The sequence below is a fragment of the Microplitis mediator genome, chromosome 6 (assembly GCF_029852145.1).
Source record: "Microplitis mediator isolate UGA2020A chromosome 6, iyMicMedi2.1, whole genome shotgun sequence".
In the NCBI taxonomy this organism is placed as follows: domain Eukaryota; kingdom Metazoa; phylum Arthropoda; class Insecta; order Hymenoptera; family Braconidae; genus Microplitis; species Microplitis mediator.
The window spans coordinates 11,425,831-11,539,973 of record NC_079974.1 but is presented as its reverse complement, the minus strand read 5'-3'; the positions used below and the strand labels follow the sequence as shown (position 1 = coordinate 11,539,973).

Genomic DNA, 114,143 nt, shown 5'->3' with positions numbered 1-114,143 from the left:
CCGAAGCGTTCCCACAGAATTTACAGAAAAACGAAAACCTGGACGACCACCTAAGGCCCAATCATCAACGCAAATTCCATCAAAGGCACCACCAGTGGCCCATGGAAGAAATAGTGCTTTTCCAAGTCTCATTAATAAACGCACTTCACCTAGAAATAAAGATCCAGATCCGCCTGATAAAACACCTAAAAACCGCACAAACGCACTCCAATTTGCATTCGATACAGGCACTGAAGATGACTCACCTCAACCGGCTACTTTATCCGTAAAACCTAGAACCAACATTGTCGAGATATCCGCAGGTCCATCATCTGACACAAATCAATATTATTGGGATCAACGTGCAGAAAATCCAGAATACGAATCACCTCGGATAAGTGAATCCGAAGGGCAAAAAACAAGGAAATCATCAGCTATCACTTTTCAACATCCCAATGGGAGATCAACTCCTTACACTGCGTCAGAAGACTCAGAAACTAGCAATGACGAAGTCAGAATAAGACAATCCATCAGGCGACACATTAATTCCCCAGATGTAATCCAAAAAAGACGATGAAGACACAGAAGATGAGATAGCTCTAGTGGAAGAAGCACCAAGACAGCCTACACTCCGACCACTCTCTTCTACGATACCATGTGATCTATATTACCCAGGCATTGAAAACACTAAAAATAAGGTAACCCTACATACAACAAATGAAAATCTGACTTATTTTAGAGACAACTATCTACATTTCATTTCTGCTGATTGCGAGTTTACTACCATGAATTCACGATTATTGATTGATACGGATAAAATAGATTCACAAGATTTAAAACTAAAGAATCCGAAATTCAAGCAAGTCCTCGTCACTCAAAAGGGTAAGCACCGAGTACTTAGTGCAGTATTAAAAAACAGTCATTATGACACATTCTCAATACAAGATCTTAAGGATGTTTTGACTACAGTTAAAAATACAATCAAGCAATACAACATAAAAACTTTGAGAATTTCAAAACCTGGAGATTTGCTGGAAACTTTAAATCAGTCACTTATAACCATTATTCTTAAAGAAAGTTTGAGCGAATTTGATTGTTCACTGACTATTTGTCATGGCAACGTAACAATACCAGAAGAACAAATAAGAAACGACATAATCGCCGAATATCACGAAAGCTCGACCGGCGGACACAAGGGCAAAACAAAAACATACCGACGTATCCGAGAACGCTTTTATTGGCCTAATATGAGAGACGAAATAATAGAATTCATCAAAACGTGTAAATGTTGTCAAGAACAAAAATTAGTAAGAATAAAAACCCGAGAACCAATGATAATTACCGACACACCTACAGAACTTTTCGATAAAATTTCTATCGATACGGTAGGTCTACTACCACTAACCCCTTCCGGGAATTTACACATTCTGACCGTGCAAGACAATCTAACTAAATACTGTATAGCAGTACCAATCCCCAACATTAAGGCAGAAAAAATTGCAGCTGCCTTGGCTCGCAACGTAATAATTTAATTCGGAACACCGCGAATAATTCTGAGTGATCAGGGACGATCTTTTGTTGGTAAGATATTCCATTATCTCGCGAAAATATTTAAAATAAAACAAGTCACAACCTCGGATTACTATCCGAAAACTAACGGTTTCCTTAAACGTAGTCATATCGTTCTCACTGAATTTATTAAGCACTACGTAGAAAAATATGAAGACTGGGACAAGCTCGTCCCTTTCGCTATGTTTTCGGACAACACTTCCATTCACGAGTCTACTAATTTTACACCCTTCGAGCTCATCTACGGAAAGAGAGCTCGAATACCAAGTTCTTTCCCTCCTCCCGAGAAAACCGAAACATACGGAACGTATTTACGAGATTTAGTCAGCCGTATGGACGACATAAAGGCCGTATGGAGGACTTAAAGTTGGTAATCAGTTCTATGTTATCAAATAACATAGAAAAGGTAAATTTGACTCACAATACAAAGGTCCTTACATAATAACTGAACTATTAGACAATAACATCACCGTAATCGAAGATGCGAACGGTAAACGCTCACTAATACACGTTGACAAACTAAAAATTTGTAGAACGCGAACCCTAGAGACCGATTCCAACTCAGACTAGTTTTACTATAGCAATTATTATTGTTTTGTACAGCGATTAGTTTACCGCAGTAATTTGAAATAATTAAATAATGAACTTGCAATGAGCAATATTTAAAATAAAATAATGTGCGTTGATTCTTGAAATGAGAAGTGCAAGATAAAATAATCTTATGATGCTTTATTTATCTGAGCTTGCTGCTCGTTACAAGTCTGGTGAGTTACTGATTACAAAAAGTATGCTTAAAAATAATTGAAGTTTTTCGGAGGCGGAGTTATTTTAGTGACGGAAAAGGACCAAGGAAAAATGCGAGGAAATTATTGGGCAGTTGCGGGCAAAAATGTGGAAAGAGGGATAATGGGTCTTGCTATTGGTAATTAGTTAGGTTTGTAGGTGGACACTCTGGGACCGACGGAGTTTGGGTAGGGAGGTCAGAGGTGAGCAATGCGGACATTTAAGGAAACGGGACTTATGATTTATGAGGGGCTTAAGGGATTAGAGCCATAATATTTTGACTATAAGGAGAACCTTTTTTTTGGAAAGGAAGAGGATTGCAACATCACAAAGATTTAACATGCACAACAGCTATTTTTATGAAGCAGATATTTAAACAATACCTTGAAAATTGTAATGTCGGGATATTAAGGTCTGGGAACAAGACTAAGTGCCGGGAAATTCCCAAGCGTCCCTAGTAATATAAAAAATCGGCTTAAAATATATTTACAATCAGTTTCTTAAAATAGGACAATTTAGAACTTGACAAAAAATGGAAACGTTGTAAAATATAACTTAAGAGGATTAAAAAATATTTCCCGGAGCAGTAAAATATAATTTTTGTTAGGCTAATAAATTTTGGTTTGTAAGAATAAAAATAAAAATATGTAATGAATTAATATACAAATAATGTTTATAATATAAAGTATATGAATGAAGAGTGCGACGAAACAATTATGTTTCAGTTTTTGCATGAATTTTGATATAATAGGTCGCCACCAAGGATAAGAAACCATGGAACAACTACTCACAATCAATACTGCATGCCTAACCATCTCGCCCACACTCGGATTTATAGCATACGATTGTAGCACACCCTCTATTAACATGACATCTTTATCCTTACTAGATATTAGCTAGATTGTAACCTACCGATAGCTGCACCGCAAATTGAAGAAACATCTATTCAATTGCTGCAAACGGTAAAATATTCTTCTATTCAGGTAATACAGTGTAAAATTCTAATACATAGAAAAATCTATCGCTGCGGAATATTTGATCATTACTTTGGTACAACCAATAGTGACATAGTATACGTGCAGGAAATTACTCATAATCGATGCAAGGATATCCACGAGAAAGGATCATACGAATTCTATGGAACTCATTCTGGAATCAAGCAAAATTCAACAGTTACACGACCAGTAGCAATAGTCGGAATAGTATCTTTAGACAGATATTGCAAAGGTGGGTCGTACAGTGACGCTACGGTAATTGGGAAAAAGTTGTTGTTTCAGGCTATATTAGTATCACCATCCAAGATTACTACGCCTCCGCCAACATTGATCAAAACAGTATCATCCTAAGATCAGGAATACGCTGTGATTATCAAGCTGGGAAATGTATGACGTTGACGGTGGACATACCTTTTGGGACATATTACCACAAGATAATTGTCATTCCCATGGGTTTTTCCTACTGTATGAAGGCATAGCCCGAGAAATGACAGATAGCACAAACGAGACACTCGGTGAGAAAGTATACACCGTAACAACAGAAGGTTTTACCTTTGCATTCACAACCAAGGGTAGCATGATCAATTGTGGCTCGGAATTAATCAAAACTGAAAATCCACGTCTTTATATACTCGAATCCCAGAACGATAGATATCTTCCAACGAAAAATATAATCAGCACAAAACAAATGGATCTTTTCGCGTTTGTCAATTCAAAATTTATCTACCTCGAACGGCACGTACAGAGACAACTGACAATACTTTATCAAGATATTATCAGACAGGAATGCGAAATAGAAAGAAAAGTTTTACAACGCGCACTCATTTTAGCAACCCTAGCACCAGATGAATTTGCGTACCAGTTTATGAAGAAACCGGGTTTCATGGCACACGTTTCAGGAGAAGTAATTAGATTCGGAAGATGTATTGCAGTTGATGTAAAGTGGCGAGAAACTGAAGAATGCTACCAAGAACTTTCAGTTCACCGGGGAAACGACTCCTACTTTATGCTTCCACGAACACATATCCTAGTAAGGACGGGTACTCAAGTCAATTGTAACCCATTGCTAGCCCCAATGTATAGATTAGCGGATTAATGGTATGAATTGAACTCCAGCCTATCAGTAGTGCCTCAGCCTGAACAACTTTCTGCACAAACCAACTATTCCTGGAAGTACGTACGAGCACGAGGACTAGCAACAGGAGGAAATTATTCCAACAGCGATATAGAGCGACTTCAAAATTATATGATGTTCCCTATAGAAAGAGCTGCCATACTCAACACCATTGCCCGCGGAGCAACTGGACAACACATAGCTGATAGTAAAATAAACATCAATCAACTTCTAGACGTAGACGCTATCAGACAATCACTTGCCAAAGCTTGTGGAAAAGTTTACAACTTTTTCAACACAATAGTAACATTCAGCGTCACTCTCTTTAGCGCATATCTCACATTTCGAGCAATAAAATTCGTCATCGATACCATGATTCACGGTTACGCTCTCCATTCAATTTATGGTTGTAGTATATGGATACTAGGAGCACTATGGGGAATACTTACGAACCTTCTGCTACACTTGCATCTAAAAAAAGATAACTCAGACACTGAAGCTGAAATGGAAACCCTTGCAGGAGAAAGGCAACGTGAAAGTAACCCATAATCAACTCAACAAACAGTGTCTAAAAATAAACAACTAACAATCGATATAGCTTACCGGAAAATTTAGAATCTCGCGCCTACTGACATTCATTACTAACCTAGGAACAGTCAGGAACTAAAGTTTGACGAAATTTTTGTAGAAGTACACCTCAGCATGGCGGGAACAACTTGGATGATTGATCTCTTTATCAGCTATTTCATCTACGACACCACATCAAGCGCAGTGAGAGTCAACCAATTTAACTCAACAGCCGGACTTTACTATGAACCTTTAAGGAAGGTCAGATTTTCGCCAAGCGAATGGAAATTGGTAACCAATATCGATGTTAAAACCATTGAATTTGACGACCATCTATACGTTCATTGAAAATCGAGGAATTCAACAAGATTTGCCATATAGTATTGAATGAAGCCGACTGTCAACTCTACATAAGATTAGACGATTATCGTCGGATGGATCAAGAAATCGATAAGCAACTTCAACTAATCCACCAGCTATTAGAACCAGTATCAGCACCCATCGATCAATTTATACCATTTTCTTCCAATAATGAAAGCTCTTTCAAAACCTACCAGCAGGAGTTTCAAGAAATGAAAGATAAGCTTTGGATAAATACACTCGATCTGGACAATCACACCGTAATAGTCAACTCAGATTTACATACAATACAAAAACAACTAAATCAACAGATAAGCTCTCAGTTTAGATATCGAGATCCCATAAGAGATATCACTGTTCCCATATTACAAAGCAACATGACGTATGAAAAATATCTTAAACACTTAAATATCTGGAGCAACGCAACCCAAACCAGCTTCGAAAACTATCTATCTTATCTACGGAATACAACAAAAGCAATAACTTCTGCATTACTTGGACAGCTATCACCTCAATTACTTGGAACTAAGACATTAAAGACTGCAGTCATGACCTACACCACCCTGACGGTTTTGAATCACCCTGGAAACACCCTGGAATCACGGTGGATCCACGGTGGTTGCACGGTGGGTTTTTTTTCATTTTATCACTGTGATTCCACGGTGGTTACACGGTGTACCCACCCTGATTCCACGGAGGTTACACGGTGTACCCACCGTAATTCCACGTACACCGCGTAATCACCGTGGATACACCGTGGAATCTCGGTGAATACACCGTGGAATCATGGTGGGTATACCGTGTAACCATCGTGGATACACCGTATAACCACCGTGGAATCAGGGTGATAAAATGGCACAAACCCACCGTGTAACCACCCTGGGTCCACCGTGATTCCACCATGTTTCCACTCTCAGGGTGTTTCCAGGGTGATTCAAAACCGCCAGGGCATCAATAATAAGCAATATTTAATCCCTATACCAACCAAGGAAATATATTCAGGAGAAATGTATAAAAGCTCAAAACTCACGCATGAGTTTTATCAAAATCAACTCTTTATTATATTGCACATACCCCTCGTCCAACGTCAAGCGTATCACTTCTATAAAATGAACCCTTATCCAGTTAGCCAAACCTCTAAAGGATCTACGTGCGTTCAACCTAGAGTCGACTATTTACTAATTTCTCAGGATCAACAACTGTATTCTTTATTAAACAAGGAAGAACTACAACAGTGCAGACAAGTAAAAACCTTGTACATTTGTAAACCCAACTCTGTAATCTATGACACAACACGGCAATCTCCCTGTGAAACAGATTTATTAAAATTACAATTTCGGAAGGACCCGAGTCCTTCCGAAATTGTGACATCAGAATAAATAAGGACCATATAGATTACTGAAAACCACTGGAAAATGAAAATGGATGGTTGTATTCAGTGTCAAACACTAAGTTATTACAGGTTATGTGGAGAGGGAACTCAACAGAATATGTAAAAATCTCTGGTGCTGGAGTACTCAACATCAACCCTGGATACACAGTAAAGGTCGACGACCTCAATCTTATCGGTTATAACAACCTGGAATAACCTTACATGTTTTAACGAATACCAAATATACCTCTTAACATAACACAACTATTACCTGAAATAATTAAATACGAACCTCTATATATTTAAAATAACTCTTTCCAGCAAACACTGCCACCTAATACCTACGGACATTTAAGTTCTGATTCAACTCTAGCATTAATCGAGCAGAAGCTCCACGAAATAAAAACCCCGAGATATCAGAACGATGAACAACCTAATTATATTCTTTATGGAATACTATTAACAGTTATAATTATCTTGAGTTATCTAGTTTTCTTAACAAGGTCTCAAACTTGCAGACTATTTTGCTGCTGCAACAACAAGAGTGTACCATCGACTGACTCCAAAATAACCTACAAAAAGTGTATAATTGAAGAAGGAATAGACAATCAAGCTGAGCTAGTGGATGATATGTAAATTGAATTCTAAATAAACTCTAATTTAACTAAATAAAAGTTACCTCGCGATTAAGGTTATGGACATAGTGATAGATTAACAAGAATTTCGGGATAACAGAGAAAAATTTACGCCAAAAGAAATCGCATTAGTAACGGTCAACGACAAAATAATAGGACATTGGATCGTAAAACAGCCATTTCCTCAAAATCAATCAACTCCAAATATTCGTAAGAGAAACAATTAGGTAACGGCTAATCATCACGGCATTCATTGGACCGACGAATATACCGCACTACCAAGTACTAGAAACAATAAGGAAATACTCAGCCACCACCCGTACAATTTACACCAAGGGGAGTATCAAAGCTACCTACTTACGAGAAATATTGAATTGAGAAATAATAAATTTAGAGGAAGAAGAAGAGTGTCCAAAATTTAGCGTCTCCAAACCGTTAGTAAAGTGCCATACTCACGGACTTTTAAATAACAAGCTCCGCTGTTCACTAACCAACGCTATTCTCCTACGTTGTTGGATTATCAGTCAACGACAAACACCGTTTCCATTCTGGATAGAAACACTATGGCAGAAGGTCTCAACTTAAATAACGTGTGACGAGGCGATATCGGAGCCTCGGTCTTTTAAGAAATCCGGTAACGAAAGTTGTTAACTAACCGACGTCGCAACAACCAAGAGGCATCAACGTGCGTACGACTCCTGGTCGTACGAGCTCTCTGCGCAGTTCCCTATCACCAGGTGGTGGGCGAAACCTGCTGTAATTCCCTGGAGGCGCAATGCTCCACCTCAGAAGATCTTAAGTCGACCCACTGAAACAGGCTTTGGTCCAGTGCCCTGCAGTCCACCTTGCAGAGACATACGCGGCTGGCTCGTTATTCAAACGAGGCCAGTTTAGCTTATGTGGCGTCATCTCTGAGGGGGAAGACTTAATACTTGATATTCTATCTTTACTCGAGCGACTGAGTGTGGTTTCGCTCCACTGTTACAGCCACTAAAGTGCGGATAGGCCCTAGCAATTCCCTAGGCAACTTGAGGTTGGTCAACCACGAAATAAAAAAACTAGAGGACCTTTTTGGAGGGAAGTCACTCTTGGTTGACACGCCACGCCGTACAGTCGCGTTTTTCTTTATTGTATAATTATTGCCTACTTATCTATATTAGTGCAATAACATATTAGTTATAAGTGCAACGTTGCGGTTCCCGTAAGACGACGCCGACGAGTTGCAGAACGGACTCATCCCAGTTCTCAACACCAAGTAAGTCAATCTTCATTTTACTGCTCAATAAATAGTACCCTCTATGTCCTGGGTAAGCCAATTCGTCAGCCCAGAGTGAATTACTATTGAGAGCGTCAGCGATCCGACACGATAGAAGACGCTACGTAGAAAATAGCGCGTGTCGCGATTGGTAATAATTAGACGGGTACCTGTTCTCGTGATCTTCCACCTCGAGGAGGAGGTACACCGTTTTAAACGCTATGATAAAAATGAAAATAGGTTTAGATATAAAATTTGCATACATAGTATGACTCATCATAATTAACGATTACTGGAACATCGCAAAAGCCAAACGTTCACTGCGAAAGTTCAGAAGGAGTCAACAATATAAAGACCACTTAAATTCTGTCAAACTCGAACATGACCGACACTGCTTCCTACCAGAAATGCCATTTAAACCGCCAAAAGAAATCAACGGTACCTCACTGGAACTCCATGCAGCTTGGCGAGGAACGAAGGCGTGCTGAACTGCGCTTGAACGATCATGGGCTAAATATAAGAACTTTAGCAGAATGCAAAGCCCGCTTTGCGAGACTATTGCATGAATCCAACGATGGGAATCCTCTATCAAAATCGCGCGGGGTGCTGCAACAACACCGCTGGATCACGGATGGTAATCTTGTGGTTTCCGGCAAGGACTTTATCCATATGAATAACCTTCAGATTAATGCCATCTCCCTTAGAGTGAGAACTTTTAGGGGCAGGGTTCGTGACCGTCATTGCAGGGGTGGTTGTAATGATACAGAGACTCTGCATCATGTTTTACAATTATGCCATAGAAAACAAGATGAGTGGATTAAACGTCACAATGCGTGCTTAGACTATCTGCTCCGCCAGCTACCTGATGGAACTACTATTGAAAAGGAAATGCAGCAATACCTTGACAAAGTGTATCAGGACAAGATCGATTATTATAAACACCTTGCTGGCCTAATTAGAAGAAGAAACTCTGTGAACGAGGTGGTTTTTACTGCCCTAACATTATCTTCACGGGGTGTTCTGGAGCAAGAAGTCATTTGAGCATCTATATCAACTCATCATCATCAAGAAATCAGACACGAAGATCATGTCTATCAGAGTGTTAATTGGAAGACTCAGCTGAATAAGAACATTCAACCGAAGAACATATGTCCGGCGTCAATGAGGACTAGGGCCTTCTCATTGGTCTCTTACAACGTGTGCTACCTGCACTTCTCAGGTACAAGATGATCCAAGGATCATCGCTCAAGACAATAAATTGCGGAAACAAGTGATGAAAATTACTGGAAAGATAAACAACATCTTCGTAAACAACGCGAGGTCCATAAATATAATGGAATCATTCCTCGACTGTTAATACCACGAGTATTTGAAGAAATTCCATGGGGTCACTATCCTATTCCGTTTGATATAGAAGACTGGACACCTTACAATCAAATTCTTCGACCAATTCGATTTCCGTTTGCTTCATCCAATTGGTTACGCGCTCCATCAGCAAACCGATATTAACCTTATTTACTTCCAAGATTTGCTGTATTCGAAGTAGAGTTTTCACCCAACTTAGATGACATCATTCTTCATGAAATCCCGATCATGGATCAAGAACTCCCAAGACATCACCAAGTAGCAAAGAAACATAAAAAGCGACAGAAGGACAAAAATCGACGAAAACGCAAAAATCACCATCGAGGATGTTCAAAAAGAAGAAGATTAACTAACAAAAGAAAACCTCACTAATGTAGTAAATATTACTAACAAGGTATGAGGGTAGGTTGAGAAATATTTTTATCAACCAATAATATTATACATGAATTATAAAAACAAAATCTGTAAAAAAAAGAGAGAGAAAAATAATATTAATAAAATATATTAATAATAATAAAATATATCTATATAATGTAAAAAAATATCAAAAGTATTCGATAGGGCCACTTGAGTCAAGCGTGCTTGCTCTACGTCCTTTCTTTAACAAAACCAATACACACTAACAATATCAGTAATGTTACATCTTTACAATTAGTGTTAAATGGCAGATAGTTCTTAATAAAATTTTAATACTCTTAATTACCTCGTGTTATCATTTTTTTTAAAAGAAAGCAATGAAACTATTTTATTTCAAAACAACGCATGCGTTATAAATCTATGGGACCACATAAACGACCATACTTGCTCTAGGCCCCGCCTCTTTTATAAACCAACTCTCCTGAGGTGAAAACTTTTTTGCTCTCATGAGCAAAAAAAAAATGACAGATAATTTATGAAACTATTTTATTTATTTTAAAGAAATTTATAAATATTTCTATATAATTATTAATTAATTACTTAAAAATTAAAATAAAATCACTAACTCTAGAATAAATAGGTAAAAAAAAAGGTACAAAAGAGTCTACAAATTTATGTACTTTTATTAAACATTATACAATAAGCATTACATTAAACTATTATATTTGATAATATTTTGTTGTTGTGAGAGTCTGGAGCAGATTACCCGGCAGCGGCGCTTCATTTTTTATACAGCATGGGCATTTCGCAGACCTGGCGAAGGACTCCGCTTCACGAAGCTCTAAGCGTATGGACTGTACCCTGGTCGAGGCACCGGTCAGGACAATATTAAAATCCTTTTCGCAGAGTCCCAGCATGAACTGAAAAAGGGAAAGAAAGATGATAATTATTTAATACAATAAACAAAAGATGGCCAATTTAAAATAAACCACTTACCGACAAAATACTTGGACATTGGCGACCATCTCAGGAACCGACCACAGGACCTGCTGATTGATATCTTAGGTGACCGTTGAGACGGACCCCCAACAGGAGCAGCCATTGGAAGATCTCGGTTATTACCAAGAAGAAACGACGATCCAAACGAAGGTAGTTGAGTATACTCAACTTCTGCAATTTGTTCACCAACCTCTGATGAAATGAACTGGACGGCGGTCTGTACTTCTACAGCTGGGGGTGGCCTCCAGTTCCCCGTACACAACGGGCAATCACAGACGACTTGAGGTGCTAATGGGACGGAAAGCGGATCACCACCTTCCTCACCCACAACCGGATCCAAATTCGCTTGGGTCTCTAGCGGAGCAAGGTCCTCGAAAATCCCGAGCTGGCCATCCTCATTAGATGACGAGCCGTACTCCCAATCCTGATCCAGTTCTACCTTGAGATACACTGAGGACGTTGAAACTTCTTCTTCACGCTCAACCTAAAGATAGTCCTCCGGGATGTCAACCTCTTCTACTGGAACTGGTTCTACTTTTATGGCGTGAGACACCTTCTTGATAAAAGGAAACTTCTTGAGAGACAGATAGTTCAAGAAAAACTGATGCTCAACACTCGAAAACTCAAATTTTTATATTAAACAAAAACTAAAAGTGGGAAAATTTTATGGCCAAAACACCAACCAAAATTCAAAATCGAAATATTTTCATCATCAAGAGAAAGCAATTAGAAAATTTGAGTAAAATTAAACGAAACAAACAGAAACCTTTCACCTACGCATCTATAATCAAAACTGTTGATTTCCCTGAATAATTGAGTACAAAAATTAATCTAATATTTTCTTCTTATTTTAGTAAATGTTTTATTCTCTTTTAAAATAATATTGGGTGTAAGTTAGGAATGTGTATTTTCTCTTGGAGGAGAAGTAGACCAGTTTGAACTGGATTTTTATGACCTTAGGTACTTGGGTCGGTCAAAGGACATCTTTGACGACATGAGGCCCAAGTGCTGTATAATTGTAAGGCAATGTGTTTTTCTTCAAGATGAAATAATATATATTTTTTATTTACTTTTAAGAAAAAGGAGAGGTTGTTAGGCCTCACTGTGGAATAGTTTTAGAAAATAAGTTAGTCTAAAAGATATTACTCTCGAGTAAAGACACTTCTCGAAACGCAAACTTTTAATAAAGAAAATTAGATTTATAAAATATATTTTATTTTAAATAAATTTCCATAGCCTATCCCAACAGGTTATGGGCCCAGGTTACGTGAAACTATTGCGCGTATTGAATAATTAATTTTTATATACAATAGTATTTTTAATAACGTAGTTTTGAAATATATTTTAAGTTTAAATTTATAAAAACAATGGATAGCTATAAGAATAAAAGAAACATTAAAGCCTTCGATGGTGAAAAATACAGTGTGTGGAAATTCAGAGTGCGTGCTTTATTAAGTGAACTTGATCTTATTAATGTGATTGATGATCTGGTTCCGAAGGAACCTGATAATAAGTGGAAACAGGCGGAGAGAAATGCGAAGAGCATTATAATTGAATATTTATCTGACTCGTTTCTTGGTTTCGCAAAAGCAGACAAAAGTGCAAGAGATATTTTGAAAGAATTAGATTCAATTTATGAACGTAAAAGTGTAGCAACACAATTAGCTCTCCGGAAGAGATTATTAAGTTTAAAATTAAGTAGTGACACACCTTTAGTTAAACATTTTTCAATTTTTGAAGACCTAATTACTGAGTTATCAGCAGCAGGCGCGGAACTAAATGAAACCGATAAAGTATCACATCTATTACTAACTTTACCTCCCTCTTATGATGGTGTAATAACAGCAATTGAAACCTTAACGGACGACACTTTAACTGTAGCGTTTGTTAAAACTAGACTACTAGATCATGAGGTGAAATTGAGAAGTGAAAGTGGTGATACAAGTTCAAAAGTTTTACATGTGGAAAATCACAAGTGGATCTCCAATAGGAATAATTTTGAGGATTTCAAATCATCAAAGTTTCATCGTCAGAAGAATAAATCACATTCCTCAAAATTTCATAAAAACTCTTTTAACCTAAAATGCAATTACTGTGAAAAAAAGGGTCATTTAAAGAAATATTGTTTCCTTTTCAAGAAAAGCCTCAAACAGCAGGGCGCTGAAAGAAATAGAACGATTCAAACTGTTCAAACAATTGAACCGTCTAATCAAAACTATTCTGGTTTTGCTTTTATGGCTGGAAATACTAAAAATGAAAACAAGGACAAAAATAAAATTAATTTCATTTTATATTCAGGTGCTTCTGATCACCTTATCAACAGAAGTGATCTTATAAGCCATTTTCGAAATCTAGAAACACCATTAAAAATTTCAGTTGCCAAGCATGGGGCCTACATCACTGCGACGAAGAAAGGTTCATTGAACGTGACCAGCAATGAGGGTATTCAAGGGGTATTAGAAGATGTATTGTATTCTCCTGAACTGCCGTACAACTTACTTTCTGTAAAAAGAATGCAGCAAGCTGGTATGAAAATTACATTTGATGAAAAAGGTGTAGTAATAACCAAAAGTGGTAAGACCATTATGAAAGGTAAGCCATTAAATAATTTAATTGGTATTGAATTTATAGTTGATATTAAAATGGTAAACTCTACTACACAGATAGAAAACGTAATAAATAAATATGAATTATGGCATCAACGGTTAGGTCATATGGGTAAATTTAAATTCTTAGAATTGAAAAACAAACAAATGGTAAATGATTTAGAACAAATAGATCAGGTTGTACCAAACGATAATTTGTGTGAAGCTTGTATAAATGGAAAGCAAGCGCGATTACCTTTTTCTAAAGCTAAAAATAAAAATCATATAAAGAGACCATTGTTTATTATACATTCGGATGTTTGTGGTCCGATCACTCCTTCTACAATAGATAATAAAAATTATTATGTACTTTTCATTGATCAGTTTACTCATTACTGTTCAGTTTACTTAATCACTTATAAGTCAGATGTATTTTCTTCATTTCAAGATTTTGTAGCTAAAAGTGAGGCTCATTTTAATTTATCAGTTACAAATTTATACATAGATAATGGTAGAGAATATCTATCAAATGAGATGAAAGACTACTGTGTGACAAAAGGTATTAGCTATCATTTGACAGTACCACATACCCCACAATTAAATGGTGTAGCTGAGCGAATGGTTAGAACAATAACTGAACGAGCTAGGGCAATGGTATCAGGTGCTTGTTTGGAAAAGAGCTTTTGGGGTGAAGCAGTTCTTACTGCTACATATCTTATCAATTTAACTCCGACAAGAGCTCTTAGCCAAGACAAAACACCATACGAAATGTGGCATAATAAAAAGCCTCAATTAAAGTATTTAAAAGTATTTGGTTCTACTGTATACATTCACAATAAAACTACTAAAACAAAATTTGAAGAAAAATCCTTTAAAGGGATACTAGTAGGCTATGCACCAAATGGGTATAAAGTTTGGAACGTGAGTACTGAAAGGTTCATCGTTGTTAGAGATGTCATTGTGGACGAAGTAAATTTCTTAAAGTCCAGGCCTGAAATGAGGTCTGAAAGAGTTAATAATGAAAACTCTAAAACTGGTGCATCTGACACTGTGTCAAAACCAGTAGCTAACAACGATAAATCTGATAATGGTAAATCAGATATATTAGAACCTAGTCAAAAAGAAAATGAAGCAGTAGACCGAGAGTCTAATAAATCTGTAATTGAAACAGATGGTCACACAAATTCTTCAGAGTCTTTCACTCAAGAAAACCGTAGTGATAAACAAGTTTTGTTAGAGCCTAGGAGGAGTGATAGGATTAGAGGGCATCCGAAGGTTTCGTATAATGAGGATAGTATACCTGATGACTATATAATGGCCGCTCAAACAATTACCGGCAAAGTACCTAGTTCATATCATGAGATTAAAAATAGGGATGATAGAGTCGAGTGGGAGCGTGCTATTAAAAATGAACTCGATTCACTTTTAATTAATAATACTTGGACGTTAATATCTAAACCTAAAGATAAGAATATTGTAGATTGTAAGTGGATATTCACCATTAAAAATGATGAATTTGGAAATCCGCAAAGGTATAAAGCTCGTTTAGTCGCAAGGGGTTTCAGCCAGGAATACATGGTAGATTATGACGAAACCTTTGCGCCGGTAGCTAGGATTTCTAGTTTTAGATTTATTATTGCATTTGCTAATCAAAACAATTTGTTACTCCATCATATGGATGTCAAAACAGCATTTTTGAATGGCAAATTAAAGGAAGAAATATATATGAAAGTACCTGAAGGAATTAAATGCGGTAGGAATCAGGTTTGTAAATTGAATAAAGCTTTGTACGGATTAAAACAGGCTGCACGGTGTTGGTTTGAAGAATTTGAATCAACTCTGAAAGCACTTAAATTTCAAAATTCTCCAGTAGATAGATGTATTTATATTTTAGACTTAGAAGATGTTTCCAAGAGCATTTATGTAGTGTTATATGTTGATGATCTTGTTATTGCGACTGCAGATGTCAATACCATGAATAGATTTAAAGAATATTTAATGAATAAATTTAAAATGGTAGATTTAAAAGAGATAAAATTATTTTTGGGCATCAGAGTAATCAGAAAAGACAATATTATAACACTAGATCAAAATTCATACATTAATTCGGTCTTACATAAATTTAATATGTATGATTGCAAACCTGTAACTACTCCTCTAGAAACTAAAATTGATTACGAAGCTTTAAATTCAGATGAAAGTCACGATGTACCATGTAGAAGTGTCATAGGTTGTTTAATGTATTTGATGGTCTGTACAAGACCAGACTTAAGTATATCTGTTAATATAGTAAGCAGATTTATGAATAAAAAAAATAAAACATTGTGGCAATATCTTAAAAGAATATTAAGGTATTTAAAAGGTACTAGCAATATTAAATTAACATATATTCGTAATGATTATGTAAATATAATTAGTGGCTATGTTGACTCGGATTGGGCAGATGATAAGAATGATAGGAAAAGTACAACGGGTTACTTATTCAAATTATTTGATCACTGTACCATATGCTGGGCAACAAAACGGCAAGCATCCGTTGCAGGTTCGACATCAGAAGCCGAATATATGGCTCTATACGAGGCTGCACGAGAAGCATTATGGCTACGCTCATTAGCTGATAGTTTAAAATTAATTATATCAGGTCCAATAATAATTTACGAAGACAATAATGGTTGTATAAGTATTGCTAGTAATCCTTCAAGTCACAAAAGATCAAGGAATATTGATATAAAATATCATTTCTCACGTGATAAGATTGAACAAGGTTTAATAAAATTAATTTATATGCCAACAGATCGACAGATAGCTGATGTACTGACAAAGTCATTACCTGGAGCAAAATTTGTGGAGTTCCGAACACAAATGGGTTTAAATTAATTTTAAGAAAATATATTGTAACTGTAATCAATATTTAAGGTAAATGGTCGGATTAGGTTTTTCTGGGTTTTCCTAATCCCTTTGCAAATTAGTTGGGCCATATTGTTCGCACCCCCAGACTGCGTAGAAAGATGTGTCTTTACTAATTTATTTTATTACAAATAAATTGTATGTTTAATGTTACTATTATATTTAAAGATTAATTATGTTCAAATTTAAGTTAGAGATTAATTTTTGAGGGGGCGTGTTGATTTCCCTGAATAATTGAGTACAAAAATTAATCTAATATTTTCTTCTTATTTTAGTAAATGTTTTATTCTCTTTTAAAATAATATTGGGTGTAAGTTAGGAATGTGTATTTTCTCTTGGAGGAGAAGTAGACCAGTTTGAACTGGATTTTTATGACCTTAGGTACTTGGGTCGGTCAAAGGACATCTTTGACGACATGAGGCCCAAGTGCTGTATAATTGTAAGGCAATGTGTTTTTCTTCAAGATGAAATAATATATATTTTTTATTTACTTTTAAGAAAAAGGAGAGGTTGTTAGGCCTCACTGTGGAATAGTTTTAGAAAATAAGTTAGTCTAAAAGATATTACTCTCGAGTAAAGACACTTCTCGAAACGCAAACTTTTAATAAAGAAAATTAGATTTATAAAATATATTTTATTTTAAATAAATTTCCATAGCCTATCCCAACAAAAACATTATACAACAACTTCCGCTTTGGATAAAACTCAATACAAGATACATCAAGATGACCCAAAACCAGCCTGACTTAAACGAACTTTACGGGAGCCGTTTAGAAAACATATAACCAGAGCTTCAAAGGACAGCATAACTTTTCGTAACAACTTATCACACTTTAAATATTATAAACGCACCCATAATACCGACATAAGAATTGTAAACTTAATGCAGAAGTTGCACTTCCCGCAACCAAAGCAATAAGTCTTAGCATTGTTTCACAATTTCACTGACTCTAAATCTACCTCATATTTACGCAATTCTGCTAAAATCAAAGTCATCGAGGACGATGACAACTCTAAATGGGGAGGTGTCACATGCGAATATGTGGAAACGCGGAAACAATGCGCCAGTAACATGATTATTCAATAATGTTTATAAAAATAGAAAATAAGAGTCAAAGAAGAGCAGGAGAGACAGATATATCTAAACCAGGGCCAACCTTTCACTTTCTAATTCATTAATTATTCCCAAAATTTTATAGCTTTTTTATTGCTTTAGCCTTGGTACATCTCTAAGATTAAAGGCTTAAGCTCGCGTGCCGCCTAGAAAAGTGAAAGGGCCTTCCATTAGACAAGTAGCATTGGCTGATGAGACCCACCTTTCACTTTTAATCCAATTTTCCCGAAACTCGAACTTGTAAACAAACCTTGAAAGAGACATTTATTGCCCGTAAATTAACTCCCTCTAATTGGGCTAATTATATAATTCCCTTCACTATTTGTTTAAACAATTACCCTACCTAGACCAAATTCGGAAAAGACCTCGAATTACAACAAATAAGGCTTGGTCAAACCCTACTATTCTTAATTATTTTGTTTACACAGTACCCCCTCTGGCTCAAATTTTGAATATATAAACCCTCTGGTTCAGATCATCCTCAGTCTAGTTCAAAGTCTAAGCTCGCGTGCTTACTCCGGCTCAAGCCGTAAAACAGAACCTCGAATCTCTACAAACAATCGATAGGAACTCGTATCCGCTTGGCGACTCTATTAGCTTTGTTTTTAGAAATCGAGGCCCAAATAAAATTCGCAATACCTCAAATAATAGATAGAAGCTCGTATCCGCTTGGCGACTCTATTAGCTTTGTTTTAGGAATTGCAAAGTAAAGTAAGGTTATTATTAAATATCTAAGTTATAAAGACTATGTAAAGTTGTGCATCTTCGGCTGACACTCTTCTACCGAAGATTAGGGGTAAGAAATATTCAGAATTGTTCTAACAATACCTGTAAGAATCTTTGTATTATTTATATCAAATACATCTATAATTTCGTAACTTCCTTTTTATTTATTTCGAGCCCTCATTACCAACTTAGAAAATATTAACCTAGGTCGTAAGAACACGTTTCTTTCGAGAAGCGTTCACCTCCCCACTGTTTTCTTTCAACTCTTAAATCCCGGACCAACTTGCCACGCCTCCGGTCCTATCGGGAATCGTCTACTCAGGTACAACCGCTCGGTACTAGAATAGTAAACTTACGCGATAGGTAAGAATAACTACCTGGGCGTGTTTTCCAAAGCAACAAACGCATTCGATCATGTGAGTGTATGGGATCTCAAAACATCCGAATTCCTTGATCGTCGTAAGCCTAGATACTCTGGAAACCCATGGAAATAGTACATAAGGTTGAACCGAGAATTCCTCCTTGTGGCGTATCCCTAGGACGAAATAAGGTCAACCCTCTGGTACTTATATAATACCCCGTGGGCATACAACCCTTTTGGTTTCCTCCTCTATTATCGCCATAAGACCTCACATATATACAAACCACCTCTTTTAACTGTCACCTTCTCTCTTCGATCGTGACATCCGTATAAACACCTTATTGAATCAGTAATATTGTTATGTGAACTCGGTAGAAATGCCGCATAAATTTAGTAGAAATTCCCTATAATTACAGCACAAATGCCGTATTATTGCGGTAGAAATTCCGTATTAATATTATAGAAATGCCGTATTAATACAGTATAGAAGTACCGTATTATTACGGTAGAAAGAATGTATCAATACGGTAGAAAGAACGTATAAACTCTGTAGGAATACCGTAATTAAATTTCACAAATATACCGTATAAATACGGTAAAACTACTTGTTATTGACTACGTTTATGCTCTTTTAATACAGTGTTCAGATCGTATCATGAAAACCGCGAGGGTTAGCTAAGCAAGGTAATGATGGAACTGGAGTTTTTTTTGTCAGTCGGATGCAGGGAGCATTTATGCAACTTGAAGAACCGTTACCGCAGACCAAACAGATTTGTATTATACTTACTCGATTGAATCCTTATTTTTTACAAAAATTCTCCGATAAAATTTTTTTAACTTATTCGGGATTATTTACTCGCATAAGTGCATGGCAGTCAACGGCGGATGCTCTTAAATCTAATTATAATAGTAATTCAGATAAACAAAAAGCACGCTTTAAAGTTCAAACATACAGTTCCGTAAATCCTTTAATGCAAGAATCTCTGGAACCCGATTCTATCAACGTCATAATTGCTGATCATAGCCAAAATAGCATTCAATCACCAAAGAAAAATCAGTCTGACACTCAAAGAAACGCGTCAAGTCCAGAGTCTTTCGCCTTACTACAAAATTTTGAATCAGTAATGAATTCGTTCCTAGTGAAGTTAGAACGAATATTAATAAATAATTAATCGGGAAAATCAGTTCCAGTGCAACAAACCACTGTAAAGAATACACCTGTTTGCAGTCGTTGTGGCCACGTTTCTGATCTATGCTGCGCACCTACAACTGACCAATTACGAATTCAAGCCGGATTAAAAGTTCGACAAAAGTCTACGAAAAATTTTTACAATCAGGCTAATATAAAATACATGGACAATACCAACAGTGATGTTCAAAATACTCGAACCGAAGATTTAATTAAACTTGCGTTTCCGATAAATAAAATTCAAAGTTATTCAGAAATATTAGATCCTTGTCAAGTCACAAAGATAAACAAATCAAATAATATTAAAACACCTAAAGTAAAAACGAAACATAAAAAAGCGCATTCTACTAAAGTTAAAATCAAAACTAGTCAAAGCGTAGCTTCAAAACTTTACAGTCAGTCACCAACTCATTCAGCAGAATTTTGTGACGACACAGTTAAACCTAGTGGTAAGTCTTCTTCAGCGAATCTTAAAGCTCCGTCAAGAGTCAGTCAGATGGTCACCAACATATTTATTGGTCAACATAGGATTGACGCATTACTGGACAGTGGAAGTGGACGCAGCTACATCTCTGAAGCCGCATACGAACGCATTAAAGAAAACCAACTGCACGAACTCATATCAGGCCCCATGGATACTCGTGAGGTTATTATGGCTAATTCTAAACCAACACAAACACGAGGTGGTGCGCCTTTCTGGATAAACTTAGACGGCCACGATATTATCACTTGGTTGACCGTTGTACCAGGATTGTCTACTCCCGTCATCCTTGGATTAGATTTTTGGCAGCTAGCTAACATTCAGGTGAACTCGAAAGAAAACACTTGGAAAATGAATTCAAGTGAAAGAACTCACACATTCTCCTCAAGGACACTTCAATTTAATTCAGCATCGTTAAAATCACTATCGTTAATTGAAGAGGCTAATGATAATCGAAATCTCTTACTCATACAATAATAAAATATTACTTATAATATAATAACCTAAGTAAACTAATATATTAAATAGTTAATAAGAAAATCTTTACGTTACCGATTCGGAGCTACAGTTAAAATAAACTAATCTACTCACACACATTCATCTCATTATTTCATTTCATTTATTATTGCCAATTGTAATAATTTATAATTACAGCGTCGAGTCTGAGGCAGTTGGCAGACTAAATAATCGAAATCTTTAAATAGTGTTATTTCTTTACAATCCATAGACTTTAAAAAAAAAATGGTTTTGTTTTTAATTATTAACTGTAAAAATTTCGAAATTCTTTTTACAGTATCTTGTACTATTAGTTCCTAAGCTGTAAACATACACTTCTAGGCTGATCCAGATCGTAGTCCCAGGATAGAAGTGGACCTGAAAAGAGTGACTGAACTCCATATATTTTTCAATATCCCGTACGGCTTGCAATTAATTACTGGCAATATACTTGTATATCGGGCGATACACTCGCAATTGAAAAAATTAAATATCGGGCGATGCACTCGCAATTGAAAAATTAATTACTGGCAATCTACTTGCATATCTGGCGATCTACTCGCAATACTTGTAAAAATTTTTATCAAATTAATTTTTTTCTAATTACGACAGTTTACTTGTATAACTGGCGATCAACTCGCAATTAAAAATTTTTTTTACTGGCAATATACTTGCATATCTGGCGATCTACTCGCAATACTTGTAAATATTTGTGTCAAATTAATTTTTTTTATACTACGGCAATCTACTTGCCACAAGTACGGCGATTTACTTGCCAAGCAGTTACGGCGATGTACTTGCCATTCTTATAGCGATTTACTCGCATTGTAAATATTGTAAATAAACTAAATCATTCTTCTCAGTCGGACAACCTAGACGAGAGGTCAAAAGGGTAACCTTGGCTTGGTGGGGGGGGGGGGGATACAGACAATATGAATTGTTATCTTCGTCCTCAGCTTTACGGTTTCCATTTTTCCCCGTCTCGTTGCCGTCTGAAACTACACAAGTCATAGTGCCGTGGTCACATGACTAATTATCATATCGACGCATGTCCGTAAGGGTGAAGTGGGGACAGTCCCGAGGCTAGTCCTACGCCCTGAACTATCGGTCAATCACTTCGATCCTGGATCACATAGTAATAAGACGCGTAGCTTATTCACTAATGTAATATACTAGCAATTTACTTGCGATTCTGTTAATAAGGGCAATCTACTTGCATTCTTTGTAAATCGGGAAATTAACTTGCGTTATAGTTTGTATTACTAGCAATTCTCTTGCGATCATATTTCACTGTTCTACTTTATTAATTATTATAAATAAAGTTAATCTAATTAAATATTACGTACGTTACCGGCGAATAACTCGCAATATAAAACTATACTGTGCCATCTACATTATATCCAGCGCTTGCATCGTCTTGTAAGTAATTTTTATTATTATAATTGGCAATAAACAATCGCTGCAATAGTTAATCATTCACTTTATCTTTTGTCTGTTCATCTTATCCATATCCTATTTTACTGGTAAGATTCTTGAATAGTTTACAAAAGTATTATTAATTAAGTTATAAATATTAATTTGACCATCAAAAAGAACAATCTATAATTTTATAAGCCGTGAGGTAAGTTGATAAGTTTTCACATACGTTGCCGTGTTTGAATAAGTGCGGGTCTTTGCTTTGCAAGAACCCCAGCCCACTGCTCTGTCCAAGTAAAATAAAATTTGTAAGAGGCCGGCCTAAGCCAGGGTTCAACCCGCGAATTCCGGTGGCTGCTGGTTAAAATCGCAAAGACAAAAAGCGATTGGTCTCAATATCAAACTTCAATTCAGACATTTACATATTGAGCTACACAGAGTAGATTACGCTAGTGTCAGCTCAGAGGTTAAGCGCAAACACAAAGCCAAAACCTGTAACCTGGTAGGCAAGCCGAGAACCCAATTCAGTCATTAATAAAAACGTACATATTTTTAACTTCCCGCTAAAAAAATTAAAAATTATCTAAAATTCGGGAAATTATTGGTTTGGGTCCAATTTTCGAAAACCGAGTTTTTATCAGATGTCGACGTTTTTAGGTCTTAAGAAACTACTCTGAGCATTTTCAGAATGATATCTGAGTGTCATGTGTGTGTGTGTGTGTGTGTGTGTTTAAGGTTGCTATAACTTGTTAACTAATTGACTGATCGGAATGGTTCTTACGTCAATCGAAAGAGCTTGTTGGCTGTCAACTTTCCTAGCAATTTGAGATCGATCGATCAATTAGACTCTAAGATATAGAAGAAATACAAAAAAAATTGTTTTTTTTTTTGTTTTTTTTAGAAACTTCTCAGAAATGACTCGATCGATTGACTTAATAATCTAATCAGCTCTAGAACTTAATAAAACGCGTCGATTGTCACATTGAACGTCAAAACCGGTTGACTAGTCAATATATATGCGTCGAAGAGTTTAAAAAATAACATCTTATATTATTTTTCCCGGATAAATCATAAAGTAACGTACTAAAATGTGTTCAAAATCATGCCAACTCTTGGTTTTTGTAATGTCTCTCGTTATCCGCATGACGCAATGCAACTCGTTCTTTAGTTTGAATAATATTATGAACGAATTATTGAAAAAACACCGGTTCTAACAATTTACTCGGATATTTTATATATTAACGCTCTCATCTAAGTCAAAACTCATTAAATCCTTCTTTCAATCACCTACATTGATTTCTGCCTGAATGCATACATTTTATTGAACACAATCATGAATAAAAATTAGCCTAAAGAGCTCGAAAACGGATTCACACTTATGTTTTCGAACTCCTGATAACATGAGCTCAAAATGGCTGACATGAGCTTAAAATGAGCACAAAATGTCGGACACAAGCTCTAAATGACGGATGAGAGCTCAAAAGTGCCCCCAATAAACGTCAAAAATAAGCTCAGTAGATAAAACGGATCATATCAACTGCCAATAACCCTGGAGACGGCCAATGTTCTCCATATCAACAGCCAGCATCTTACCGTCCGTCGGTTCAAGAGGACATGTCCATTTTACCCTTGCACCAGTAACGAGATCCAGAACTCTTCTTGTCTCTCTACTCCAGCACGAAAGGTTTTATCCCTTCAGAACTTAGCAGTTCACTAGTCTTATTTTCTCATGGAGTTATTGAAAAGGATGTGAGTGAGATTGTATCATAGAATCTAATGAGCTAATTTCGAATGAGAATTGCAGAATTTTGAACATATTTTTTTGTCTGTTTTTCTTATTTTTTAAGTACATTATTTTTCACTGAACTTTTAGTTATCTACTAGAGCGATTTGCAATTCATGAACTCTGTAGAATAATTTTTAAAATATAGTTTTATTATAATGCGTCTACCTAAAGCGGGAAAGCTTTTATGTGCAAAACTGAATCGTCTAGTGATTATATTACAAATGATATTTTACGATTTGAACCACTAACCAATTGAACGAAACAAATTCAAATAATTTTTAGAACTTGATTGACTCGAGATACTTTTATCGAATTTCACCGAACTTTTAGATTTTTAATTGATATTTCGATCAAGTATTTTTGTTAATTATAAGTGAACAATTAGGTATCATATAACGTTTGTTAACTACAAGTCAATAAAAAGACAACGACTTTTTTTTGTAATGCTTAGAAACCTGTATTTCAGCAAAAAGAAATTGAATTATAAAACAAAATAAATTAAGTCGACAGCAAAGTCACGTTCCAAAAACCCTCTGACGTCGAGAAAAATTAAGTCGTACGATACAGGAAATTTAAGCAAATGACAGCTGGAACTTCAGCTTTTCTACTGAAGAAACGCGGTATACCGACAGCGAGAAAATCATCAACCAGCGTATGACAATGCTTCATTCTTATGGTAAAGCTATAATTGAACCAATGAGTTTTTATTAATTGTTTTCGATATTTTTTACAAAGGAGCACACTAATTCACTGTTAAACAACCAATTTATGAGATTGAATAGAGTATTGTATATCGTTAATACAAAGTCGTCTGAACTGTATAATTTACTATTGCATACATTTTTACAGTGTTAAATCACTTTAGCACATGACTTAATGGTAAATTTGATAAATTTCAATCGCATGTAATTTAAAACTATGTCAACAAACTACAACAGGGAATTAGATTAAATACTAATAAATTCCAATCTTATTAGTCAAACATATCAAATGGAAATGATCTATGTACGAATCCAAATCCGTTAAAAGCAACCATTAAGCGTGGTAGGGGATAAGTTCCTGGAAAAATTCGAAATTGAGACTCCTTATCCATTTTAAATCTCATCCATATAACAATCTTGTTCACAGTAGTAAGTGGCACGTAGCCAAATAGGGACGATAGCCAATAAGGATAAAAAAAAAATTTTAATTTTCTTAGCGGGAAGTTAAAAAAAACAATTTTGTTCAAGGCTTGAGCAAGCCTGGTCTCATGTTCGATAGACATTAGTTTCTTGTCCTACCTGTGTGTTTTGCTGCAGATATTTGTGGCTAAATAATGCAAGTCTAGTACAAGCCTTACACAAGAAATTCGTGCCAGATCATAACTCAATTCTGAAGGAAGACTAAAGTTAAAAATGATTGCGCTTGGCTTGCTCAAAATTCGCTCAAGACTCAAAATTGACCTTGAGCCTTGAGCAGATCTTGAGTAAGCTATGCGTCAATATCTGCCGTAAGTTAATGGTGCAAAAAATGCGCCAGAAACTTTCCAACTGCACCGTATCTAAGGTACTTAATATTCTTGTGTACAATGCCTTGAGCAAGTCATGCACAAGTCTTGATGACGATTTCTTGCTACATGATCTAGCACAAGACCCATACGTAGAAAAAGACACTAGTGACTAGGGGTTTTGCTCAAGGTACTGACACCAGAATCTTGCTCACCCATGTGTTACTTGGGCAAAGCTCATTTTACATATGTGCGTTACGCATCAATTGTTACTAAACACTCACTAGAAGCAACGATTGATATTGTATTAGAAAGACAAATTGTCAATGATATTTCTGTACATATCAAAATTAATAACGTAAAAATTTTTTTCAATTAAAGTACCATACATTTGCAAGAATATATTATTCGAAAAAATCTGTTCAGCAAAAAAGTAAGTGATGCTTATAATAAGAATCAAGATATAAGATTTGAGTGTCCGAAAGAGTGGGGAAAGTTCAAAGTCGTTGTCAATAGAACGATAATGAAAATTTACTTATAAAGGAATGGCTTATAACGAGCGTATACTGCATTTTTTTTTCTTTAAGAAATTAAATTTCTCTCACATTGGACATCAGACGCTGTTGTTAAAAAAAATATTGTTCAATGCATGTTTTTTAAAACAGGTTGAACGCGTCATGACTTTAGACTTATTTTGTCAATTCTAGCCCACAACGAATGTTCGCTTTTAACTTATGAATCAAAATATATGTGTTTTTTCCTTCAGCTCTAAGAAAGTCTATCTATTTGGGTATATTTACATAGATTAACTGTAATTAGATCTAATTCAACCAGTTGAGATTTAAATTGTCTTTTCTTAGAATCATGTAACATTAAATTTAAACGTTCTTCGATTTAAGAATTGACAAGACTAACTTTACGTAATTGTATAGTTATTTTTACTATAGGATTCAATATAATTGAGCATCATCAAATCTTTTGTTTTTCCTGTGATGAAATATGAACAAATCGGTTGTAAATTTTGATTTATAAAGTTTATTAAAGAATCATTCGTTAACTTTCAATGTCAAATTTGGTGAGATAGTCAGAATTTTTGAAGTAATTTCATTAATATTTCCACCTAATAAATTATCACGAATATCTAATTCAGTGAGTTTGTGTTGTTTAAGTAGGTTCAAAATGTCTTCGATATTTGTCAATTTGTTTTTTCGTAAAGAAAGATATTTGAGACTCGATAAATATGGAAAATTCTTCAGATTAGCTAGATTATTGTTACATAAAGCTAATTTTCTGCAATTTTGTAAAACAGCCAATCGGTGCAATGAATGATTCAATTGATTTCCAGATATGTTTAATTGTTCAACGAAACTCAAACCATGTTCATTATACAAAATTGTCAGTTGAAGATTCGATAAATCTGTGATGGACCATGTGTCAAAGTCTTCTTCATTTTCCCCAAACGTATGCAGTTTGTAATCCAGCAAATATTTGCTACCTAGAAAAAAAATAAACCATTTAAGTTCACTCATTAATACTCTACAATAAATCAACAAATTGAGTAAAAAATCTGTCTATCGGTTGACCCTGCGGGCCAGCCCCAAAACTTCCCGCTGTTTTCGAGCTCCTTGAGCTCAAGAAGCTCGAAAACATTGTCGCGAATACACTTTCGAGCTCGAAAATACTTTTGTGTGCCATTGTTTTCGAAAAAAAACGTTTTTTACTATTTATTTCTTTAACAATATCTCTCGAATGAATTAACCTATTGAGATCGTTGAGGTCGCATTCAACGCGGTTTATAAAGTTCTAGAGCTGATTAGATTTTGGAGTCGATCATTCAACTCGTTTCTGAGAAATCAATAAAAAACTAAAAAAAAAAAATTTTTTTTTTCATAATTCACAAATATTTTCGAGTGTACTTGATCAAATGATCTGAAATTTTCAGAAAAGTTGAAGGCCAACAAGCTCTTGCGATTGCCGCCTAAACCATCCAAATAGATTCATTAGTTATAGACCGTCCACACACATACATACATGCAGACACTCGGATATTATTCTGAAAATAGTCAGAATACCTTCCTAGGACCTCAAAACGTCGACATCTGACGAAAATTCAATTCTCGAAAATCGGGGCGAAAACAATAACTTCCTGAATTTTTTGAAAATCATCGATTTTCTTAGCGAGAAGTTAAAAAATTATTCATGTAACAGCCTGTGTTTAATACAATTAATTAAAAAACAAATGTGAGATAATAATTTTCAAAATATATGTAGTATTTTTATTATTATCTTTAAAAATTTCTCACTCATACATATTAGGTAACGCAAAATATATTATAATATATTACGTAATATTAATTAAAAATTTATAAATTATCAATTATTTGACTCACATTTTGTTTATATTAAAAAAATAATAAACAAATAAAAATGAGTTTATGTCAACAAACAATTTCATTTAAATGTTATGAAAAAAAAAAAATCAAAAATTTACCCGAAAATCCAATGTCCATCTATTGAGTTAAGGTTAGAAATTTATCTCCAATAGATGGACGACAAATCATATTAAATTTTTTCGCTTTTGTTAGTTAATTATTAAATTAATACAATTGTTAATGAACTACGAACATAATCATTTGATACATATCTTATCTTTTTATTTATTTATATTAATTATAACAAATATATTTTACCAGTTGTCTGTCACATGCTTAGTAGTGGTGGCGCTTTTGAAGCAAAACGTCGTGACGTCAAATGAAAATAATTTTTTTTATAATTATAACATATATTAAATTGAAAAAAAATTATTTTCTAACATAAAAACAATATATATATACAGGGTGATCCAGAATTACTTTCACAGCAAAAAAATTTAGATAGAGGAGGTGATTCTAAGCATGAAGTTCCTTTGCCACTTTTGAAAATTTTGAGTAGTTTTTGAGTTATGCAACATTTTAATTGATCAATCATATGTGAGAACTGGAATTTAAAAAAAATATTAAGTTTGGCAACGACGCAATTATTAACCAAGTCATACATAAATTTTTTATTTCAAAAAGTTCGAATTCTGCAAAAGTTGGAAGAACGAAAACAAAACACGCAATCGCAACCTCAAATATACTCTTATCATACATTTTTTAAATTTACTTACTGAGAATTGTAAATAATAATCATGCTTTCATCATTAGAGTCAGGACCACGAATAATTGAAGCACAATTATGTTTTTGCAGCATTCCATGCTAAATCGATCACTTTTGAAACAAACCCTTTCTGATTTCACAGATAATTTTTTGTTATTTTCTATCTCACTAAAGGCGTTTCTCATAATTAAATAAAATTATCTTACCCAATCAAAAAAAAAAAGTTACGAATTTTTGAAAAAAATTTTTCTTTTATTTTCAAAATTCCATTACTTTGGCAAAAATAGACGTATCGGGACGTTTTTTTTTTACATTTTGTCTCAAATATTGTCATATTTTCAGTCTTGGAAATTAAATTACTGTCAGTCTTGAATTTCGTGTCATTTGCAGTGGTAATTTTTTTTTACTTTATATCTTGAATTTTGTAATACTTTTTGTCTCGAATTTCAGTATTGAATTTTCTTCACTTTCTTGTCTTGAATATTGTCTTACTTTTTGTCTTGAATATTGTTTTACTATTTTTCTTAAATGTTGACTTACGGTTTGTCTGAAGTATCGTCTTAAATTGTATCTTAACATTTGTCTTGAATTTTGTCTTACTTCTTGTATTGAATGTTGTCTCACTTTTTGTCTTGAATTCCGACTTACTTTTAGTCTTGAATCTTGTCTTACTTTTTGTCTTGAATTCCGTCTTACTTTTTGTCTTGAATTTTTGTCTTACTTTTTGTCTTGAATGTTGTCTTACTTGTTGTCTTGAATTCCGTCTTACTTTTAGTCTTGAATCTCGTCTTACTTTTTGTCGAATTTCGTCTTACTTTTTGTCTTGAATGTTGTCTTACTTTTTGTCTTGAATTTCGTCTTACTTTTTGTCTTACTTTTTGTCTTGAATGTTGTCTTACTTTTTGTCTTGAATTCCGTCTTACTTTAGTCTTGAATCTTGTCTTACTTTTTGTCTCAAATTTCGTCTTACTTTTAAGTTCTGATTTTTATCTTACTTCTGGTCTTGAAATTTGATCTTATTCTCAACCTCGAATTTTGTCTTTGATTTTGACTTCTTGTAAGGCTTTAATTTTGAAAATAAAAGAAAAATTTTTTTCAAAAATTCGTAACTTTTTTTTTTTTTGATTGGGTAAGATAATTTTAATTAATTATGAGACATGCCTTTAGTGAGATAGAAAATAAAAACGAATTATCTGTGAAATCAGAGAGGGTTTGACCTAAAACCGATCGATTGAGCGTGGAATGCCTCAAAAACATAATTGTGCTTTAATTGTCCGTGGTCCTGACTCTAATGATAAAAACATAATTATTATTTACTATTCTCAGTAAGTAAATTTAAAAAATACACTTATCCAAAAAATTAAAGGAACAAGAAAATTTTATAAATTTTTTAGTGATTTTTGGAAGGCTGTATTTTCGTGAAAAATGATCGTATCGAAAAAATAAAAAAAGCAAATTGAAGCTTGAAATCTCTAGTTTGAAGATCTTTCAGCAAAATATTTTTTTGAGCCACGGTTTTTGCGGAATCAGAAGAAAAAGGTCGAGACAAAATTTTTCTAAATTTTTTGGTTTCGTTTTTTAGGTCTACGGGGCCGGGAAAAATTTAAAAAAAAAAACGAATTCATGGCTTGTTTGGGAAATTTATTCAGCTACAATTTGCTTTTTTTTGTTTCTCTGTACGACAATTTGCTGCTGAGATATCAGCCTTCAAATGAAAAAGGATCCTTTTGTCTTTGATTATTGATATCTCAGCAAGAAATGGTCACACAGTAATTCAAAGGGCAGTTTAATAAACTTGAATAAATCCCCTACAAGCTCCATTTTTGATTTTTTCAAAAAAAAATTTTTTTTCATCCTTGATATCCATTTGAAAAACCCACAAAAAATGGCCATTTTCTGGTTTTTTAGTCGACTCATCGCTACTCTGCAAATATTGATAAAAAAAATAATGTTGCCAGGTAATTTTACAGCTTAATGTACTCCCAAAAACCCTGGAAACTTTCAGATTGATCCATTGAACCGTTTGTCCGGTCCGATTGCTCAAAGTTTTACAAAACAATTAAAGGAACAAGTTTTGTTCCTTAATTTGTGTAATCATTACCAAAATGAAAAAATTAATTTTTTTCGGATTTTCTTTAATTTTTGTGTTAGTTATTCAGTAAATGTAAGGTAAAGAGAAAAAAAAAAAAATTTTCCAAAAAACGAGACCAAACAAGAATTTTTTCCAATTTTTTTTTTTTTATGTTTTATTCGGGGGGTTATTTTTTTTTTCGTTTTTCGGAAAAAAATTTTTTTTTTTGCTTTACCTTACATTTACTGAATAACTAACACAAAAATGAAAGAAAATCCGAAAAAAATTAATTTTTTCATTTTGGTAATGATTACACAAATTAAGGAACAAAACTTGTTCCTTTAATTGTTTTGTAAAACTTTGAGCAATCGGACCGGACAAACGGTTCAATGGATCAATCTGAAAGTTTCCAGGGTTTTTGGGAGTACATTAAGCTGTAAAATTACCTGGCAACATTATTTTTTTTTATCAATATTTGCAGAGTAGCGATGAGTCGACTAAAAAACCAGAAAATGGCCATTTTTTAAAGGTTTTTCAAATGGATATCAAGGATGAAAAAAAATTTTTTTTTGAAAAAATCAAAAATGGAGCTTGTAGGGGATTTATTCAAGTTTATTAAACTGTCCTTTAAATTACTGTGTGACCATTTCTTGCTGAGATATCAATAATCAAAGACAAAAGGATCCTTTTTCATTTGAACGCTGATATCTCAGCAGCAAATTGTCGTACAGAGAAACAAAAAAAAGCAAATTGTAGCTGAATAAATTTCCCAAACAAGCCATGAATTCGTTTTTTTTTTTAAATTTTTCCCGGCCCCGTAGACCTAAAAAACGAAACCAAAAAATTTAGAAAAATTTTGTCTCGACCTTTTTCTTCTGATTCCGCAAAAACCGTGGCTCAAAAAAATATTTTGCTGAAAGATCTTCAAACTAGAGATTTCAAGCTTCAATTTGCTTTTTTTATTTTTTCGATACGATCATTTTTCACGAAAATACAGCCTTCCAAAAATCACTAAAAAATTTATAAAATTTTCTTGTTCCTTTAATTTTTTGGATAAGTGTATATGATAAGAGTATATTTGAGGTTGCGATTGCGTGTTTTGTTTTCGTTCTTCAAACTTTTGCAGAATTCGAACTTTTTGAAATAAAAAATTTATGTATGACTTGAAGTTAATAATTGCGTCGTTGCCAAACTTCATATTTATTCTTTTTTATTTTTTTTTAAATTCCAGTTCTCACATATGATTGGTCAATTAAAATGTTGCATAACTCAAAAACTACTCAAAATTTTCAAAAGTGCCAAAGGAACTTCATGCTTAGAATCACCTCCTCTATCTAAATTTTCTCGCTGTGAAAGTAATTCTGGATCACCCTGTATATCACGGAAAAAAATAAATAGAACTGACTACCATGACAGATATTAGTCAGTGCCATCTGTAGAAAAAAAAAATTGAAATAGCAGTGGGTCCTATCTACGTAGTACTGGCTACTCTCTACATTGTTCTCAGCGCCATGTCGGATGCTGCTCACTACTATCCTACATATTACACTCTTACATGTTGCCCAGTTCTATGTACATAGCAGCCAGTCGTATGTCAGATAGCAAAGGTTACTTTTCAAACTTATTACCCACTGCTATCTGCAGCTAGCGCCTGCGTCTATTTTTAGATATTGCTGGTTACTGTGTATCATAGTAGAGACTTCTATATAAGATAGCAATGAGTACTATCCGAGATATTTTTTTCCGTAACGACTTGAATAATTTCTTTAGGGATGTCGTTAGTATTTATTATTGGCAACGAACAAATAAAATTATTATCATAACTAAATTAGTTATGAATTATTCAACTACTCTTACTTATTTAAATATATAACTATATATATTTCATATATATATTTTATATATAACTATATAACTATATCATATAAGTTAGTTAATTAATGAACACTTAAATTTTTAATTTTATTTTATAAAATAAGTTTTTTTCATTTACGGTAATAAATTGATAATAATAATAATATTTTAATATCATTAATAAGGGGGGCACCATGGTCGCATCATGCTGATAACACGTACATAAATAACGCTCTGTCATTTTATAGAATAAAACAAAATTTATCAAGTGCTTAAATAATTTAAATATACTGATTGCAAAAGTGAATACCCTGGAAATTTTAGTGATATAATAAAGTGCTGTGGACCAGAAAATAAGTGCCTCAAGATTAGATGAAGTTAGCGTCAGGAAATTAAAGGTTAAAACGATGAATAGTGATAAGACACTCTCTAATGACATCTCTAGCCAGCCAGTAAAACTCACTAAAAGCTCGGCCGATAGTGAAGAGTGCGATAAACAAAAACAAAAACTTGGTCGACCACTCAAAGCTTTAACCTTTACTAGAGAAAGAGCAGGATCAGTCTGCACCATCCCAGAACTGCTAAAACTGAAACGTAAACGTGAAGAAACGCAAAACCTTGAAGACTCGCTAACAGAAATAGATCTCAATTATCAAGCCTCTAAGAAATTCAGTACGATAGAACGATCCCTGTTAGCAGATACGGCACAAATTAACAATCTTCACCCAAAAACCTCTTCCCCAACTAACTCTAATTCTGTTACAGATATGTCCAGTAACCTAGCTGATATGAATTCTGAAACGACAACTATGCTAGCTAAACTCTCCGAGCAACTGGAGAACTTGAGAAGTGAAGCAACTGACAACCGAAAAAAAAATAGAGAATCAAATCAAAGAAAGTAATAAAGACAACTCAGAAGCAATTGAAAATTTGAGAACCGATATCAACAATTTAGAAAAGTCTTGGGTGTCACGTTGGGAAAAAAATGAGAGCAAACAATCAGAATTAGATGAGGAGATAAAAACAGTTGTAACGATCGTTACAAATGGATCGCGATTTTACCGTATTTTAATTTATCAATTCTTCTAATTTTTTTTATTTTTATTAAAATAAGAATTTAACTGCGTAGTTCAAAGCACACCCAATAATATGTATAAAAATGCGTGTACGTATATGTGAGGGTATATTCATATGTATATTCTTTCACACCTATATATTCATCTAGCTCTTTTTGGGTTTGTTCTGAATTCTCACCGAAAGAGTGTGTGAATACGACTGGTCAAGTCAGAAGAGTGAGAGAAAAAGGAAAATAAGAGTAACCAAGTAAGAAAACTCTGTATATCTCTCTTCCGCTATGCACAGCTGCACCGCTACGGCTGGTCCCTTACGAAGAGCTCACTGTCTCAATGTTTTTCACATGTCCAACGCGAGTCCCTTAAGTCATCATAAATGTCACATAAATTCATTAAGATATTTCCGTGATCTAGTTTGAATTAAATTTTTACATCTGTCACCAATAGGTCCCGCTGTTCAGCGGATCCTTACTATTTCTTTTCTAACGTACAAATCTCTCTCGAATTTTATTTTTACTTTTAATTTTTAATTACATTTCTCAGAACCGTCTAAAATATTAGTAGCAAGTGTCGTCATAAATTCGTCAGAGAGACGTTGTCTTTAAAAATTACACGGTCCCCCGCAGAACCTCTCTGTTCCCTTTTTCTATCACCCAAATTTTTCCTCTCGATTTTATTTTTCTTAATTATATTTTTCTAGAGTACAAAAATATGTTGACCATAAAAGTCATCATATATTTGTCAAAAAGACGTCATTTTTAAAATCCCACAATTCCCCGCGGATCCTCACTTCCCCCTTTTACCACCATAGAAAAACTTTTCTCTCAAATTTTTAATTATATTTCTCAGCAAATGTCATCATATATTTTATAAAAGTTATTTTCGAGCAGCCTACCGCGGACTTATTTTCCTATTTCACATCCTGTTTACTACAAAATACCAAGAACTCCCGCAATAAATATGTCATTCTCAGCTGCTCAAAAATCAAACCCTTATATATAATTTTTCCTCTTTCTTTAACCCATTTTTATTTCATCTTCGGTCCCACTTTTCTTTCAAACCTTTTCACATATAAACTCCGGAAAAATACTCAAATTCAGTCATTACCGCCGCATCTAAAACCCTTGTCGGATCTATCCGCGAGTAAGATTCCAACGTTCGCTCTCGTGACGCTCTACGCCCAGGCAATCAGAGGTCCTAGACCGATAATCGGAATTAAAATTTAAAATCAAAAGTCGTTGCTTCTACATCTAAATCCGCGAGTAAGACTCACTGAGTCGATTTCAAAATTCGCTCTCGTGACCCTCTACCCCTAGGCAATCAGAGGTCCTAGACCGATAACCGAGTTTCGATTCTTTTATTTTAAATTATAATTTCGCGACTTAAAATTTTATTTTTAAAACCTTTCCTCGTGAGGTCCTTCGCCTAGGCATCTGGACTCCTAGGTTGGATACCTAAGATAAAATCTTTTGAGTTCGCATTGGAATTAACTAAACTCCTTCACGTGACGTCCACCGCCTAGGCAATCGGAGTCCTTGTTCGGGAATAGTTAATCCTCTTAATAAAACCCTTAAAAGTAAATATATATATTTATATATATCATCATAAATTCACTCGATAGCAAAGCCGGCCCTTCGGTTCAGCGCGCAGTGCGTTCGTGTGAATAGATTCAACCTGTGAATCTCAATTAAAAACTGTCATAAAATATTGTAAACTCCTGTGTACACAAATTCAAAATGGTGAATTTGGACTGAGTGTGTGTGCAGGTATATCAACCCTTCTGGGTAAGTCTCAAATTATAATATTTACATGTAAGATTTAACCTGTTAATATATTACACATGTTTTTCTTTTTATACATTCGTCTTTCCATTTACTGTCCTTTTTCTCCAGCATTCAAGTGCTAGTAAATTAAGTCATAGTAAACTCTAAGTAAGACGGAGAAAGAACACGGTCTTCTCGAGGGCCCATATTCACCGACCCAATATCCCTCTCGCTCAAAAATCCCGGACCTACCCTAACGCCACGCAGGTCATTGAACGGGGCGGTCTATAGTACATCCGCTCGGTACGAATAGACGAATAAGTTATAAAACGATAAGAAATTAAAACATTCTTATATCAGCCACGTGACGCCAATTCCTTGGTTGGATGACAGAATAAAATAATTTCATATTATAACTTATAATTTAATGATCGGTACCCAATCACTCATAAGTTCTCACACTAACCACGTGACGGTTCAATCGAACTCCTTGGCTGAGTTATAGAACAAGATAATTCGGTACTCCGATATTAAATAATAAATAAAATAATCCTTTCGCCCGTCGCCTTCACTCACTCCGATCGTGACACAGTCAAAAATCAACTGAAAACAAAGAATTCTGGCAACAACACATGCACCGACGATACCAGCAACAGACTCAATAAAATTGAAGACTTCATCCAGAAACAGGAAAAAGCTGCTAAGCGTCAAAACATAAATATAAAAAATTATAAGTGGAATAACGATAACCTACTGGATCAAGTGCAAGAATTTTTCAAACAATACTTTGGATTAACTAACAGAATAATACACGCCTATGCCATTGATAAAGAACACAAAATAATATTAGCTAAAATTATTGATTATAACACAAAAAATTCCATTATGGCCTCTAAAGCCTCTGTGCTGAAGGACACTAAAATCTCCCTTCAAAATGACCTCACTAAACATGAACTTCATATCCGCAAAAAAATTAAGGAAGCAGCTGAAACGCCGAAAACCCAGGGTAAGAAACCTATTCTAAAAGAAGATAAATTAATAGTAGACAGAGAGTGGTACATCTGAGACTACCAACTTAACCAGATAAAGAAATCTTTGAACCATCGGTCCGAGATAGTCAACAAAGTTACTCGACCGTCGGAAAACTAATAAACATCTTGACATGGAATGTACGGGGACTGCAAAATTTTCACAATAACGATCTCAATATAAACAGCGACATCATTTGCCTATGTGAAACCTGGATAACTAAACCTACCAAGCTGTCTTCAATCTGGAACAACTACCATGTAGAGTGGGTGCTGGCAAACAAAGAAAAAAGCACTGGCCATGCCAGCGGTGGTTTAGCTATTTTAGTTAAAAAACCATATAAAATCCGAGTAGTTAACACCTCCAGCAGTTGGCTCATAGCTCATATAACCAACAAAACCTTTGAAATTATATTAGCCTGCATTTATTTTCGCCCACAACTCGATACGGATGTCCTACTAGACTCCCTTCAAGAAGCCATAGATAAGGTAAACCAACTTCATAGCTCTCTCCCTCTATTTCTCACAAGTGACTTTAACGCTAGGTCTGGAGATCTAGCACCGGTACACGAAGAAATCACTGAAAATACAATGTTACACTCCTCAAGAATCATGAAAGACCAAGTATCAAATAAAAGAGGTCGTAAACTGCTAAAATTCATGACAGAAAACTCAATCATACTCATTAATAGCAGGACAACTGGTGACCGACCTGGAAAAATAACCTGCATCCACATTAACAAAAGCACTGGTGATTACGCCTGGGCAAGAACTGACAGCCTAAACCTTATCTATGACTTTAAAGTCGTCCAACAAGAAAACTCATCCGACCACTTTCCTATTTTACTTCAGCTATACAATAGTCAACAAGAAGCATCCCAAACAAACTCCAGCCCATATAACAACACAACCATGAAAATGCTAACTTGGAGCACTGAAAAAGAAGATCACTATAAGGCCTATTTACAAGAATCTAACCATTTATATATAAGAATGCACGAATGGTCACTAGACGACTTAAATAGTAATCTCATTACAGCAATAAAAGAATCTGCAGAAAAAGCCGACTTGTGTAAAGTAGTCAGATATCCTCCTAAAAGAAAGACAAACAAGCCGTGGTTCAACGATGCATTTAGAATAGCAAAACAAGAATTATCTAACGCCTTCAAAATATTCAAAGGCTCAAATGTCAACGAATCGGAGCATAAGCGATATACAGAAGCCAAAAACAAATATAAAGCCTTAACAGCCAGTATAAAACGCCAACATAAAGCAAAATCACTTGATAAACTAACAAACACAAAAACTTCGTCTGAATTCAGGGCTGAATCCAACAAAATGCGCTATAATCATGTTCTGCGAACGAGCTCCATCACTATTCAAGATTGGGAAGCCTTTTACGAAGAAGCAACACCACCTAAGGAGATTGACGATACAGATTACTATGGTGTCTTAGACCCAAGCTTAGACCGTGAAATCACGCTATATGAACTTAATCAAGCAATTAAAACTAGCAAAACGAACAAAACTCCAGGCCCGGATGGTGTAAAAAATGAGTTTTTTAAGGCTCTTACACCAGATTGGAAGCAATATCTTTTGTGGATATTTAATAGAATTCTGCAGACCGAAATCGTACCAAAGGATTGGTTTACCGCTACGATCTCTCACATCTACAAAAAAGGGGACAGCTCAAACCCCCTAAACTATAGACCCATCGCCTTAATAAATCATATAGCTAAACTATTCACTAATATCTTAGCAAAACGTCTCGGAAACTGGGCCGAAGCTGCTAACATTCTTCCCGAATCTCAAGCAGGCTTTAGGCCTAAGAGAGGCACATTGGACAATCTTTTTACTCTACAATCAACCATCCAATTCCGGCTACGACAAAAAAGGCACCAGCCTTCCTATTATTTGTCGATTTTCGCAGAGCCTTTGATTCTCTGAACCACCGCCTCCTGTGGAGCAAACTTAACAAAGTGGGCATAAGCGCTAAGATAATTAGACTATTGAGAAACATCTATGATTCTGCTTCCTTCAAATTCAAAATCGATGGAACATGGTCCAAAATCTTTAACACCTCAGAAGGAGTCCTGCAAGGAGAAATACTCAGCCCTCTCCTATTTCTGATATTCCTAGCTGACTTAGAAGACTACCTTCGTGAGAACGGATGCACTGGTATAAATGTAGACGGCCTAACAGACGTACTCATCCTTTTATACGCAGATGATTTGGTAGCATGTGCTAACTCAGCCACAGAACTGCAAAAAACCCTAGATATTCTCCATAAGTACTGCGTGCTGAACAAATTAACAGTTAACACTGACAAGACTAAAATTCTTATTTGCAGAAAAGCTGGAAAACCAAAACAGTACCAGTTCAGATACGGTCAGCAGAAGGTAGAAATCGTGAAGGAATATATTTACCTAGGCGTTACTTTTTCGACCCAAGGGGCTGGTCGTGCATCAACAACCGCAGCTATGCAAAAAGCGCAAATTTCATCAGGCATTACACATGCTATTTTGGCTAAATCTAAAACAGACTCCATGGAAACTGTATCAAAACTATTCAATGCCATGTCAGCAGCCACTCTGATGTACGCAGCGCCTATCTGGGCTATCCGCTATAGTGATCTAATCGAAAAAACCCAGACCGACTTTTATAAAAGAATATTTGAGCTCAGTCGCACAGCAGCGGGAAGTCTAATCAGACTTGAGCTAGGAAAATCACCACTGGCCTTAGAAGTCATTAAAATTACTTGGCAATGGATAATCAAAATTCTGACCATGGAAGACCAAAGACTACGTAAAATATGCTTAAAAAGACTACTAATTCTACATAGATCCCAACAACAAAAAGAAAAACCTGTAAAATTTAACTGGTTTACCAGTTTTTTAGAAATAATTAAGCAAGTTGATCCAGGCATTGCTTCTAATCTTGAGCTTCTTGTTATCGAATATTGGAAGGCAAAGCAACCAGACTTTTTAAACAAGTACAAACATTTTCTGCTACAGCAAGACTTAAATTTAACTCGTAATACACCATACCTCCAATCGACCTTATCCAGACCATCTAACATTATCTAGAACCACATTTCAGACAACCACTATCAGTGCAAGAAATACTTAACTTTGAAAATATTAAACAAATCAAAACAATTTTCTATTTTATTGTAAATTATTGCCGTTTAAGAGCCTTCTGCTTGTTTGAATAATTTATTTATAAACCAGATTAATTTATTGTTATACTATATGATTTCAGACAATTAATGTTATCGTTATTATTATTATCAATTTAACGCATTGTAAAACACGCATGCCTCCTTGCTATTGGGTTTGTACATTCCCTAAAAAGCAATAAAATTTACTTACTTACTAATATCATTAATAATTATTTAAAAATGATATTATTATTATAATAAATTATTGAATTTAATAAATTAATACATTTTTTTCATTTTTTTATTATTAAATTTATAATAATTATTATTATTATTATTATTATAATTAATTTATTATCATAAATGAAAAAAACTTATTATAAAAAATAAAATTCAAAATTCAAGTGTTTATGAATTATAATAAATAATTGTAATTGAATAATAATAATTGTTATAATAATAAATTTATTATCATAAATAAAAAAAAACTTATTTTATAAAATAAAATTAAAAATTTAAGTGTTCATTAATTAACTAACTTATATGATATAGTTATATATTTAAATAAGTAAGAGTAGTTGAATAATTCATAACTAATTTAGTTATGATTATAATTTTATTTGTTCGTTGCCAATAATAAATACTAACGACATCCCTAAAGAAATTATTCAAGTCGTTACGGAAAAAAATATCTCAGATAGTACTCATTGCTATCTTACATAGAAGTCTCTACTATGATACACAGTAACCAGCAATATCTAAAAATAGACGCAGGCGCTAGCTGCAGATAGCAGTGGGTAATATGTTTGAAAAGTAACCTTTGCTATCTGACATACGACTGGCTGCTATGTACATAGAACTGGGCAACATGTAAGAGTGTAATATGTAGGATAGTAGTGAGCAGCATCCGACATGGCGCTGAGAACAATGTAGAGAGCAGCCAGTACTACGTAGATAGAACCCACTGCTATTTCAATTTTTTTTTTCTACAGATGACACTGACTACTATCTGACATTGTAGCCAGTTCTATTTATTTTTTTCCGTGTAGTTAAAAAAAATAATTTTTATGTTACATTTTCATTCAAAAATTTTATTTAATCGGTTATTAATATAATATTTATCTATCTACTGGTGGGTGTCCATCTATTGGTGTATTGAACTTATCACAAAAAAAATTCCGAGAACCGTCATTATTCAATGATATATATCCCAGCAATCGGAATCGCATTGGCTTCCAATGCGATTCAATGTAATTCAACGCGATTCAATACTATTTTTGAAACCCATTGTATCGCGTTGGAAAGTATTGAATCGTATAGTATTTTCAAGACCCCGTAGATCATGCAGTTTAGAGGTTGAACTGAATATTAAACTGAATAACCAACTAAGATTTCTGTGTACCATAAACCGTTCAAGTAGTAATAATTGAAATGAAATATCGAATTACTAGTTAATTATCGCGGTCATTTATTCAAAGGAAAATATTCTCATAAAATGGAAAATAATAACTGTCATCATTTATATGTTATAATAAAATGAAATTATATCGTCAATCTAAAGAGGTTATTTTGTGGTCAATTTTAAAAAAAATATTAGATTACAAGTAAAAAATAAATTTTTTACAATAATTTTATTTAAAATAAATTTTTATTTATCGCATAGTAATTTTTTAATTAAACTTAACCGCGTAAATTTTAGAGAAGACAATTTTGAAAATGTTAAAATTTGTTGACAGTCGAACGTCAAAGTAAAACCTTGACAATTTTTCTGGACCGGTAATCTAGTGTAGTCGAGAAGTAAGTTTTTTGTGAAAAATTGTAAATACACTCTGAAAAATATGGCGATTGGTGCATTGGATTCAGAATTTAATTCTGAGAAATGGGTATTTTTTAATTTATCCGCCATTAAAAATTTAATTTGTTATAAACAAAAAACGAAGAGACAAAAAGGGAGTCTTCGTTTCGTAGCTATGACTTAAAAAATATTAAAGATATCTGAAATTTAAAAAAAGATTCTAAAAGAGGAGAAAATATCAGTTAAATAAGTCTCGACTCCCCGAGTTGTAGCTCCATTATTTATAATTTTAATTTAACGTTGAAAGTTGGGCTCCACGCGGCTGTTTCGGTGCCTAAGTGTCGCCGCAAAGCAAAGTATGCAACACAAAACTCAAGTCTTCGAAAAATTTGTTAATTAACAATTAAATAACTTAAACAAAAATCTAGCTAAAAATTTTTTTTTTTGCGGGGCTATATTCCTTCAAGTGTCTAGATGACACTATAATTTATTCAGATTTTTAAATTTATATCGAATGTTATAAAAAAATTATTTTGTGTTGCATACTTTGCTTTGCAGCTATTTTTGTAGAGCATTTAATTCTGAGAAAATCCCGGCTTTGGGCGAGATGATATCATGAAATGCCGTGGAGTTATAGAAGTTTAAAAAATAAAAACCCAAGTTAACGTGTATTTTAAATGGGAAATCTTTACACGCTGTGGTCGAGTACTTAATATTATGCAATTAACAATTTTATAGGAAATTTAATTTCCTACAAAGAAGGTCCTTAGCACCGAATCACTCAGATTGATATTTTTTGAGATATTAATTATTGAAGTTTACGTAGCATTGAATTCCCACAAAATATCGAACCAAATCTTAGAAAATATTGATTTTTTATTTGACTAATATCTCAGAAAATATCAATCCGAGTGATTCGGTGCTAAGGACCTTTTTTGTAGAGAATTGAATTTCCTATAAAATTATTATTCACATTTTTTTCTGTGCAAAAATCCCTTCCTTTCTCCTTTAATGCAAATTGTGCTATTACTAAAACTATATATATGTATTCTTCTTTCTCTTATTCAGTTCGCTTCTTATTAATAAAGTGATTGGACGATCACATATTTAGTTAATTATTTAATGCCTTACCCAACAAAGGTTATGGGCCCAGGTTATTAACATACAGCTAAAGTTTAAGTTACAGTAAAGTTCAGTTTAAAATAAAGTTTCAGTTAAAGTGGTTAAGATGACGGACAGCAATTCAACGGCATTTGGTATTGTAAAACTTAATAACAACAATTATCAGACACGGAAGTTTAAGGTAGAAAAATTGCTGAAGAGAGAAGGTATTTGGAAAGCGGTCACATCGAATAGGCCTACTACAGAAGATGCAGCGGTTGAGGCATGGGAAATTCGGGATGACAAAGCGTTAGGAACAATTTCTCTCCTAGTAGAAGATTCGCAAATCAGTCATATCAGGGATACAAGTACAGCTAAAGAAGCATGGGACGCTTTGAAAAGCTATCACGAAAAAGCTAGTGGTATAAATAAGTTTACTTTAATTGTTGAACTCCTAAAATTAAAATTTTCGGAAAACGAGGATATGGAAAAACATATAGCACGCATACAGGAGCTTATAGATCCACTATATTTAAATGGTGTATTACCGTACGATGGACGGTGTGGCTCAATAAGTTATAGATCAAATTGAACGGAATATAGTATAGTGCCGGATAGCTCAACTGGTAGAGCACTCGGCGCGATACCGAATTGGTCTGGGTTCGATTCCCAGTTCGGGCTATCTATATTTTTCTCAATTTATCTATAAATTGTCTTATTGAGAGGTTTGCATGTTTAGGTTTCCACTATATTTAAATGGTACAGGATCTCACGGCTCTTGGAAACAGAAGTGCAGTTGAGTTTGAGCCGTGGATAATCCTACGAAGTATGCCGGCCTCGTATCATACCCTTATATCTGTATTAGAATCAAGGCTAGAAGAAGAATTATCTATCGATGTAGTTAAAGCAACCCTGCTAAGTGAATACAAGAGACGTAAAAGGTTGAGTGTAAGTGAAGAATGTGAGACAGCAATGAGGATTAGTACCGATAAACCCCTAAATCATATTGAGTGCTTCTTTTGTCACAAGCTTGGACATTATAAATCAGAATGTCGGGAATACATTGAATGGAATAAACGTAGAAATTTGAGGAAAAATAAACCGAAAGCCAGGTTAGTATTAGAAAATGACGAATCAAGTGATTATGATAGTGGTGAAGAACCGATAATGCACCATGCATACGTAGTAACAAAGAAGGGTTCAGAGTTAAATTGGTTTTTGGACTCCGCAGCTAGTAGCCATATGAGTAATAATATTAACTTCTTTGCAAAATTGGATACATCTTATAAGTCTTCAGTAAAGATAGCTAATGGGCAGACTTGCCAAATTCTGGGAATAGGGGAAGGAAAAGTTGAATGTTTAACAGAAAAAGGAGAAATACATTCGTTAGGTTTAAAACGTGTATTTTACGTCCCAGATTTCGACTGTAACCTGATATCTGTTGGATCGTTAGACAAGCTTGGTTATCAATTGAGAGTTAAAGATAACAAAATGACAATTTTCAACAACACTGGTAATGAAGTCGCTGTCGGAGATGAATCAGGACACGTTTATCAATTACGAGTCCCTGAATGTGCGTTTGCTGTTTCAATAGAACATCCAGAGAATTGTATACACAAATGGCACAATAGATTTGGGCATCGTGATCCTAAGATGATTTGGAAATTATTAAATAACGATTTAGTTCAAGACATGAAAATTGATAAGTGTTCTGTGAAACAGATCTGCGAGAGCTGCATTAAGGGCAAGATGTCGAGGTCACCATTTTCAAAGAGATCTAAAATCTGTACTAGCGAAGCCATGGATTTAATTCATACTGATTTATGTGGGCCGATGCCTGTGGAAACGCCGGGAAAACGCAGGTACATAATGACCCTCATAGACGATTTTAGCCGATACACATACATATTTTTGTTACGTAACAAATCAGAAGTAAAAGATGTCATGAAAGATGTTATTGAATTTTGTCATACACAATTTGGATGAAACCCTAAGGCTTTTCGATCTGACCTTGGAACAGAATACGTAATCCATGAGTTAACTGAGCATTTACAAAATCAAGGAATTAAATTCCAACATACAACAGCATACACACCGGAACAAAATGGCGTAGTAGAGAGAAGGAACAGATATTTAGTTGAAGCCATTCGGACGATGTTAATTGATGCGAAATTACCGGATAAATATTGGGGAGAAGCTGCGGTAACTGCGGTTTACTTGCAAAATAGACTCCCGACTCGTGGGAGAGAAACAACACCCTTCGAGATATTACTGAAGAAAAAGCCGAATGTGAAACATTTGAAGGAATTCGGATGTAAAGCGTTTCCGCATATACAGAAACAGAAAAGAACGAAACTAGATGACAAGACTACGGAATGTGTTTTCATTGGTTACTCTACTGACTCAAAAGGCTATAGACTTTTGGGAAGGTCCTCAGGACAGGTCATCACGAGCAGGGATGTAAGGTTCATTGAAGGAGCTCGTGATGAAGGGGAAGGTATTGAGGGTACGCCATTAAAATCCACAACTATAAAACATAACACACGGATTTCTGAGAACACTGGAGAGATAGTATATATACATTCAGATATCTCAATAAATTCAATACCGAACAAAGAATCAGAGGAAAGAACACCTGCACTGCTCCAACCACCCGTCATTGATATCACGTTTGAGGACCAAGATGATGATCAAGCTGATAATAACAATAATGATGATGACGATGATAGTAACAATGATGATGAACCAAAGACAGTTGAGCAGGCCTTAAAAGGATCCAACTCAGAGCATTAGAAAAGGGACATGTCTGAGGAAATCAACGCACTGCATGAAAACAACACATGGGACCTTGAACCCATTCCGCGGAATAAAAAACCCATAGGGTGCAAATGGGTGTTCAAAGTCAAGACTACCTCCAATGACTCAACCAAAAGATTTAAAGCTAGACTAGTAGCTCAGGGTTTTTCCCAAAAATACGGGGCAGACTACCAAGAAGTGTTTGCTCCGGTAGTCAAAGGATCCACAGTGCGCTGTATGCTATCAACTTCTGGAAAAAGGGGCTACTACGTAAGACACTGGAATGTAAAAACTGCCTTCCTCAACGGAGACCTGAAGGAAGTCATCTGCATGACCCAACCCCCCGAATATGAAAACAAAGATCATGAAGACTGGGGATGCAGGCTGAATAAAAGTCTCTACGGACTAAAGCAAGCCGCCAATGTTTGGAACGAAAAACTTCACCAAGTACTAACGAATTTCCACTTTACGCGGTCTGATGCTGATCCATGTTTATATAAACACGGAGTCAATACTATCACATATCTTCTGGTACACGTGGATGATATATTGGTAGCGTGTAAATCTTCTACAAGATTAAATCAAATTTTAAGCGCAATGAGGCAGAAGTTCAGCATCACAGACTTAGGTGAAGTTAGCTGCTACTTAGGAGTTGAGATTGTAAGAAACGAAGCTGGCGAGTTTCTCATCCATCAGCAGAATTATATTGAAAGAATTCTCTCGCAATCGAGACTCCAAGAAGCAAAGCCATCAAGCTATCCCATAGATGCAAATCATGAAAAGGTCCGTCTTGAATCACCTGAAATCGTTAAAGAATTTTATAGTAAACTGATAGGGAAATTGTTATATGTTGCTGTGAATTCCCGACCAGATATCGCAGCACCTGTGGCAATACTGGCACAACATATCAAGAGAACTCGTCAAACAGATTGGAACGAGCTACAACGCGTCTGCAAATACCTCAAAGGCACTAAACATTATATGCTAAAACTGAATCATAATGCACTCGAAGACCAGCCACTCATCGGGTTTGCGGACGCTAACTGGGCCGAAGACAGAACCTCTCGGAAATCTAACACCGGTTTTCTGTTTAAACTATTTGGAGGTGTTGTCTCCTGGATAAGCAAAAAGCAAACATGCGTATCCATCTCTTCAACCGAAGCGGAGATAGTAGCCCTGTCTGAGGCCGCCAGAGAGTGTACCTGGTTACGGAAACGTCTCAATTTCCTAGACGAAGTACAAGACCAACTTACAGTATTATACGAAGATAATCAACCATGTATCACTAGTATTCAGGCAGCCAGCCCAACCAATAGAAGCAAACACATAGATACTCGATTCTTCAACACTCGAGATTTGGTAACGAAAAACATCGTCAAAATTATTTATTGTGCATCTGAATCCAATGAGGCGGATATCCTGACCAAGGCATTGCGGGCGCAGAAAACTTTGACCATGGTTAAAATGATTGGCTTTGTAACTGAATAAAAATTAAAAATTAAACAAATTATTTAGCATGCTACCGTTGAGGGGAAGTGTTGGAATGACAACGGCGCATGCGCATCATCCCTTCCTTTCTCCTTAAATGCAAATTGCAAATTGATTTTTTATTTGACTAATATCTCAGAAAATATCAATCCGAGTGATTCGGTGCTAAGGACCTTTTTTGTAGAGAATTGAATTTCCTATAAAATTGTTATTCACATTTTTTCTGTGCAAAAATCCCTTCCTTTCTCCTTTAATGCAAATTGTGCTATTACTAAAACTATATATATGTATTCTTCTTTCTCTTATTCAGTTCGCTTCTAATTAATAAAGTGATTGGACGATCACATATTTAGTTAATTATTTAATGCCTTACCCAACAGTAGGTCTTGTTGTTGAGAGAAAAAACAAGATTCCTCTAAAAAAAATTCAGTTTAGCGGTCCGTACTACCCCACCTATATGAGTTACGACTTCGCGACAATAGGCACTTTTGTAGAGCATTTAATTTAGAGAAAATCGCGATTTTGGGCGAGATGATATCATAAAATGCCGCGGAGTTATAAAAAATAAAAACCCAAGTTAACGTGTATTTTAAATGGGAAATCTTCACACGCTGTAATCGAGTATTTAATATTAATATTAAGGGCTCAAACTCTCAGGGAATTTTGTTGGGGGCATTTCCAACAAAATTTCGAGATAGGAGCGAAAAAAAAAATAGTCGCAAAAAAAAGCACCCTAATTTATATCGAATATTTATTTCATTAGAGTGTAACACCTAATAATTCGAGATACGTCATTTCCTCCCAGATAAAAATTTATGAGCTGATTTTTAGTAATCTGCTGTAATTAATAAAAAAAAATCAGCTGGCGGTAAGTCGAGGGAAACCTCGTCAGCTGATGTATTTAATTAGGCGTTAGATGCTCCCACCTAACGCTTGCGTTATAACTTTCAAAGTATCAGCTGACGGTTTTTCCATTGGGATACAGCCAGCTGACATATATATTTATTCATAGTTGTGTATGAGCTACCATCAGGTAAATTTTTAGTTGAGAGGAAATGAGTGAAAGTAAAAATTTTTTTTTTCGCGTTCGAGCGATCAGCTGACGTATAATCCACCGTGCTATAGTCAGCTGATTGTTATCTTTCTTCAAGATGTTGGATTAGCGACAATTTAACGTGTTTTCAGGTAGGAGGAAATGACTGAATATATTTTCTTTTTTTCGTGCGTGGGAGTTGTTTTGCAAGATATTTTGGTGTTAGGAAATAATTAGCATAAGCTAGGAAATTTGGAATGTCCAAAACATTGCTGTTATGTAGTAGCCGAGGAAGAAATTTTTGAAATAGGAGGTAAATATTCAATAAATAGTCAATAAATATTATGTCGTTAATAACATTAATAAAACGATATAATTTTTAATTAAAAATATTAAGAATGCCAATTAAAATTTTACATGCTGTTGCAAGTATCATTCTTCGACTAATGGAGGAATATTAAAGGATGGAAGTCTTCCAAGAATTACACATAATTATTGAAAATGAGTAAATAATACTTTCAATTTTTAGAACAATGTATTAAAAAATAAATCAATTATTTTCCTTTAGAAAGATAAAAAAATAAAAATTGTTTTCAAGTTTTTCACCCTAAATTATTACAGTAATAAATTTAAAAATTTTTATTCGGATCGCGTTATGGGTTGAATTCTTTTTTTTTTGTTTGCATTTTTACTATCACATTATTTAGTTTTTAGGTTTAGTCTAATTTTTCATAATAATTTCTACGGTCAATAATCTTGAACTTCGAAAAAATTAGTATTTAGAATTGATTAATTAATATTAAATGTAATTTTTTTAACTTTAAGCCTTATCAATAAAAATGCAATAAAATTCAAATATTTAAAAAATTAAATCACCATCATTTGAATTATAAATAAATTTATAAATTTTTAATTTAAACTGTTACGTTTTGAATAATTCCCAATATTAATTTTTAATTATTTAATAATTATTTGTATCGTCTATAAACAATGGTCACTGATCCTAGTCACAGCACCACTGTTACGTTTTGAGAATTACCCAAAACTAATTAAAAATAAAAATAATTTTTAATTATTAAATTTAATTCAGGTTTGGCCTCATTGGAGTATCGACAGACCCCCGGTGGGCCTTGGTCGTCGATTATTTTATTGTAGTTATTTATTTTAGATAGTGAATGGATAGGTCATAGTGTAGGTGAAAATATTGGGGTGCCAATTGGCACCTCAAAATAAGGTTGAATTAATTTCGAATTAATTACGTTTATTAACTATATAGAGAGCAGAGGATCGAGCTCTATGAGCTCTCTCGAAGGACTGATTATTTAGTCACTATAAAAATATAATAAAGTCAACAGAGTTGACAAAATGTTGACGCTGCATCTCAGGTTTTCTGTGAGAGAATCGTCGTAGCCCAGGTCTCATGCATCGTCATCTGTTTTGACTGCCCGCGAGCCACGGCGACTCTCTTATCGTAACCGATTTCCGTTACATTGCAAAAAATTAATTTATTAAAAATAATTAATTTAATTTAATCAATAAAATATTACGGGAACGTAACACAAACCAATAAATAATACATGTCCTTATTATGATTGGTTAGATTTTTAAAATCTTTAAGAACCAGTTCCATAATTTTTTATTATCATGGGAATCTACTACATCAACTGAATTCAGTCAATTTAACGGTCGGTATTGTGAAATAATTTTTTAAACACACGTCACTTTTAACAAACCTCACATTATTCGTTCCTTCGTTTATACTAACCTATCGTTATCCGTTACCCGCGTTTATTCAAACGGCTCATTATCCGTTACCCGCATTTATTTTAACGGCCCATTATCCGTTCCTACGTTTATACAAATGTTTCGTTTTCCGTTCCGACGTTTTTACAAATCTCACTTTAACTAAACCTTCGGTTTATTGAAGGGATTTTTATTCAGCGATTACGTTAATCACAACAGACATTATACATCCATCGCGTTATTCATTCTTACGTTTATTCGAACGTAACTTTTATCTGTCGTTCGTTTATTCATACGTGTCGCTACACACTATTACTTTTGATGCAAGTGTGCGTTTTGTGTAATCTCCGTTAGGCACAAGTTGTGGCACCCCGGATTGACAAGACAGCCATTACAAAAACAGGATTGTATCGGATAGAGAACTGAATGCGATTCAATGCGATCCCGTTTGCTGGGCGAGCTAACACACACACACTTTTTTTGTTTCCATTTTTTCAAAATTTCGTTCATATATTGTGATTGATTATTGAATTAATTACTATAATTTGTAAATTATTAACTAATAATCAACTTACGGATGTCAGCATAATACTCTGTATGCAGATTATCTATTTTCATAAGAGTGCTTAAGTTTTTCAAAATTTCATTATAATACTTAATCAAATCCAAATTTTTCATAAGAAGTATCATAGTAAGTAACGCCCACTTATTATTTGGTTCCATTTCTAACAATTTTTCAATATTGATAAACTGTTCAATCAACTGAGTGCGATGAGTATTAGTACGTTTTATGGATGATTTGTAATACCATACATTACAGTTTTTAGATTTGTGGAGATCATAAGATTTATTGTTATGCTTAACAGATATCGATAAAAATTGTCTGTCTACTCCATTTGCAATGACAGGCAAATTGGAATGCCATTGTTTTGAACGTACTTTATTATTGTAAGAATGCCAGGTAGATGTGTGATCTATGTGAGAATCTAATCGACTATATTTTCGAGTTAATATAAGTTCGTCGGGTTTTATTTCAGTGTTACCATGAAATATTATTGTAGCGCTGTTCTCTGTGACTTTTATTTGCCAAATGTCATTAGCCTTAAACATATTATATTCCAAAAGCCAACGTTGATAAAGCCATGCACTTGAGTCATTAGGATCCGTGAATATAGCATTTATAACAAGATCCAATTCTGAAACCATATGTAAAATATTAACTTAAAAACTACATTAAATATTTATTTGCTGGATCGGGATGGTGAAAGAAATAATAATTCACTAATTTGGTGTATTGTCCATATTTAATAAAAATAAATCACAGATAATAGCGAAGAGTACATAAGTCGATCACGAGTTTTATTAGAGCACTTATTAAACATTATTCAATTGCATTTGAGTTTAATTGAGTTTTATATAAATTGCATGGCACCGTACACATGAAATATTATATACATTATATATCGAGCGCAGTTGAATTGAAGATCGAGTTTTTCGAGTTTAGTAGAATATGAGTTTTTATAATTTTACACGGCACCATACACGTGAATTAATAAATTACATAGAGCGCGGTAATGAATAAATTATTGACAATTAATAATTTACAAATATCACAATATTTCGAATATAAATTCAAGTCACAATTAATTTTAATACGCGACATAGAGTACGAGTAAGAGCCGAGTAAAAAGAGAGATGCGTAGCGAGCCGAGTCTGAACGTATAATAATTACTTTGCCGTCACAAATAAAATTTGATATTGATTTTTGAGATTAAAGATTACTGGATGAATGAATGATGACATCAGTCACACCAGTTGACATCAAGTACGAGTAAATATTAAGCGATGAGTAATGAAAGTAATTGTAAATTGAAATAAATTATTTGTGGCTGCAAAGTCACGTGATGGCGAGTATGTGAATAGATATAGCCCGCACGTTAGTTTAACACGCGGTCACCACAGCAATGAGCACAGAGTTTATATATGAAAAAACAAATATAATTGAAGAATATAGATGATAACAAATACATGGTGAATCAGCGAGTTACAATTAGAATGATGTACTTGATAATGTAGAGTAATTAACACGATGAAATTGAATTACAATAAAAACTGGTAGCACGTGGTGTTCTATCACAAGTGTTGTAGAATAATTCCAGTTGCCGCGTAGCTGGCTATCGAGTTGAAATTCCGAGTATCAGAGGGCGCGTCGATAGCAGCACCTCTGGTATAGTAGAGCGTCAAATTATCAAGTGTTCTGGCGCAAACATTTGAAATTTACGCAACACCATACAAAAATTGACAAATTTAAAAAAAAAGTTACCAGCAAATAATACAAAAACCGAAAACAAGTACGTACATTCTATCAATAAAGTTATAATTATAATGATAAGAATGCTGAGAAATCCGAACATGCTCACAACTATCACTCATGTTATAATAAAAACAAGAAAAAAATTTGTAAATCGGTTAACCCTGCGGGCCAGCCCCAAAACTTCCTGCTGTTTTCCAGCTCAAAGAGCACGAAACCGTACTTTCCAATATTTTGAACTTGATAATACGTTTGATTACAGAAGTATTTTTAAATTTGAAAAATTCAAGACTTCGAAAATACTTCGTAACTAACCCTGTTTAGAAAATCTCATAGAATCCAATAGAATTTCATAAATTCCCATAGAGATTTTATAAGAATGAATGAGTTCTATGAGAAGTCAAAGTGAAAAATCGATTCGACAAGATAGGTATCAATCGATTCCAAATTTTATGAATCGCCCAGAAAACCTATCGACAAAAAATCGATTTTTAAAATGTTAACTAATTATTTGTTATAAACAAATAAGTTAATTACATTTTGAAAAATTGATTCGATAAGATAAGTATCAATCGATTCCAAATTTTATGAATCGTCCAGAAAACCTAACAATAAAAGATCTATTTTTAAACTGTTAACTAATTATTTGTTATAAACAAATAAGTTAATTACTTATTTTTTTATAGAAAAAAAATTGTTACTACAACTACACATAAATGTTGATGTACGAGTAACGACAACACAAGTATATGCCCATTCAGTTTATTGGCACATGTGCGGTTAATACGCTGCTCGGTAGTAAAAGCAAAGTCGCCGCCACAAAAAAATTGACACCAGGTAAATAAATTCATACCTGCTCGGAAAAAATAGGTGAAAAAAAAATATTTCCAACGCCAAAATTTTTTTTTTAATATATTAAATCAAATAATGAGACAAAAAAATTATTTTCATCGATTAGAGTGGTTGAAAATAAAAATTTAAAATTTCGAATTTTTATAACTTTTTTATAAAAAATTTAAAAAAAGAATTATCTCTGAGATTAAAGTTTATAATTTTATAAATAAAACAAAAAAATTTTTTTTAATTATCTTCACTTTTCAGCGAGTTATTATTTTTTAAAGCTGTAACGATCATCCCCTAGCTTCCAGCCAAAGGACCATTTTTATATAAAATTTAATGTTCTACAACTTTGATTCAGAACTTTTTTCTCTAGCTCTTACACAGAAAAAAAAAATCTTGACTCAAGAAAATTTTTTTTCAACCGAGAAATGTTTCAGCGAGTGGAATGAAAGCCGGAAATTTCTTGAACGAAGTGAAATAATATCTTGAATTTTAAATCTTCAATTAAGAAAAAAAATTCTTAAGCCAATACATACACTGTAAAAAATTCGCGAAGTAAATGCGGATTAAATCCGGAGTGAATGCGGAGTGAATAAATTTTTAATTATTCACTCCCCTCGGAGTGAAATTCACGCCGCAGGGGAGTTTTCGCGGAGTAGATAATTTTTTATTAATTTAATCCCTCCGGAGTGAAATTCACTCCGGAGCGGAGTTTTGAAAATATTATTAATAAAATATAACTCCACATAATAAAATCGAAGTAAAAATTCGCGTATTACATTATTGATCAGCTGATATGCACACTAGACTGATTCAAAAAAATCGACTAATTTTTTTTTCTTCATTATATCGAAAATATTGTTGGAAATGACAAAAAAAAAATACTGTTAAAGTTTGAGCTCTTAATATTAATATTAACAGCTGCCGCATCGCAATTTTCTATTTCCCGTTTAAATAACATGGGAAAATTTATTTTTTAAGCTTTGGAATTTTGTAGCTCTCGGTGGGACCAATACTTTTGAATGTTCAAGACATATTTTGATGGGAAATTTGATGCTCTACAAAAAAGGTCTCTTGTAATTTTTCGATATTTTTATATCTTCAAAAGTAATTCGAAGTTAAAATTAGATTGACGATAAATTTTTACATTTTTTAAATTTTTTGACGCAACTATCAACTTTATCTGAAAAATTTAGACGACATATTTTGTAGAGCATTTTATTTCCTACAACTTATCTCAGAGAAAATTTTCGATATTTCTCATAAGTCGCAAGTTATGCGCAATTAGCTGAAAATTTAATATAATTAATTTTAAGCAACAAAATTTAGATTATTTAAAAAAATTTTCATTTAATTGCAAATAACATACGACTTAACTGAAATATCAAAATTTTCTCTGAGATAAGTTGTAGGAAATTAAATGCTCTACAAAATATGTCTTCTAAATTTTTCGGATAAAGTTGATAGTTGCGTCAAAAAATTTAAAAAATGTAAAAATTTATCGTCAATCTAATTTTAACTTCGAATTACTTTTGAAGATATAAAAATATCGAAAAATTACAAGAGACCTTTTTTGTAGAGCATCAAATTTCCCATCAGAATATGTCTTGAACATTCAAAAGTATTGGTCCCACCGAGAGCTACAAAATTCCAAAGCTTAAAAAATAAATTTTCCCATGTTATTTAAACGGGAAATAGAAAATTGCGATGCGGCAGCTGTTAATATTAATATTAAGAGCTCAAATTTTCGGTATCAGGCGTTTTGAGCACCTGACAAAATATCCCCGACAAAATATCTCCGGACAAAATATTCCCATGAAAAGAAAGCAAAAATAGTGAAAAAAGCCAAAAAAACTGACACAAAACTGGGGATATTTTGTCCAGAGATATTTTGTCGGGGATATTTTGTCGGAGATATTTTGTCAGGTGCTCAAAACGCATGGAACCCAAATTTTCACAGTATTTTTTATTTGTCATTTCCAACAATATTTTCGATTTAATAAAGAAAAAAAAAAATTAGTCGATTTTTTTGAATCAGTCTAATGCACACACATACACACTAGGGTGGGCCGAAAATCCGCTTTTTTTTAATTTTCATTATTAATACCAAAAATATTTTTCCTCGTACAAAAAAATAATTTTTCGGAAATCAAAAAAAATTTTAGGTCGATATCTTAGGCTCGCCAAATCCCGCTAAAGTTAGAAGTTGTTTAAAATTTTTTTTCCAACACATTTTGATCGGAAATTTAATTCTCCACAAAAAAGGACCAATAATAAAATTACGTAAAGTTGATAGTTACTGAGATAATTGCAATTTTGCTCTAAAAAATTAAAATTAAAATTTTTCAAGACATTATTACTTTTTCAGGGTAAAAAATAAATTTTATCATAAAAATTTCGTAGGAAATTCGATTTTCTACAAAACAGACCTAATAAAAATTTATTCAAAGTTGATAGTTACAAAGATAATAGCAATTTATGGTGAAAACCACCAAATAACGAGAAATGTGACTATCTAAACATAAAACTGCCAGTTTCTGAATAACTATAAATTTCAAGTTTTTACCAGAAGACCAATTTTGTGAGAAATTTACATGATAAAATTCATTTTACCCTGAAAAAGTGATAATATCTTGAAAAATTATATTTTTTAGAACAAAATTGCAATTATCTCAGTAACTATCAACTTTACGTAATTTTATTATAGCACCTATTATGTAGAGAATTAAATTTCCGACCAAAATAAGTTGGAAAAAAATTTTTAAACAACTTCTAACTTTAACGGGATTTGGCGAGCCTAAGATATCGACCTGAAATTTTTTTTGTTTTCCGAAAAATTTTTTTTTTGTACAAAGAAAAATATTTTTGGAATTTATAATGAAAATTCAAAAAAAGTGTATTTTCGGCCGACCCTAATACACACCTACATATTTAGGCACACACGCGCACTCGCACACACACGCACGCACACATTCGAGCACACGTACACATTTGTACACACGCACACATTTGCACACACGCACAAATTTGCACACACGCCCACATTTGTACACACGCACACATTTGCACACACGCCCACATTTGTACACACGCACACATTTGCACACACGCACGAATTTGCACACACGCACACATTTGCAGACACGCACACATTTTCACACACGCACACATTTTTACACACGCACACATTTGCACACACGCACAAATTTACACACACGCACAAATTTTCACACATGCACACATTTGCACACACGCACACAGACACCTGCACACACACATGCACGCAAACACACTCGCGCACACACACACACATATTGTTTAGCAGTTTCATATAAATTAATATAAATTTATTTACGTATTAAAACTCCGGACAGGAGTGAATTGAGAGTGAAATAAAATCCGCGTCACTCCGAGATCACTCCGCTAAAAAAAAAACTCCCAATTCACTCCGCATGCGGAGTGATTTTTTTTTAAACTCCGGAACTCCGAGTGGCGGAGTGAATCCGGAGTGAATTCGGATTTTATTTCACTCCGGATTCACTCCGGATTTTTTACAGTGTATTTCATACTTGATCCAATAATAGAATTACTTGTTTTAAAAACTTGCAGTTTTTAGTTTAATAATAATTTTTCTTAACCTGAGTATGTTACTTACTTAAACCAAGAAATAAAAATATTTAGTTCGAGAAATTTATATACTTAATTAAAGAACTATGATGTTTTGAAACAATAAACGGTAAAAACTCGAACTAAAAATAAAGGGAGTTGATTCAAGAAATTTAAACTCTTGGTTTGAGTATAGTGTACTTTCTCTGACCAATCACACGAAAAATCTCAAACCAAGATTACTAGAGTCTCAAGCCAAGAAAGTTTTCTCTTGGATTCTCACTCATAGGTGCTCCCTCCTTCGCACCCGAAGGAATGAATACTCCCCACTCTCTCTCTTTCTCACACTAGCGCAGCAAATGGATTTTGAGTCCACCTTTTTATTTTAAATAAATTAAAAATTAAACAACCAAATTATATTATTATAATAAATTCATTGATTAATGTAATTAAATAATATTGAATAATTTCTCAATTTTTTTTGTAATTAAATTTGTTTTTTTTTTTTAACTTTTTTATATTTATGTCGAAATTCATTTATGAACGATTCATACAATCCGTTCAGTATTTTGGTAAAATGTCAAAACTAACATTTTTCTAAATTATTGGCGATAACATTTGTAATATTAATTCTGGGTTTAGGATTTAAAAATGTGACTGACCATAAGCCAGTGTGGCTCAGTATATTTGGGCAAAGTAAACGTAGCCTAGCAAAGGCTGGGATGGCTTAGTTGGTAAAGCTCTCGCGTGACGCCGAATCGATCTGGGTTCGATTCCTTGGTTAAGCGATAATTGTTTTTTCTCAATTTGTTTAAATATTGAACTTATTGCGAAACTTGCCCATCCCTTATAAATGCTTCTGATACAGTATTTATTTGCTTCACAGCATTGTTTGTAATATTTAAACAAAAAAAAAAATTGTTCATTGAAAAAATGAAACATAAAAAAATAAAATTTTTTAGCTCGATAGATTTATTTGCTTAATTAAAGAAATTAATTTCTTGGCTGAAAATTTTTTTTTGTTTGCGACAAATAAAAAAATTCTTGGCCCAAGAAAGTTTCTTCTTGGTTTAAAAAGTTTTTTTTCTTAGTACAAAAACTTTTTTTTTTAGCTCAAGACATTGTTTCTTGACTCGATAAGGTAACAGTCTTTTGACAAGAAACAAATTTCTCGAGTTAAAAACAAACTTTCTTGGCCTGAGAAAATAATGCTTTAAACCAAGAACAAACTTTCTTGGGCCAAGAAAGTTTGTTTTTGGTTTAAAACATTATTTTTCATGGTTCAAAAACTTTTTCTTTTTCAAACATCGATGTTTGCTGTTTAGTTGTCAATATAAGACTGACTGACTTTAGTCGCGCATCTATAAAACAAGAGAAGAAGGCATTTGTTTTCTAGCTATTCAAATATTTTAAAGATCAGTTTCATATTCATTACATTATTTATCCGGGAAAAATGACATAAAATGTTATTTTTCAAACTTTTCGTCGTCGATATCTTTTGAATCAATCAACCGATTTTAATGTTTGATGTGGCAATCGGCGCGTTTTATTTTCTAGAGCTGATAAAATCTATAAAATGATTGATTTCTTCCTCTGACGATATCTCTCGAACAAATTAGCCGATTAAGACGGTTGAGGTGGCAATCGACGCGTTTTATCAAGTTCAAGAGCTGAGTAGATTTTGAAGTCGATCGTTCAAGTTGTTTCTGAGAAATTAAAAAAAACTAAAAAAAAAAGCTGAAAATCGCCTGACCCTACGGGCCAGCCCCAAAACTTTCTGCTTTTTTCGAGCTCTTTGAGCTCAAAAACATTAGTGTCAATACATTTTTGAGCTCTTCAAGCTTAAAAAAAAGTAATGTCACGCCGTCGAGAAAGCTCAAGTAATAAACAATGACAAAAAACAAAATAATGAAGTAAATCTTTTTTTTTTTTTATATTAGCAATCTCTTTTGAAGTAATGAGCCAATTTTGACCTTCAAGGTGACATTCGACGCAGTTCCTTAACTACTGACGTTCAAACAAAAACTTTGATCAATTAGCTCAACAATCTGAATTTTATTAGGAAAAAAACACTTTTTCACAATTCTTTCGACAAGGGTTTCTCTTAAACTAATGAACTAATTTTGATGGTTGAGGTAGCATTCGATATTGCTTATAAAGTTTTAAAGCTGACCCGATTTTAAAATCAGTCCATCGAGTACATTACAGAGTATCAAAAAAAAACATTAAAAAAAAAGTGTATCCAAAAAAAACTCAATTTCTCAAAAATTGTTGGAATTAATGAGTCGCTTCAAACGCCACCTCAAAAAGCCAAATCAGTTCATCCGTTCAAAAGTTATAGAATATTTACATACACACACCCGATGAAAAAAGATTTTGTCTAATCATATATGATTATATATGTTCATATATATGATCATAACTTCATATATATAATCATATATGAAGTTATATATAATCATGCATGATTATATATGGGGTCATATATAATTATATATAATTATATATGACCCCATACATAATTAGATCTGATCATACCTGGCTGCTATAAGCCCATATATAAGTCTATATATGATCAGATCTGATTATATATAAGTCTATATATAATTAGATCTGATCAGATCTGATTATATATGAGTCTATGTATAATTAGATATGATCATACCTGGCTGTTATGACCCCATATATAATCATACATAAGTCTATATATGATCAGATCTATTTATATATAAGTCTATATATAGTTAGATCTGATCATACCTGGCTGTTATGACCCCATATATAATCATGTACAAGTCTATATATGATCAGGTCTGATCATATATGAGTCTATATATAATTAGATATAATCATACCTGGCTGTTATAACTCCATATATAACCATATATGAGTCTATATATAATCATATCTGATCATCTATAAGTCTATATATAATTAGATATAATCATACCTAGCTGTTATAACCCCATATATGATCATATATAAGTCTGTACATGATTAGATCTGATCAGACATGATTGATACAAACCCATATATAATTAGATATAGGCCTATATATAATTAGATCTGATCAGACGTGACTGATATAAACCTATATGTAGTTATATATGTCTATGTATGATTAAATCTGATCAGATTTCATTGATATGAAACCTATAAATATTTAAATATATATATATATATATATATATATAACCTGATTAAAAGAAACGATTCGAAACGATTTGCAATGTTAAATGCTTATAAGAAGGGCGATTCTAAGTATTCAAAGTATTCAAAAGCATTAAAAAGTATTTAAAATTTTTTTTTTCTAATCGTTTCAATCGTTTCTTTTAAAAAGGGTATATACATATATATATATATATATATATATATATATATATATATATATATATATATATATATATATTAAATAATATGACAATTTTTTAATATCAATGTTATTAAATTTTTATTCTGTCAACTATCAATCAAACTTAAATCCCCAATACTTAAAAAATGTTCAAAGGTTTCGGCAGCAATTTAAAAGTATAAAGTATCAATTTGATTATTTGAGTTAAGTAATGCCATAAACGTTTCTTAATTGTAAGTGTATAACAGACTAGAGGATCAGACTACAAACCATCGATAACCAAAGTTAAGCAGCATCGGCGTTGGACATTAATTGGATGGGTGACCTCGTAGTAGAATAATTGTCGATGGTTAATAATTTTTTTTTTTTTTTTTATTTAATTTTAACCGAAATTGATATTGATGAAGACAATAAATCCTAATTAAACTACTTAATTAATAATTTACAGATATTCTAAATGAGATTCTAAAAATGACTATATTCGTTCATGCATGATTATATATAATCATATATGATCATGTATAAACAGATCAAGTTATGTATGATCAGACCTGGCCAATTTTTGGATCTGATCATATATAGACAATTATGCATGATCATATATGATTAGACAAAATCTTTTTTCATCGGGGCATACATACACGGAAAGAATTTTCATATGAATATTGCCATGTTATATTTATTCTAAAAATTACTCTAAATCGAGTAATCTTGGGCCATTAAGACTTTTTACTTTCGAATTACGAAATTTTACTCTTTCGAGAGTAAAAATCAATCAGATTAATTTTTACTCACAATTACGAGTAAAAATTACACCTAGCGGCTGTCTAAATAAATTCTCTCTAATTCAATTTTTACTCGTAGGTTATGATAAAAAGTTGATGATTCAATTTATAAAATTTATAGTAAATTACAATAAAAATTACAATTAAAAGGCTGAAATTTCCATAAAAAATCTAAAAACCATCTAATTGCCTTAGAATATGACTTAAAATGAATATTTTGAAAAAGAATAAAAAAAAAATTACTCTTATTGTGTTTGTTCAGTCACGAGCTTAGGCAATTTGAAAAGCTTCGTGCATTTCCGCTACGATCGGGAGTAGCCGAACTCGCTACTGAATTGAATGTCAGAATAGTGCTGGGTCACTCGCTATTTTGGCCCGACACATACAATTTCTTGCTCATGACCGTGTCACGGCGGCATGAGAACCCGCTAACAGCCGACCAATCAGAGAAATTGGCGGCTAACTATTTTCTGTTGGCGCACTTTTAAGCCAATGGGAAAATTCGTTACTGCAGCCATGCTGCCACGTCACCACCGAGCAGCAACGAAGGAGGAAGACGCCGTCTTAATTTGCAATCTACATCATGCAGTCTTACTAACCACCACGCGTTTTTAACCGCTTTACTTGTCGCATTCGCTATCGCTTATCTATCTTGTCGAATTCGCTACCTAATGTTAATTCTCACCATATTTAACTGTATAAAGTGTAGATAAATAACCTAACTATTTATTGATAAAATCTGTGTAATTTTTAATTGTTAAAATTCCATCACACCTAAACCAGATCCTTTTTGCGCATTCGCTGACTTTACAGTGTTGAAAAAGAAAAGATACAAACTTTTTTTAATTTTAAAATAAATATTAAGTTATAGAGAGATACAGAGATCGTCTTTTTTTCCAAGTCTACGTTTGTGTGCGTAACATGTAAGTTGTCGCGAGCAAAATAAAAGACATTTAATTGAAGCCGATATTAACCGAAGATTAACGGAGACTACTGAAATATTACTCTGCAGTTTAGAGTAAAAATTACTTCCATAGATAAGAAAATTTATTCGATTTATAGGCAGTTTTTCATCAAAAAGTTAATGGGTTTAAAAGAATGGTATGTTGGGGAGTAAAAATTAATCGCATGGAGTAAAAATTAATAGATTAAGATGAGATATTCACAATAATCGATTAAATATAAGACTTTCAAAAAATTACTCAGTAGTAGAGTAAAACATAGTCTAGCAACGTTAATATTTAAACAAAAAATATTAAATTTAAAACAAAAAATACCAATTTTTTGCAACGGCCCAAGATTACTCGAAATTACAGAGTAATTTTTATCAAAAAATTCTTTCCGTGTACACACATACACTGTGAAAAATCGGGAGTGAATCCGGATTTAATTTCAATCCGAATTCACTCCGCATTCACTCTGCCACTCGGAGTTCCGGAGTTTTGAAAAAAATCACTCCGCATACGGAGTGAATTGGGAGTTTTTTTTAGCGGAGTGACCTCGGAGTGACGCGGATTTTATTTCACTCTCAATTCATTCCGATCCGGAGTTTTAACATTTAAATTAATTTATATTAATTCATACTAAACGATTAAACAATATGTGTGTGTGTGCGAGTATGTGCCTGAGGGTGCGTGTGTGTGTCTGTGCAAGTGCGAGAACGTGTTTGTACGAATGTGTGAGCGTGTGTGTTCGGGTGTGTGTGTGCAAATGTGTGCGTGTATGTGTTTGACTGTATGCGGGTGTGTGTGAAAATATGTGTGCGTGAGTGTTCGGGTATGTGTGCGTGTGTGCAAATGTGTGCGAGATTGTGTTGGGGTGTGTGTGCATGTGCGTGTGTGTTCGGGTGTGTGCGTGTGTGTGTGTGAGATTTTATTAAATGGAGTTATTGTTTATTAATAATATTTTCAAAACTCCCCTTCGGAGTGAATTTCATTCCGAGGGGAGTGATTAATTAAAAATTCATTCACTCCGGATTTAATCCGCATTCACCCCGTGGATTTTTTACAGTGTACATGCACTCGAAATCATCTTGAAATTAGTCAAAATAACTTCCTAGAACCTCAAAACGTCAAGATCTGTTAGAATTTCGATTTTCAAAAATCAGACGGAAACCAATAGATTCCCTTTTTTTTGAAAATTTTCAATTTTTTAGCGGGATGTTAAAAATTATTAATTTTTTTTCGAATTTTCTCAGTCTGCTAGAAGCAAAGCTTTAAATATTAATATTAAAAGGTTCCTCATCAAACCTAAAGTTTTCCCATTTCAATTACACAGGAAAAAGTTTTGAAGAGAATCTTCTTTACGAAAGCTAAAATTAAACGTTTTGAGGCGAAAAAGGAGAGGTAGCGCGAGAGGAGAAACATTGAGTAAAAGTTCAGAATGAGCGAGAAGGGGAATTGCTTGCATAGCAAGCCTTATATATGGGGCATTTTATAACAGGGTATATCTCAACCTTGCCAAGTTTGGCCCCTTTATTAAATGATGTTAATAAGGGCGCCACTGGACGTTAAGACTCGGCCTTCCAAAACCGGAGATGTTGATTTTATAAATCAGGGTCGTTGAAAAGTATAAGAGTGAGGAGATTGAGGGATTAAATTAATTTTTTACACACGATTTTAAATCAATATAATTTTCAATTTTATTTACTGAATCAAAATTTGGCCCACCGGGCTTTTATTTTACTTATAAGTATTTTTAACACGTTTGTCCACCGGACTTTTATTCTTAACAACTAATAAATTTTGTCCACCGGACTTTATTAATTACACGAAGAGTCCCCTGGACTTTTATTATAACTGGCCACCGGCCTGATCTCCTGGATCTTAATGAAATAAAATGTAGTCCCCTGGACTTTTACGATTAATTTGGCCACCGGCCTGATCCCCTGGATCAAATTTAATTCAAAGAAATTGGCAACTTGCTAGATCCCCTGGATCTATTATTTTAAAACATTTTCACAGAAAACTTAATTTTTCTCACACACACACACACACGTTTTAACACTCTAGTCCCCAGGACTTATTTACACTCACACACACACGCGTTTACAAATCATTATTTTACCGATTAACTTCACACCCACTTTTAATTAATCTCAAATTTATTTTATTGTCCACTGGACTAAATTTATATACGAAAATTTTAATTTATAAACTTACTGACTCTACAATTTTATTTCTTTTACATAACGACACTTTTATCAACGCGACAATTTTATATACTTTCAGTTTTTCAAACATCAGTTTTTGAGTAAAGAATTTTGTGACGCTGAAAAACTGACGCCAACGACTGACGCTATCTCTCTTTAATTCATTTACAACTAGTATTCACGTTAATGAACAAATTTTACATCAAGAACTGACTTCCATTAATAATAATTTTAATTAATTACAGTTTTATCGTTATCACTATGTTCACAGCACTTTTAATTTCAGTCTTGTAAATTTTTGTATTTTAATTTTTTTCTCATTAAATAAAATTGATTAATTTTACTATATAACAATTTCTTAATATTAATTTTATAATTTATAATTACTGGCTTTCTGTCGAGAAATTTTCAGACGGACCGCGTGTTAATTTATTTTGAATTCTGGCCTTCTTGCCGAGAATTTATATTTTAATACAATCAAACTGGAAATGGCGACTGCCCACGAATTAACTTCATCATTATTTCTTAATTGATTAATTAATAAATTGTAACCACTTGCCGACGATTTATTTACCTCTGTTTAATTTTTCCCAAGCGATCGTGGCGTCCTTTATTCCCTTCAGCCTTCCCGCCGATTTCCGTCTGACTCGGTTCTTTCCTCCAACAAATTAATTCTCCTCAATATATATCTGCAGTGATGTACGTCGTCACCCGTCTGGTGTCTATGCCGGTCCGTCCGACTGTGTCCGTCTTCACCTTGTGCACTCCCTTATCAAATCTAAGTTCGCGATCCTTCGGCCCTTATCGGAAAATCCACCACTCCAACTTATTTCCTTATTGGGTGTTGGGGACGAGCCCCTTAAATTAGCGCGCCCGGCGACAAGTCGATGAAATAGTAACGCATATGGGGTACTATGGGTAATTAATCAACCGCGGGAAATCAGGTTGATTTGAATTTGAAAATTTAAATTTTTACCCCGTTACAATTCCATGCCAACTCGTTCCACCAGTGGATTTTGCATCTCCGATTTCGCTGAAATTGGGGCACTTTTTTGTACGCCTAGAAAAAGGTTTTTATGAATTTTTTCAAATTATTTCATCCAGCCAATCAGGAGATATGAATTTTTTAAGATTTCGGGGATTTTTTTTTAAATAGCAATAACTTAGTGGAAAATTGTCCGATTTGGGTTTTTTTTTCAAAATTCGTGTTTTTTGATGAATTTTCTAAAAAATTCGTGCAAAAAATTATTCATTATGAATTTGATTGTTTTTTTTTAATTTTAAACTTAAAACAGCGATTTTAAGATTGTTATTATTCTTCGATTTTTTTTTAAATTTTCAAAAATATTACTCCCCTAAACACGAATTTTGAGCCTAGTCTCGTAATGAGATAATGATGGATTATAATTTTTTTTTAACTTCCCGCTAAGAAAATTGGAAATTTTCAAAAATTTGGGATGTTATTGGTTTCGGTCGGATTTTCGAAAACCGAATTTCTATCAGATCTTGACGTTTTGAGGTTCTAGGAAGCTATTCTAACTAATTTCACGATGATGTCCGTGTGTATGTACGTCCCTATGTAAATATCTGTAACTTTTGAACGGATGAACCGATTTCGATCGTTAAGGTGTCATTCGACGCTTCTTGTTAATATCTAGAAATTATGAAAATTTGAGCTTAATCAGTAAGGTGCGTTCGGAGATATTTCAAAAATAAAATTTTTTTAAAAAATATTTATTTTGGATAACTTTCAATTTGCTCGATGGATTGATTCTAAAATCTTATCAGCTCTGAAACTGTATAAGCTGCGTCGAATGATACCTAAACGATCAAAATCGGTTTATCCGTTCAAAAGTTACAGATATTTACATAGGGATGTACATACACACCTACATATATGATTGTTGTTGATTGGTATCGGTCGTTGTTCAGGTGTTCGGTCGTTCTGATCAGTCGATATCAGTATTTGGCCTATAGATCGGTTGTTCATCGATATCGTGTTCAAATTGGTCGGTCGAGTCGCTGGCGGTGAACGGAACATCTTGACGAAGTTGATCGAAATAATTGGTCAAATCGTAAACGGTTTATTCGAAATTGTCGGTCGTAATCTCGTGTAGATCCGTGCCTCCTGACCTTTTGTGCCCCACTTTGAGCGCCAAAATATGTAACAGGTTTTTCACCACCGGGAATCTACCGGAGTGAAGTCCGAATACACTTACGATTTTGGCAACCTTATTTAAAATTTACAGTTGGGCGCCAGGTGATTTAATAATCACCAAAAAACAATTATCAAAAACAAACGACTCAGGGTGGCGGATCGGGAAAAAGTCAGGCACTCAAGATTACGATTAAATAATTATTCAGAATTAAACAAAATAATTATTCGTATATTAAACACAAAATAATTGATCGGTATCACAAAAATAATCGGTTACAAAAAAAATAATAAATTGCCGTTGTCGGCTTGACTCGATATAAACAAAAAAGAACATTGCTCGTAGAAATCGTACTTGATCAAAACTCAAGTCAGTTCATTGCTCGGAGAAGACAGTCGGTTGACGAAATCAAAATAAAATAATTTTATTGTCCGGAGACACACATACAGCGGAAGTATTAACCAAATACTTGACGAGTGACGTCAGAGTATTCTTACACGGCGAGGCGACAAGACTGCTGTTGCGAATGAGACACAGATAATCCGTGATTCTCAGAATTGCTCGAATGAAATAAAATAAAATATAAAATAATATTTTATTTCGGTAACGCGTTAAATTTCACTATCATAGATGTTATTACGCGTAATTAATTAATTAATTATTTTGCGCAATGCGCACTTCATTTGCTCATTAACACAAAACAATCGATTATATACGTTGTTCAGTTTCGCGCCGATGCTTCGTCTTGTTTACGAAAGGCGGTTATCGTTCATTCGGAATTAATTCACTATCAATTATTTAACTAGTCGTTGATCAAAACTCGGAATTGCTCTTAAATGTCGTAATTCAAATTGTTCAAACGTTCACTTCATGCGTTGGATCGATTGCTCGGTCGAAGTCGAAATTTTCATCATAGGTGTCACCAAAATTGGCTCACCGGATAACGATTCATTATATTTGAATTAATTTCAAACCACGAGTCGATGGCGAATTTTTCATCATGTTACAATATATATATATATATATATATATATATATATATATATATATATATATATATATGTATTAGACTGGGCCAAAAAAATTGACTTTTTTTTTTTTTTTTCATAGCTATATCGAAAATATTATTCAGAATGACAAAAAAAAAAATTTCATGAAAGTTTGAGCCCTTAAAATTAATTTGAAGAGGTCTATCATCGCAATTTTTAATTTTAATTCATAATTTGATGTTTTACGTCAGAACTGCTAAAACATTCGAGTAAAAAAAATTCATTTCCAATTATTCTTATGTAAAATAGAATTCCCTACAAAAAAGGTCTGATTGAAAATTTTCGTCAGACAAGCCGTTTCCGATTAATTAAGCTTAACAAATTGATATATTTTTTCGATTTAACATTTTTACTTTTGAATTTTGTAACTGATGAATCAATAAATATCTAATAAAGACCATGACAGATTTTCGAAGGAAATTTAAGGCTCTACAAAAAAGGCCTCTTAACATATTTTGCTAAATTCACTCTTTCGAAAGTTATTTACGTTATTGAAATCGTTTTGACTCAAATTCAACCTTGAATAACTTTCGAAGGAGTGAATTTAGCAAAAAATGTTAAGAGGCCTTTTTTGTAGAGCAATAACTTAAGTTTAAGAATCTGTCATGATCTTTTTTAGATATTTCTTGATTTGTCAGTTACAAAATTCAAAAGTAAAAATGTTAAATCGAAAAAATATATCAATTTATTAAGCTTAATTAATCGGAAACGGCTTGTCTGACGAAAATTTTCAATCAGACCTTTTTTGTAGGGAATTTAATTTTACATAAGAATAATTGAAAATGAATTTTTTTTACTCGAATATTTTAGCAGTTCTGACGTAAAACATCAAATTATGAATTAAAATTAAAAATTGCGATAATAGACCTCTTAAAATTAATATTAAGGGCTCAAACTTTCATGAAATTTTTTTTTTGTCATCCTGAATAATATTTTCGATATAGCTATCCCTCGCGGAATTCCCATAACGGTATTTCTACGGTATTTTCCGAGTATTTTTTGGGTATAAGTATTATTACGGTATACCCTAGGTATAAATGCGGTATATTTGTGAAATTTTATTACCGTATTAATACCGTAAATATATTGTGTTGATACCAAATTTATATAGGGACTGTACCGTATTTATACTGTGTTTATACCGTATTTACGCTCTCGCTATACCGTATTTGTACAATGATTATACTCCATTTATATGGTTTTTATGCTGTACTTAAACGTCGGTTATACCGTATTTATACGGTTGCTATACCTCATTTATATAGTGGTTACACGGTATTCATATAATGTTCGCACCGTATTTAAACGGTATTTATGCGGTATAAATATGGTGGTTATGCCGCATTTATACAGTGATTATGCCGTCTCACTCTTACAGGCTGAAAAATACTTTTCATATCTTTCAGTTTTATTAACAAACAATCTTCAGATTCTATAACAGATACAATATGTTTTACTACTACTTGCATTCTTAAATGGCTCATCTCTTCACTATGTTCTGCTTTCAAATTTTCAATAAAAAAGTACAGCTGTAAAAATGAACTAGTTCATTTTTACTTTCACAAAAAAATTTTTTTCAAAAAAATTTCTCTCATTAACAAATATAAACTCTCGAAACTAGTAAAAATTTTTCAATTTAAACATAAAAATATGTTTACTTGAGGAAAAAAAATTTTGATTCAAGATTAAAATTTCAAGATAATTATTTACTTGGTGCAAGAAAATTTTACTTTTCCGAATCGTTAAAACAAAATTTCTTGAATCAGGAATTGTTTTCTTGATTCGAGTTAACTGTTTTTTCTATGTAGTAATGATTCGCAAGAACATCAGATAATTTTGAAATACATTTAGGATCAATATTAATAACTAGGATTATTTTATGATTAAAAATTACATTCTTCAATTGAAACATGTCTAAACACTGCAGTGTTTATGTCGTATGGGTATTTTGACATAAAAGTCTTTTTTTAGCTCATAAAGTTCTTTATTTGTACATTATAAAAACCTTTTTAGTTTCTCTACACAGAAAATACAGTTAACTTGAACTAAGAAAAATATTCTTGATACAAGAAAATTTTTTTTAACGATTCGGAAAATAAAAATTTTTTTACATCAAATAAATAATTATTTTGAAATCTTTACTTTGAATCAAAATTTTTTTTCCTCAAGTTAACATATTTTTATGCTTTAGTCGAAAAATTTTTAATTGTTTTAAAAGTTTTTATTTCTTAAAATAAGAGATATTTTATTGAAGAAAGCCGTGCCAGGTTATTGTAGCAATATTGCATTTTTTTGTTTGAAAAAAATAAAATTTCTTGGAATAATTACTATTTGTTTAACAAAAGAATTTTCGTATGCTCCAACCAAAAAAAAAAAAAGTTACTCAAACCGAAAGAAAAATTTCTTGAGAGAAAAGATATATATGGAATAGAAGGAAGTCACTGGTGCTAGGCAGCAGCAGCGAGAATAGTTCGGTGCGCGCCACTAGGTAGCGCCTACGATTTGTAGTGTCCCTGGTAAGAAACTTATTTTAGAAGTCTTATATTCCGAAATTGTGACCATTCTGGCGCGGGTACTCCTCCGTTATTTGATAGAGTGATAAGTACCTTTTTTGATGGTAATATAGTACAACCTATATTACATAATTATAAAAATATTTATTATCAATGTTTCCATAAATAATTTATCTCTGAATTTGAACTTGAGCTTTAACAAAAATATTTTAATCAAAAGTCTATAAAATGTCTACTATATGATTAAAAATATACGAGTGACATAATACATTGTAAAGCAATATAAATAATTATATAGAGCCATTTATCATTAATAATTATATATAGTTTTTTTTACCATGTACTGGATAAATTCCGTATAAACACCTCATTAAATCAGTAGAATTGTTGTGTAAACTCGGTAGAAATGCCGTATAAATTCAGTAGAAATGCCGTATTATTACGCTAACAATGTCATATTATTACGGTAGAAATTTCGTATTAATATCATATACATGAAGTATTAATCTTATAGAAATGCCGTATTAATACAGTAGAAGTACCGTATTATTACGGTAGAAATAACGTATTAATACGGTAGAAATGCCGTATAAGCTTCGTACAAACGCAGTATAAGCTCTGTAGGAATACCGTAATTAAATTTCACAAACATACCGTATAAATACGGTAAAACTACTTGTTATCGACTACGTGTACGCTCTTTTAATACAGTGTTCAAACCGTATCATGAAAACCGCGAGGGATGAAAAAAAAAAATAGTCAATTTTTTTGGCCCAGTCTAATATATATATATATATATTTCGGAGATGAAAGAATAAAACGGGGTTTTCCAATAGGACGGGAAATTTCCAACAGTCGAGACTAGTTTTTATAGTAACGATTAAATAATAAAATTTAAGTTCTAGTTGTTTACAACTTAAGCAGATTATGTTTATTACGGGAGGCTTAGGCTCGCTGTGACATCTGTTCACCAAACGTAGCCACGGTCACAGGATGGGTATAGTAAGACACAGAGGACAAGATAGTAAGATAATATGAGACGGTTGTCCTTCTTTGAATATTTTGACAAAAAGGTTTTTAACGAAAAGTACAGAGTTTGGTACTAGTTGAGTCAGTTAGTTCTGATTGAGCATTCGTTGTGAGAGTACAAGTTTTCCTGTCGACCGTGGATTCGTTCTCGAGCCTAGTTTACCGTAGTATTTGTAAATTATTCGATTAGGTTTTATTTGAATATTATTGGACTGTCGTGTATTGCAATTATTATAATTCCCTGCGTAATCAATTATTGCATTAATTAGTATTTAGTGTATTTTGATATTTGTGCGATACTATGTTTATTCTTTTACTTGTCTAAGTATCGTTATTTATGAACAATACTTTTAATATTAAATCATTGTGTTGCATAATTAATATTCGTTCATATTTTAAATAAAAATAAGAGATATTAGTATTGAGACCAATACTCGGGATAGCGCCCAAGGTTGTAATGACTTTCCGACATCAGAAGTGGGATCTGAATCGTCAACAGGAATTTCTGCTGAACAGCTTAGTCTTCTGTTAGAAATTCAAAATCGGAATTCTGTAAAATCAATCTCGGTCTTCAATAGTGAATATGTGTTTAGCTAAATGTTCGTTAGGAGGTAGTGCGCTCATTAGTGAATATTTAGCTGTATATTCAAGCCGTATTTTGTCAGTGTTTGCATCGAAATGAAAAATCAAGTTTCGAAGAAATCGCTGTGTCAATTGTGCTCGTTTATGTTTTAAGTATAGCATGTGTGGTCATATTGCTTTAAAGTGTTCATTTCCAATTGGAAACGAGAATACCAACCCCACAATGAACATCGTGTGAATGTTTGCACTGTGGCAGCTCCATCAGAATTTTTAAGAGAACTTGTTGAGTCGTTTTCATTTTGTTTTGATTCTTGAACAGATTGTTCATTAATTAAAAGAGAGCAATGCTGTTTGATTCTTAGGGAAAAGAGAACATAAAATAATAAATTTAAAGTGAATAGGAAATGCTATTGTAAATTGTACGATACAAATTGTATCTACTGTAACCGTCAATGTTGATATATTTGATTTTTTCTATGTTGTATGAGATGATTATTTAATGAGTGACGTCATGATTAGTCGTGAAATTTTTTAATCAAAGATTTGACATTAACATAATTTTAGATCACTTTACGATTTTTTTAAGAGTAAAACTATTTGTGCATTTCATAAATCGGAATTAAATGATGAGATCGATTTAAATAACGTAGATACAGATGTAACCGGTGATTACAAGATAAATGAATACTTATGAATATTTACAATACGTACATTGTAAAAAAAAAAAAAAAGTAAGATCAAAATCTCTTGAAACAAACTTGGTTTTTTTCGATTAAGAAAATTGTTTTTGAATGAAGTCTTCAAATTGTTGCACCGGAGGTGTATTGGATTGAAAATTTTTAATAGCATCATTTATTGTGCTGGATTTTGCTTTACTTTTTTTTTTTTTTTTTTTTCTCAAACATTTATTTCTCAAGATCCCTGTTCATTATCTCAGGTATGAGATTAAGGCCGGTGAAGTTCGACCAAACCTTTGTAACATGTTAGCGCTAACAGAGCTACCTGCATCCCAGCGTCTCCCTCAACTGAGACAATTCACAGACCTTTAATCTCATTTCCGTAAATTTATACCTGAATTTTTACAAATATTGATATCCTTTATATTACATTGATTTATGATATTTAATTTGAAGTTTCTGATAGAATTGCACACATACGCTAGTTCCGATGATTATGATGCATTTCTTATGCAAAGTTTAACGGATCCAAATCGAGTTGTCGAGCATTATAGTAAAGCAACTAGTAAAGCCGAGTTAAAGTATCAATCATACGAATTTGGGACATAATTGGTATTTATTTCTGTTAAATTCTTTCATAACTATTTTTACGGTTGTAAATTCACGATAATAACTGACTACAACTGATCGAAAGTATCTCATAGTAAAGTTGAGTTGACCCTAAAAGTTCCTCGTGGTAAAATACTTTGCTTACCGATCGTACCACGTGTCTTCAGGTGGTCAGTGATTAGTCATGTGCATGTGAGTCAGTTATGCACTTGGGATGGGAGAAAACACTTGATAAAGTTTGCAAGTACTACTGGTTTGAAGGAATTACGAAATATGTTCGTAAATTCATAGACAACTCTTTTGCTTGCAAACTTTTTAAGTTGAGCTCAGGTAAAACTCAAGGTGAGCTACATCCCATACCCAAGACCAGCATACCTTGGCATACTGTGCATATAAACATAGCAGGTAAATTAAGTAGCAAAAATAATTCGAAAGAATATGTTATTGTTATGATAGATATCTTCACTAAATTTGTCTTGTTACACTAAACACACAAGAAAAAAAAAAAAAAAAAAAAAAAAAAAATGAACTATATGAATTGAGAAACGACAGGTATTATATTGATGGAGTGATCAGCAAATGCTTTCATTCTGAATAATGATTCCTTAATTTATAATTGAAGCGTGAATAACTATGGGATGAAGATTAAAGTTTGTTGTCTATGCGGGAGATATTGATATTTGAATTTAAAAAAAAATAATAATAATAATAATAATGACGATGATAATAATCGTAACTTGAACATAGAGAAAAATTTATGACATGTACTATAAAATTTATTATTTGGAATGTTGGAGTTCCCTATGTTGACACCTGGGTTCCGGGTTATAATTTTAAACACTAATTTTCAAAGTTTATTTTTCCGGGCATACTCGAAAAGTAGATACAGCAAATACTATCAGACCCTTGAATCGCACTGTATTCTCGTTTGGTCCATTCGCTCGTGTAATAGCAGACCACGGTAGATGTTTTAGAGGCAACGAGTTCAGAGATTTTTGTACCTCTCAAAATATTTAATTACATTTACCAGTAAGGAGTGCCAATAGGGCCAATGGTCAGGTTTATCGAGTAACGAGTACTCTTAAAAATATGTTTATAACAGTTGGAAGAAAACGAACACTCATGGCAGGCGGCCATACTTGAGGTTTAATTAGCGATGAACTGAATTACTAATCGCGTTACAAGGGCTAGTTCACTGCAATAGTCAATTGGTAAAGTAGCACGGTTGTTTTGGGTTAATTGTTGATGATAAAAAAAAAAAAATTGAAGTCTCTGATATAAGACAGAATGGGATTGAAAATATAAAAAAAAAGAATGCTAGATATAATAAGTATAGATTTGAAATTAATAAAACAAAGATAGTTCGATTCAAGTTCAGTTATTTTGTTTTAATTAAGAATAAAGAAAGACATCAAATTTAGCTTGGTCCGAAGTTCAGAGATCCATTCGTGGTCACAGAAGTTCTCTATAACAATCGATAAACTTTAAATCTTTAAGCTGTAACAGAACTTATAAGAATAGTCATGAGAACTTAAGAAAATGCCGAAGAGTCATATTCCTAGCGAGTTGGATGTTTCAGATGGGAGTGTTGATGCAAGAGACTCTGTGGCAGAGTCTTGAGCCACCAGGGGAAAGATCAAGCACTAATGACAGAAAAAAGATCGCACCACTTGCACCAGAATGTAGGTCGTAACTGCAAACCGGGAGTGGTTTGATCAGGGGGCGATGGGCATCTGGTGAAGTGGCGGGGGTCTGAAGTTTTTGAGAAGTCGCACTACACGTATCATACTGTGGCAGTTGATAGTGTGGCGGGGGCTTGGACAAAAGTGTACCTAGTTATGGCAACTAAGGTAGTATCGGACTGCACGTGGCATGCAGGGGTCATTGAGTGTGAGGATCTATGGTGGACGAAAATACGAACATAGTGAAACGACTGCTGAAAGGAATTATGAAAGGCATACTTAAGAGATCATATAGTAAAATTAAATATAATGTTAATGAAATACTACTGAAAGCTTTTAATACTACTTTGGATTTCTGAACTGAATAATGAAATAGAAAATTTGTAAATTATGTTTTGTTGTAAATAGTAGTAAATACAAAAAAAAATGTTTCAATGTAAATAGTAGTAAACACAAGGAATTTATGTGTGGTTTAAAATAAACGTTTTAGATTCACTCGAGGACGCGTGATCGTCAGGATGGCCGTGTCGGAGATGAAAGAATAAAACGGGGTTTTCCAATAGGACGGGAAATTTCCAACAGTCGAGACTAGTTTTTATAGTAACGATTAAATAATAAAATTTAAGTTCTAGTTGTTTACAACTTAAGCAGATTATGTTTATTACGGGAGGCTTAGGCTCGCTGTGACATCTGTTCACCAAACGTAGCCACGGTCACAGGATGGGTATAGTAAGACACAGAGGACAAGATAGTAAGATAATATGAGACGGTTGTCCTTCTTTGAATATTTTGACAAAAAGGTTTTTAACGAAAAGTACAGAGTTTGGTACTAGTTGAGTCAGTTAGTTCTGATTGAGCATTCGTTGTGAGAGTACAAGTTTTCCTGTCGACCGTGGATTCGTTCTCGAGCCTAGTTTACCGTAGTATTTGTAAATTATTCGATTAGGTTTTATTTGAATATTATTGGACTGTCGTGTATTGCAATTATTATAATTCCCTGCGTAATCAATTATTGCATTAATTAGTATTTAGTGTATTTTGATATTTGTGCGATACTATGTTTATTCTTTTACTTGTCTAAGTATCGTTATTTATGAACAATACTTTTAATATTAAATCATTGTGTTGCATAATTAATATTCGTTCATATTTTAAATAAAAATAAGAGATATTAGTATTGAGACCAATACTCGGGATAACGCCCAAGGTTGTAATGACTTTCCGACATATATATATATATATATTAGGGTGAGCCAAAAAAACCAACCTATTGAATTTATGTATTAAAAAAGACCTATATATCGAGAAAAAAATTCTCCCATTGGGAAAAATTTTTAGCTCAATTTTAAAAGGTGTCGGTAGCCATTTCAAATTTCCCATTTAAATAACATGCAAAAAAATTTTTTTTTACTAAAAATATTATAACTTTTGAACCATGTGAGATAAAAATTCGGCTCTAGAATATTCTTGTATGGCATTAAATTTCTTTAAAAAAAGTCCTAGGAGTCGAATTTGTAAACTTGATATTTCGTAAACTAACAGGCTATCAAAGTCTAGAGTAAACAGAATCATACAAATTTAAGGCTTTATTATTAAAAATATCAATACTACGAGAAAATTTGTTCTACCTGTAGTGCAATGAAATCACCAACACTATCCACGTTGTAACAAGTAATATTTTGTTATCGATCACAATAAAAGAAATGTACTTGGAAAATCCAAATAAAGCCTTAAATTTGTATGATTCTGTTTACTCTAGACTTTGATAGCCTGTTAGTTTACGAAATATCAAGTTTACAAATTCGACTCCCAGGACTTTCTTTTAAGAAATTTAATCCCCTACAAGAATATTCTAGAGCCAAATTTTTATCTCACACGGTTCAAAAGTTAGAATATTTTTAATCAAAAAAAATTTTTTTGGATGTTATTTAAATGGGAAATTTCAAATGGCTACCGACACCTTTTAAAATTGAGCTAAAAATTTTGCCCGATGGGAGAATTTTTTTCTCGATATATAGGTCCTTTTTAAGACGTAAATTCGATAGGTTGGTTTTTTTGGCTCACCCTAATATATATATATATATATTAGACTGGGCCAAAAAAATCGACTATTTTCTTTCTTTCGATACTGTGAAAATATTATTCCTGATGATCAAAAACAATTATTGTGCAAGTTTGAGCCCTTAATATTGATATTAAGAGGTGTATCGTTACAACTATTAGTTTTTTGACAAAAATTTCATTTTTACCCAAAAGTCGTAAATCATCTCTCTAGAAAATTTGAGCAATGTATATTCTTAAAGGAAATCGAATTCTCTACAAAAAATCTCTCTTAGTAAATTCACGTACAACGAGCCGTTTCCTTGTAACCGTGTCTTAAACATTGATTTGTTTTTTAAATTCTTTGTTTCTATTTTGGATTTTTGTAACAACTGGAAATATTAAAATTTTTCCTAGTCAAGATACATATTCTTAAAAAAAATTTAATGTTCTACAAATAAGGCTTCTTAAAATTTTTTGCTAAATTCACTTCTTCGAAAATTATTCAGGTTATTAAAGTCGTTTTGACTCAACTTCAACCTTGATTAACTTTTAAAGGATTTTTTTTTATTTCCGTATTTTTCTAGTACAGTTCACCTCGTGTTCTAAAACCGCTTTGCTTTTATAGAAGTTTCCTTGTGTTTTTAAATAAAATCTTGAGCTGATTTATATTCAATATTTAGTCAGTAAATCAAGGCTATTATTTGTTGAATATAAATAAATTGTCATCCGCGGATAATTAATTATAAATTAATTTCCGTGAATTAATCGCTATCGACCACGTGTCGAAATTTCATACGTGATTCGTTTCATTCTTGCTGCATTCGCTCTCGCGTATATTTTTAGTTGAATTCGCTAGTAATAATTGTCTGTAAAGTTATTTTACGATTACTGCAATTATTACTGCAAATTATTATATTACTGCAAAGTTATTTTACGATAAAAAACGATTCATGACGATTAAAAATATCAAATCGTCATGAATCGTCTGTAATCGTAAAATAATATTACAATATCTGGTCCCGAATGAGTATCAAAAACGATTCATGACGATTTGAAATTTTAATCGTTATCAATCGTTTTTAATCATAAAATAATAAATCGTCTTTTGACGATTAGAGACGATTAAATGTGAAAAACCATGACGATTATGACTATTGAAGACGATTAATGACGTTTAAATTTTTAATCGTTTTTAATCGTCACAAATCGTATTTTCGTAGTTGATACGACCATAAATAAATTAAAAAAAAAAAAAAAATTTTACTCGGGTAAACTTCGCTTTTTAAGCGATGGATAAAACGTAAATAGCGCACATGAGTTCAATACAATTATGGGCGCAACATGTAGGCTAAGTCATAATCCGTCACTCGCGATGTGAATAACCTACCCAACCAGTTCCACCAATAACTATTTCCGGACGAAAAAGTGTAAAATTGCTAGAAATCTTGATTAAAGTAAGTAAAAAATGTTTCCCCACTAGGATATGACTAAGTGGTACATAATGTTTATCGTGGATTAATTATACACTGACAGAAAAATTTATTAACGATTAATAAATCCATTTACACTGGCCAGAAAAATTAAGGGATATGAAAACAATTCCAAATTTTTGAATTATTTTCAACATGCTGTAGCAAAAATGGTCATAAAGTAAAAATAAAAAGACAAAATTGTAGCCTCAAGCTTCTAGTTTTCAGATCTGGACTTAAAATTTGTTTTACCAAGCACAGTTCCGGAGTAATCCTAAGAAAACCGACGCAAACAAAATTTTCCAAATTTTTGCTCGTCTTCCAAAAAGTCAATGGGCTTCAATAATTTTTTTTGATAATCTGACCTTATGACTCTTTCCAGAAATATTATACCCTTTAATTTGCCGCCCTCAAAAAGTCTCTACGACGATTTGGCGCCGAGTTATCATTGATCAAACCAAAAAAGTTCATTTTGGCTTTGACAATCAATAACTCGGAACATATTAGTCGTACAGAGAATAGAAGTAAGGTTTTGAAAACTGCAAAACATTTTCTGTGAGTCACAATTTGTGACTTCTGAGAATAAAAATGTTTTTGAAGCCATACTGTTAATTAAAAATCGGTGTATCGGTTGACCCTGCGGGCCAGCCCCAAAACTTCCCGCTGTTTTCAAGCTCTTTGAGGTCGAAAACATTATTGTGAATACATTTTTTTTCATTCTTTCGTCGACAATGTCTCTCGAGCGGATTATCCGATTGAGGCGGTTGAGGTGGAAATCGAAAGCTTTTAACGAGTTCTAGAGCTGATTAGATTTTTGAATTGATCGATTTGATAAGTTCCGAAATATTCACGAAAAACGAAAAAAAAAACGATTTTTTTTTAATCTTTCGTCGACGATATCTCTCGAACGGATTATCCGATTAAGACGGTTGAGGTGGCAATCAGCGCGTTTTATTGAGGTCTAGAGCTAATAAAATTTCGGGAATGATTGGTTTAGTCGTTTCGACGATAGTTGCGAAAAACCGTTTTCTACTGTTTTCTACTGTCTTTCGTCGACGATATCTTTTGAACGGATTTTCTGATTGAGACGTTCTTGGTGGCAATCGAAAGCTGTTATCGAGTTCTAGAGCTGATTAGATTTTGGAATTGATCGATCCAACGGTTTTCACAACATCAAAAAAAAACGAAAAAAAAAATTTTTTTTTTTTCGTATTTCTTAAATATCTCAGAGTTCATTTGACTAAATGGTCTAAAAATTTTTTGAAAATTTAAGTTTAGAAGATATCTTTCGAAGGCCGCAAGAACCATCTAAATCAGTTCATTCATCAAAAAGATATGAGAGGCTTACATCCACACACACACACACACACACACACACATACATACATACATACATACAGACATCGCTCTGAAAATGTCAGAATAGCATCCTAGCACCTCCAAATGTCGACATATGATGAAAACCCGGTTTTTGAAAATCGGGGTGAAACCAATAACTTCCCGAATTTTTTGAAAATCGTCGATTTTCTCAGCGGGAAGTTAAAAAACAGGTAAATATTCGCATATTTAAGGATATTCGGAAATCTTGGTATAACTTTGGATATAACGTATGAACAAAGGATACCTTTGGTTTTTCTCAACCTCAAAGTGACCTGAAAAAACCCGGAAAATTTCAAAGCGCTGCGATTTTTCTTTCTTACTGTTCCGAAGCTTTAAATTTATCGTTTTCGCCAGAAATCACCATAATTGGTAATTTCTCGGAATTTGTTCATTTTTTCAATTTCAAAATGTTTTTTTCACCGATAATCCTAATTTCTTTGATCGAAAACATTGATTATCGAAAAGAATTGAAAAATAAAAAAAAATTTTTTCAAAATTTTTTTTTTTTCTCGTTATATCCGCAATGATTTATCATTGTCAAAAAAAATTCCTCAATTGTTTTTTACCGCCAGCATTAGCGTTACCCAAAGTGTACCACATGGAGGTTGCTCGGTCGAATTTACGCTTCTTACACACGCACGCGTGTGTGTTCGTTTGTGTGTGCCTGTCTATGTGCGGTGTCACGCTTAAATAGCCGCAGACAAAATCATCGCGACAAAATAACCGACGACAAAAAAACCGAATGACAAAATAACCGACGACAAAACACACAAAAACCATGATAAAAGGGCGGTTATTTTGTCATTCGGCTATTTTGTCGTCGGTTATTTTGTCGCGGTTATTTTGTCTTTGGTTGAACTGTTACGCAACCCTATGTGCGTGCACTGAGAGAAAAATGCATAGTAGCCTAAACTAAGACGTCACAAGTATTAAATATTAGTTCTGTAAACTAGTTTTCGTAGTCACTGGTACTACACAGCAGTGACTAAACTAATACAAAATAGTAACACCAACTATTCTTTACGAACCATTTTTACCTGATTATAACAATTATGAAATAATAGTCTTCGCTACTTAAGATGTAATAGTAACAATAACTACGTTTCATAGTCGCGTCAACAAATTAAAATAGTATTAGTAACTACTTCGGCTTAGTTAATGTTGAGTAGTTGATATAACTTAGAAAAAAAAGTTATTGCTACTGAAGCTTGAGTAGTACTGACAATAATATTTTTATTATTTGCTTCACTACATGTTAATAGTATCAGTTATAATTTTGACTTAATAAAATACTTTTTGTTTTTAAATATCGAGAAAAATTATTTAAGGAATTATTAATGTCATTATGTAGTTAAGCATCTACTATATGACCACCAAAACAGGTACTTGTCACTCTGTCAAATAACAGAGAAATATCCATACCAGAATTGTCATCAAGTATCGAATATAAAAACTCTGAAATACCTATCTAACCAGAGACAGCACAATAAGTTGCCCAACCATCTAGTGGCGAGCACTGAACTACTTCCGCTGCTGCTTAGCACCGGTGACTTTCTCCTCTTCAATATACATCTTCTCCCAACAAATTTTTCTCTTAAGGCTTTTACATTAAAAATCAAAGACAAAAAAAAAAAAATTGACAAAATGTAGATATCACCAATCGTCAGCATTTTTTCGGAAACGAATTTCTATTGTTATAAACAAATCAATACGATAAAAAATCGTTTCAGAAACAATGTTGTCGATCGGTGGTATCAACATTTTGTCGATTTTTTCAATCCAATCCGGACTTTGAAAAAATCCATTTGTTTATAACTTTAGTTAACAAAAAAAAAAAAAATAATAATGGTCTTTGGAGGATATAATAGAAATTCGTTTCCAAAAAAATGCTGACGATTGGTGATATCTACATTTTGTCAATTTTTTTTTTTTTGTCTTTGATTTTTAATGTAAAAGCCTTAAGAGAAAAATTTGTTGGGAGAAGATGTATATTGAAGAGGAGAAAGTCACCGGTGCTAAGCAGCAGCGGAAGTAGTTCAGTGCTCGCCACTAGATGGTTGGGCAACTTATTGTGCTGTCTCTGGTTAGATAGGTATTTCAGAGTTTTTATATTCGATACTTGATGACAATTCTGGTATGGATATTTCTCTGTTATTTGACAGAGTGACAAGTACCTGTTTTGGTGGTCATATAGTAGATGCTTAACTACATAATGACATTAATAATTCCTTGAATAATTTTCCTCAAAAAAAAAAAAAAATAAATAAAAAATACTCTCTAGTTAACAAAAAAAATGGTTTTCGAATCAAAACAAAATTTCGAAAGACAATATATACTCAAAATCTGAATGACTATGTTCAATTGGTTGATATTACTTGATATAAATATTAAATTATTACCATATCGCATAGTTGCGCTCACTATAAATTTTTGATTTAATAGACTCAGCCCAAAGTAGTTAACTTAACTTAAAATAAAGTGTTAAGTTTACATGAATAACATAGTTCTGCTGACTAGTAATTTTTAATTTAAATTATCCAACTCAGAACAGTCATGTTCACTAGTATCATCGTAGTGTTTTCATGATAGTGTAATCGTTTACTTTTTTGTAGTACTGTTTACTATTACACTTTAGTTACAAATACTACAAACCTATAGCTGAGATGTTTTTTTACTACGTTTTTCTAGTTCCGAAAACCTGTTTTTTCTCTCAGTGTGTATGTGTCTGCATGTGTGCACTAATGCCGGCGGTAAAAAAAATTGAGGAATTTTTTTTGACAATGACAAATCATTGCAAATATGACAGAAAAAAAATTTTTAAAAAAAATAATTCTGAAAAAAAAATTTTTTTTTCAATTTTTTTCGATAATCAACTTTGAGGTTGAAGAAAAACCGACGGTATCCATTGTTCATTCGTTATATCCAAAGTTATACCAAGATTTCCGAACATCCTTAAATATGCGATTTTTTACCTGTTTTTTTATCAACATTATAGCTTCAAAAAATTATTTTATCAAAAGCCACTAATTCCGACTCATAGAGAATGTTTTGCAGTTTTCAAAACTCTATTTCCATTCTTTGTACGACCAATATATTCCGAGTTATTGATTGTCGAAGCCAAAATGGACTTTTTTACTTTGATCAATGATAACTCGGCGCCAAATCGTCGTAGGCTTTTCGAGTACGACAAAGTAAAGGGTATAAAATTTCCGAAAAGAGTCATAAGGTCAGATTATTAAAAAAAATTAATGAAGCCTATTGACTTTTTGGAGTTTTATAAATAAAATTGTTAATTCAATTTATTTTTAACTAATTAAAATTGACACGTGGTAAAGATATGAATTTATGCCTACTTTGTGAGTTTCTGTGGCAAAAGCAGTGACACGAATAGGCCTTTTATTATAAATATATAATTTTATTGTGCTTATTTATTTTATGTAGGAGTAAGATAATACTTATTTAATATCAAAAATTCAATAAAACATGATTTTTATTAATAATTTTTTTTTTAATTACTGCCGCAGTAATTAGTACTTAAAAATCGATAGTGTATGTATTACTGCGGTTTTTTCAAAAATTCCGCAGTAATTGAAGCGCCTCTAGTTGTACAGGTTTGTCCCTATTACTGCGACTGAAAATATTTACATCCTAACCTACAAAAATATAACGTGTGTTAAAGTGTGATCAAGTGGTAGATGAAAAAATGGGTAAAATTAATAATAAAACGAATGTTAGTAAGAAAAAAAACATAAAATCGAAAGGAATGAAAAATGCGAGGAAAAATTTGAAAAACAGCAACAAAAAATTAAAGAAGCGGAGGAGAAACAAAAGTTAAAAGAAGAAGGGTTGCTGAAAAAATTAAAAGCTGCGGAAATAAAGAAGAAAATTGCTGAGCTTGAAGCTGCAGAACTTGAATTACAAAAACAAATTAATAATAATTAGTATAATAGACAAATGATTTTATCGTAGCTATAAAACTATGCTGGTCAATTTTAGTAGTGTAATTTAAAAGTGCTGTGTTTAGTTGTAATATTTATTTTTTGAAATAAAGATAGTTTTTACTTATTTTAATACACTTATAATTGTTTCTCTAATGTTTTTCTTCCAAATTTTTAACAAATTCTCAACTCTTGACCATCTTGAGCTAACCGCAGTAATAGACACGCAGTAATTGGGTCGTTCGCAGTAATTGGCACGCAGTAATAGGGGTAAGCTGTTTTCAGACCCGCAGTAATACATGCTACTGAACTTTTTTTTAAATCACTGATTATTTAAATAAACAATTGATTTATTGCATAATTTGATGTTTTTTGTGTTCAAAATTAGTTAAATTTCAGTATAAAAAAAAAATATCACTGATTTCGTGCAATGATTACCATATAACCCTTTTTAAAGTTAGACCTATCTAAAAAACGGCAGTAATACCCACATTTACCCTATATCACACACCAAGCTACTGAGCTTTCGAGTGCAAGCGATAATGGGTTAGAATGGCTAAATCAGAGCGAGGTTGAAGGAGCAGAAGATTTGACTGAAAATTACATGGACATGATGGTTTCAGTAGTCACTTTTGATACCATACATGAGTCTCCGTGGACTGAATTAGAATTAATATTCTGTTACAACTTTAGGTTGTTTCTATTCAAGTATTTTATTATTCGATTTTTTCACTGTGATTCTATGCTACGTTATTAGAAATCTTATATACTAGCCTTAACTAGTCTTAAATAAAAATAAAATTATGAGCGAATTGTTTTTTAAATAATCTAATGTAATGAAGCACAGATTAACTTATTTACATACAAAATATTCATTTTTAAAAATCTTACGTTAGATTGAGGGAGGGGGAAGGGGGTCGAGCAAAATTTCACCACATCTCACCAAGAGGAGAGGAGGAGGGTCCCTAGGGATGCCCCCTAAGGTCATAACACTTTTTGCAGTGTGACGTTTCGACGTCAGGACTTATTTCATTTAATAAAATAGTTAATTAAATTTCAGTATAATATTATATTAAGAAAATGAATAAGACTTTGGTTGCTCTGTTAGAGAATAATATTTTTCAACAAGGTATTCAAATACTACAGATCAACGATATCTGCGAGCATCATCGCAGCCTTTAGTCAAAACTCATGACGAATCGTGAGACACAGACTACGGTGATGTTGCTAAAGTAACTCGAGATGTGACAACGATTTTCCTGTACTCAGATATGATGGATCTTATAGAAATTAGAAGCAAGTTAGTCAAATGAATCAGCAAAGAAAGATACTCCCTGCTGATACCAAATTTATTAGGTTTATTAATAAGCAGTAATTTAATTTTTCAGATTTTAGAGGTTATTAAAAATCCTAAATGCATGTATCATATCTAATTAGTCAATACCTGAGTGGCCTACAGCTGCTCAAATATTCTAATATTCAGACAAGGCTAATAATAATGATTTGATCATTATTCTTAATTCTAAATAAAAACTAATTTTTGGTTTTCATACTCCGATTAGAACAATCAGCCATCAGGCACATGGAGGGCTATTGACAGCCCTACGAGTCTAAACCTAGATAATTCAAAATTCAAATAGTAAAACTTTATGTGATAAATTGTTCAGTTTGCTGCACTAAATAAAGAAATATTATAAAAAATAAAGCGTAATAAATAAAATCAGAGTAATGCTAAAAAATTACTAACATTTTTTTGATAAATACTTCAAAATATAATTATATAATTTGATCTATAGTCGTCCCGACGAAAGTTTGAGATTTCGCCCTGCCACAATTATTCCACCTCTACCATAATGTGTCGACTTACGCATGGGCAAATACAAATATTGTGATAGAGGTGGAATAATTGTAGTAGGTCAAAATTCAGAACTTTCGTTGGGATGAGTTTACCAAAAACAAAATATTTTTAATGCTATTATACCTTTATTATATTTTTCATGACAAATCGATAAGTTTTCTGTTTCATCAGAGAACGCATTGGATATAATTTTACTTCGATAGTGCCACGAAGAGTAGTTTGATAGATTTCCCATAATTTTAAGTTCAGAAAATTCAAATTCGTTTTGGTTAGGTACTCCTGCGTTTTTAACCAACTGTTGTCTGTAATCCCAGCAATGAACTAGTGGAAATAAGTAATTCAAAATTACAAACGTATATTTTTTCATTATACTAACAACTTGAAGAATGACAAAATAACCTACAATTCCTGTCATCTAAATTCAGACATTTATTGCAAAGTTCTAATTCTGATTTCCACTTTGCTTCCGGTAATCGATGGATTACCCAATGTCTTTGGTGCCATAAGTTATAAGATTTCGGATTTTTATGCAGACAATTTTCGGTCAAAATCAGTTCCTTGTTTAACAGTTCAATGTATTCCTCTTGACACCTTAAATTAAAACATTTTGATCGTAAAACTTGAAAATTCGAAAGGTGTAAGTCTAAAATTCTTATTCTTCAGCAAAATATTTACACGGAAAAAAAATTCACGGATTTTTTACGATTTAACTATCGTAATTTTCATTATGTACTATTAGTCCGAGAGCTGATGAGCAAATTTGGGCAGGTTCTTGAGGCACTTAGCAAATTTTTGTAAGTGTCCCTGAAAGACCCCTAAACAAGATAATCGAGGTCTGGCTGGAGGGTAGCGGCCCCCCTACAACCCTTGAATTTTTGAAAAAGGAAAATTTCCTCATGTTTAGTCACAGAACTTGACTAATTTAAAAAGCGTCGTGCATTTCCGCTATTCCGGAAGTAGCCGAACTCGCTACTGACTTGAATGTCAGAATAGTGCCAGGTCACTCGCGATCTGGGCCCGACACATGCAATTTCTTTATTTTTTTTTAATTTTTATTACTAATATTATTTTCATTATTATTTTTCAAAAATTTATTATTATTTAATTTAATTTTATCATTATTTTTCTTATTGTTATTATTATTATTATTATTATTATCATTTTTATTATCAATATTATCATTATATTATTTTAAATTTTATTATTGCTATTATTACTGTTATTATTATTATAAGGATTACTTATTTACTCCGAAATTTTAAATTAACCGCACTGTAGGTCACGTGGTCTCGCGAAAGCCAATCACGTTGTAGTGGCCTTGAGCCAGAGGTACAGCCGATATACGCTCTTTCTTGCACGTTAAGCATCACTTAGTGCTGTTCACACGCACTTACGCGAAACTTTACGACGATCTGGCAGATCGAAAGTGCCATCAAAATGATCTGGCTTTTTGGGATTATTTATGTTTAATTACCTAGATTACCCTCTCAAAATTGTAGAGTGCATCAAGAACATTTTTTGAATTAGTTTTACAAACCACTTTTCACTAGTATGGCTGACATCAAGTGCCGACTAATTGATCTGGCTTTTTCAAGTATCGATTCTTTACATATCTAACTTCAATATATATAAAAATCAAAATTCCTCAAAAACGTTTTTGCATTAGGAAATTTTCCTTTTTCCAAAAATTCAAGGGTTGCAGGGGAGCCGCTACCCTCCAGCCAGACCTCGATTATCTTTTTTAGGGGTCTTTCAGGGACACTCACAAAAATTTGCTAAGTGCCTCAAGAACCTGCCCAAATTTGCTCATCAGCTCTCCTACTATAAGTCTTGTTTTTGATTTAAAAAAAAAAATCTGTCTATCGGTTGACCCTGCGGGCCAGCCCTAAAACTTCCCACTGTTTTCGAGCTCCTTGGTCTCTAAAACATTGTTGTTAATACATTTTCGAGCTCTTTGAGCCCGAAGACACCGTTGTTTCCCTTTTTATGAGCTTTTCAAGCTCAACAGGGTTACGTTTTATGTTAAAGTTTAAAAATTTAGAATCTAATATAATGAATAAATGAGCATATTTTATATTTGTTCACAATTATGTTCAATAATTAGCTCAAAAATAAGTATTTACGTGATACGTTGTATCTATATCGTGTAAATATATCCTGATACGAGCAAACATGACGATTTGTAGGCAATCACTTCCAATGACTTATATAAAGAAGAAAATATTAGTTTTGAGTAATTTTTTTCAGTAATTATTATGTTATTCAATGAAAAAAACAGATATTGATTTAACAATTATTATTCCGTTGACGATATCTCTCAAACGGATTATCCGATTAAGACGGTTGAGGTGGCAATCGGCGCGTTTTATTGAGGTCTAGAGCTGATTAGATTTTGGAATTGATCGATCCAACGGTTTTCACAACATCAAAAAAAAAACGAAAAAAAAAATTTTTTTTTTTTCGTATTTCTTAAATATCTCAGAGTTCATTTGACTAAATGGTCTAAAAATTTTTTGAAAATTTAAGTTTAGAAGATATCTTTCGAAGGCCGCAAGAACCATCTAAATCAGTTCATTCATCAAAAAGATATGAGAGGCTTACATCCACACACACACACACACACACACACACACACATACATACATACATACATACAGACATCGCTCTGAAAATGTCAGAATAGCATCCTAGCACCTCCAAATGTCGACATATGATGAAAACCCGGTTTTTGAAAATCGGGGTGAAACCAATAACTTCCCGAATTTTTTGAAAATCGTCGATTTTCTCAGCGGGAAGTTAAAAAACAGGTAAATATTCGCATATTTAAGGATATTCGGAAATCTTGGTATAACTTTGGATATAACGTATGAACAAAGGATACCTTTGGTTTTTCTCAACCTCAAAGTGACCTGAAAAAACCCGGAAAATTTCAAAGCGCTGCGATTTTTCTTTCTTGCTGTTCCGAAGCTTTAAATTTATCGTTTTCGCCAGAAATCACCATAATTGGTAATTTCTCGGAATTTGTTCATTTTTTCAATTTGATTGCTCAAAGTTCAACAAAACAATTGAAGGAACAAGTTTTTTTTCTTAACCCTTCGTCCGTCGTGCTATGAGCGCAACGCCACAATTTTATTAAAAGATTATTTTAAAAAGAAAAAAAAATGCCATCTGGCAGCCAGAATGAAAGGAAGATTTTTCGAAAACTTTCCGCACCTCCCTGACTTTTCGCTAGCGCACGCATAGTTTAAAACGAAGCCGGCTCTTTTTCATTTTCTCTGAGGTTGGAGATCAGTTTTTCAATCCGCGATTCAAATATTGTTAATATACTCACTAAGGTGGTCCTTATTTTGGACATGTTCGAATTTTTATGCTCCCAGAAGCTTATGTGCTTCGAAATAAATAAAAAAAAATATTCTCAAAGTTTCAGGTCTCTTTTTCAATTTTAACAAAAACACACACACACACACACACACACACACACACACACACACACACACACACACACACACACACACATACATACAGACACTCGGACATCATTTTAAAAATAGTCAGAATAGCTTTTTAGGACCTCAAAACGTCGACATCTGATGAAAACTCGACTTTCGAAAATCGGGGTGAAAACAATAACTTCCCAATTTTTCGAAAATGGTTGATTTTCTTAGCGGGAAGTTAAAAAATTTTTTATTTCTATCTAAAATTTTTTTTAAATAACATATCAGACTACTCTGCATCCTCATCAGAAGTTCTTACTTTTTTTCATTCTCGCACCCAAGTGGGTGAACAGCATATCTTTGTTGCACTAATACAGTAATCAGGAGCTTTGGACGAGTTTTTCTTATGAAAAAACGAATATTTTTAAAAAATTAAAGCGCACTTCCCTAAATAAGACAATAGTGCTTTAATGTGTAGTAGAGTGTATCTTAAAAAAATTTTTCGAATTCATTACGATCACCTCTCAAAATAATTTCAATTACAACAGAAAAAATTCCCTTAAAGTTTAAGCTCTTGATTCTAACGGGAAGAGTTACCGCAAAAATTTTTTGTGATTTTTAAAAGAAATATTTTTTTAACTTCCCGCTAAGAAAATCGACGATTTTCGAAAAATTGGGAAGTGTGTGTGTGTGTGTGTGTGTGTGTGTGTGTGTGTGTGTGTGTGTGTGTGTGTGTGTGTGTGTGTGTATGTGTGTGACCGGTCTATAACTTTTTAACTAATGAACCGATTTGGATGGTTAAGGCGGCAATCGAAAGAGCATGTTGGCCATCAACTTTTCTGAAAATTTCAGATCATTTGATCGAGTAGACTCGAAAATATTGGTGAATTACGGAAAAAACAATTTTTTTTTTTTTAGTTTTTTATTGATTTCTTAGAAACGACTTGAACGATTGACTTTAAAATCTAATCAGCTCTAGAACTCGCTAAAACGTGTCGATTGCCGCCTTAGCCATCTCAATCGGATAATTCGTTCGAGAGTTATCGCGGGCAAAAGAAATGGTAAAAAACGGTTTTTTGCGAATATCTTTGAAACAGCTAAACTTAACAATTCCGAAATTTGATCAGTTTTAGAATTCATTGAAACGCGTCGATTACCACCTTAACTATCAAAATCGGGTCATTTGTCTAAGAGATATCGTGGAAGAAAGAAACAATAAAAAATAGTTTTTTGCGAATATCTTTGAAACAGCTGAGGTAAGCAATACCAAAATCTGATCAGCTTCAGAATTTATTAAAACGCGTCGATTGCCACCTCAACCATCAAAATCGGTCAATTCGATCCTGAGATATCGTGGGAGAAAGAAATGCTAATATCGGTTTTTTTCGAAAACAATTATAACAGGGTATTTCTCAACCTTGCCAAGTTTGGCCCCTTTATTAATTGATCTTAATAAGGGCGCCACTGGAAGATAAGACTCGGCCTTCCAGAACCGGAGATGTTAATATTAAAAATCAGGGTCGTTGAAAGTTATAAGAGTGAGGAGATTGAGGGATTAAATTAATTTTTACACACAATTTTAATCAATATAATTTTAGATTTTATTCACCAATTAACACTTTGCCCACCGGGCTTTTAGTCCTTATTATTATTCTTAAGACTTATTCTGTCCACCGGACTTCTTAATATTCTTACAACTAATTAACTAAAATTTTTTCCACCGGACGTTTATTAATTTTACGAACGAGTCCCCTGGACTTTTATATTAAATTGGCCACCGGCCAGATCCCCTGGATCTTTTAATTAAACGACGACGAGTCCCCTGGACTTTTATAACGAAATGGCCACCGGCCTGATCCCCTGGATCTTAATTATGTTAACGATGAGTCCCCTGGACTTTTATAACGAAATGGCCACCGGCCTGATCCCCTGGATCTTAATTAAAATAGTCCCCTGGACTTTATAACGAAATGGCCACCGGCCTGATCCCCTGGATCAAATTTTATATAAAACAAATTGGCAACTTGCCAGATCCCCAGGATCTATTATTTAAAACCGTTTCCACAGGAAACTTAATTGTCTCTCACACACACACACACGTTTTACATTAGAGTCTCCAGGACTGTATCACACTCACACACGCGGTTACAATTTATTATTTTCCCGATTAATTTCACACGCACTTTTAATTAATCTCAAATTTTATTTATTCCAAAACTTTTATCATTAAAATTTCCATAGCAATAATTTTATTTCTTTTATACTCAAAATTTCCCGACTGTAAATTTATTTCTTTCATACTTTTATACTTTCAGTTTTTCGAATATCAAGTTGTTGAGTGTGAATTTACTGACACCGAAAAACTGCTGCCCGCGACAGACACTATCTTTCTCTATTTGCATCAACAATTTTATTTTTACAATTATGACTGACATCAATTTACTGATAAATTTTTATTACTTATTTTAATTTTTCTTTTTATCACTAATTCACAGCACTTCTACTTTCTTTCAGTCTTTTGAATTTTATAATTGTATAATATTCTTATTAAATAAAATTATTAATTTACTAATTATATTTTCTTATTAACTAGATTTTATTATTAAAAATTTCTGGCCCTCCTGCCGAGAAATTTGGCTTTTATATTTAATTTTTATTGTTAATAAATTCTGGCCTTCCTGCCGAGAATTCGTAATTTATTTTAATCGACCGGAAATGGCGACTGCCCACGAATCTCTTAATTATTAATTAATTAATTGATTAATAAATTGTGGCAACCGGCCGACGATTTATTTACCTCTTTGTAATTTTTTTTTCCAACTGTTTGTGGCGTCCTTTGTCTCTCCAGCCTTCCTGCCGATTTCCGCTGACACGTTCTTTTTTTTCAATAAATTTTCTCCAACACTTATTTGGCTCAATTTGTATATAGATATCTGTGGATAGTTCAATACAAGTAAGTAATTATAATTACAGTGCATCGGCTACCGGCCGGATACACGATTTATCAAATTAATTAAATTATTGCTTCTAGAAGGTTCCACAAGTACCTCTCTAGAGTATATATAATTACCTGAATTTATACTTTGGATTCGCGTCTAACCGCAACGCCGGTCCGTCCAACTGTGTCCGTTTTCACCTCGTGCACTCACTAATGTAGATTAAGTTCGCGACCTTTCGGCAATTATCGGGTGTCTCCCCATTTGATTAATTCTAATTGGTTCTGGAGAACGAGCCTCCAAAATTGGCGCTCCCGGTGACAAGTCGATAAACTAGGTCACGGGGTTTATGGTTATTGGGTCATTGACCAACCGCGGGAAATTTATTCAAACTTAAATTTCAAATTATTGTAATTTATTAAATTCACCCCGTTACACAATGGCACACAAAAGTATTTTCGAGCTCGAAAATGTATCCACAACAACACTGCAAATCTAAGTGTTTAACTCAGTGTGTTGAAATAAAACACGTTAGTGTTTTCTGCAACTTAAGCGGTTAGAAGTAAAACGGTATAAACTTTTAAACAATCGCATAAATCATTACAAGTGTTTTAAAGGTTCGCGTAACACACTCAAGTGTTTAATCTGAAAACGTTTTATCCGTTTAAAGAAAAAAACACTTCTACCTGTTTCATTATAAGGCGCTTACTGTTACATTAAACGTTTAAAAAAACATCGAGTGTTTTAAATTAAAACAGATATTCCGGAATTAAACACTTTTTCAGAAAAAACGTTTAATCTAAAAAACATGTGTATTATAAAACGCTTAAATTTCTTAAACAGTTTAAAAAAATTCTATCAATTTTGTCAATCAACAAATGATACAAATAACAATTTCAAAAAATAAAAGTGTATTAATTTTCAAATATACTTATGCATTACGATATAGATGTATCAAAACGTATTTTTTTGTATTGAAAATAAAATTTTACAAATGATTGAACTCGGTTTATATCATCTAATGAATTCTAAACGATCATAATTTATTAATGAAATAAATGTTAGATTTTTCATTTTAAACGACGATAGAGATATTCTTGAACTAATGCATTTTTTATATCTTCAAAATTAAGTTTCTGCGTATCAGCGTATTTTCTCTGATGACATTCTTTCTGTAATTAATAAGGAATAGTATTTTAAAATAAACATATGATGAATCGAAAAAAATAGCCCGGGAAAAAATGCTTGGATATAATCATGTCTGTTCATTAGGGTGGGCCAAAAAAAGTGACTATTTTTTTTTCTTTAGTTACAGTGAAAATATTGTTTGAGATAATGAAAAAAAATTTTTATTAAAATTTGAGCTCTTAATATTACTATCGAGAAGTGCCTATTTGCAATTCTCCTTTTCCCATTTAAATAACATGGGAAAAAAAATTTTTTATTTTTTTATTTTTCTAGCTCGGCATTCGCACGTCAAATAAATGAGTCCATAGCATATTTTATAGAGAATTTAACGCTCTACAAAAAAGGTCTCTTATTATTTTTTGATAAATCCATCCATTCGAAAGTTATCGAAGCTGGAAGTCAAATCTATAATAAATTTCCAGATTTTTTTACTTTTCCAGCAAAACTATCAGACTTATCAAAAAATGTCATAGGATCTTTTTTATAGACAATTTTATTCCCTACAAATTATTGTCAATAAAATTCTTTGAAATACCGCATTGTTTTCTGTTTATTTTCATTTTAATGCCAAGCTCGTAAAAATAATAGTCTTCTACTCTATTCTGAGAACTTAAGATTCAAATGAAAATAACTAGAAAACAATGCGGAATTTGAATGAACTTTATTTCAACTAATTTGTAGGGAATAAAATTGTCTATAAAAAAGAACCTATGACATTTTTTGATAAGTCTGATAGTTTTGCTGGAAAAGTAAAAAGATCTGGAAATTTATTATAGATTTGATTTCCAGCTCCGATAACTTTCGAATGGATGGATTTATCAAAAAATGATAAGAGCCCTTTTTTGTAGAGCGTTCAATTCTCTACAAGATTATGCTATGGACTCATTTATATGACGTGCGAATGCCGAGCTAGAAAAATAAAAATATAAAATTTTTTTTTTCCATGCTATTTAAATGGAAAATGGAGAATCGCAAATAGGCACCTCTTAATATTAATATTAAGAGCTCAAATTTTAATAGAATTTTTTTTTCATCATCTCAAACAATATTTTCACTGTAACTAAAGAAAAAGAAATAGTCACTTTTTTTGGCCCACCCTACTGTTCATGTATATAATATATCAGGCCATATATTACTAAATGTACTATCATATACGTTAATGTATGATTCACATCTTTACGATGCGCGCGCACAGGGGTTACACGAAAACTAAATGTTGACGTTGCTACATACACAACACGTGTTTTAAAAGTGCGAATTTTATATGTGCTTAATAATTATATTCAGTATACTGAATCACTATAGTGATTAAAATTGAACATTTTGATAAATAATATTTACTACTTATTTGTAAATATTAGTGAAGAAAATTGTGCTTATATACTTTCTCCAGTGCGTCAATATAGTTGAGGTTAACTATCCGTATGTATTATTTATTGATATAAATTATTATATTATTATTTAATCTAATTTCTACTAAATATTATTAAATTATTAATTTTAAATATTTATTATTGATTATTTAATATTTAAAAAATAAATATACAAAGTATAAAAATATATTTAAATATACGTAAGATATAACCTGTAAAAAACGTAACTTTGTACAGTTAAGGAAAAATAAATAAATAAATAAATATTTAAAAAATAAATCAAGAAATTCAACACAAAATTTGTGATAAAAATTACAATCGAATATTAAATTAAAATAACAAATATTTAAAATTAATAATCTAATAATATTTTGTATAAAGTACATTTATAATATATATTTATTATTCTCTAAATTTAATATTTTTTATGAATTATTAAATATTAAATTTAGAAAATAATAAACATATTTAAAATTATTGAAAAAATTTAATAAAAAAATATTAAATAATAATGAAAATTGAATATTTAATTAAATTATTAATTTTTAATATTAATTTCTCTACAATAAAATTTGCTCACTAACCTAAGATTCTGTAATTGTAGATTTTATGACTATAGTCATAAATTAATGTATTAATGGTACTATTCAATTTCCATTCCAGTTCTTAAGATGGATAAAACAAATGCGGAACTTTGTAAGGACTGTCACAATTGGAAGATGCTATGGCAGTAATATGGACATAATTTAAAAATAACATTCGAACAATATAATAAAATCTGTGTTACACTTAATGGAAGAAAATAAATATTTATTTATTTAATTTTTCAAATTGTAACTAATTTTTATCAAATGTTTTTCCGATCTTTTTCTAGTTCTTTTATTATTTTATTGTAATTAATTATTTGTATTGTATTGTATATTTTCAGATTCTGAATGATTTTTATAACTCAATAAATAACCCGTTATTTTAAAGTTACTTCTATGGTTTCTAATTTTTTTCAAGTGTAAACATTTATTAGAGCTTTTTTTTGGATAAAAATACAAACATATTTTTAATTTATACTAAATTCCATTTCTACTTTTATGCTGAATGTGTGATGCAATAATTATCTGAATCTTCTAATAATAATAAAAATATGATTTCAGGAAATAACAACAATCAAGAACGACTTTTATTCAAAGGCAACTATTATTTTTAATATTAGAAATATTATTATAAAAATTTCATTGATTGTACTTCAATGGAAAAATGATTATTTTTATTTTAAAAATATTTATATTATTAATTAATGACACTAAACACTTAAAGTGTGTATTGTTGCCTAAACACTTTAGGTGCCTTATTATCTAAAACACTTTATGTGTGTTAAAATTAAACGTTTAAAATTTTTACTACACTTTAAACACTAAAATAGTGTTTAGTTGGTGACTACAAGTATTTAAACGCTTAAAGTGTTTTAAAATAAAACACTTGGATTTGCAGTGTAGATTTAATAATTAATCAATTTGACAGTTTTCGAAATATCCAAAAATGATTATTGTTTTTTTCGTAATTCTTAAATGGCTCAGAAGCTATTTGACTAAATGATCTAAAATTTGCTGGAAATCCAAGTTTAGAAGAACTCTTCGGGAGGGCACAAAAAACCCTCTAGATCGGTTCATTTATTAAAAAGATATGAGAGGTTTACCTACCGCACACGTATCAAAAATAACTAGTCCCGAAGTTTTCTAAAACCGGCAATTTTTTTTGCGGAAATTGAAAAAAAATTTTTTTTTTTTCGTTTTTTTCAAGCTCTAGAACTTGATTAAGAGCTTTCGATTGCCGCCGAAAACGTCTCAATCGGATAATCCATTCGAGAGATATCATCGACGAAAGAATAAAAAAAATTTCGCTTCTTTTTTCTCGAATATATTAGAAACAGTAAATTAATCCATTTTGAAATCTAATCAGCTCTAAAGCACTATAAGCTGCATCGAATGCTGCCTCAACTATCGAATGTGAATTAATCATTCAAGAGATTTCATTTTCGAAAGAATTTCAGAAAGGTTTTTTTTCTTCTAATAAACTTAAGAATTGCAAAACTGCTGATTCGAAACACTTTTTAGCGTTTAGAGACTAAAAACTAGCGTCCAATGCCGCCTCAAACCTCAATAACTGTCAATTAGTTCGTAAGATCGGCAATGAGAAATTTTATAAATAACAATTTACTTCATTTCTTTTGGATAACGCATAATGTAATTTATCATACATTCCAAAAATCATACCGTGCCTTTGTTTTTATAGTCTTGATGATCGCTACATAGTTTATTGCAAACAGTTAGTTTAAATAATATCATCAATAAAAATTTTAAAAAATCACTGTTTCTGTTAATTTTTTTCGGACGTTTCATATATTAGCGTCTGATTTAATACAAAGCTCATATAACTCCCTATCTTGATCATTTTTACTAATTTCTGTCCAAAAACTTTGAATTTATTAAGCATAATCCTGAGCGAAACGTTAAAAAACGATCCTCATTGATTATTTTCAATTTCTTGAATTCTCGGAGATTAAAACAAAACTTAACTTTTTTCGAGCTCCAAAACATCGGGAAGTTTCGGGGCTGGTCCGCAGGGTTAACCGATTTCCAGATTTTTTAAAATTTATTTAATGTTACATGTAATTCTTTGACTGATGTAGTGGCATTTTTAAAAAATTCAGTAATATTTTCATCACTTTTTATTTTTAATATGAAGAAAACTAAACTACTAGACAATGATATTAATAATGTTCAAAAGTAGTCATGTAGTAAATCAATAGATAATTTGAATAACGGGAACGGAAATCCTGACTGATCATTTTTTAATTTTAATTGTTATTAGTTCATCTTCGCTTTTGATTATCACATGAGTGATTGAGATGTGCAATTTCGGATTTTCCAATATTTTTTAAAAATTATTTCCAATTTTTTTTTGACTTTCGTACATTAAAAGAAGATACTTTCCTTCGAGCTCGAAGAAACTAGTGTAATAAAGAATATTTTCAACAATATTTTAGAGCTGAAGCTCGAAAAAGGCGGTAAGTTTTGGGACTTGCCTTCATGTACACGTTTCTAGAGAAATTTTTGGATTTCCGATCGATGATCTTTACTTTCAGATATGATTCTAAGAGTATTTTTTTAAGAATCTCGTTGAAAATCCATTTCATTTTTTCATAAGATCTAATATGACTCTGAAAGTAGCAGACATCCAACAAAAAATTAGTTTAGGTGGGAATATCTAGGGTAATAATAAAGCTACCACAAATTTCAAAGGGAGATATTGTTCATTTGCTCGACCCTATCTAAAAATTCCCATAGAATCCATTCAAATGCGACAAAAACCGCATAGGATCCTATAGACTGTATTGGTTTCTATGCGGGTTTTGTCGCATTTGAGTGGATTCTATGGAAATTTTTGGATAGGGGACATCTTTAAGTGGTAAATTCCAAAAAAAAATTCCTTAGAGGATATCATAATCCAAAACATTAAAAAAAAATTTGTCTTTTTAATATAACTGAAGTAAATTAAAAATTAAAAAAAGAAAAAAAAAACTCTTCAAATTTCTTTTTTTGGAACGAAGTTCTTTATGGGGCGTTGCGGAGGGGTACCCTAGCCGGCAAAAAACGTCCGTAACACGAGAAAAAAAAGCGTAAGATTTTTATGTATAGTCTATGTATGATGGCTATACAGTGTCCAATCTATAGTCTATGGGATGACTGTTAGTATAGTCGAAAAGATGAAAACCGGCGATAAATAGTTACAGGTCTCCTAAAAATATGGTTGATGGCTTAAATGATCCGGAACACGGAAAATAAAAAATAGTAGTGGCAACTCTCTGAGATAGTACTGAGTACTTTCTGTAAAAAAAAAAATTTCAGAAAGCACTGTATACAATCTAGACTGTATCCACTACTCTCTGGAAAGTACTGAGTACTTTCCCAGACAAAAACCACCAATATCTCATATAGTACACTCTTAGACAGTAGTCAGTGGCATCTGTAAAGCAACGAGCAGTTTCGGCATGCGCGCGCCGCCACTCTAGTGAGTGTAGTTGTTAAATAATTTTTTTATGCAATTAAATATTAGTTAAAAAATTTGAAAAAATTCTGGTGTCATCTAGACACTTCAAAGAATATGATTCCTTGGTAATAAAAGTTATATCACCATTTTTCAAAAAGTTATTCAATTGTTGAAATGACAAAAAAAATGAAAAATTTCCAAAAAATGTCAAAAAAAATCGAAGAAAAAAAAAAAATTGAAACTTTTTTTTTGTGTTCTAAATTTTTTTTTGACATTTTTTGGAAATTTTTCATTTTTTTTGTCATTTCCTTGCATTTGCTGAGTTACCAACGCAAAAATTTGAGAAAAGTCGAAAAAAAAAATTTTTTTCATTTTGATTATGATTACACAATTAAAGGAACAAAACTTGCTCCTTTAATTGTTTAGCTAAACTTTGATCGATGATTCCCAGAAAACGGTTCGATAGATCAATTTAAAAATTTACAGGGGTCTTGGGGGTACATTAAGCTAAAAAAGTCCCTGGCAACATTATTTTTTTTATCGATATTTGCAGAGTAGCGGTTGATTTACTAAAAAACCAAAAAAAGTCATTTTTTTGTACTTTTTTCTAATGGATGTTAAAAATAAAAAAAATTTTTTTTTTTCAAAAAATGATGACAGGGTCTTGTAGAGAATTTATTCAAGTTTTCAACGCCGCCCTTTAACTTTCTGTGCGATCATTGGTACCTGAAATATCGAAGATCAAAGCCAAAAGGATCATTTTTTGTTTGAAGGCTGATATCTCTGCGACAAATCGTCCTACGAGGTTAAAAAAAAAAACCAAATTGAAGCTGAATAAATTTGCTAAACGATGTATGCATTCGTTTAGTTGAAAGAATTTTTCCGCGGTCCGTGGGCTCTTCGGAAAAAAAAAAAAGTTTAGAAATTTTTTGGCTCGCGGTATTTCTCATGTTTGCGCAATAATCGGAGCTTTTAAAAAATTTTGAAAAAAATACACCTAAACTAGAGATTTCAAGCTATAAAATGCTTTTTTTAAATTTTCGATCCGATTTTTTTTCACCAAGTCACAGCCTTCCAAAAATCACTAAAAAATTTATAAAATTTTTCTGCTCCTTTAATTTTTTGCATTAGTGTATATCAGTCGTACTCTAATGATACGTACAGTGAGCATTATTATTTTGTATTCTCAAGTGTTTTTTTTAATTTTAAGCTATTACTGATTTCATATTCTTGTTAGGCATTATATGATTACTTTTCAAATTTTTTCATGCCATTTTATAAACTTTATAATCTTTTTATAAACAAATGGATTAATTAAATATTTTTGAAAATTTTTTTTTCACCATATTGTTAGCGTAAGGAAATAATAATTTAAAAGAAAAAAATTTTTCTTAAAAACGCATTTACAATTTTTATAAATAAACGCGTGTTGTTAGAGAACTATAACAGATAAACATTAGGTTTAAAATTTATAAGAAAGCTCAACTCATACTGTATAAAAACGTGTTGAAGGTCGAAAACTGTATCTGCAATAGTTGCAAAGTTACAGTAATTTGTTTGTTGACAAATTGTGTCAGTGCTTGGACTTTGTCGTACTCCAAAACCCAGATGTTTTTTAAAAAATTGGAAGAATTTTTATTTGCCATATTGTTGGAGGTTGCTATTTTTGTAATTTTTTTATGTTCTAGAAAAAAATTAAAATAAAAAATGAAATGTTTATAGCAAATTGTTAAACAAACAAATGATTAAATCGTTGACAAAAATTTTTTTTTTTTGCCATTATATTTAGAAATGCAAATTATAATTCAAAAGAAAACGATTCCTTAATGATTTATTTAAATGATCAAAATATGAAAAAAAAAACGATTATAAACATTAAGATATTGTTTTTAAGAATTTTTATTTTTTAAATCATTATTCCCTTACGCTAACAATATGGTGAAAAAAAATTTTTCAAAAATATTTAATTAATCCATTTGTTTATAAAAAATTTATAAACAAATGGCAAGAAAAAATTTTAAAAGTAATCATATAATGCCTAACAAGAATATGAAATCAGTAATAGCTTAAAATTAAAAAAAAAAATTATTTAACATACATTATTTTAATTTTTAATTTTTTTGTTAGTTCAAAAATTAATAATTAATGAAATAAAAATATTGTATAAACTTTTATACTATCATCTTGTTGAGTATGTTTATAAAAAAGGCTCCAAGAAACAAAAAATTTATAGATTAATTATTTAAACTTTTATACCGCCTTTTATGACAACACATACCCGTAAAAAAAATGTTAATTAACAATCGAATAACTTTTTGAAAAATGGTGATACAACTTTTATTATCGCGGAATCATATTCTTTGAAGTGTCTAGATGACACCAGAATATTTTCAAATTTTTTAATTAATATTTAATTGCATAAAAAAATTATTTAAAAACTACGCTCACTAGAGTGATGGCGCCCGCATGCCGAAACTGCCGCGCAAAAGCCGATTGTCAATGTTAAATTAAAATTATAAATATTCGAGCTACAATTCGGGGAGTCGAGAACTGTTTTTACTTAAATTTTCTGCTCTTTCAGAAACTTTTTTAATATTTGAGCTATCACCTATACTTTTCGAGATTTTGCCAAAAAGCTGGACGACTAATTTTTTTAACGGTTTTTTGTTCATAACAATTGTAATTTTATTTTTCCAAAAAAAAATCCAATAAACGGCTTTTTCTAGACGCCATTCCGGATCGTTTTAGCCATCAATCATATTTTTAAGAGACCTGTAACTATTTTTCGCGCAGGAAATCAACTTCTCGACTGGACTAAAATAGATTAAAAAAAGTTTGGTACATCCAAAAGTGCACGACTCTTAATGCTCATTTGCACAAATAAGAAAAATGTACGATTAAAGTTTCAAGGACAATTGTTTCTTTCCTTTCTATTACACTAGAAATTCAAATTTCGCTCCGAAAAATAGTCAGATGTATTTTTTCGCGGAGGCGCGACTGCACTCCAATACCAACTGTGTTACAAGTGTATTATTTTAACACATATTAAATGTGTTCTATGTTTAAGGCCATAAGTGAAACTATAGTTTTTTGTAGTCATTTAAAACACGTTTCACGGTGTATTAAATATCTATAGATTGCTTATGGCGTTTCAATGTTATTTGGGAAGTGTGTTAATTTTGACTACACACTTGGTTTTAGAGTGTGGTGTGACGAACTGATATGTAAAAAACATATATAGATATACAAAATTAGTTAAGTTCTTTTTAATAATTATAATTAACGGGGCCGAATTCGATGGCCAATTTATGACACACTACTTCTTCGGCCCTAAAATAATCTTTTAAAAAAAAAGTGATCCAAATAATGGCTTTTTTCTCAAGTAGTTGTGTTTAAATTTTTTCAATTTGTTATGTCCAAATTTTTTTTTTTTTTATTTTAATAATTATTTAAAATAATTATTTCTGAGCTCCTCTGTGCAAAGCGCGCGAAAACGCAGCGTCAGCTTCTTCACCTTTTTTATGCGGCAAAGAATAGTGGGAAGACACCTGCAATAAGTTTAACGAATAAACAATAAACTGTCGTCACTTTCCACCAATGACGATAATTATAAATTCCCCATCAAATTGCCAAGCAATGTTTATAAAAAGCCTGAGCACCCATAGCTCAGGGCTAGTCGGTTCTTAAAACTCACGGTCCGCAAAATTTCGAACGTCGAAATTTCGTGTACTCTTATTGCAGGAATCCGCCCTAGGCGTTGAAAAGTCAATAAGAGAATTTTTAATAATATTTAACTTAAACCCTATTGCAGGAATCCGCATCTGCGTTGAAAAGTCAATAGGGCACTTCTTAAATAATCTAGACTAATTCTTATTGCAGGAATCCGCATCTGCGTCGAAAAGTCAATAAGAAATCGTCAAAGATTGCTAAATTCTATTAATCTTACTGCAGGAATCCGCCCTAGGCGTTGAAAAGTCAGTAAGGGATTTAAATTTTATATTAAAAATCCTCAAATATTGATCTAAAATTCGATCTGACGCAACCGTATAATCGTGCGTCTAGTACAATATTTGTCGGATTTTAAAAACCATCCGGTACGATCGAACCAGTGACGCAAATCACGTGAATTTGCGATTCCATCTCGTGCCGAGTTAATTTGCGCATAAAACCACTTTTCGGGTGTGTAAAAGGACGCATTAAATATAAATTATAATCTTATAAAAATATCTGTTAAAGATAAATAATCCTATAATATAAATTAAATATAAAGTTGTGAAAAACTAGAGTGAACAAGTGACGTTCAGTAAAAACGTTGTAATTTGAAATACTTAATAAAAGATCGAGTTCATCACTCCAACCTTGCGGTTTTCATTCAAAAGTAGTACATCAGATATCATCCTACCAACCCAGCCGCACCCATTCTACCAACCCTACAGGAAGGTCGAGTGAGCTGTTTAGTTCTGGAGGGATAATAGCTGCCGCACTAGAAGAATTGACATCGAAAGGTAGGTGAAAGAACTACTATTCTATCATCATAAAATACTTTTGGCTTAAACAAGAGTACCAGTCTCTTCGAAGACGTTTGGGTTCTTAATTCTCGAAAAGATCCACTATAAATAATAAATTATAGGAAGATAATTTCTTCCTCGTATTCTTTATTGTTGTCCGCACCCTCCAACCCGCTTGTCCTAAAATTACTGTCGCTACCAAAGGGAGAAATCCCGGATAAATAATTAAAAATTAAGCGGCGGACATAACAAATTTATTAAAAACCATTGTAATTTTGGATCACGACAAAGTCCAAGCACTGACTCGATTTGTCAACAAACAAATTGCCGTAACTTTGCAACTATTGCAGATACAGTTTTTGACCTTCAGGTCGTTTTTATACAGTATGACTGAAGCTTTCTTATAAATGTTTAACCTAACGTTTATCTGTTATAGTTCTCTAACTACACGCATTTGTTTATAAGAATTAGCATATTTTCCATTTCTTACAATGCTTATATCTCATAAACAAATAATGTTCTGACAAATATGCTTCCGGACTTTTTTGTTACCCGATTATTAAACTATTCAAATATATTTTTTTGATATTTTTAACCCTATTTGTTTATGTTATGTTGGAATAAAAAATGTATACCTGAATAAATATTTTCTTTATACCACGAATAGAACTTGAAATTAATATTTTTATAATAAGGAACTTCGTTCCTATCTGCCCTATCCAAAACATCCCATAGAATCCATTAGAATGGGTCAAAAGCCGCTTAAAAACCAATACAAGTCTATAGGATTCTATGCGGCTTTTGACCCATTCTAATGGATTCTATGGGATGTTTTGGATAGGGTGGTGTCCCATGACACCACACGTTTTTTTTTTTTTTAAAGCGATTTTTGAGACGAATATTCGTTGCCAAAAATTCCAAAAGAAATTTCGAAAATCTGAAAGAATCCACATGCAGATAGTCATAAATTATCTAAGATTACTAAATCAAAATATATTTTTAATAATTTGCAATCCTTGGAAAGCCAGACAAAAACTATTTTTCATTATAAAAACTTTTGTGTTAAAAAAAAATTTTTTTTTTTAATTTACCACTCAAAGATGTCGAACCAATAAACAATATCAAACGTTGAAATTTGTGATAGCTGTATTATTTCCCTAGATATCTCCAGCTAAACTAATTTTTTGTCGAATGTTTGCTACTTTTAGAGTCTAAGGTAGCAATGTATTTTACTGAAAATTTTTTAATAAATAGTTATTACCATTCTCTTTTTTTGAATGCTTCACGACGAATATTCCACACTGAACTTAAATCTGGAATCTCCGATAGTATTCTCTCAGTCAGCATCAGTAATTCATCATCATACAGGTTATCATCTCTCTATTGCCAATTAAAACATTATAGGAATATAATTAATAAGTTATTTAATCAAGTATTCGTTTGATTTAAGATAAAGTAATATACGAAAAATCATTTGTTCCTAAGCCAGAGAGTAATCGATTTGAAATACGGAAGATCAATATACAAATCTACATACGTCTTCTCCCTTGCGGTTTTAGCGCCACGGTGAGCTCACAGTAAAAATACCGTTAAAACACCGTGGAACGACTGTGGAAACGAGGTTGTAATGCAATGGAATCACGGTATTTTTTGTGCAGTCACGCCACTGTATTTGGACCGCGTTTCCATTGCATTTAAAGAGTGTTTCCATGGTGTTTCGACTGTGAGGTCACAGTAATCTCACGGTGGTTTTACGGTAGCTCCACAGTGGTTTTCAGCGATCTCCACGGTGAGTTTACAATGGCTTTCCGATGGCTTGACAGTTTTTTAACCGTGATTTCACCGTATTTCCACGGTGAGTTCATCGTTCCATGGCGTGTCCATAAATTTTATAGCGAAGAAAAAAAAAAATTAACGCCGACTCGGAGGATCGATCCCAGCGCCTTTGCCTTCACAGTCTGATCTGTTATCCACTGTACCAAATCACGCACTTGCAAGTCGTGGTTGATTGTATTTATATAAACACAAATGAACTATAGAAAATTAAAGATATCTAACAAATGATTGATTTTGTGATTTGTATTATATTCAATTATATAATTGTTGAGTAGCGGGACAATAAATACTTTTTTTGGTAAATTATGTAAATGAGAAGTTGAAATTTTTCAAACTTAACTACAATATTTTAAATTTAATATCTCAGTTTTTTATAACTAAATTCATTATTGAAACATCGAAATGTCTTTAACTATCTCGCTAATGGTCTTGTCAGCTCATTTTAAAAAATTTTAAAAAAGTTTTCATAGTTAATAACATTTATGAATGCGGTAAATTGAAAAATTTCATAGACTTTATATGACTTATGAATCATTGTAAAATCATTTTTTTCGAATAATGTTAGATTATTTAGTCGTATCTAAAATATTTAATACAAAATATAATGATTCACACACCTGCACAGCATATTTACTCAGAAACCGCTATTAAATAGAATTTGCTAGAACTCAATTATATCAAATTTTGCATTATAAAGTAAAAACAAAATTTACTGTAGGACTAGAAAAATTTTTTGGCGCAAAAATATTTTGTTTCCGGCTAAAAAATTTTTTTCTTTAATTAAGAAAATTCTTTCTCGCCCCAAGAAAATTTTTGTTTTCAATTCATTATTCAAAAATTTGTTTGGGGTGAGTGCAACTTTTTTGCGCCAAGAAATTCCTTTTTTCTGTGTACTTATATTGATAAGATAACTTAAAATGATAAGCTTTGTTCATTTTGATAATTTAACAATACACTTTAGAAAAGATAATTATCAAAAATACTGAGAAAATAAGAAAATATGATTGACAGAGATTTGGAAACTATAAGAAAAAAATATATCAATGGTGAAGAAACCATGGAATCATCGTGAAAACAACGAGGAAATATCGAACTACCACAGTGAAAACGCTAAAAAATCGACGCGAAAATACTGTGAGGCCACCGTAAGACCACCATGATCTCACCGTGGAAATTACTGCAAACCACCGTGAAGCCATTGTTAGAACATTGGAAATTCACCGTCAGAATACTGTGAACTCGCGTTCAAAACACCCTTAAGCCACCGTAAAAACACAGTGGGGACACGGTTGGAACATAGTAGCGTGACTGCACAGAAACCACCGTGGTTCGACCGTAAATTCACCGTCGAATCTCCGCCGCTTCACTGTCAGAACACCGAAGGCGTGTTTTCACGGAAAAAACACCGTAGTTTGACCGTGTTTTCACCGTCACGGTAAAACCGCTAGAGCTATAATTTAATTTAATAATTGTCGAGTACAAGTTTCAATTACGTTTTTTTTACGACACTGAAAGTAGCGGACATTCGACTATTATAGTGTTCTTATTTTTCAACATTTTGATTCTAATTCGGAAAAAAAACTTGAAAATAAGCACAAGAAGATTTCTACAAGTTTTTGACATGTATTTTTAAAATATTTTACTTGTTCAATTAAAACAGAAAAAAAAATTTTCAAGCCTGCTACTGTCAGTCCTATTTTTTCCTGATACTGGATGTAGCAGATATTGGAACATTTTTTTTTTTTTAATAAACACGTAAAATACTTTAAGGAAAAAAAATTGTTAATTATACGTCAAAAATTGTAAAAAATCTTTCAATACATATTAAAAAAATTTAATTCAACTCACAAATAATTTATTTATAAAAATAAGATAGTCGTCTGATACCTGCTACATCGAGTATCATGTTTTTTTTATTTTTGTTACGTAGAGTCCTAATACTAACCTTTTGAAATATCAAATTCATAACTTCTTTATATTTCACTACTTTCATTTGCTTTTCCTTTTTTTTTCGAGCTTCTTGTTCGGCAGAAGAACGAATTTTCAGACGGCCATGCTGAAATAAAAAATATTTATCTTGCTAATGACATATGCTTATAAATACAATTTTTTATACGAATTAATTTTTGGAAGTCTAGTTCAAAAACTAGATCAATAAATGAACAGGTAATTGTGATTTATTTACCATTTTGAAAGCGATTTAAAGTATAACTTGACGTAATGAAGACTCAACGTTTCAAAAGCGCTAAGACACTCGAATATTGTTGAATGAATGGGAAAATATAATTATGTATTTCTAAGCAATTAAATATATCTTTATTAAACTTAACCTCCAAGTGAATAAATAAATATGACATTTATTTGGCTTATGAATTGATTGCCAGAAATCAAAATTTAATGGACGATATCCAAATAAAACGAGACAACAAAATACGATGACCGCAACTGCACATCTATAAATATAAGTTAACTAAGTTCATAAGCATGAAAGGAATATTAAAAGATGAAGCTGAACTTGAAAATATTAATTGACAGGAAAACAACTTTACTCCCAGAACTAGAGATGGACGATTCCTGATAGCCACTTTAACCACAAGTTACCATGATAGCCACACTCTAAACATAATTGCTCAGCAAGTTCTGCAGTGAAACATTTTCTGCTAACTTAACGACAACTTTCTGGTAAGCCTCGACTGGATAATACTTGCGTGCAAGTAGATGCAAATCTACTGCCGTCATTTGAATGTAATTTGACAGAAAAACTTGCCGTCAATTTGAAGTGAAACTTTCAATGAACTTAACGTCATTGTTTGACAGTAACACTTGTAGTTAAATCGAATTCAAGTTACAGACAATTTACTGTCAACTTAAGGCTGGGCCGCACCTAACGAAGTCCTGAATTTAAGAATTCTAATTACTTTTTGAATATTTATGGGACTCGGATGATGAAAATCTTCCGAGGAAGTTCGTTTTCTTCTTTTAGTCGGAAGCTAATAAAATTGCTGTTATGATAATTATTTAATAAATAATTAGAATTCTTAAATTCAGGACTTGTTGGTGCGGGCCAGCCTTAAGTTGGCTTTAGAATACGGCAGTAACTTGAAGTTAACTTGTGGATAAGGTGGCTATCAGGGTACAGTCAGAACCAGTGATTCATACCGTCCATGGTTACAAGCGTACCAACTGACAAGTCTATGCTGCGATAACTCCGTGCAGTAGCTCACCAAAGTTAGCCTCTCAAAAATATTAATTTTTTCTATTTTCGACTTTTTTTCTATTAATTCGTTTGTTCATCGTTTGTTCTTAATTGTTGACTGTTAATAATTGTTTGTTCTCCATTTATTTATTTAAAAAAATTAATTAAAAATATACCTTCAAGTTAGCCCCCCTATTGCAGTCTTTAATATTTTTCCGTCGATAATGACTCGTAAATATTTATTTTCGATTGTTCGTGCATAAACTACCGTGCAGTAGATTTCTTACTAGTGTGATGTCCCATCGCGGTCCACCTGTCCGATTGAAATGACCCCTCGCGGAATTAAGAGATAAACCCATACGCGGGCTATTCAAATATAATTATATTTATATTTGTTAAATAAATCGTGGGAAAATCTTGGGTTTTTTGGGACTTAAAAATAATAAAATAAAAATAAACCATCCGGTCACTCGAGGCTCGTCTAAATAAAGTTATAAATATAAAAATTATGAAAGGAACTTATGTCTGAAACCTTGTTCGCTAGAATTAAGAGAAATTTGTGTTGACATTTGTTAGTTATTTATAAAAAAATTCTGTATTTCGTATTTAAGGAGTTTTAGAAATTCAAGTACCCTGCCATAAATTTTAGTAAGAAAATTCCTCAAAACCCTTAAATAAAACCTTGAAGAACGGAGGATAAGCCGGTTGGAGACAGCAATAAAACTCGAGCGGTCTAAGCATCGGATAACGCAGCAGCTGTTGAAAATTCGATCAAGCGGCGGAGGAGAAGATTCAACCTCGAGGGGCGGAAATAGTGACTGTGACGTCATGAGGCCCCGACTACGTCCCCACAGCCAGCCAATAAGGAAAACTTACCCCGCCATAGTCTCCAAGGCTGACGCCCCTTCAAACTTAAAATAATTTTAAGATTAATTTTTGTAAAATAGAATAAGCAAGAAGCTCAAGCGAGACGGACGCAACCTGTAATAATTGTTGAATATATTTTTACGCTATCTGTCTAACAAATATAACCATTTTTTTGAATTGGAAATTCTTCCCCAATCTATAATCCGTACCAAAGCTGAGTATTCAAATACTTCCGGGCGAAGTAGCCCAGTATAGACAATTTAATTTATAGTGAATTAATTAATCGACCTCCCAATAGGTGGAGGTCATAACACTAGCACAGTTACCCTAATAGCCACTTTTCATTGAAATTGACGGTAATTTAATGTTGAAATTACCTGAAATCTGCTGCCCGAATTTACAGACAATTTCACAGCAAAAGTTGAAAATAAAAATTTGCGGTTAATTTTTCTTCAATTTAAAGGTGACTTTTTACGATAAAAAAAAGTCGGTATTGTTCATTCTTATCATTTCAGAAGGTAAGAAAATTTATACATAAAATTGTCTACAATTTGAGCATAAAAATATACTTAACAATTTTTCAAGTAAAATTAACGATAAATTGACATAAAATTTGCCGGAAAATTAAAGACAACTTTTTTCAGTCAACTTTTGAAGTGAATTTGCATTCTAATTCGGGCAGTAAATTTACATCAAATTCAATAGCAAGTTGCATACAAATTGTCGTAAAAAATGGAAAAGTCCGAAGTTGACGGAAATTTGACGAAAAATTCAACGAAACTTTGGTACAATAAACGTTTGCTCAAGCAAACTGTGCTATTAGGGTATATGAAGGACAATTATGTTATAAGATAAATCTATGTTAAAACTTTTCTATGCAGAATATTTCTATTGCAGGGCATCTCTATGTAGGACATGTCTATGCAAGATATCTCTACGCTCATCAAGTATTTTTGTATATTTACTCTTGAAGCCATAGTTTTACATATATTTGTCCTACATACAAACGTCATGCATAGAGATGTCTTGCATACAGATCTCCTGCATACAGATATCGTACATAGAGATATCTTGCACAGAGATATCTTGCACAGAGATGTCCTGCATAGAAATATTCTGCATAGAATAATTTTGACATCGAAATATCTTATTATATAATTGTCCTTAATTATAATTATGCTGACTAAGAAATTTACTACAGAAAGATATCCGAGCATAGAAATTTCTAGCATAGAGTTTTCTGTTGGTACGCTTGTAACCATGGACGGTATGAATCACTGGTTCTGACTGTAACTTTAAGGCTGGGCCGTACTAAACGAATTTTTGAATTTTACTTTTCTTTCAATTTATTGATCAATTGGTATTACAGAAATTTTTATAGCTTCCGAAAAAATATGAAAGATAAACTTTTTCGGGAGGTTTTCATCATTCAAGTGACGTAATTATTCAAAACGTAATTAGGAAAATAAAATTCGAAAATTCGTTTAGTACTGCCGACCCTTAAGCTACTGCCGTAATTTAAAGCCAATTTAACCCGGATAGCCACTTTAGGGTTCTGCGACATTTTTCACAAGGTGCTGTAACACTTAGCAGCCCAAGGTTGGTACTTGACTGCACTAAAACGATAATACCAAAAACTACTGAGAAGGGAAACGATATAATTAATACCCTAATAGCCACTTTAGCTTAAAATTGACAGTAATTTGATGTTGAAATTACCTAAAATCTGCTGCCCGAATTTGCCGATAATTTAAAAGCAAAGGTTGAAAATAAAAATTTGCGGTTAATTTTTCTTCAATTTAGAGGTAACTTTTTACGATAAAAAAAAGTTAGTATTGTTCTTTCTTACCATTTTAGAAGGCAAGCAAATTTATGTATAAAAATGTCTACAATTGAGGCTAAAAAAATACTTTACAATTTTTCAAGTCATATTAACAATAAATTGAAATAAAATTTGCTAGAAAATTGATAACAACTTTTTTCTAATCAACTTTTGCAGTAAATTTGCATTCTAATCCAGGTAGTAAATTGACGTCAAATTGAATAGCAAGTTGCATACAAATTGTCGTAAAAGACAGACAAGTCCGAAGTTGACGGAAATTTGACGAAAAATTCAAGGAAACTTTTGCTCAAGCAAACTGTGCTATTAGGGATTATTCAGCCGAGGCTTGCCAGAAACTTGTCGTTAAGGCTGGGCCGCACCTAACGAAGTCCTGAATTTAAGAATTCTAATTACTCTTTGAATATTTATGGGACTCGGATGATGAAAATCTTCCGAGAAAGTTCGTCTTCTGCTTTTAGTCGGAAGCTAATAAAATTGCTGTTATGATAATTATTTAATAAATAATTAGAATTCTTAAATTCAGGACTTCGTTAGGTGCGGCCCAGCCTTAAGTTAACCGAAAGTGTTTCACAACAGGACTTGCTGAGCAATTATATTTAGGACCAGTTTTTCAAACCGAGTTTATTTTGAATCCGAGTTTAATATCAATGCTTGTATATCTATATATTATTAATATATAGATATACTAGCAATAAAACTCGGATAAAAATAAATTCGGCTTGAAAAACTGGCCCTCAAAGTGTGGCTATCAGGGTATTTGTATATTCTTAAGGCTGGGCCGTACTAAACGAATTTTTAACTTCCCGCTAAGAAAATCGACGATTTTTGAAAAATTGGGAAGTTATTGTTTTCACCCCGATTCGCGAAAATCGGAATTTTATCAGATGTCGACGTTTTGAGGTCCTAAGAAGCTATTCTGACTATTTTTAAAATGATGTCCGAGTGTATGTATGTATGTGTGTGTGTGTGTGTGTGTGTGTGTGTGTGTGTGTATGTGTGTGTGTGTGTGTGTGTGTGTGTGTGTGTGTGTGTGTGTGTGTGTGTGTGTATGTATGTGTGTGACCGGTCTATAACTTTTTAACTAATGAACCGATTTGGATGGTTAAGGCGGCAATCGAAGGAGCTTGTTGGCCATCAACTTTTCTGAAAATTTCAGATCATTTGATCAAGTAGACTCGATAATATTGGCGAATTACGAAAAAAAAAATTTTTTTTTTCTAGTTTTTTATTGATTTCTCAGAAACGACTTATACGATCAACTCCAAAATCTTATCAGCTCTAGAACTTGATAAAACGCATCGATTGCCGTCTTAGCCATCAAAATCGGTCAATTCGTTCCTGAGATATCGTGGGTGAAAGAAATGCTAATATCGGTTTTTTTCGAAAACAATGGCACACAAAAGTATTTTCGAGCTCGAAAAGCTCGAAAATGTATCCACAACAATGTTTTCGAGCTCGAGGAGCTCGAAAACAGCGGGAAGTTTTGGGGCTGGCCCGCAGGGTCAACCGATAGAGAGATTTTTTAATTTTACTTTTCTTTTAATTTATAAATTAATAGTTACTACAGAAATTTTGATAGCTTCCGAAAGAATGGGTAAGACAAACTTTGTTTTTAGGTTTTCATTACTCGAGTGACGTCATTATTCTAAACGTAATAAGAAAAGTAAAATTCGTTTAGTACTGCCCATCCTTAACCCTTCAGCACCCGCGCTATGAGTTTTTCTCTCACACTTGCCTTCAAATATTTTTTTCTAAGTAATTTCAAATGGAATGACCTAGTGAAATTTTTTTTATCTTAATGAAATTTTATGCTTTTTATGATTTTGAAATTTAAAAATTATTTCGAACATAAAAAATATTTTTAAAAGATTTATTTTAAAAAGCAATGAGACTTTTTCTCATCACGCGAGTAAAGTAAGGCATAAAAATTAATACGGTTTGGCTCAGTTCGGGCAGTTCCGAATCTTTTCGGCAATCACCGCCGTTTTTTTCAGCCGTTAAGTCTGTCATTACTTACAAAATTAAAAATTAAAAAACAAGTACATTATAGAAAATTTAAAAATAAAAACAAGCGAGATATTCAAATAAATTATAATTACGTCATAATCGGGAAAGTGCATAATATTTTTGTTTTATTTGACTTAAAATTTACGATGCGCCGAAGCGTGAGACTTTTTCTCATCACGCGGGTAATGTTTTACGTTGTTCTAACGCGGGTGCTGAAGGGTTAAGCTATCCTAATGAAACAGTTTACTTTAGCAAAAGCTTACATACAAAAGTTTCCTTGAATTTTTCATTAAATGTCCGTCTACTTCGGACTTTTCCGTTTTTGACGACAATTTATATACAACTTGCTATACAATTTGACTTAAATTTACTACCCGGATTAGAATGCAAATTTACTGCAAAAGTTGACTAGAAAAAAGTTGTTATCAATTTTCAAGAAAATTTTATTTCAATTTATCGTTATGACTTGAAAAATTGTAAAGTATTTTTTTACCCTCAAATTGTAGACATTTTTATGCATAAATTTGTTTACCTTCTAAAATAGTAAGAAAGATAAATGCAGCCTTTTTTTTATCGTAAAAAGTTACCTCTAAATTGAAGAAAAATTCACCGCAAATTTTTCTTTTCAACTTTTGCTGTCAAATCATCGGCAAATTCGGGCAGCCGATTTTAGGTAATTTCAACATCAAATTACTGTCAATTTCAAGCTAAAGTGGCTATTGGGGATACTTGGGTGTAAGTTGATGCAAATCAACTGCAGTCATCTTAATGTAATTTGACAGAAAAACTTGCCGTCCATTTGACGTGAAACTTTTAATCAACTTCCCTAATAGCCACTTTAGCTTGAAATTGAAAGTAATTTGACATTGAAATTGCCCGAAATTTGCGGTCCGAATTTGCTGACTGACTATTTGACAGCAAAAGTTGAATAGAAAAGTTTGCGGTTAATTTTTCCTCAATTTAGGGCCAGCTTTTTAAACCGAGTCTATTTTTATCCGGGTTTTAATTAATATTGTTAGTATATCTATATATTAATAATATATAGATATACCAGCAATGATAATTAAAACGCGGACAAAAATACACTCGGTTTGAAATACTGGCCCTTAGAGGGAACTTTTCATTAGAAAAAAAAAGTCGATAATGTTTGTTCTTACCATTTCAGAAGGTAAGTAAATTGATGCATAAAAATGTGTGCAATTTGACGGTAAAAAATACTTTACAATTTTCTAAGTCAAATTAACAATAAATTGATGTAAAAATTTGCCTGAAAATTGACGAAAAATTTTTTCTAGTCAACTTTTGAAGTAAATTTACTTTCTAATTCGGGAAGTAAATTTACTCCATAGTGTATAGCAAGTTGTATATGGGGCATTCCACGCCAAACCGACCACTTTTGACCCCGACCCCTTTCGATTTGGCTGAAAATTTTTTTTCCTTTTATACCCCATTAAAATCATTTTTCAGAAAATTTTCAAATTTTTTTACCCAACCCAAAAAAAGTTATGAATTTTTCAAAAATAAGGCTTTTATTTTATCAAATAGCTATAACTTCTTCAAAAATTGACTAATCGGGACGTTTTTTTTTTCAAAATTTTTGTCATTGAATTTACTTTTCGAAACAAAATACAAAAAAATTTTATGATGATAAACTCTATGAAATTTTCGGCTTTTTTGAAAAAAACCGTGATTTTCTTAAAGTTCGTCATTTTTTATTTTTTTTTTTATTTTCTCAAAAAAAACTTCATTTAATTCTGCAATTTTTCCCGCCAATCCTAGAGTGGGCCGACTATTCCTTCTATTTTTTTTTATCAATTGAAAAAAAAATTTTTGCCCAGTTGGGCTTATTTTACAAAACATCAGTCTGGAAATTTTTGAGGACTTAAAGATGACGGCCGACTTTGAAGAATTGAGACGGAAAAATTTATTGAAAGTGGTAATC

At 32.6% G+C, this 114,143-nt stretch overlaps 1 protein-coding gene across 3 annotated transcripts; it reads right to left on the bottom strand.

Moving 5' to 3' along the window:
* Positions 1–24,911: 24,911 nt before the first annotated feature.
* On the bottom strand, positions 24,912–106,989 carry LOC130669619 (geranylgeranyl transferase type-2 subunit alpha). 3 transcript variants are annotated; one of them, XM_057472606.1, is made up of 8 exons: positions 106,838–106,989; positions 106,474–106,741; positions 106,234–106,344; positions 103,714–103,832; positions 85,373–85,560; positions 85,093–85,290; positions 50,515–51,135; positions 24,912–27,391 (listed from the first exon to the last, which is right to left on the bottom strand). In XM_057472606.1, exons 2-8 carry the CDS (start codon positions 106,474–106,476, stop codon positions 26,943–26,945), a joined length of 1,689 nt encoding a protein of 562 aa, XP_057328589.1. In that variant the 5' UTR covers positions 106,477–106,741; positions 106,838–106,989; the 3' UTR covers positions 24,912–26,942. The 3 variants fall into 3 exon arrangements, with proteins under 3 accessions (XP_057328589.1, XP_057328588.1, XP_057328590.1); XM_057472605.1 differs by having other exon boundaries at positions 106,804–106,948; XM_057472607.1 differs by having other exon boundaries at positions 106,833–106,848.
* Positions 106,990–114,143: the final 7,154 nt, after the last annotated feature.

What these genes read in the sequence shown, in the direction of transcription:
- LOC130669619 (XM_057472606.1), bottom strand. An exon ending in GCATTCAAAAAAAGAGAATG is followed by an intron (nt 85,561 to 103,713) that starts GTAATAACTATT and finishes TTTTAATTTAAG; the next exon opens with GTGTCAAGAGGAATACATTG. An exon ending in GAATTTAGATGACAGGAATT is followed by an intron (nt 85,291 to 85,372) that starts GTAGGTTATTTT and finishes TATTTCCACTAG; the next exon opens with TTCATTGCTGGGATTACAGA.